The following is a 144179-nucleotide window of genomic DNA, read 5'->3' as shown; positions in this document are numbered from 1 at the left end:
TCTCCTCCATTTTACCTGGTAGTTCCAACAATCCCGAGGTAGAGGTCGTTCATCGGGAACTGTGCACAGTCTGGGCCCAGGTTCAGAAGAACCTAGGGGCGTCCCAGAGCATACAAAAGACTCAGGCAGATAGAAGACGTTCTGCTAACCCCTTGTTTGGGGTCAGGGATCTGGTGTGGCTATCGTCAAAAAATTTGCGCCTTAAAGTCCCGTCCAAGAAATTTGCTCCCCGGTTTATAGGGCCGTACAAGGTCATTGAAGTCCTCAACCCTGTCTCCTTCCGACTGGAGTTGCCCCCGTCTTTTCGAGTACACGACGTGTTTCATGCCTCCCTCCTTAAACGCTGCTCCCCGTCCTTGGCTCCCTCGAGGAAACCTCCGGTCCCTGTTCTCACCCCTGAGGGGGTAGAATTCAAGGTGGCCAAGATTGTGGACAGCAGGATGGTCCAAGGCTCCCTCCCGTACCTGGTCCATTGGAGAGGATACGGGCCGGAGGAGAGGACTTGGGTACCCGCCCGGGATGTTCACGCTGGGGTATTGGTCAGGAGGTTCCACCTTCGTTTCCCCAATAAACCAGGTCCACCTAGAAAGGGTCCGGTGGCCCCTCATAAAAAGGGGGGGTACTGTAAAGGATCTGCCAGACACAGCTTCTGTGTCAACGCCCATAGGTAATCAGTCTGCACCTGCTTCTATGTCTTTGAGACCGACTCCATCTTCCACCACTCAGGATGGCAGGCTTAGGAGTGGGAGAGCCTATCACAGCCTGGCCAGACGGAGCTAGCTCCCGCCCTCTGTCTATTTATACCTGCCTTTCCTGTTCCTCTTTTGCTTGTGATTCTTCTCTGCTGGTTTCCTGGCCCTGCTGCAGCTTCTTGAACTACTGACCCTCTGCTTGTTATTGACCTTGGCTTTACTGACCACTCTTCTGCTCTGCGTTTTGTACCTCGCTCATCTCCTGGTTTGACTCGGCTCGTTCACCTCGCTTGTTGCTCACGGTGTTCCCGTGGGCAACTTCCCCATTTCCCCGGCTTCTTTGTACCCTTGTCTGTCTTGTCTGTTTGTCTGTCGTGCCCCTATTGAGTGTAGGGACCGTCGCCCAGTTGTACCCCGTCGCCTAGGGTGGGTCGTTGCAAGTAGGCAGGGACTGAGTGGCGGGTAGATTAGGGCTCACCTGTCTGTCTCCCTACCCCATCATTACAGATACATCCTCTTATGAAAGAGTGAGGAGGTGATGGCTTAGACCGGGCCCGGTCAAGACCAGAATGGTTATCCTTTATTTCGTGAGAACTCTTTCCCTGCTCCTTAACATTGGAAAATAGGACCAGGCATAGGAATAACCAAAAGCGCTTATCTAATAGCCATGGCATGTGCACTCTGAAAAACAGAATCTACGAACAGATGAGTATAAAATTATAATTTGCAGTTAGTTTGATTTCCATATATTACTACCTCTTTCAATGGAAAGACTATGCTGACAAAGGACTTTTCTGTATATATTGCAGCAAGTGTGTATTAAGCCAAGCGTTTTTTTAAAAAAGAGTATTTTGGTCAACTTTTCTTCACTTCCTTTTCCCTCAGTGTAACCCCTTGAAACCTATTAGAGGGACCAATTATGTTTTATTTATGTATGTTTCATGTATAGGGGAGGGGGAGGGAAGAAGGGGATCTAACTACATACTCTAAGGGGAATTTAATTTATGTTAAGCCTATCAAACCTGGCCAGGTGGTGTGTATTGCTGGGGTTGCAGGTATCTGTGCAACATAGCAAAGCCCCATGTCTACACAGGAGCTCTAGCTACAAAAAATATCAACAACAAATTATGAGACGGATGGGAGTATGCTATGTTGCACAGGTATCTTTGTGACATAGCATAGGCCCATGCTGCAAAAATTCTAAAAAAAGTGTAAAAAAAAAAAATGATTATATACTTACGGCGCAATGTCCATCACATCACTGAGGAACCTCAGATGCTCAGTATATAAGTATGTTATTTTTTCCTACTACCATCTCCGCTCTTCCCCTTCATGTTCAGTTCCCTCCTGTATTGATTGCGGCAGGTATTCTAGCGCGATTTCGCATCTCTGCCTGTGTAAAAATAAAAACAAAGTATGAATAAACAGAAAAAAAAACAGAGGGTGGAGGGATTTAAGTTAAAAAGTTTGGGGCAGGGTTTCTATTTACATAACTTGGCCTGCTGCTTTTTTAATGCACTTTCCCACACATGTAGCTCTTGCACTACCTCCGTCTATGCCTTGTCCTTCAGTAGTGTGTCTTTATACTCCTCCAGTCTTTTGTCCCATATCACTGGGTGGTCCTGAAAGGTTTAAATGAGCTGCTCCACCTGTTTTCTGCTCATGGACATATTGGCACTCTCCTCAGCTCTGCAGGTCTGCTCTTGTGTGCAGGACCAAAAAACAACCAGGGAAATCACCTGCCGTTGCATAGCAACACTTCCGTAATTGCGGACAGCTACGGATGCACCTCGTAACCATCCACAATTTTGACTCCCCAATAGACCATCCGTAAATATACCGAAAGGTGTCCGTGGCCCATAGAAATGAATAGGTGCATAATTTCATCCGTAATTATGGTCTGTAATTACGGCTGAAATTTATGGTCGTGTGCATGGGGCCTCACTTACAACAAAAAAAACTTATAATAATAGACATAGTAGTCAACATTTATACACGTGAACTTATTTTCAAGTCACAGTTAGATCCTGTTTATAACATAGATTAAAGATATTGCAAAACAAAAGGGGTGCTATAAATCTCAGCAAGGCAATAGTAGTTGCTGGCCTGAATGGGCAGCACACGTACAGTTTGAAAAGGATATAATCACCAAGACAGGCAGCTTTCCAATTAATATATTAGTTAGATATAATAATACTCAAACACTGGATGCAAAACAGGGACTTTGCTAGGTTCTTTTAGGGTCTAAAAGATCAGGGACTCCTTCACAGTAATAGGGTGCCCTCTGTGCCCCCCTACAGTAATGGTGCCTCCTTAATTCCCCCATAGTAATATTGGCCCCTTGGTGCCCCGGACACAGTAATCGTGCCTGCTTAGATACCCTATACAGATTGTCAATTGGCAGCTAACCCTATTAACCGCTCTACTAACAACAAGTACTTAAATAATTCTATTACTGAAATATTGATGACAAGAATATTCTTTATTAAAAGCACATAGCCTATACTTTAAAAAGAAACCATGAGCTCAGAAACACACTAATATAGAATATAATATTCAATCTCTGCTGGGCAGTAGAAGAATTCCTATGCACACTGGGGTCACTATCTATATTGAAGAGAAGCATCTGCAGATTGCTATCTCCAAATCAATGCTGAGCCGATGGTATGTTAAAAAAAAAACATTCAACAAAGCCCCCGCACAGTAATGGTACCCCCTTAATCCCCCCCCCCCCCCTTCAAAGTAGATGTAACAAAGTAACATAGTAATATGGTAACATAGTTGGTAAGGCTGAAAAAAGACATAAGTCCGTCAAGTTCAGCCTATTATCCTGCAATGTTAATCAGGAGGAAGACCAAACCTCCATGAGGCAAAAGCCAATTTTCCTCATCTTAGGGAAACAAAATCCTTCTTGATCGATTCCAAACCTGGCAAGTAGAATAAATCCCTTAATCGATGCTCCATTTTCTGAAATGTAGTGCTCATAACGTAATATTATTACACTCAAGTAAGACATCCAGGCCCCTTTTGAACTCTTTTAATAAATTCACCATAACAACTTCCTCTGGTAGAGAGTTCCATAGTCTCACTGCTCCTACAGTAAAGAATCCCCTTCTATCTTTGTGTAGAAACATTCTTTCTTCTAGACGTATTGGATGCCCCCTTGTTATAGTTAGAGTCCTGGGTATAAATAGATCATGAGAGACATCTCTGTATTCACCTTTCATAAATTTATAGTTAGTTATTAGGTCACCCCCTCAACCGTCTTTTTTTCTAAATAACCCTAAATTCTTTCTGGATATTGCATTCCACCCATTCCATTTATTACTTAAGTTGCCCGTTGTATGCCAGTTATGATCTTATTTGCCTTGGCACTCAGCCACGATACTGGTGTCAACTTAGTGCCGTTCACACGTAGCGGAATTGCTGCACATTTCCGACTCAGATTTGCGGGCAGAAAATCCACAGCTTATTACAGTAGAAGTAAAGTAGATGAGATTTACAAGAATCTCATCCACATGCTGCAGTAAGTTTCTGCAGCGTGTGGTGCAGCATATTAAGTTATGCTGCAGAATGGTTGCATATTTATTGTGAATTTTCCCCATTAAGTTCAATGGGAAAGTAGAGATCTGCAACAAATGCCAACTGTTGCCATTTTTGCTGCAGAAAAGCTATGAATCTGCAGCAATAATCGCAAGTAGGAAAATTTAAAAAAAATTTTTTTTCCAGTTTAACATAAAACAATAAATCATACTCACTCCCACCCCTGGTCTTCCATAGCGTTGCCTCACTGCTCCCCCATCTGGTCTCTGTGCTGTCGGTGAGACGCCGGATCCACTTTACAGGCTTGTGTGATGCAGCATCGTCCTCGTGGCTATCTGTGATGACGCAGGCAGGCACAATGATGTCACTGCATTACACCAAGCTGGACATGAATTCCGCTCAAGTGTCTCATAGGCTCCAGGCCTAAAGTGGCCTGCAGCCTATGAGAGTAAATGTTGGAGCAGGAAGCTGACAGCTCCCTTCCCTGCCATAGTATTGAACTATATTTGCGTCCTGAGGGGCAGTCACCTGGGGATCTGGAAATGCTAGTGTTACCGATGCCACTGTTGAAAAGTCTTAAATATGTTTCCTGCGCTTTATCTTCTCTGTCAAATTTACAGATCAAAGAGAACTACAGAAAAAAACATTAACTATGTTGATCTTTGCTGTTTATTACAATTAATTTAATTTTCTAGTATTTTCCTCTTTGCTTTCTTGCTACACCCTGACCAGTGAATCTGGTGCAGTGGTCAAATATCCTTAGTACGTATTCTGCGTGATAGTGGGTGGCTCCCATAGTGACCCATGGAGGCATAATTGGTTGTGTGACATCAATCCACATTTACAGCACAAGGTCCAGGGAGACTCCGATTGTGTCAGCGTCCCCAACCTTGGTGCACACCGCTCCCTGCCGGTGGAGTCCTAAAGGGGGCTGTGTTACTGCACTAAATGCATTTAATTCCACTGCAGTATTCTACTCCCAGCTGTAATTCCTAGGCCCAGTCACATCTATATTGACCTATTTCATAACTTGAATAAATTAGTACAGTGTGTAATGAAGTGCTGTTACCCATCAAACCAAATTATACATTCTAAATAGAGCCTGAAGGGGATTTCTTATCATTCCAATACACATAAAGAATGTTCACGTTTTATTGGAAGGGACTGTATTTTATCTGAATATATCCCCTGTTCTCTATAATATACACGAGTACAGATGAATCCTAATAAAGTTCAGCATTAAACATTTTACAATGCATTAATCTTATGCCCCTTAAGCAGATCTTCAAAGTCAATGTCACTATGTCAAGATAATTTAAACAAACTTAAATTCGAGTGTGTAAACAAGCCTTTCTTCATGAATCTTAATAATATCATATCTGCTCCTAGTCGGAAAAAGATAAGAGTGAATGACATATAGCCTGAGACCTAGTAAACTATACCTGTCATTTATCTGGATTAGCTTCATATGACTTTCATTTCAAAAACATATTTCCCTTACAGTAAAACACAGTCTGCCCATGTCAGGCTCAAAGTGACAGTGAAAAGAAGAAAGTGTCTCCACGCATGCATGACAGAGCTCTGCAGGAATTGAAAATGTGGCATTGGAAGGTCAGTTAAATAGCACTACTTGTTAATATATACCAACCTCATTGAAACTGTTAGGCCTCATGCACACGACCGTATTTTTTCCCACCCGTAAATACTGGCGTAAATACGGGTCCGGTGTCACACGTATTCCACCCGTTTTGCACCAGTATTTACGAACCCGTGCCCGTAAATATGGGTCCGGTGTCACACGTATTCCACCCGTATTTACGAGCACGTTTTTGGCGGCAAAATAGCACTGCACTAATCGGCAGCCCCTTCTCTCTATCAGTGCAGGATAGAGAGAAGGGACAGCCTTTTCTGTAATAAAAGTTAAAGACATTCATACTTACCCGGCCGTTGTCTTGGTGACGCGTCCCTCTCTTCACATCCAGCCCGACATCCCTGGATGACGCGGCAGTCCATGTGACCGCTGCAGCCTGTGATTGACCTGTGATTGGCTGCAGCGGTCACATGGCCTGAAACGTCATCCAGGACGTCGGGCCGGATGTCGAGAGGGACGCGTCACCAAGGCAACGGGCGAGAGACCGGACTGGAGGAAGCAGGAAGTTGTCGGTAAGTATGAACGTCTTTTATTTTTATTTTTTACAGGTTTATACTGATCGGTAGTCACTGTCCAGGGTGCTGAAAGAGTTACTGCCGATCAGTTAACTCTTTCAGCTCCCTGGACAGTGACTATTTACTGACGTCGCTTAGCAACGCTGCCGTAATGACGGGTGCACACATGTAGCCACCCGTCATTACGAGAGCTCCATAGACTTCTATGGACTGTCCGTGCCGTTATTACGGCCTGAAATAGGACATGTTCTATCTTTTTCAACGGCACGGGCACCTTCCCGTGAGAAAACGGGAAGGCACCCGTCGCCAATAGAAGTCTATGAGCCCGTTATTACGGGTCGTAATTACGACCCGTAATAACGGGAGTTTTTACGATCGTGTGCATGAGGCCTTAATCTGGGAAATGAGCCTGGGGTCTCCTCAAAAAAAGAAGTGCTTAAAGAGGCTCTGTCACCAGATTATAAAGGCCCTATCTCCTGTATAATCTGATCGGCGCTGTAATGTAGATAAGAACAGTGGTTTTTATTTTGAAAAACGATAATTTTTGGGCAAGTAATGAGCAATTTTAGATTTATGCTAATTACTTTCTTAATGACCAACTGGGCGTGTTTTTACTTTTTACCAACTGGGCATTGTAAAGAGGAGTGTACGACGCTGACCAATCAGTGACCAATCAGTGACCAATCAGTGTCATACACTTCTCATTGTTCCAGCCCAGCTTCATTCACTGCACAATCAAACTGTAACAATAGACTTGAACAATGAGAAGTGTATGACGCTGATTGGTCACTGATTGGTCAGCGTCATACACTCCTCTTTACAACGCCCAGTTGGTAAAAACTAAAAGCACGCCCAGTTGTTCATTAAGAAAGTAATTAGCATAAATCTAAAATTGCTCATAACTTGCTAAAAAATTATCGTTTTTCAAAATAAAACCCACTTTCTCATGACATATTGTACTTTATGTTAGTAAAAAAAAATTGGTCGATAAATTCGGTATTTATTTCTGAAAAAGACCACAATTTTGAGAACATTTTCAAAAATTTCCATTTTTCTAAATTGAAACATGTCTGCTTGTAAAACAGATAGTAAACCACACAAAATAGTTACTAGTTAACATTTCCCATATGTCTACTTTATGTTTGCATCGTTTTTTGAACGTCCTTTTATTTTTCTAGGACGTTACAAGGCTTAGAACTTTAGCAGCAATTTCTCATTTTAAAGAAAATTTCAAAAGGCCATTTTTTCAGGGACCAGTTCAGTTCTGAAGTGGCTTTGAGGGCCTTATATATTAGAAAATCCCCATAAATCACTCCATTTTGAAATCTAGGTATTCAAATCAGCATTCACAAAGTGTTTTAACCCTTTAGACGTTTCACAGGAATTAAAGCAATGTAGAGGTGAAATTTACAAATTATTGAACCGTTGTTCAGACTTACCTTCTGACGGATCCGGCCATGGACGTCTGTGTTCCCGGCGACATCTCCCTCTAGGGAGACACCGGCACTCACTTCCAGGTTCTGTGACTGGGTCCCACAGGGCGCGCGCCCGCGCATGCACGGCCTTAAAGGGCCAGTACGTGTCCAGCTGTCTATTATCAATAATTAGCCCAGAATGCTGCTGGACTATAAAAAGGGCTCTGCCACTTGTTCCTTGCCTGAGCATTTTTGTATACCTAAAGTTTGTCTTGCAAATGGTCTCCCAGTGTTTTCCAGTTCCCAGTGTTAACCATTCCTGCTGCCTTTACCCTGTATCCCGTGCTATCGTATCTACTGTGCCATCTACAGTGAAATTCAAGTTGTGTCGTCCGCTGCATCTACTGTACCATCTACAGTGAGAGTCAAGTCGTGTCTTCCGCTGCATCTACTGTGCCATCTATGGTGAAAGTCAAGTTGTGTCTCCGCTACTGTCTACATTGCCTCAGGTACCCGTTCTGGACTATAGACATTGTTTTGTACCTAGTTGGCCAGCTGCTATCCAACTACCTGGTACGGCCCAGTGGGTCCACACCCCGCGCCGTGACAGTACGCTCAGGCCATGGACCCCGCTGGTCAATTCAAGGGCATGTCACCCTCCCAAGCCATGCAGGCGGACCTGCAGGATCTGCGAGCATGGCGGGATCAACTTCTTGTGGCAGTTGACTCCATGGCATAGCAGCTAGGGGCCACCTCGGTTCCATGGAGACGCAAGTTTGTGCAGGTGGTTTCTGAACCAATGCCATATCCACTTTACTCTGCACGCTCGAGCATTTCATTCAGATGGAGCCAGGATCGCCTTCATTTTGTCTTTACTTGCCGGCAAGGCCCTGGCGTGGGCGAATCCAATCTGGGAACGACAGGGACCCAAGACCCGAGACTTCCAGGGGTTTGTGCGGTTGTTCAGTACCGTATTCGAGGAGCCTGGACGAGTCTCGTCGTCAGCCACTGCTATCTTTAATCTTCACTAGGAGGACGTCTACGTGGGCGAATACATCATCCAGCTCCGGACCCTGGCAGGAGAATTGTCCTGGAACAAAGAAACCTTGGTAGCATCCTTCTGGCATGGCCTATCGCCCAAAATCAAGGACGAACTTGCTGCTCGAGATCTACCAGCTGCCTTGGACGACCTGATTGTACTTGCTACTCGAGTGGACATAAGGCTCAGAGAGAGATCTCAAGAGGTTCGACAGGAGAGGCGGCTTCCTAGACTGGCACCCAACTTCCATCAACCCCTCTTGCCTTCTTCTTATGCTCCGCCCAAGGTTCCGATGCAGGTGGATCGGCTTAAACTGTCCATTCAAGAGAAATAGCACAGGCGTACCTCTGGACTCTGTTTATATTGCGGCCTCGCTGGCCATGTCGTGCGTCTGTGTCCTCAGAAGCCAAAAAACCCCAACGCCTAGCATTGGTTGGAGAGACAATCCTGGGCGATACTGCATTTAATAGAGAACTCTCCTCCAAACTCTTCATTCCTGTGACCATCGTCGCTGGCGAGATGCCCCATCCGGTCTCTGCCTACCTGGACTCTGGCTCTGCAGCCAATTTCATCTGCCAAGACCTTGTGGATCTTCTTCAGTTGCCCACTGTTCTGCTGGAAAGGCCGTTGATCGTTGCCTCGGTAGATGGCCTGCCTTTGCCTGACCCAGTTTTGTCTGTGACCAAGCCAATAAGACTCCAAGTGGCAGTTCTTCACTCTGAACTCATCTCCCTGTTTTTCCTGCCCAAGGCCGTCAACCCCGTGCTGCTGGGTTTGCCTTGGCTCCGTCTACACGCCCCTGTACTGGATACTCCAGACAAGTTCTCCAGTGGGGCCCCAAGTATCTTGACCGCTGTCTGGTGCATGTCCATCTGCCTCAATCCCCTCCGCATCAGTTACTGGCAGGGTTGCCCTCCTGCTACTCTCAGTTCTCAGATGTCTTCAACAAGAAGGAAGCAGAGACATTGCCTCCACATCGAGCGTAAAATTGCCCTATCGACTTGGTTCCCGATTCGTCCCCTCCTCGCGGTAGAGTATACCCTCTCTCCTTAACAGAGACCCAGTCTATGTCAGCCTACATTAAGGAGAATCTGGAGAGGGGCTTCATACGAAAATCCTCATTCCCGGCCGGAGCCGGGTTTTTCTTTGTCAAGAAGAAAGATGGATCCCTCCGACCCTGCATTGACTACTGAGGCCTCAACCAGATCACGGTGAAGAACATGTACCCATTTCCTTTGATTTCAGAACTGTTTGATCGCATACGGGGGGCAAAACATTTTTCTAAGCTAGACCTGCGTGGGGCTGAAAAACTAATTCGTATTCGTCAGGGTGACGAGTGGAAGACTGCATTTAATACTCGTGATGGACACTATGAATATCTGGTCATGCCCTTCGGCCTGTGTAACGCCCCCGCGGTGTTTCAAGAATTTGTCAATTACATTTTTAGTGATCTCCTCTATGTCTGTGTTGTGGTATATCTCGATGACATTTTGATTTTTTTCCCCAGATCTTGTGACTCATCAGGGTCATGTCCGCCAGGTGTTGCTTCGATTAAGGGAGAATCATCTATATGTCAAGCTGGAGAAGTGCGAAGTCTCCACCCTTCCAGGGCTACATCATCTCCGATCAGGGTCTCAAGATTGACCATGAGAACGTAAAGGCTATCCTGGAATGGCCACGACCTGAAGGCTTAAAGGGAACCTGTCACCAGCATTTCACCTATTAAACCGACTATACCTGGTGGTAGTGGGTGAAAAATCATTTCTATATAACCTATAATTATCTTCTTAGTCGGCTCTGTAGCTTTAGTATTCAGCTTTTTAGTGTTCCCACACCGTATGCTAATGAGCAGAAAAGAGTCAGATCTTCATTTGAAAAGAGTCAAATCTTCGTTTGGAAAGAGTCATATCTTCATTCCTCAAGTCTTTCCAAGTTTACTTTGCCTCCTTACTTTTGATTGACAGCTCCTCGCCTTCCCCCAGCACACAAAATCCTGCGCTTGTGCATTGATGTCCTCTTTTGGTGTGTGCGCACAAAGGGATACCTCATAATTACGATAAAAGGCGCAAAACGTTTGCAGACCGATATTTACAGTCGGAAGAGGAGTTTAGGAGCGGGGATAACGGCAATGAACTTTTTATAGCAGCGGCCAGTGAGGGAGAAGTAAAGTTCAATAGGTGAAATGCTGGTGACAGGTTCCCTTTAAGGGCCATACAACGCTTGCTGGGATTCGCCAACTTCTACCGGCTGTTCATTCCCAACTTCTCTTCATTGACAGCTCCCATCTCCACCCTCACTAAAAAGGGTATGAATGCCAAGGTGTGGACTCCAGAAGCAGAAGTCGCATTTAAAACCTTAAAAAAGGCCTTTACGTCAGCCTCTATTCTTCATCACCCTGATGTATCCCTACAGTTTTCATTAGAGGTGGATGCTTCCTCTGTTGGTGCCGGTGCACTTTTGTTCCAGAGAGGTTCGAGAGGCAAGATGGTGGTATGTGGCTACTAATCCAAGCTTTTTTCTCCCGATGAGCGCAACTACTCGATTGGGGATTGGGAGTTACTAGCCATCAAGCTGGCCCTGCAGGCGTGGAGACACCTACTGGAAGGCTCAGCTCATCCTATCCTGGTCTTCATGGACCACAAGAACCTGGCCTTTCTACAGACGGCTCAACGGCTGAATCCTCATCAAGCCAGGTGGTCGTTGTTCTTTGCTCGGTTCCGGTTTGAACTCCACTACCGACAAGAATGTGAGGGCCGATGCCTTGTCTAGGTCGTTTGAAACAGAGGACACTGTGGAGTCCCCACAGAATATTATTGATCCTTCCTGCGTCTTCTCTGTTAACCCTCTGCAAGTTAGAGACATTTCTCCGGGAAGGACTTTTGTACGTCTGGCAGACAGAGCAAGAATCCTTCGCTGGGGTCACAGTTCAGAGCTGGCAGGTCACGCGGGTGCCCGTAAGACCTGAGACCTAATTGCCCATCAGTTCTGGTGGCCCACGCTGCCCAAAGACGTCATGGACTTTGTCTCCTCCTGCACGGTGTGCGCAGCAAACAAAGTTGTCCACTCCAGACCAGCCGGTCTGCTCCAAACCCTGCCTGTGCCCAATGCCCCCTGGCGGCATGTTGCTATGGACTTTGTCACAGATTTGCCTCACTCTGCGGCACACAGTGTGATGTGGGTGGTGGTGGATCAGTTTTCTAAAATGGCTCATTTTGTTCCCCTGACTGGCCTACCCTCTGCTTCTCGATTGGCCAATCTTTAAGTTCAACACTGGAAGAAAATATAGATATAGTTGGTGTTGCTGAAACATGGCTGGACTCTTCACATGACTGGGCTGTAAATCTACAGGGTTTTACACTGTTTCGGAAAGACAGGACAAATAGGAAAGGCGGTGGTGTATGTCTGTATGTGAGAAATGATATGAAGGCGAGTGTGAAAGAGACAATAGTGGGTGAAGATTGTGAGGAGGTTGAAACCTTGTGGGTGGAACTAGAAAGGGAGGTAAACACTGAAAAAAATTACTTTTGGTGTAATCTATAGACCCCCCAATATAACTGAGGAGATGGAAGGTCAGCTATATAAACAGATGGAGCGGGCTGCACAGGCAGGTACTGTAGTGATAATGGGAGATTAAATTTCCGGGATATTAATTGGTGTCATGGTTCAGCTTCAACTGCAAAGGGGAGACATTTCCTCAACCTGTTGCAGGAAAATTTTATGGGCCAGTTTGTGGAAGACCCGACTAGAGGTGAAGCTCTGTTGGATCTGGTCATTTCTAATAATGCAGATCTTGTTGGGAATGTCAATGTTCGTGAAAACCTCGGTAACAGTGATCACAATATAGTTACATTTTACCTATACTGTAAAAAACAAACGCAGGCTGGGAGGGCAAAAACATTTAATTTTAAGAAAGCCAATTTCCTCAGGATGAGGGCTGCAATTCAGGATATAGACTGGGAAGAACTAATGTCAAATAATGGGACAAATGATAAATGGGAGATTTTCAAATCTACTTTTAGTTATTATAGTGCAAAATTTATTCCTATAGGTAACAAGTATAAACGACTCAAATTAAACCCCACATGGCTTACACCTTCTGTGAAAGGGGCAATACATGACAAAAAAAGGGCATTTAAAAAATACAAATCTGAGGGTACAGATGTAGCCTTTGTAAAATATAAAGAGCTTAATAAAATATGTAAAAATGTAATAAAATTAGCAAAAATACAAAATGAAAGGCAGGTGGCCAAGGATAGTAAAACAAATCCCAAAAAATTCTTCAAGTATATAAATGCTAAAAAGCCAAGGTCTGAACATGTAGGACCCCTAGATAGTGGTAATGGGGAGTTGGTCACAGGGGATCAAGAGAAGGCAGAGTTACTTTAGCTCTGTATATACAACTGAAGAAAGAGCAGCCGATGTAGCCGGTGCCAGTGCTGTTAATATATCAGTTGATATACTGAATTGGATGAATGTTGATATGGTCCAAGCTAAATAAAATAAAATAAATGTGCACAAGGCCCCGGGACCAGATGGGTTACACCCTAGAATTCTTAAAGAGCTTAGTTCAGTTATTTCTGTCCCCCTTTTCATAATATTCAGAGAATCTCTAGTGACTGGTATAGTGCCAAGGGACTGGCGCAGGGCAAATGTGGTGCCTATTTTCAAAAAGGGCTCTAGGTCTTCCCCGGGTAATTATAGACCAGTAAGCTTAACATCCATCGTGGGGAAAATGTTTGAGGGGCTATTGAGGGACTATATACAGGATTATGTGACAATAAATAGTATTATAAGTGACAGCCAGCACGTTTTTACTAAGGACAGAAGTTGTCAAACTAACCTAATCTGTTTTTATGAAGAGATAAGCAGAAGCCTAGACAGAGGGGCCGCTGTAGATTTAGTGTTTTTGGACTTTGCAAAGGCATTTGACACTGTCCCCCATAGACGCCTAATGGGTAAATTAAGGACTATAGGTTTAGAAAATATAGTTTGTAATTGGATTGAGAATTGGCTCAAGGACCGTATCCAGAGAGTTGTGGTCAATGATTCCTACTCTGAATGGTCCCTGGTAATAAGTGGTGTACCCCAGGGTTCAGTGCTGGGACCACTATTATTCAACTTATTTATTAATGATATAGAGGATGGGATTAATAGCACTATTTCTATTTTTGCAGATGACACCAAGCTATGTAATATAGTTCAGTCTATGGAGGATGTTCATGAATTGCAAGCGGATTTAAACAAACTAAGTGTTTGGGCATCCACTTGGCAGATGAAGTTTAATGTAGATAAATGTAAAGTTATGCATCTGGGTACCAACAACCTGCATGCATCATATGTCCTAGGGGGAGCTACACTGGCGGAGTCACTTGTTGAGAAGGATCTGGGTGTACTTGTAAATCATAAACTAAATAACAGCATGCAGTGTCAATCAACTGCTTCAAAGGCCAGTAGGATATTGTCGTGTATTAAAAGAGGCATGGACTCACGGGACAGGGATGTAATATTGCCACTTTACAAAGCATTAGTGAGGCTTCATCTAGAATATGCAGTTCAGTTCTGGGCTCCAGTTCATAGAAAGGATGCCCTGGAATTGGAAAAAATACAAAGAAGAGCAACGAAGCTAATTAGGGGCATGGAGAATTTGAGTTATGAGAAAGATTAAAAGAATTAAACCTATTTAGTCTTGAAAAAAGACGACTAAGGGGGGACATGATTAACTTATATAAATATATTAATGGCACATACAAAAAATATGGTGAAATCCTGTTCCATGTAAAACCCCCTCAAAAAACAAGGGGGCACTCCCTCCGTCTGGAGAAAAAAAGGTTCAACCTGCAGAGGCGACAAGCCTTCTTTACTGTGAGAACTGTGAATCTATGGAATAGCCTACCTCAGGAGCTGGTCACAGCAGGGACAGTAGATGGCTTTAAAAAAGGGTTAGATAATTTCCTAGAACAAAAAAGTATTAGCTCCTATGTACAGAAATTTTTCCTTCCCTTTTCCCGTCCCTTGGTTGAACTTGATGGACATGTGTCTTTTTTCAGCCGTACTAACTATGTAACTATGTATGTAACTATGTTACTATGTATGTAACACATCTTCCATCTGCACGGCTTGCCTCTGCATATTGTCTCGGATCGAGGGGTCCAGTTCCACTCGAAGTTCTGGAGAGCACTCTGCGGCCTCCTTGGTGTACAGTTGGACCTCTCCTCGGCTTATCATCCTCTGTCCAATGGGCAAACTGAAAGGGTTAAACAGATTATGGAGAACTATCTGCGGCACTTTGTCTCCAGACGGCATGATGACTGGGTGCAGCTGCTTCCGTGGGCTGAGTTCTCCTATAAAAACCATACTAATGAGTCCACCACCTCCAGTCCGTTCTTCATCGTCTACGGCCAACATCCTCGTATACCTCTTCCTGTCTCTACTATGTCTCAGGTGCCTGCAGCTGACGCTAACTTCAGGGACTTTCTGCAGATATGGCAACAGACACAATCTTCTATTCTGCTGGCGGCTGACCGCATGAAGAGAAAGGCAGACACTAGAAGACGAGATCCTCCCCAGTTTCTTCCAGGTACGAAGGTCTGGCTGTCTTCCAGGAATATCCGGCTGAGGGTGCCATCTTGCAAGTTTGCTCCCAGGTTCCTCGGACCCTTTGAGATTCTGCTACAAACCAATCCTGTGTCTTACAATCTTTGGCTGCCTCCTACCCTCAAGATCCCTAACTCCTTCCATGTCTCCTTGCTGAAGCCCATGGTCCTGAACCGCTACTCTAGGACTCCTAGTTCCGCTGTGGCTCCTGGCGGCTCATCAGGGACTTTCGAAGTGAGGGGGGTCCTGGCCACCAAGAAAGTGGGAGGAAGGAAGTTATATTTGGTGGATTGGAGGGGATTTAGTCCAGAAGAGAGGTCTTGAGAGCCAGAGGAGAACATCAATGCCCCTGTTCTCATGAAGAGATTACTCTCCCTCCCTGGCCCAAAGAAGAGGGGGCGTAAGAGTAACGTAACTTCCATGGCTGTGGACCATCGTTCAGACTTACCTTCTGACGGCTCCGGCCATGGACGTCTGTATTCCCGGCAGCATCTCCCTCCAGGGAGACGCCGGCACTCACTTCCGGGTTCTGTAACTGGTTCCCGCAGAGCACGCGTCCAGCTGTCTATTATCAATAATTAGCCCAGAATGCTGCTGGACTATAAAAAGGGTTCTGCCCACTAGTTCCTTGCCTGAACGTTTTTGTATATCTAAAGTTTGTCTTGCAAATGGTCTCCTAGTGTTTTCCAGTTCCCAGTGTTACCCATTCCTGCTGCCTGTACCCTGTATCCAGTGCTATCGTATCTACTGTGCCATCTACAGTGAAAGTCAAGTCGTGTCTTACGCTGCATCTACTGTGCCATCTACAGTGAGAGTCAAGTCGTGTCTTCCGCTGCATCTAATGTGCCATCTACAGTGAGAGTCAAGTCGTGTCTTCCGCTGTATTTACTGTGCCATCTACGGTGAAAGTCAAGTTGTGTCTCCGCTACTGTCTACATTACTTCAGGTTCCCGTTCTGGACTATAGACATTGTTTTGTACCTAGTTGGCCAGCTGCTATCCCGCTACCAGTACGGCAAAGTGGGTCCACACCCCGCGCCGTGACACTCAAGGAATTTATCTAAGGGTTTAGTTAGCATTTTGACCACACAGACTTTTTGCAGAATTCAGTGGAATTAGGCCGTGAAAATGAAAATCGACTTTTTCTCTGAAAAACATAGATTTTTTTTTACAAGGAATAAAGGAAAAAAAGAACCACAACATTTGTGAAGCATTTTCTCCTAATTACGGCAATATCCCATATGTGGTAATAAACTGCTAATTTGACCCATGGCAGCGCTCAGAAGGGAAGGAGCGCCATTTGGATTTTGGAGCATGAATTTTGCTGAATTTGTTTTCGGTGCCATGTCACGTTTGCAACACCCTGAAGGGACCAAAACAGTGGAAATCGGACAAAAGTTACCCCAGTTTGGAAACACCCCTCAAGGAATTTTTTTAGGGGTATAGTGAGCATTTAGACCCCACGGGTCTTTTGCAGAATTTATTAGAATTAGGCCGTGAAAGTGAATATCACAATTTTTTCCACTTAAATGTTGAATTTTCTCATTTTCACAAGGGATAAAGGAGAAAAAAACAACCAATTTTGGTAAAGCAATTTCTCCCGAGTACGGAAATACCCCACATGTGTTCATACGTTTTTTTCATTAGAAATGAATTAACCCTTTCAGGACTGATCCATTTTTTGCTTTCTTATTTTCGTTTTTCACTCCCCGCCTTCCAAGAGCCATAACTTTTTTCTTTTTCCGTCAGTAGAGTGGTGTGAGGACTTATTTCTTGCGGGAGGAGTTGTAGTTTTTATTGACACCATTTAAAGTATCATAAAATGTACTGGGAAAAAAAATTATTTGCGGGTTGATTGAGAGTGTCTTATTGTTTGCGGGACGAGCTGTAGTTTTTATTGGTACTATTTTTTGGTGCATAAAAAGTGATCAAAAAGTTGTATTACATTTTTTTTTAAGGGCTAAGTTGACAAAAAACAGCGATTTTGGGGTTTCAATTATTTATGTTTTTTACTGTGTTCACCGTGCGAGTTAAATAATGGTATATTTTAATAATTCAGCCTTTTACGGACGTAGCGGTACCAATTTTGTTTATTCTTTTACATTACTTTAGAAGAAAAATGGGAAAAGGTTTTTTTTTTTTCTTAAAATTATTTTTTTCTAATAACTTTAATTCTTCTACACATTAGGGGACTTGAACCAGCGATCATTGAATCGCTGGTACAATATACTGCAATACTAATGTATTGCAATATATTGTCATTTTTACAGGCTTCTGTAACCACACGATCGCTGTTCCTGAACGTTAGTCCCGGGTGTCAGCTGTAATAAACAGCTGACATCCGCAGTGTATGGAGCGGGCCAGGGGCGTAACTAGGAAAGACTGGGCCCCATAGCAAACTCTTGATCGGGACCCCCCCGGGTGCCACAAGCAGCCCCCTTATAAATAGTGCCCTCCGTAGAATGTGCCATACAGCCCCCCTGTAGACAGTGCTATATAGCCCCGCCTATAGACAGTGTCACACCCCATTTGTAGATAGCGCCCCACCTCCCCCTTGTAGATAGTGCCATACAGCCCCCTGCAGATATTGCCATAAAGCCCCCACTGTATATAGCGCTATACAGCTCCCACTGTATATAGTGCCCCACAGTCCCCCTCTCTTGTATATAGTGCCACACAGCCCCCCCCCCCTTAGTAGATAGTGCAGCACAGTCCCCCCTTAGTAGATAGTGCCACACACAGACTGCTGTATATTGCGCCACACTTAGCCCCCTGTAGATAGAGCCACAGCCCTCCCGCTTGTAAATAGTGCCATACAGTTCCCCCATGTAAATAGTGCTATACAGCCCCCTTAGTGGTGCCACACAGCCCCTTGTATATACTGCCACACAGCTCCCCCATGTGTATAGTACCACAAAGCTCCCCTTGTGTATAGTGCCACAGAGCTCCCCCTTGTGTATAGTGCCACACAGCTCCCCCTTGTGTATAGTGCCACACAGCTCCTCCTTGTGTATAGTGCCACACAGCTCCCACTTGTGTATAGTGCCACACAGCTCCCCCTTGTGTATAGTGCCATACAGCCCCCCTTTGTGTATAGTGCCACACAGCCCCCCTTTGTGTATAGTGCCACAAGGCAATGGCGCATCTGAGAAAGTTGTGTCAGCCAGGGAGATGTCATTCAAACATGGAAAGGTAGGTTTGGAGGCAGGACTTTGTGACTCTTCAGGATAGCGGCACCACCCCATGACCCTTTAACGAGCAATTATCATATAGTGTGTGCCGTTTAAAGTGGATTTTAAAGATTTTGCTGCATCTGAAAAAAACATACATTTGGAAATATTGTCAGGTCATGTATTACCACATGGTGGCGGTTCAAGGGGTTAAACCTACCAGACATGTTCCCATTAAATATACAATGAATTGAGAAAAATTCCATCTGCTGTTATTATAAATATATCCTATATAATTACAGCTCCAGAACCAAGCTCTGACATATATACAGTACCACAACCAAGCACAGTACATAAATACAGCACTAGAACCAAGCTCTGACATATATACAGCACTAGAACAAAGCTCAGTACAGACATACAGCACTAGAACCAAGCCCATACATATATACAGCACCAGGACCAACCTCAGTACATAAATACAGCACGAGAACCAACCTCAGTACATAAATACAGCACGAGAGCCAACTTCAGTACATAAATACAGCACTAGAGCCAAGCTCAGTACATAAATACAGCACTAGAACCAAGCTCAGTACATAAATACATCCACAGAATCAAGCTCAGTACATAAATACATCCCCAGAACCAAGCTCAGTACATAAATACATTCACAGAATCTAGCTCAGTACATATATACATCCCCAGAACCAAGCTCAGTACATATATACAGCACTAGAACCAAGCTCATTACATAGATACTGCACCAAAACCAATCTCATACGTATATACAGCACCAGAACAAAGCTCAGTACATAAATACAACACCAGAACCAAGCTCAGTACTTACATACAGCATCAGAACCAACATGAGTACATATATACAACACCAGAACAGATACAGCTCAATTTAGTGCAACCCGTGCCGTATAGGTTTGTACGGCGTAAAACTACAGCTCCCAGCAGGGCTCGAACAATGGTAAGTATATGCTGTTTCACAAAAAAAAAAACATACCAACTATCATCTCGCTGCAGATCATACAGTGACTACAGTACTGATTATAGGCAGAATAAATATTTAAATTAAGTGACTCACCGGTGATGTCTCAAATTCTAGTTCTTTTCATCTCCCTCTGGTCCAGACATCTATGATGGATTTCTACCGGCCATGACCTATTTCTGCAGTTATCCATTCAGATGTCTTCAGATTCTCAATTTTAAAACATTTCTGCACCTATAAACGAAGTTAAAATTCTCAACACCTCTAAATATAATAAAACGCCTGTCATGTCCCTGGCTGCGGGCCATCAGTTTCTTCCTGTCACTAAGGTCTGGCTGTCATCCAGGAATATTCGACTGAGGGTGCCGTCGTACAAATTTGATCCCAGGTTCCTTGGACCCTTCGAGATCCTTCAGCAGGTCAACCCTGTCACCTACAAGCTTCGGCTGCTTCCTACCCTCAGAATCCCCAACTCCTTCCATGTCTCTCTCCTGAAACCAGTGGTTCTTAACCGCATTACCATGACTCCTATCCCTGTGGTTGCCTCCAGCGGCCCTTCAGATACCTTCGAAGTTAAGGAGATCTTGGACACCCAGAGGTCCTGGGAGCCAGAGGAGAACCTCAATGCGCCTACTCTTCTGAAGAAGTTTCTCTTCCGCTTTGTCCCCAAGAAGAGGGGGCGTAAGAGGGGGAATAATGTCATGTCCATGGCTGCGGGCCGTCAGGTTCACTCTCCCACTGCCATGGGGCTGAAAGCGCTGGGCCCAGTCTCCTCCTCAGGAAATGCCAATGCTCACTTCCACACCTCGGCCGGGTCCCGTAGGGTGTGCGTGTACACTGGTGCCCGTTCTTAAAGGGGCATCGCGAGCCCCGGACTTTAATGTTTTAATTAGCCCATGAGTGCCCTGGCCTATAAGAGTGGTCCAGCCCTTTGCTTCGTTGCCTGAGTGTTGTTTGTCATATCCTAGTTTCTCTAAGCAAATAGTCTCCTAGTGTTTTCCAGTTCCAGTGTTCCCTGTTCCTGTATGCCGTATTCTGTATCCTGTGCTATCCTGTTCTAGTGCCGTGCTGTGCTGTAGTCATGCTGTGCTGTATCTACGCCTGTCCTGCTGCTCCACGCCTGGCGTCTACCCGCTGCCTAGTCCCAGGCGATCCTGCCTTGCTACTGTCCGAGCTGCCACAGGTACCTTATACGAACTGTGGACTGTGACCTGCACCCTGTTAGCCAGCTGCCATACCGCCAAGGCGGTATGGCCCAGTGGGTCCACGAATCCAACATGACAGCGCCATACACTGTGTCCCTGATTATAATAGTGCCATACACTATGTCCCTGATTACAATAGTACCTTACACTGTGTCCCACACGCACTCACACCGTTCCCCCTGTAGATAGTGCCCCTATAGCCCCCTGTAGATAGTGACCCCCATAGAGCCTCTGTAGATAGTGCCCTACATAGAAGCCCCCATAGATAGTATCCCACATACAACCCTCTGTAGATAGTGCCCACATATGGACTTCAGAGCTGCAAGGCAATAGTGCTAACCAGTAAACCACAGTGCTGCCCTACATATAGCTTCCCCTATAGATAGTGATCCACGTATAGCCCACCTCTGTAGATAGTGTCTCACATATAGCTCCCCTGTATATAGTGTCCTACATATAGCCCACCCCTATAGAAAGTACTCTAAAAATAGCTCCCCTATAGATAGTGCTCTACATATAGCCCACCCCTGTAGTTTCCCACATATAGCTCCCCCTGTATATAGTGCCCCATCTATAGACCCCCCTGTATATAGTGGCCCACATCCCCACATATAGACCCCCCTGTAGATAGTGGCACACATCCCCACATATAGACCCCCTCCTGTATATAGTGGCCAACATCCCCACATAAAGACTCCCCTGTAGATAGGGCCCCACATATAGATACCCTTATATAGTGGCCCACATATAGACAACCCCCCCTGTAGATATAACCCCCACTATAGATAATGCCACTTACAGTTTTATTAGAAAAAAAACAAAATAAACTTTACATACTCACATGATCCCGTTCCTGCGCTGTCCGATCTCAATGCAGACCTGCTCTCTTCTGAGCAGGTCTGCTGGAGCTGAATAACGTGTCGTTCAATGACGCTGATTGGCGTGGCAGAATGACTTGCCCCGTCAATCAGTGCCTTTCAAGCACGGAAGTGGCCTGATGACGTCATTGCGCCGCTAGCGTCATTGAAAGGCGCTGATTGGTGGGGCAAGTCATTTTGCCCTGCCAATCAGCGTCATTGTAAGGCGCTGAATGGTCGGGTACGGAACATGCCCGGCCATTCAGCGCTAATGCATGTATTTGGCTATCGCTAGGACCAGGGCCCCCTCAAGTGCTAGCGACGCCTACGGGCAAGAGAGGGCCTGTGTCACCCGGCACATACTTGTTGGAGGCTCAGGGGTGCGTGCCCCATAGCAGCGGCGCTACCGCTGTAGCTGCCATAACGGTTGCTATCGGCGCATCAAGGGGCGTGTCGGCTGCCGGCACAGACCCCCTCAAGCCGCGGGCCCCGTAGTGGCCGCTACTGCTGCAACCGCGGTAGTTAGTCAGCATGTGAACCCGCTCCATACATCAACGCCAACACCATGACGTGCTATTAAATCATAGTGCGCAAAGGGGTTAATGCGAAGCGGATGGTGCAGAGTGAAAATTGCAATTTTCCACTGATATGCCATTTTAGTGCATAATATGTTGTGCCCAGTTTGTGCCACTGAAGACAAATACCTCATAGAACATTAAGCGGTTTCTCCCGAGTATGGCGATACCATATATGTGGGCGCAAACTGCTGTTTGGGCACGCTGCAGGGCTCAGAAGGGAGGGAGTGTCATTTTGCTTTCGGAGCGCAGATTTTGCTTGGTAGTAGTTGTTTGGGGTTTTACTGGTATTTCAGTTTATAATGAGGGGGGCATATGTAATCTGTGCGGAGAACATCAGGGCATAATAAGTGGGTATAATAATGCGGTAAATAAATAATAATTCATAGATGTGTGGCCAGTGTCACACTGATAAATGGCATCCGATCTTATCCGCATTTGGAACGCTGCACATTTTGCATTGTCATATTCTGAGAGCCAGAAATTATTATTTTTTTTACCACCGGAGCTATGTGAGGGCTTATTTGTTGTAGTTTTCATTGGTACCATTTTGGGGTACATACAATTTTTTTTAATCACTTTTTATTACATTTTTTTGCAAGCCGGGTGACCAAAAACAAGCAATTCTAACAATGTTTTTTAGTTTATTTTTTTTGCGGCGTTCACCGTGCACTATAAATGACAATTTTACTTTATTCTGCAGGTCGGTATGATTACGGCGATACCATATGTTTATCGTTTTTTTTATGTTTTGCAGCGTTTGCGCAAAAAAATCACTTTTTTATAAAATAATTTATTTTCTGTGTCACCATATTCTGAGAGCCATAACTTTTTTATTTTTTTAGTCAAAAAAGCTGTGTAAGGGCTTGGTTTTTGCGGGATAGGTTGTTGTTTTTATTGGTACTATTTTCGGCTGCATGTGACTTTTTGATCACTTGTTATTCTCTATTTTGGGAGGAGTGGTGACCAAAAAATAGCGATTCTGGTGTCGTTTTTTATTGATTTTTTTTGGGGTGTTAATTTTGCGGGAAAAATAACATTATAGTTTTATAGTTTGGGTCATTACAAACGCGGTGATACCAAATACAGTGAAGGAAATAAGTATTTGATCCCTTGCTGATTTTGTAAGTTTGCCCACTCTCAAAGACATGAACAGTCTAGAATTTTTAGGCTAGGTTAATTTTACCAGTGAGAGATAGATTATATTTAAAAAAAAAACAGAAAATCACATAGTCAAAATTATATATATTTATTTGCATTGTGCACAGAGAAATAAGTATTTGATCCCTTTGGCAAACAAGACTTAATACTTGGTTGCAAAACCCTTGTTGGCAAGCACAGCAGTCAGACGTTTTTTGTAGTTGATGCTGAGGTTTGCACACATGTTAGATGGAATTTTGGCCCACTCCTCTTTGCAGATCATCTGTAAATCATTAAGATTTCGAGGCTGTCATTTGGCAACTCGGATCTTCAGCTCCCTCCATAAGTTTTCGATGGGATTAAGGTCTGGAGACTGGCTAGGCCACTCCATGACCTTAATGTGCTTCTTTTTGAGCCACTCCTTTGTTGCCTTGGCTGTATGTTTCGGGTCATTGTCGTGCTGGAAGACCCAGCCACGAGCCATTTTTAATGTCCTGGTGGAGGGAAGGAGGTTGTCACTCAGGATTTGACGGTACATGGCTCCATACATTCTCCCATTGATGCGGTGAAGTAGTCCTGTCCCCTTAGCAGAGAAACACCCCCAAAACATAATGTTTCCACCTCCATGCTCGACAGTGGGGACGGTGTTCTTTGGGTCATAGGCAGCATTTCTCTTCCTCCAAACACGGCGAGTTGAGTTAATGCCAAAGAGCTCAATTTTAGTATCATCTGACCACAGCACCTTCTCCCAATCACTCTCAGAATCATCCAGATGTTCATTTGCAAACTTCAGACGGGGCCTGTACATGTGCCTTCTTGAGCAGGGGGACCTTGCGGGCACTGCAGGATTTTAATCCATTTCGGCGTAATGTGTTACCAATGGTTTTCTTGGTGACTGTGGTCCCAGCTGCCTTGAGATCATTAACAAGTTCCCCCCGTGTAGTTTTCGGCTGAGCTCTCACCTTCCTCAGGATCAAGGATACCCCACGAGGTGAGATTTTGCATGGAGCCCCAGATCGATGTCGATTGACAGTCATATTGTATGTCTTCCATTTTCTTACTATTGCACCAACAGTTGTCTCCTTCTCACCCAGCGTCTTACTTATGGTTTTGTAGCCCATTCCTGCCTTGTTCAGGTCTATGATCTTGTCCCTGACAAACTTAGAAAGCTCTTTGGTCTTGCCCATGTTGTAGAGGTTAGAGTCAGACTGATTAATTGAGTCTGTGGACAGGAGTCTTTTATACAGATTTTCTGTTTTGTTTTTTTTATATAATCTATCTCTCACTGGTAAAATTAACCTAGCCTAAAAATTCTAGACTGTTCATGACTTTGACAGTGTGCAAACTTACAAAATCAGCAAGGGATCAAATACTTATTTCCTTCACTGTATGTGTACTTTTTTTAACGTGTTCATTTTTTTTCCTATAGTGAAAGTTACTTTCCCTTCGGAAGTCCCTTTCCGTTTCCCTCCAACGTGTTGCAAAAAAGGCAGAGGGAAACTGATGCTAGAATGAACCACAAAGCTTTCTATGGAATCTGTTGTAATGGGACATAAGTTGTGGCGCCGTATGGCACTGGACCTGTGCAGGAGCTGGATCCAAAAACTTTACCTACAGCATTTTTAGGTCCGGCTCCCAGGGATGTCCGGCGCCATATACTATCTTAATAAATTGTAGCCGGATGAACGCGACATCCACATTCCGGCAGCACCCAGCAGGCGATGCTGTGGCCGGGAATTCCCTCCAGGAGGAGCCCCTCATGCCGCAGTCCATATATGGATAGTGACCTCATGGGCTTTTCCTGGAGTAGAATCCCCGGCCACAGCATCGGCAATGCTGTGGCTGGGGGATTTCGCTTCAAGAGTTGACCCTGATGTCACTGTCCATATATGATCAGTGACGTCAGGGGCTACTCCCGGAGCGGAATACCCTGCCAGCAGAGCGTTGGCAACACTCTGGCTGGAGATTCCGATTCTAGAGTTAACCACTGACGTCACTGTCCACATATGGACTGTGGCATTAGGGGCTCCTCCTGGAGGGAATCCACAGCCACAGCGTCGGCAATGCTCTTGACCGGGGATTCCGCTGCTGGGGATTCTGCAGAATACACTTTTGCTTCTGTCAAAAAAATGGAAACCTAGCAAACGGAGACAAATGGAAAGCAACTGAAACAAAATAATTACCATTGAAATCAATGGTAATTCCAACGGAACTGTTACTTTCTGTTTGATCTTTCGATCCTCTCTTCCTCTGACGGAAGAGAGGTAAACGTATACTAACGGTAGTGTGAACTTAGCCATACCTAGATAGATGTCTTTATTAAATGAAAATACCATGAAGAGCGGTCATGTATTGCCTAATGAGATCATATAGGGTGAACAGTCCCATTGCTTTAACCGCTTTCCGACCGCCCACTCTATATTCACGTTGGCATTTGCTGGGCTCTGTGCAGCGCCGATGTGAATTCACGGTGGGTGTTAAAAGCACGATCCGGGTGTCTCAGAGTAGCGCTGACACCCGGATCGCGCTGTTAACCCCTGCCTCTGGTCCCAGAGACATGACCGGGACCTAATTGGTTCAGGTCCCGTTCATGTGATCGCAGGGAAAGCTTGTTGTAGCAACGAACTGGAAAGTTTGTTACTACAACAAACTGGAAAGTTTGTTGCTACAACAAACTTTCCCGGGGACCGATTGCGGGTTTTGCAGTCGGTTATAAGGCAGAACCGGAGGCCATACAATGGCCTCCAGGTCTGCCATGCACAGCAGCCTATGAGAACCAGCCGGAGGCCGGTCCTCATAAACTTCCTGTCAGTGTGACTGTCAGCGTCACACTGACAGTTTATAATACGTTACACTACCTAGGTAGTGTAATGGATTATAGCAGCGATCAGTGCTGCCAGTCTTCAAGTAAAACAAGTAAAAAATAAACTAATAAAAATGTTTTATAAAAGTGTAAAAACAAGTTATAAAAGTTATAAAAACAAAAAATGCTTTTTTTCCTATAATAAGTCTTTTATTATAGGGAAAAAATGAAAATGTTAAAAAAAGTACACATATTTGGTATCAACGCGTTCGTAACGACCCAAACTCTAAAACTATAATAACAAAAGAAAATAGAGATGCCTCCAGCTCACCTTATTATATGGACTTTTGTTTGAGTCCTTGCGCACGGGTCTTCGTGACGGCACACGATCAGTTGATTGTGAATGGGAGAAAAGGTAGATCCAGCGCTGATTGTATTTAAAAAGAAATTCTTTCCAAGTTTTATTTCTATCTATTTAAAATTTGGATCGATGAAAAAAATAGGTAATGGTCTCCTGTATTGCCAAGAGAATAGGTTACGCCATGATTAAGAACGCAGGAGGCGTTCGAAACACGTAGGCTATCTACCAAATAACCTATTCTCTTGGCAATACAGGACACCATTACCTATTTTTTTCATCGATCCAAATTTTAAATAGATAGAAATAAAACTTGGAAAGAGTTTCTTTTTAAATACAATCAGCGCTGGATCTACCTTTTCTCCCATTCACAATTTAAAACTATAATATTATTTTTCCCGCACGGTGAACAGCGCAAAAAAAATAATTAAAAAACAATGTCAGAATCACTATTTTTTTGGTCATCAACCCTCCAAAAATATAGAATAAAAAGTGATCAAAAAGTCGCATGTACCCTAAAATAGTACCAATAAAAACTACAACCCGTCCCGCAAAAAACAAGCCCTTACACAGCTTTTTTGACTGAAAAATAAAAAAGTTATGGCTCTCAGAATATGGTGACACAAAAAATAAATAATTTTATCGAAAAGTGGTTTTATTGCGCAAATGCCACAAAACATAAAAACACTATACACATCTGGTATCGCTGTAATCGTATTGACACGCAGAATAACGTAAAATGTCATTTATAGCGCACGGTGAAAAGTGTAAAAAACAAAAGACAAAAAACTTTGTCAGAATTTGTTTTTTTGTCACTCTGCTTGCCAAAAAAATCTACTAAAAAGTGAGAAAAAATCACATGTACCCTAAAATGGTACCAATGAAAACTATAGATTGTCCCGCAACAAATAAGTCCTCGCACGGCTCCGGTGAAGAAAAAATAAAAAAAGTACTGGCTCTCAGAATATAGCGACAGAAATTGTGCAGTGTCCAAAAGCTGATAAGATCGGGCGCCATTTATCAGTGCGACATTGGCCACATATCTGCGGATTATTATTTATTTACCGAATTATTATACCCTCTTATTATGTCCTGATGTACTCTTCCCAATTTATACATACCCCCACATCATAAACTGAAATACCAGCAAAACCCCAAACAGAACAGTTACCAAGCAAACTCTGCGCTCCAAAAGCCAAATTACGCTCCCTCCCTTCTGAGCCCCACAGCGTCCCCAAACACCAGCTTACGTCCACATATATGATATTTTATATCCGGGAGAACCCGCTCAACATTGTATGAGGTATTTGTCTTCAGTGGCACAAACTGGGCACAACATATTGTGCGTCAAAATGGCATATCAGTGGAAAATTTTAATTTTCACTTTGCACCATCCGCTGCGCATTAACGCCTTCGCGCACAACGACTTAATAGCATGTCGTGGTGCGAGGTGTTATATATGGAGTGGGCTCATGCGCTGCGCCCGCGCCATATTCTGCTGGTGTCCGCTGTGTATTACAGCTGACACCCGGGACAAATGGACAGGAACAGCGATCGCGCTGTTACAGGAGCCTGTAAAAATGATATTATACTGCAATACATTAGTACTGTAGTATATTGTACCAGCGACCTAATGATCGCTCGTTCCAGTCCCCTAAAGGGACTTTTGGGAGGTTTCCACTGTTTTGGTACCTCAGGGGCTTTGTAAATGCGACATGACACCCAAAAACCATTCCAGCTAAATTTGAGCTCCAAAAGCCAAATATTGTTCCTTCCCTTCTGAGTCTTGCCGTGGGTCCAAACAGCAGTTTATTACCACATATGGCATATTGCTGTAATCAGGACAAATTGATTTACAAATTTTGGGGTGATTTTTCTCCTTTATTCATTGTAAAAATTAAACATTTCTGTTTTTTCAGAAAAAAGTAGATTTTCATTTTCACGGCCTAATTCCACTAAATTCAGCAAAAAAAACTGTGGGGTCAAAATGCTAACTATACACCTAGAAAAATTCCTTGAGGGGTGAAGTCTACAAAATGGGGTTACTTTTGGGGGGTTTCCACTGTTTTGTTCTCTCCAGGGCGTTGAAAACGCGACAATCCAGCAAAATCTGCACTTCAAAATCCAAATGGCGCTCCTTCCCTTCTGAGCTCTGCCGTGGGTCCAAACAGCAGTTTAGTACCACATATGGGGTATTGCTGTAATCGGGAGAAGTAGCTTTACAAGTTTTGGGGTGCTTTTTATTCTTTATTCCTTGCAAATATCTTTTTTTTGTATATTTTTTCAGAAAAAAAGTAGATTTTCACTTTCACAGGCAAACTCCAATAAATATAGCAGAAGACCTGTGGGGTCAAGATGCTAACTATAACCCTAGATAAATTCCTTGAGGGGTGCAGTTTCCAAAACCGTGTCACTTTTGGGGGATTTCCACTGTTTTGGCACTACAAGACCTCTTCAAACCCGACATGGTGCCTAAAATATATTCTAAAAAAAGGAGGCCACAAAATCCACTAGGTGCTCCTTTGCTTCTGAGGCCGGTATTTCAGTCCACTAGGGCCACATGTGGGATATTTCTAAAAACGACAGAATCTGGGCAATAAATATTGTGTTGTGTTTCTCTGGTAAAACCTTCTGTGTTACAGAAAAAAATGTATTACAAATGAATTGCAGCAAAAAAAAAAAAATTTGTCAATTTCCCCTCTACATTGCTTTAATTCCTGTGAAACTCCTAAAGGGTTAAGAAACTTTCTGAATGCTGTTTTGAATACTTTGAGGGGTGCAGTTTTTAATATGAGGTGATTTATGGGGTCTATCTAGTATATAAGGCCCTCAAAGCCGCTTTAGAACTGAACTGGTCCCTGTAAAAATCGCCTTTTGACATTTTCTTGAAAATGTGAGAAATTGCTGGTAAAGTACTAAGCCTTGTAACGTCCTAGAAAAATAAAATAATGTTCAAAAAACGATGCAAATATAAAGTAGACATATGGAATATGTGAAATAGTAACTATTTTGTGTGGTATTACTATCTGTTTTACAAGCAGATACATTTAAAATTAGAAAATTCATAATTTTTGCACATTTTCTCTAAATTTTGGTGTTTTTCACAAATAAGCAATAAATTTATTGACCAAATTTTTCCACTAATATAAAGTACAATATGTCACGAGAAAACAATCTCAGAATCGCTTGGATAGGCAAAAGCATTCCGGAGTTATTACCACATAAATTAACACATGTCAAATTTGAAAAAATGGGGCTGGTAGTGAAGGCCAAAATGAGCTCGGTCTTGAAAGGGTTAAACCAACCTATAGATTAGCATTCTTTCAAATCCCACTTTAATTTTATATTATTCAAGCAGTAAAGTAAGACTAAATAAAATATAAATGGGATTTGAAAGCATGCTAATCTATAGGGTGGTTTAAAACAAGGGAACTGTTCACCCTATACTATCCCATCAGGTAATACATGACCGATCTTGCTGGTATTTTAATTCAATAATGAGATCTTTTTTGGTCTAGGTAACTTTTTGCCCCCAATTCCTTTTTATGTCCCTTTTTCCTGTTACAAACAGATGAGGAGATACAATCATTCCATATCTCAGTATAAGTGCTGGTATTATACAATCTTTTATAAATATATGTTTTGAGAAAACATTTTAAACCGCTACCTTGTTTTTACCAACCTATTCTTGTCACATTGTACTAGAAAATTCAGCTTTTAAAATAGGAACAGAAAGCTCTGCAGATATAATCAAAATGTCAAGAGCCATCAATGTTTTGGTAGAATGTAAAGATGTGCAGGAAAAAGTACGAAAAATAATTAATTTAGCCAAGGAATGATTTGGGGAAGTAAGTGAAAAAAACTGAAAGTACAATATGTCAAAAGATCAGACAAAAGGTAAAAAGCACAAGAGCATTCAGAATGTGCTGCTCATTGTTTCGTATGTTTTTAGATGAAAAATGTTAGGGTGTTATGTTGAATAGACAGGAAAGTAGAAAAATGGATCCAGCGCTGAGTTTTGTATATCTGTTAAAATGGGAAACTTCTTCCAAGTTTTATTCCAAAACGTAGTTAAAATATGAAAAAGTTGACACAAGTGTTTCAAAGTACAATGGGTTGTTAGTGGTATAGGTGGTGCCTACGCGTTTCAGACGCTGACTGTGTCCTTAGTCATGGCATTTTAACAGATATACAAAACTCAGCGCTGGATACATTTTTCTACTTTCCTATCTATGCTATTCGTGTGCTGACCCGAGGACCCGTGCGCTACCAACAACCGATACCTATGATAAGGTGAGCTGGAGGAATCCTCCTATGTTTTTGTTATGTTGAATGGCAGAACTGTAATCAAATAGTATTTCTAAGGATAAATCCAATAAATATAAATATTAGCTAAACGCGATAAAAATATACAGAGTATGGTAAAAAACAAACAAACAAACAAACATATGTACATCATGTTTAACCAAGAAAAGAGAGAGGACATAGATGAAATGAAGGTGGAATGGTAAATATTAGAATTTTGTTTCCGCTTATTCATCCAGAGCAGGGGCGCTGCTAGGGTCTTAAAAGATCAGGGGCACAAGCCCCGAGACATATTAAACCCCCCCACAAAATAAATCTATTTTTACATACATATCTATAAGACTAAGGCTCTTATAGCTACACCGCTGGATATAATTGGATGCATTGTCTCAGCAGACAGTATCATACATGATAGGCTTAGATACATGGCCCCTGCAGACAGTATCACACATGATAGACTTAGGGCTCATTCAGACGAGCGTGATTGTCAACCAGCACATAGCCCCATTGATATCAATGGGGCTATTTACACATGTGTGGGTTTTTAAACAGCGAGTGTCCGTTGCATGAAACTCACTGTATGTCCTATATTAGTTCGTTTTCATGCACGTAGCCGCCCATTGAAGTCAATGGGTGCATGAAAACCACGGACAGCACACGGACGACATCCATGTGCTGTCCGTGTTTCACGCATTAATTACACTGAAAAAAAAAGTGCTTGCAAGTGCGTGAAAAACACATGCAGACACAAAGCAAACTGATGCAAAATGCAACGCACACGGACAGATTTACGTGCATTTTTTACGCTCCTAAATCTGTTACGCTCTTGTGAATGTAGCCTTAGATACAGGGCCCCAGCAGTACGTATCCTTGTACTAAATCTCAGGGGCAAATTTGGCATTTCTGGGACCCCAAGCAAACTTATGTCTTGGGGCTCTAATCAAAGACACAATTTAGACACTTCATTAAAATAAAAATCATGTGGGCCCCCCCCCCATTTTTTATAACCAGCCAGATACAACATAGCAGCAAAAGCCTAGCACTACCAGGGTGGGAAGGGCCACTGTTTTTGGGCTTTCCCAGCCTAATAATACCAGCCTGCGGTCGCCCAAGTACCCAGCCATCGCAACAGATGGTCGGGTACAGGATAGTACCCGACACTTCTTGGTACCCCTGGCGACGGTCAGTACCGGGATAATAATGGTGGGTTAGTGTTAGCCTCTGTACCGGCTAACACTAAGCCCCATCTTAGTAATGGATGCTGTCAGACAGCGGCCATTACTAAGGCGGTAATAATGAAGTTTAAAAGAAAATAAAAAGACATAGAAGAAATATTTTATTGAAATAAAAAAAAACCCACAACCCACATTAACTATTTTATTGAAAAATAAAAAAAGCAGTCTTCGAAGTAGTCCTTGAATTCGATATAGTCCATCCATCGAACCTGTAAAAATAACACAAACACAAAAAAAAACCATTAGTAAAACAAGTGGTAGGCTTAGATATAGGGCCCATGTGTGATACTGTCTGTTAGACCATGTATCTAAGACTACCACAAGGCAGGTGTAGATACAGGACCCCAGCAGACAGTAATCTTATACTGTATAAAACTACTGCCTGCTGGGGCCCTGTATCTAAGTCTACTATGTGGTAGGCTTAGAAACAGGGCCCATCAGACAGTATCATACATGGTCATATATCTAAGCCTATCATGTGGTACGTTTAGATACAAGGTCCATGTGTGATACTGTCTGTTATATCCTGTATCTAAGCCTACCACAAGGTAGGTTTAGATACAGGATCCCAGCAGACTGTAAACGGTAAGTGTATACTTACCCTCCCATTCGGCTCCTGGTGCAGCGGATGTCCCGACACCATCCAGCGTTGTGACATAATGCGTGGCGCACAACATCATGTCAAGAGAATACGTCGCGAATTCCGCTGCGCCCGGAAAGTACAGTAAGTATAGTGGTGGTATTATTATAGTAGGAGTGGCCCGTGTATTTTATGACATAGGCGCCAGTTACTATAGTACATTTTTACAGACCAGGTGCCGGAGGCCGCGGCCCGGTCTTAACTGTGACCCCCTGTAGAGGCAGTCGCCCAGGGATCCGGGGTACCGAGTCAAAGATCCGGGGCTTGGGTCCAGGAGGCCCGGTGCTAGCGACGCCCCTGATCCAGAGCCTTCTCCCATTGAAGGGAATGGGAGAAGGCTGGAATACTTTGAACCGCCACTTGAAGTGTGTCGGCGATTCACAGTGTAGACAGTAAAGGATATTAAGGGGAAGCAGCGCTCATACGAGAGCTGAAGCCCCTTCAAAACTGCTGATCGTACGGTGTGCTGGGAGTCGGAATCTGACCGAACAGATATTGATTACCTATCCTGAGGTTAGGCCATACCTTTTTTGTGACTGAACAAACCCTTTAAACATTTATGTAATTTTGTTTCAACAAATCTACTTCTTTCTTGAAGTGATCAACTGTTTCTGCCAAAACCAGCTCCTGAGGTAGATTATTTCACAGATTCACAGCTCTTGTGGTAAAGATGATTTATCGCCTCTGTACAAATCTATCATGTCTCCCACTTAGATGTCTCTTCTCAAAACGACATGAATGTAATTATTTTAATTTGTGTACCTTTTCCAATTCCAGGGCATCATTTTCATGAATCTATGCCCAGAAATAAACTGCCTATACCAGATGTGGCCCTGCTTTGTAAAGCAGTAATATTCTGACTCAGTTCCCTGCTGGGCTTAAAGCATCACTCCGATGATTTTTTTCTTCTCCATATTATAATATGCCCTTTCCCCATATACCTGATAAGTGCTGTTTTTTTGTATTATTTTTTTTTTATATATAAGAATTTGCACTAACAATGTCTGATGCCTGCAGCCCATGTGACTGCATGGTGACCACCCTGTTCTGTGCAATGTGGGGTTCTCCAAAGACATCATTCATTCACAAATATCTAAGCACAGCATAGCACTAAATAAGCAATAAAGGCAGAAAAGCCAGGAAGAAACATGGTTGCTGGCCTAAGCAATACAAATTTGAATATTTTCAGAGAGTAAATACCCTTTTACAGGAGCCAATGATTGAGCGACCGAGTCCTTGTACGAATGCTCATGACGGTACAAGGGCGACAAGGGGCCACACAAACACCCTCCTATCTAGTAAATATACAACAACACAATTAAAATTGGAAGGTGCTTGTCACAGCTTTATTAGATGTTTTCTTTTACAGAACCTGAGAATATATAAAAACAAGTATAAACATGATTAACATATTAACATTATTAACATTATGTGGCTAAGTCCTTGACAACCTCCAAAACATAAATAAAGCAATACCCTTAAACTACTAGCCGTGACCATATAAGCTACAGTGGCGTCACCACGGGTATGCTAAAGCCCCACGCTTCCCAGGGTCCGCCCCTTAGAGAAGCCCAAATCCATCGCTTTAAAATAAAACCAATATATTGTGTCTAAGACAGCAAAATATAAAAACATAAATACTGTTGCCAAGGACCAAAGTAAGACCCAATAGTACAGAATCTGCAAAACAAATGCATATGCAGATAAAAGAAACAAATTGTATCCCTCCTCCACATAAACCCGCACTTGTGGACCCTAATACAAAAGAAAAACTAACGGGAGGGCGGGACAAAATTTTTCAAGCCATGAAATGGCTTCCCTTCTTATCCCCCTATATATACATCCCCTAACTCCACCCTCAATGCTCCCAACCCCCTAGTAACAATTCCCAACTCAAACCCCCCACCAACCTATAACCAAAATACCCCTCTAGGTGACCCCTTGCAGGCCCAGACCCGTCATGACCGCCCTCTGCCCAGCTCTGCCTAGCTCTGGGCTCACATTCCTGATCATTAGCCTATCTAAACAGGGCAGCGACCAGCCAATAAACAAGCAAAGGCTCATTTGTCAAAAGATCACATCTTTTATGTGGCCAAAAAAATTATCGGCTGACAAGATGCAAAACGTATAAGGACGATCGATTGCCGCAACAACAGCTTTTCTTCAGAACTTATGGCTGCTTAGCACATGCAAGTAACTATTGTGTCATCTGCAATCGGGGGAGACTCTGGAGGTCCCCATTTACATTATATGGTCGACTGATCCTGACAAAATTGGCAGGTTCGGCTGACATTAATCTAATGTGTATGGCAAATTTAAGGGGTCAGAGATGGCTTCTGGATTATCAGTGTAACAACTGCATGTAGCAAGAGGCCAGTAGATAGGGAAAAGTTAAAGGGAGTTGACAAAGCTGGGAGGAGAACACAGAAGTGGTTAGGAATAAGCTGAGCGGAAATGAAATCAAGAGGTCAGGTGGTGAGGTAAGAATTAGAAATAAGGGCCGGAAACCTATTTATCAGATTATGGAGTAAAATCTGTTCTAATAGTTGTCAGATTGTTCAGGTTGTATTAGACTGCATGTGATCAAACCCATAAATTCAATGATAACCTATGCACGTAGACCCCTGATGCAAGCAATTATTTGTGGGGAACAGAAACAGAATATTAAATACATTAGGGGGAATTTATCAATCTAGGGCTCTCCTGTGAAGCATAGCAAGGTAGAGACCTGTGTTGGGCCCCGTACCTTGCCACCCCCACATAAGATTACCCCACCCACCCCACTGCACATTAAAATGAAAAAAAAAAAATTAGAACAAAATGTATGCTCATCTTACCTCTCCCCTCCGGGACCCCTCAGGCTCTCTAAGCATGACGCAGCTCACACAGCGTACTGACACCGGGCAGCATTAGGACATTGTATGTGACGCAGCACTGATGATGATAGGTGCTACACCGCATATAAGATGCTGCTCAGCGTCAGGACCTTGTATGAGCCGCGTGGCATGCTGAGGGGACCCAGAGGTTAAAAGAGGAGCGGCGACGCGAGTATGCGGTTTTTTATTTTATGGCCAATGATAAGGGGGAGCGGATCGAGCACGGCCGTGGTTGGTGCTCCACAATTGTGCCACACAGCTGCGGTCGTTGCTCCATAATTGTAGCGCACAGCCGGCCGATAGATACGACACATTTAATAAATTCCCTCCATTGTATTTGAAGAATTGATATGCTGTGCATATGTTTACTTGTATATTCTTATTTCCCTTATAAATTAACAATGTAATGGCATCGGTTCAGAAGGCATCAAGCAGCTGAGTAGAACACGTGTCATTGACCCTCTGAGATGCAAAGTGGCTTTAATTATACACCAGTCAATAGAACCGCATTCAGGAGCTGACAGCCTAAATTAGACTTGATGTTAATTTAACAAAGCTTTTTGAGTCGACTGTTGACTAGCACAAGAACAGGTGTGGTACATTAGGTTTCATATTTACATGGCAGTATTATTTCAAATTGATCTGCTTCATACAGCCAAGGCTGCAGCCAGAGATCATGAAATTAATATTTTTGGTTAAGTAAACAGCTTTATAGAAACTGTCCTACTGCAAAGCATATGTAGAGTTTATGTCGATGCCGTTATTCACTGCAATTCCAACTCTAAACCCAAATTATTCCTGGAATATACAGTCATAAAGTCCGAATGACGATGTTGTGTTGTATTTTAATGAGGCTGAAGTACAAATTATTATGCATATTGTGTATTAGAAATGTGGAACTTTTGGTCTCTGGAGAATGCATGATTCTCCAAACACACAAATCTGACATGACAGCCACCATAAAATAAACTACAGCTGAATGTTTAATTTGAAATCTTGGATCTAAATTTCAGCAACTATGAACAGAAATACGTTTATTGCGGATGGAAAAAGTTCAAAATCCCACTTTATTTCTTTACAGTCAATTGTGCCTAGGTTAAAAATGGATAATAAAAGCATGAAACAGATAAACATGCCATATACATGCCACAAACATGGGCAGCGCGGTGGCTCAACGGTTAGCAGTGCTGGGGTCCTGGTTTAAATCTGACCAAGGACAACATTTGAATACAAACAGTTGTCTGTATTCTCACCCCATGTTTGCGTTGATTTCTTCAGGGTGCTCTGGTTTCCTCCCACACTCCACAAACATACCAGTAGGTTAATTTGGAAATTAGATTTTGAGCCACAATGGAGACAGGGATCGATATGAGTGATGACAATCTCTGTACAATGTTGGCACTATATAAATAAAATCCCTTTGATTAATTGTATCTATCCTTTTACTAGCCTTTTTGCTACTCAGATTGCCACCTAAAATCACGAAGTCCAACAGAAAAAACCTCTGTATGACTCTGCATGAAATCAGAGGCATAAGGAGATATAGTGGAGGGCTGATGCACCTCTATGGCAGCCTTATTACGGCTCCATACAAAATGGAGCAGTAATATGGTTTTGTGCTTGAGTCCTAAATCCCCAAAAAACTAAATTTCCATGAAAGACTTGTATGGCATATGCAGTGGGGGAAGTGATAGCCCATGCACTCTTCAGTGTAGCCTATGGGAGATACAGCTCAGCTGTTTCCATATCTCCCTTTGACTTTAATTGAGAAAGACACCCCATGTGGCAGCCACTTCTCTGCAGGGAAGGAGGACCTGGCACTCCTGTTCTTTAAGATAGGTGGAGGTCCCAGAAGAAAATCTAATATATATATACACCATCAAATTTTGTCATGGGAAAAAAGTGGTTGGTTATTAAAAAATTGTCCTATCCTGTTGGGAATAAAAAATAATAAACTCTGCAATATGCTTACTTTAAAGAAGCATGGTCTCTGTTGTTCCAGGACCATGAGACATGTTATCGTGAAGTTAAAGGGAGCACCCAGGAGCAATAGAGACTGGTGGTCTGGGGCAGAAGAAGATTTCAGAAAGTAAGTATATTGCAGAGTCCAACAAATTAAGTCTGTTTCAAAAATGAGTCAAGTCAATGGAAAAAGAATAATCTCCTCAGTCACAATACATTTGTGAAAAGATATGTTTGCTCAGAACGCCACATCATGCACTTTACGGGGTAGGTTCCTATAGGATCCCTTTCAGCACTCTCCATCTCTGCAATTTCCTCATGATGCTCGTTTTCCTCTGCTGTCAGAACTACGTGTGCCTAAACAATCCAAATTTTTCTAAGGCTTCAGGCATATATGAACAGAACCCCCATCTTAAGGAAGCCACGGCACTATGCGTAGGACAAAATAATTACGCAGAGAAAAAAAACACTGCATTGGATCTGGTTAAAAGGCAATTCCTCCTCTTTAATACTGCACTTACAGAGTAAAACACTTGGTCAAAAGCACATAATTGTAAGAACATTCATAGACTGGTAATGCCATTCAGGCAAGTGAAACTTTTAGGACATGAAGAAGGCCAAAAGCAGATATTTGGAATCTTCCAATTTTGTTGATTGTGGGTATATGGGTTAGTTTAAATATTGGTGAGCAAAACTGATATTTAGACTCATTCCACTCTCAGAAAAAACTTTTTTTTAACCCCTTAAGGACTGAGCCATTTTTTCGTTTTTTACTCCCTGCGCTCCAAGAGCCATAACTTTTTTATTTTTCTGTCAATAGAGCGGTGTGAGGGCTTATTATTTGCACAAAGAGTTGTCGTTTCTAATGGCAATTTAAAGTGCCATATAATGTACTGGTAAACTGAAAAAAAAATCTTTGCAGCCTAAAATTGGAAAAAACTGTGATTCCTACATTGTTTTTTTAGTTTAGGTTTTTACGGCTTTCACCGTGTGGTAAAAACGATAACTGAACTTTATTCTGTGGCTCAATATGATTACGGTGATACCAAATTTATATAGGTTTTTTTTTATATGCTATTACTTTAAAAAAAAAAATTTTTGTTAAAAAAGTTTTGTTTCACCACATTCTGAGAGCCATAGCTTTTTATTTTTTCGGTGGATTGAGCGGTGTGAGGGCTTATTTTTTGCAGGACGAGCTGTAGTTTTTATTGGTATCATTTTTTGGTACATATAACTTTTCACTTTTATTACTTTTTTTGCGAGCTTAGGTGACCAAAAAACAGCGATTTGGGCGGTTTAACCTGTTAGTGACCGGCCCATCGTGTTTTTACGTCGGTCACTAACGGGCCTTATTCCGATGCCATAGACTTTTTACGTCGCGGCATCGGAATAAGTAAACAGAGCAGGGAGCTGTCAAATCTCCCTGCTCTCAGCTGCCAGAGGCAGCTGAGGGCTGGGAGCGTCCCTGCTCTGCCAGGTGAGATCGATATTAGTATCGATCTCACCCGTTTAACCCCTCAGATGCGGTGCACAATAGCGTGCACCGCATCTGAGTGGTTTTGGAGAGAGGGAGGGAGCTCCCTCTCTCTCCCACCGACACCCGGCGATACGATCGCCGAGTGTCTGTGTCTCCAATGGCAGCCGGGGGCCTAATAAAGGCCCCCAGGTCTGCCTGGAGCGAATGCCTGCTAGATCATGCCGGAGGCATGACCTAGCAGATGCCTGTCCGTGTTAAACGGACAGGCAGTAATACACTGCAATACAAAAGTATTGCAGTGTATTATAAATGCGATCACAGAATCGCATATTATAGTCCACTAGTAAAAAAGTGAAAAAAAAGTTTCATAAAGTTAATTTTAAAAAAAAATGTGAAAAAAAATGAAAAACCCAGCTTTTCCCTTTACAAAATGCTTTACTATTAAAAAAACAAAATAAAGTTAAAAAGTTACACATATTTGGTATCGCCGCGTCCGTAACGACCCCGACTATAAATCTATTACATTATTTAACCCGCACGGTGAACGCCGTAAAAAATGTAATAAAAAACTATGGAAAAATTGCTGTTTTCTGTGAATCCTGACTTTAAAAAAAAGTGATAAAAAGTGATCAAAAAGTCGCATCTACTCCAAAATGGTACCAATAAAAACTACAAGTCTTCCCGCAAAAAAAAAGCCCTCATACAACCGCATCGGCGAAAAAATAAAAACGTTACGGCTCTTCAAATATGGAGACACAAAAACAAATAATTTTGAAAAAAAAGCGTTTTTACTGTGTAAAAGTAGTAAAACATACAAAAACTATACAAATTTGGTATTGTTGCAATCGTAACAACCCGCTGAATAAAGTTATTGTGTTATTTATATCACACGGTAAACGGTGTAGATTTAAGACGCGAAAAAGAGTGGCGAAATTTCAGGTTTTTTTCTATTTCCCCCCAAATAAAAGTTAATAAAAGTTAATCAATATATAATATGTCCCCCAAAATGGTGCTATTAAAAAATACAACTTGTCCCGCAAAAAACAAGACCTTATACAGCTATGTCGACGCAAAAATAAAAAGGTTATAGCTCTTGGAATGCGACGATGGAAAAACGTAAAAAATGGCTTGGTCATTAAGGTTTAAAATAGGCTGGTCATTAAGGGGTTAAAGCTTTTTACTGCGTTCACTGTGCGAGTTAAATAATGGTATATTGTAATAGTTCAGACTTTTCACTGTCAAACCTAAGGATACATTCCGTTCAATTGTATTTCTATAACCTATCACAGCCTAATAGAACGATTAAAAATATCTCTTTATTAAATTGATAATAATAAAACAGGCTCTATTAGCCAAAAACCTAAACAGACATAAACAGGAGGTCAGGGAGGGGAGGTGAGTCATAGGGTATAGGGAAATGCATCCACCCGCAGACTAAAGTCTCATCTACTTATAAAATAATACTCTGTGCGCCTGACAAAAATTTAATATCCCTACACTTTTCAGTACCCCCTATACTGTGGGATACATCATCAGGGGTTACAATATAATTTAGCCGGTAAGCACTGTTTTTGTGCTATAATGATCTCCCGGCATGTGCACGACTCTAATGCATTGGCCGCACACGCGCTGTGGAGATGCCAGATCTTTAAAGATTAAAGCTGTCCTACCAGGTGACGTCATCCAGGTCTCGCACCAATCCGTATACAGAGCGTCATTATAACATCCTGGACTATGCCGAGACTCTGTTTTGATAGCCAATCCTGGTTCACTTGACGACCAAGCGTTTATAGTAACCTGGGGAGCTACAGGCAGTTTGAACACAGTGCATGAGATCAACATACTGCAATACTAATGTGTTGCAGTATATCGTCATTTTTACAGGCTTCTGTTAATCTGTGCCAGAGACACGGCTTAACAGAGGCAGACAAAAAGTAGAACTGGGGGTTGTCATTAGGCCCCCGGGCTGCCATGACAACCACCGGCGCCCCCTGATCGCAGTGTGGGTGCGCCAATGAGCTGTCGGAGGGGGGCGCCCCCTTCCTATAACGCCTCAGATGCTGCGGTCGCGATTGACCACAGCATTTGAGGGGTTAAACGGACAGGAACAGCGTGATCGCTGTTTCCGGCCGTTAGTCTGGGCTGTCAGATGTAAAACACAGCTAAGACCCGCAGGGTATGGAGGGCGCTCAGCCCGTGAGCGGCGTCCATACTTCCCTATGACACTTATCACATACATGTACGTGATAATGCGTCAAGAGGTTAAACCGAATAAATTATTTTGAGACATTTCTTTAAGAATAGAACAGAAGGAAAAAACAAAAAAATCAAACAAAGAACAACTAAAGCTAACATGTTGTTTTGTGTTAATCATCTTCAATTCACAAACAGACTTTGAAATGAATGTCTCTGTGTACATCATGATTCTGTTTGTACATAAATGTAAAACTGTGGCTCAATTCTTTTCAAATGTAGATCTTTCTCCTAATATTACTTTTTGGTCTCAGATGGGACTTGGTCTTGGCTATTAAAATAATTGTGGTAGACATGCCTTTGAGTCATGCTCTCTCTTTAAATTCGGCATGCGATCTCCAGTCCTTCAAGGTCAACAATTTTTGTATCTCCAATTTTGTAGTTACGTTATTCGTGTGTTGCCACTTTTGCCTCAGGATTCGGGTAATCATAAACTTGAACTTTTCTCTAAAAGAGCACATACTTGTCAATCTTTTATCAGCATGATCGGCAGAGTCATTACATTATGTATAGATTGGTCCCAAACCTGCTTGGAGCTTTCTAGGTGACTTTTTCTCAATTGCCAACACTAGATGTCAAAACTATTTTGCAAGCTAATATGAAGCTCAATTTGGTAATTCCTGTCTACAATATTTACATGCGCTTAATTCCAGTTGTCTAATTCTGATATATTTCATAATATTTAGAAATATTCCACAAACACAAACATTATGGGGAGTAGCTTGCAATCATCTATTGAACACATTTAAAGGGTAACTAAACGTTCGACAAACGTCTGACATGTCATAGTGACATGTCAAAAGTATTGATTGGTGGGGGTCCGAGCACTGAGACCCCCACCAATCGCTAAAATGAAGTGGCAGAAGCGCTCGTGTGAGCGCTGAGCCACTTCATTCTTCATTTCTGTTCTGCTTTTTCCGGAAAGCCAATGTAGCGGTGTACGGGCTCTTAGACATTCAATTGCGTCCGTACACTGCTACATCGATTTCCGGAAAAATCTGAGGAAACGAAAGTGGCCGAGCGCTCACACGAGCTCTTCTGCAGCTCCTTTTAGTGCTTGGTGGGGGTCTCCGTGCTCGGACCCCCACCAATCAAAACTTCTCACATGTCACTAGTGACATGTTAGAAGTTTGTCAAATGTTTAGTTACACTTTAATGTTTACTTTCAGTTCATGCCTGAATATATTCAATAATCATCTGACTGATTCTGATATTGACAGACTTCATAAGACTGACAAGTATGTTTAGGGGTAGTGCAACTAGAAAAAGCCTTCTCCAGTACTGTGCCCACCCAATACTGCCCTTTTTAGCCCTCATCTTTTCAAAGGAAGAACATCTTTTTTGTATGGATTGACTAAAGGCTATGTACACCTTTGAAACTGTGTGTGTGTGTGTGTGTGTGTGTGTGTGTGTATATATATATATATATATATATATATATATATACACACATATACATACACACACACACACACCTAAACTACATATACTATATATACATATATATACACTAGACCTTCTCAATGAATTAGGATATTATCAAAAAGTTATTCGATTCAAAAAGTGAAACTCGTATATTATATTGTTTCATTACACACAGTGTGATCTATTTCCAGCATTTTTTTCCTTTAATGTTGATGATTATAGCAAACAGTTAATGAAAACCCAAAAATGTAGTCTCTCAGAAAATTTGAATATTGAGTAAAAGTTGAAGATTATAGACTCATGGTGTCACACTCTAATCATCTAATCAACACAAAACACCTGCAAAGGTTTCCTAAGCCTTTAAATGGTCCAACAGTCTGGTTCAGTAGGCTACACAAGCATGGGGAAGACTGCTGACTTGACAGTACTCCAGAAGACAGTCATTGACACCCTCCACAAGGAGGCTAAGCCACAAAAGGACAGTGCTAAAGAAGCTGGCTGTTCAGAGTGCTGTATCCAAGCATATTAATGGAGGGTTGAGAGGAAGGAAAAACTATGGTAGAAAAAGGTGCACAAGCAACAGGGATAACCACAGCCTTGAAAGGATTGTCAAGAAAAGGTAATTCAATAATATGGGAGAGAACCACAAGGAGTGGACTGCGGCTGGAGTCAGTGCTTCAAGAGCCATCACACACAAACGTATCCAGAGTCTGTTGCTTGCCTCCAAGTTGCTTGCAGTCCAGTGTGAAGTTTCCACAGTCAATGATGGTTTGGGGAGCCATGTCATCTGCTGGTGTTGGTCCACTGTGTTATGTCAAGTCCAGAGTCAACGCAGCCGTATACCAGGAAATTTTAGAACACTTCATGCTTCCTTCTGCTGACAAGCTTTATGGAGATGCTGATTTCATTTTCTAGCAGGACTTGGCACCTGCCCACACTGCCAAAAGTATCAATACCTGGTTTCACAACCACAGTATCACTGTGCTTGATTGGCCAGGAAACTCGCCTGACCTAAACCCCATAAAGAATCTATCGGATATTGTCAAGAGGAAGATGATATACCAGACGCAACAATGCAGACGAGCTGAGGGACGCTATCAAAGCAACCTGGGCTTCCAGAACACCTCAGCAGTGCCACAGGCTGATCACCTCCATGCCACGCCGCATTGATGCAGTAATTCATGCAAAAGGAGCCCATACCAAGTATTTAGTGTATATACTGTACATACTTTTCAGTAGGTCTACAGTTTAGTATTAAAAATCATTTTTGAAATTAGGCTTATTTAACATTCTAATTAGAGATGAGCGAACCGGGACAACCGAACCCGGTTTCGGTCCGAACTTCCGGAAAAGTTCGGTTCGCAGCGAATCCGAACTTCACCGGGTTCGGCCGAACCCGTTTTGACCGAACCCGGTCAAAAATATTATACAAATCGGCAGCCACTTGTCTCTATCAATCACTGATAGAGAAAAGAGGCTGCTGATTAAAAATAAAATAAAAAGCATTTCATACGTACCTGGTCGTTGTCTTGCGGACGAGTCTCTCTTCTTCCTCCAGTCCGACCTTCTTTTCTGACGCGGCAGCCTGTGATTGGCTGCAGAGGCCTCTGCAGCCCGTGATTGGCTGCAGAGGTCTCTGCAGCCCGTGATTGGCTGCAGAGGTCTCTGCAGCCCGTGATTGGCTGCAGAGGCCTCTGCAGCCCGTGATTGGCTGCAGCGCTCACATGGGCTGCATCGTCATCAAGGAATGTCGGGCCGGATGTCGCGAGGGACGCGTCACCAAGGCAACGGCCAGGAGACCGGACTGGAGGAAGCAGGGAGTTCCCGGTAAGTGTGAACGTCTTTTTTTTTTTACAGGTACTCTATATTGTGATCGGTAGTCACTGTCCAGGGTGCTGAAACAGTTACTGCCGATCAGTTAACTCTTTCAGCACCCTGAAGAGTGACTATTTACTGACGTCGCCTAGCAACGCTGCCGTAATGACGGGTGCACACATATAGCCACCCGTCATTACGGGGCCTCATGCACACGACCGTAAAAACACCCGTTATTAAGGGTCGTAATTACGACCCGAAATAGCGGGCCCATAGACTTCTGTTAGCCACGGGTACCTTCCCGTTTTCTCACGGGAAGGTGCCCGTGCCGTTAAAAAGATAGAACATGTTCTATTTTTTATTTTACGGGTCGTGCTCGTAATTACGACTCGTAATTACGAGCACGGCCGGCCGCTTTTACGAGCCGTGCTGTCATTATAAGGGTATGTTCACACGACAGCGTCCGTTACGGCTGAAATTACGGGGATGTTTCCGCCTGAAAACATCCCCGTAATTTCAGCCGTTATGGCATATGCAGGCGCTTGAACGCCGCGTCCATTACGGACGTAATTGGCGCTGCTATTCATTGGAGTCAATGAATAACGGCTCCAATTACGGCCAAAGAAGTGACAGGTCACTTCTTTGACGCGGGCGTCTATTTACGTGCCGTCATTTGACAGCGGCGCGTAAATTACGCCTCGTGTAAACAGACAAACGTCTGCCCATTGCTTTCAATGGGCAGATGTTTGTCCGCGCTATCGAGGCGCTATTTTTGGACGTAATTCGGGGCAAAAACGCCCGAATTACGTCCGTAATTAGTGAGTGTGAACATACCCTGTGTTCACACGCACTAATTACGGATGTAATTCGGGATTTTTTGCCCCCAATTACGCCCGAAAATAGCGCCTCGATAGCGCGGACAAACATCTGCCCATTGAAAGCAATGGGCAGACGTTTGTCTGTTCACACGAGGCGTATATTTACGCGCCGCTGTCAAATGACGGCGCGTAAATAGACGCCCGCGTCAAAGAAGTGACCTGTCACTTCTTTGGCCGTAATTGGAGCCGTTATTCATTGACTCCAATGAATAGCAGCGCCAATTACGTCCGTAATGGACGCCGCGTTCAAGCGCCTGCACATGCCGTTACGGCTGAAATTACGGGGATGTTTTCAGACGGAAACATCCCCGTAATTTCAGCCGTTACGGACGCTGTCGTGTGAACATACCCTAAATTTTATAGCAGCACGGCCCGTAAAATAGAAAAATAGAACATGTTCTATTTTTTTAACGGCACGGGCACCTTCCCGTGAGAAAACGGGAAGGTACCCATGGGTAACAGAAGTCTATGAGCCCGTTATTGCGGGTCGTAATTACGACCCACAATAACGGGTGTTTTTACGGTCGTGTGCATAATGGGAGCACGGCTTGGAAAAACGACCGGCTGCCTGTGGCCGGCCGTGCTCCTCTCCTGAAATACTCTGTGCTGCCTTAAACTCTGTGGACAGGTCAGGATCCTGTTTCTTTTAAATGCTGCTAGGGAACCCGCTCGATCCACTATATAAGGCTGCGCTACAGTGCAGCATTTAAAAGAAACAGGATCCTGACCTGTCCACAGAGTTTAAGGCAGCACAGAGTATTTCAGGAGATGAGCGTGCAGATTCAGTGCTGCTGTGAACTCTGCTCTTACCATTACGTAGCTCTCAGTCTGTTACCTCTCCTCCACTCCTGTCCTCAATAACACCTTCACATGATTGGCAAGTCACCACCCCGCACAAGATCCGCACGCTCATCTCCTGAAATACTCTGTGCTGCTGTGAACTCTACTCTTACCATTACGTGGTGACTTGCCAATCATGTGAAGGTGTTCTTGAGGACAGGAGTGGAGGAGAGGTAACAGACTGAGAGCTACGTAATGGTAAGAGCAGAGTTCACAGCAGCACTGAATCTGCACGCTCATCTCCTGAAATACTCTGTGCTGCCTTAAACTCTATGGACAGGTCAGGATCCTGTTTCTTTTAAATGCTGCACTATAGCGCAGCCTTATATAGTGGATCGAGCGGGTTCCCAAGCAGCATTTAAAAGAAACAGTGTGTGTGTTTGGGTATGTGTCTTTGTCTGTTTTTGTTTTTATATGTGTGTTTGTGTTTATGTGTGTTTGTGTATATATGGGTGTGTTTGTGTATATATATGGGTGTATGTGTATATGTTTGTGTGTAGATGTTTGTGTGTGTGTGTTTTTGTATATGTGTGTGTTTGTGTATATGTGTGTATATGGGTGTTTATGTGTGTTTGTGTATATATATGGGTGTATTTGTATATATGTTTGTGTGTAGATGTTTGTGTGTGTGTGTGTGTTTATATATGTGTGTGTTTGTGTATATGGGTGTGTGTATATGTGTGTGTTTGTGTATATGTGTGTGTGTATGGTTGTTTGTGTGTGCGTGCGTGTATATATGTGTGTAGGTGAGTAGAAGTATTGTTATTGTTCACATTGATAACTGTTTTTTTATGTTGTTGCAGATTTTGATGTACCGATTGGACTACATCTTCGATTCGTTGGACTACTGCGTAGATCTACGTTTTTTTAAAATTTAATAAAATGGTTAACGAGGGTTTTGTTGGGGATTTCTTATTTCAATAAAAAAGAATTGTCTTTGTGTTTTTTTTTAAACTTTATTAGTGCCTAGATAATGGTAGTTGGCTGATTGACAGCGTCCATTATTAAGGCGGTACTTAGTGTTAGCCGGTGCAGAGGCTAGCACTAACCACCCATTATTACCCCGGTACCCACCACCACCAGGGGTGCCGGGAAGAGCTTGGTACGATCCAGTACCCGACCATCTGTTGTGATGGTCGGGTACTGGGGCGGCCGTAGGCTGGTATTATGAGGCTGGGAAGGGCCAAAAACAGTGGACCTTCCCACCCTTGTAATGCTAGGCTGCTGCTGCTGTGTTGTAGCGGGCTGGTTATAAAAATGGGGGGGACCCCACGTCATTTTTTTTTGGGAATTTAACAAATTTAACACTAGACGTTGGGTCCCCCACATTTTTAATAACCAGCCATATACGCAGCAGTCTGGCATTACATTGGTGGGAAGGGCCACTGGTTTTGTCCATTCCCAGGCTAATAACACTGTGTTGTATGTGGCTGGTTATGATAAATTGGGTGGAACCCCATGTCTTTTTTAAAAAAAATAAAAAAAAAATAAATAATAAAAAAAAAATGACGTGGGGTCCCCCCACTTTTATAACCAGCCAGATACAACACAGCAGCAGCAGCCTAGCATTACAAGGGTGGGAAGGTCCACTGTTTTTGGCCCTTCCCAGCCTCATAATACCAGCCTGCGGCCGCCCCAGAGCCCGACCATCACAACAGATGGTCGGGTACTGGATCGTACCTGGCTCTTCCCGGCACCCCTGGTGGTGGTGGGTACCGGGGTAATAATGGTGGTTAGTGTTAGCCTCTGCACCGGCTAACACTAAGCCTCGCCTTAGTAATGGATGTTATCACTCAGACAGCGGCCATTACTAAAGTGGTAGTAATAAAATTTGAAAAGAAAAAGACAAAGATATAGATAAAATATTTTATTGAAATAAAGCACCCCCAACACAACCCTCATTAACCATTTTATTGTAGAAAAAAAAACCGTCATCGAAGAAGTCCTCGAAACCGACGTAGTCCAAACACCAAACCTGTAAAAAAAATAAAAAATGAAATAAAACATGTCGTAGGCTTAGATTCAGTTTAATGTGTGATACTGACTGTTATACCATGTATAGAAGCCTGCCGCGAAGTTGACTTAGATACAGGGCGCCAGCAGACAGTATCATACATGGCCATACAGACATGTATACAAACAAACATACATACATGCAAACTATCATACATACATGCATACACACACACACACATGAAACCATACATACAAACATGCAAAGATACATACATATATACAAGCATGCACAAATATACATGCAAACATAAATACATGCAAACATAATTACATACATGCACATATATATAAACATACATGCAAAAATAAAAACATGCAAACATACATGACAACATACATACATACATGCAAACATACATACATACAAACATGTATACATACATGACAACATACATACATGACAACATACATACATGCAAATATACATTCATGCAAACATACATAAATGCAAACATACATACATACATGCAAATATATACATGCAAATATACATACAAACATGCACATATATACATACATGACAACATACATACATGACGACATACATACATACATACATAAAATGCAAACATACATACATACATTCATGCAAACATACATGCAAATATATACATGCAAATATACACATGCAAATATACACATGCAAATATACACATACATGCCAACATACATACATACATGCAAACATACACACATGCAAATATACATACAAACATACATGTACATATATACATACATACATGACAACATACATGCATACATACATACATGACAACATACATACATGCAAACATACATTCATGCAAACATACATTCATGCAAACATACATACATACATGCAAACATACATTCATGCAAACATACATACATGCAAACATACATGCAAATATATACATGCAAATATACATACACACATGCACATATATACATACATGCCAACATACATGCACATATATACATACATACATGACAACATACATACATGCCAAAAAAAAAAATAATACGTTCATACTTACTTTCCTCCTGTCCGGGCTCCAGCGATGACGTTTCATCCATGTCGCCGCTGCAGCCTGTGATTGGCTGCAGAGGCGGTCACGTGGGATGAAGCGTCATCCTGCCGTGCGTGACCGCCACTACAGCCTGTGATTGGCTGCAGCGGCGAAAGGGATGAAACGTCATCGCTGGAGGCCGGACAGAAGGAAAGTAAGTACGAACGTATAATTTTTATTTTTTTATTACATTTAAATTGTATTTTCCACGCGCCGAGCATGTACTGTCAAGGTTGCTGAAAGAGTTAGTGCAGCCCATTAACTCTATCAGCACCCGAGACAGTAGCATGCTCGGCGCACGTAAGTGACAGGTTCGGTCCGAACTAGTTCGGTCCGAATCAAACTTTTTTGTGAAATTCGGCGAACTAGCCGAACCGAACTTTTGAAAAGTTCGCTCATCTCTAATTCTAATGTTCTGAGAGACGAAATTTTGGGTTTTCATTAACAGTTAGCCATAATCACCAGCATTAAAAGAAAAAAAATTGAAATGGAAATAGATCACTGTGTGTGTGTGTGTGTGTGTGTGTGTGTGTGTGTGTGTGTGTGTGTGTGTGTGTGTGTGTGTGTGTGTGTGTGTGTGTGTGTGTGTGTGTGTGTGTGTGTGTGTGATGAATCTATATAATATCTATATTTTTTCAGGGACCTGTTCAGTCTGAGGTGGCTTTGAGGGCCTTATATATTGGAAAATCCCCAGAAGTCACCCCATTTTGAAAACTGCACCCCTCAAGGTATTCGAATCAGCATTCACAAAGTGTTTTAACCCTTTAGGCGTTTCACAGGAATTAAAGCAAAGTAGAGGTGAAATTTACAAATTTTATTTTTTTTGCAGAAATTAGTTTCTAATACATTTTTTTTGTAACACAGAGGGTTTTACCAGAGAAATGCACTCAATATTTATTGCCCAGATTCTGCAGTTTTTAGAAATATCCCATATGTGGCCCTAGTGTGAAAATGGACTGAAACACCGGCCTCAGAATCAAAGGAGCACAAAGTGGATTTTGGGCCTCTTTTTTTTTAGAATATATTTTAGGCACCTTGTCAGGTTTGAAGAGGTCTTGTGGTGCCAAAACAGTGGAAACACCCCAAAAGTTACCCCATTTTAGAAACTACACCCCTCAAGGAATTTATCTAGGTGTATAGTTAGCATTTTGACCGCACAGGTTTTTCGCTAAATTTTTTAGAATCAGTCTGTAAAAATGAAAATCTACTTTTTTCTGAAAAAACATAGAAATTTTTAATATTTACGAGGAGTAATGAAGAAAATCACCCCAACATTTGTAAAGCAATGTCTCCTGATTACAGCAATATCCCATATGTGGTAATAAACTGCTGATTGGACCCACAGCAGGGCTCAGAAGGGAAGGAGTGCCATTTGGATTTTGGAGCACGGATTTTGCTGGATTGGTTTTCGGTGCCATGTCGCGTTTGCAACCCCCTGGAGGGACCAAAACAGGGGAAACCCTCCAAAAGTGACCCCATTTTGTAAACTATACCTATCAAGAAATTTTTCTAGGGGTATAGTTAGCATTTTGACCACACAGGTTTTTCACTAAATTTATTAGAATCAGTATGTAAAAATGAAAATCTACTTTTTTTCTGAAAAAACATAGAAATTTTTAATATTTACGAGGAATAATGAAGAAAATCACCCCAACATTTGTAAAGCAATGTCTCCTGATTACAGCAATATCCCATATGTGGTAATAAACTGATGATTGGACCCACAGCAGGGCTCAGAAGGGAAGGAGTGCCATTTGGATTTTGGAGCACGGATTTTGCTGGAATGGTTTTCGGTGCCATGTCGCGTTTGCAACGCCCTGGAGAGACCAAAACAGGGGAAACTGCTCAAAAGTGACCCCATTTTGGAAACGACACCTCTCAAGGAATTTATCTAGGGGTATAGTTAGAATTTTGACCACACAGGTATTTTGCAGAATTTAGTGGAATTAGGCAGTGAAAATGAAAATCAACTTTTTTTCTGAAAAAGCATAGAAATTTTAAATTTTTACAAGGAATAAAGGAAAAAAAAAGAACCACAACATTTGTAAAGCATTTTCTCCTGATTACGGCAATACGCAATATGTGGTAATAAACTGCTGATTGGACCCATGGCAGCGCTCAGAAGGGAAGTAGCGCCATTTGGATTTTGGAGCACAGATTTTGATGGATTGTTTTTCGGTGCCATGCCGCCTTTGCAACGCCCTGGAGAGACCAAAACAGTGGAAGCCCCCCAAGTTACCCCATTTTGGAAACCCTCCTCAAGGAATTTTTCTAGGGGTATAGTGAGAATATAGACTCCACGGGTCTTTTTCAGAATTTATTAGAATTAGGCGGAGAAAATTAATATCACAATTTTTTTCCACTAAAATGTTGAATTTTCTCATTTTCACAAAGGATAAAGGAGAAATAAACAACCAATTTTTATAAAGCAATTTCTCCCGAGTATGGAAATACCCCACATGGGGTCATGCATTTTTTTCATTAGAAATGAATTAACCCTTTCAGGACTGATCAATTTTTTGCTTTCTTATTTTCGTTTTTCACTACCCGCCTTCCAAGAGCCATAACTTTTTTCTTTTTCCGTCAGTAGAGTGGTGTGAGGGCTTATTTCTTGCGGGAGGAGTTGTAATTTCTATTGATACCATTTAAAGTGAAATAAAAAGTACAGGGAAACTGAAAAAAAATAGGAAAATATAGTAATATAGGAAAAAAAATCTGATTCCATTTTTTGGGGCTTTCGTTTTTACAGCTTTCGCCGTGCAGTAAAAACGAAAACTACAGCGATTTTGGCGGTTTAAATTATTTACGTTTTTTACGGTGTTCACCGTGCGAGTTAAATAATGGCATATTGTAATAGTTCGGCCTTTTACGGACGTATCGATATAAATTCTGTTTCTTTTTTTACATTACTTTTGAAGAAAAATGGGAAAAGGTTTTTTTTTGTAACTTTTTTTTCTTTCTCACTACTAATAACTTGAATTCTTCTACACATTTTATTAGTCCCCTTAGGGGACTTGTACCAGCGATCATTGGATCGCGGGTACAATATGCTGCGATACTAATGTATTGCAGTATATTGTTATTTTTACAGGCTTCTGTAACCGCACGATCGCTATTCCTGTCCCTTAGTCCTGGGTGTCAGCTCTAATACACAGCCGACGCCCGCAGCGTATGGAGCGGGCTCAGCACGTGAGCCCGCTCCATACATCACCCCCGCACCATGACGTGCTATTAAGTCATAGTGCTCAAAGGGGTTAATGCGCAGCGGATGGTGTGAATATTAAAATTTTGCACTGATGTGCCATTTTAGTGCATAATATGTTGTGCCCAGTTTGTGCCACTAAAGACAAATACCTCATAAAACGTTAAGCGGGTTCTCCCGGGTATGGTGATGCCATATATGTGGGCGCAAACGGCTGTTTGGGGACGCTGCAAGGCTCAGAAGGGAGGGAGCGCCATTTTGCCTTTGGAGCGCAGATTTTGCTTGGTAGTTTTTCTGTTTTGGGTTTCGCTGGTATTTCAGTTTATAATGTGGGGGCATATGTAATCTGTGCGGAGAACATCAGGGCATAATAAGAGGGTATAAAAATGCGGTAAATAAATAATAATTCATAGATGTGTGGCCGGTGTCGCACTGAAAATGGTGTCGGATGTTACCCGCTTTTAGAACGCTCTGCACATTTTGCATCGCCATATTCCTGGGAGCCAGAACTTCTTTATTTTTTCACCACCGGGCTGCGTGAGGGCTTATTTGTTGCGGGACAATCTGTACTTTTCATTGGTACCATTTTGGGGTACATGTGATATTTTTTTGATCACTTTTTATTAAATTTTTTTGCAAGCCGGGTGACCAAAAACAAGCAATTCTGACAATGTTTTTTAGTTTATTTTTTGCGGCGTTCACCGTGCACTATAAATGACCATTATATTTTATTCTGCGGGTCGGTACAATTATGGCTATACCATATGTATATAGGTTTTTTTTATGTTTTGCAGCGTTTGCGCAATAAAATCACTTTTTTATAAAATAATTTATTTTCTGTGTCACAATATTCTCAGAGCCGTAACTTTTTTATTTTTCAGTCAAAAAAGCGGTGTAAGGGCTTGTTTTTTGCAGGACGGGTTGTAGTTTTTATCGGTATTATTTTCGGGTACATGCGACTTTTTGATCACTTTTTATTCTCTATTTTGGGAGGGGTGGTGACCAAAAAATAGCGATTCTGGTGTAGTTTTTTATTGATTTTTTTTGGGGTGTTCATCGTGCAGGAAAAATAACATTATAGTTTTATAGCTGGGGTCGTTACGAACGCGGTGATACCAGATATGTGTACTTTTTTTAACGTGTTCATTTTTTTCCTATAATGAAAGACTTATTATAGGAAAAAAATGAAGTGTTTGTTTATATAACTTATAACTTTTATTTTTACACTTTTTTTTAAAACATTTTTATTCTTTTTTTTACTTTTTTCACTTGTCCCACTAGGGGACACTTAGACTTGCAGCTTTGATCGCTGCTAGAGTACATTACACTACACACGTAGTGTAATGTACTCTAACTGTCATTGTGACGTGACAGTCACACTGACAGGAAGTCTCGGAGGAGCGGCCGGAGGCTGCTCCTCCGAGGCTTCCATACATGGCAACCCGGAGGTCATTATCTGACCTCCGATAGCCACGACAAGCATCGGTAGCCCCCACGATCACTTAGTGGGGGCTGCCGATGTGCTTCAAACCACTTAAATGCGGCGACGGCAATCTGTCGCCGCATTTATGGGGTTAATTGCCGAAATCAGCGGCGATGGTCCGCTGACCGGCAAGGCTGGAGTGTCAGTTGTCAGGGACAGCTAACCTCCCGGTTCCCGGACACTGTCCGTTAGGACAGTGTGCGCCGGGAACTACTCCGCAATAGTACGTCTGGATGCGGGAACTAACCCCTCTGCAGGACGTACTATTGCGGAGCAGCGCGGGAAGAGGTTAATGAACTTCATGGGCTATTCCCTCGTTAATCCATCATCAATTAAGCACATAAAAGGTCTGGAGTTGATTCCAGGTGTGGCATTTGCATTTGGAAGCTGTTGCGGTGAACCCACAACATGAGGTCAAAGGAGCTCTCAATGCAAGCGAAACAGACCATCGTTAGGCTGAAAAAAATGAAGAAATCCATTAGAGAGATAGCACAAATGTTAGGAGTGGCCAAATCAACAGTTTGGTACAATCATGGGAAAAAGAGCGCACTGGTAATCTTGTGAACTTCAATAGGCCTGGACATCCACGGAAGACAACAATGGTGGATGATCGCAGAATCCTTTCCATGGTGAAGAAAAAAAAACCTTCACAACATCTACCCAAGTGAAGAACACTCTCCTGTAAGTAGGTGTATCAGTATCTAAGTCTACCATAAAGAGAAGGCTTCATGAGAGCAAATACAGAGGGTTCACCACAAGGTGCAAACCATTAATCAGCCTCAAAAATAGAAAGGCCAGATTAGACTTTGCTAAACAACATCTAAAGCAGCCAGCCCAGTTCTAGAACAGCATTCTTTGGACAGGTGAAACCTGTACCAGAATGATGGGAGGAAGAAAGTATGGGGAAGGCTTGGAACAGCTCATGATCGAAAGCACACCACATCCTCTGTAAAACATGGTGGAGGCAGTGTGATGGCATGGGCATGCATGGCTGCCAAAGACACTGGGTCACTAGTGTTTATTGATGATGTGACTAAAGACAGAAGCAGCCGGATGAATTCTGAAGTGTTCAGGGATTTACTTTCTGCTCAGATTCAACCAAATGCAGCAAGGTTGATAGGACGTCGCTTCACAGTACAGATGGACAATGACCCAAAACATACTGCGAAAGCTACCCAGGAGTTTTTAAGGCAAAGATGTAGAATATTCTGCAATGGCCATCTCAATCACCAGATCTCAACCCGATCGAGCATGCATTTCACTTGCTTAAGACAAAACTTAAAGAGGCTCTGTCACCAGATTATCAAATCCCTATCTCCTATTGAATGTGATGGGTGCTTGAAAGTAGATAACAGCAAATTTTTTTTTTTTTTTTTAAAAACGATCATTTTTCAAGTTATTAGCAATTTTATATTTATGTAAATGAGCTTTTCAATGGACAACTGGGCGTGTTTTCTCGTTTTACGAACTGGGCATGTATTGTGTTTTTACCAACTGGGCGTTGTGAATAGAAGTGTATGAGGCTGACAAATCAGCGTCATGCACTTCTCATCGTTCCCACCCAGCTTCTTTCACTGCAGACACACAGCGTGACGTCACCGACAGGTCCTTCAACCTTGGCGTCGGAAGAGAGAAGATTAGAAAACTAATTAGCATAATTCAAAAATTTTTCATAATTTGCTCAAAATTGATTGTTTTTCAAAATAAAAACCACTGTTATCTACATTACAGCGCCGATCAGATTATGTAGGAGACAGGGCACTTATAATCTGGTGACAGAGCCTCTTTAAGCCCTGCCGGAGGCAGACCAGGGGGCCTTCGTTAGGTCCCCGGGCTGCCAATGAAACCACTGCATGGACCACGGGGACCGATGGGCTGTCAGAGGGGGTGGTCTCCCTCTTTCTAGCGGATAAGATACCGCGGTCGCTATTGATCGCAGCATCTAAGTGGTTAAACGGCCAGGATCGGAGTTCTCTCTGTTCCTGGCTGTCAGTTCAAAGGTGTCAGCTGTAATACACAACTGACACCCGCAGTGTATGGAGCGGGCTCAGCGCGTGAGCACGCTTCATACTTTAACCCCCGCACCAGGACATACGTGGACGTCCTGGTGCGTCAAGGGGATATATACATATGTGACTATATGTGCGCACACACACTGTTATTTGTCAGTCGGTACATAGTAAACCTGTCACTCGTTGGTTCAGTATTTAAGGGCTGACCTATAAGAGTATGTTCACACAGAGAGGAATTACTGCAGAGGAACCGGGCGCAAATCTGCATCCATAATGTGCACTAGGCTCGTCACTTTTCTACAGCTGAATTGAGCATACTGCAGATTTGAAAGTCCTCAGTAAGTGCTAAAATCCATACAGATTTTGTCAACAATGTAGAAATGGGCTTTGGAAAACTCTATTTACTTAGATTGCACATTAGTTTGCTGTAGATTCTCATTGAGGAATCTGCACGAATAACCTGCAGCAAATCCATCCTGAATATGCCTAAGGCTGGATTCACACGAGCACATTACGTCCGTAATGGACGGAACGTATTTCGGCTGCTAATCCCGGACTGAACACACTGCAGGGAGCCGGGCTCCTACCATCATAGTTATGTACGATGCTAGGAGTCCCTGCCTCGCTGCCGGACAACTGTCCCGTACTGTAATCATGTTTTCAGTACGGGACAGTTGTCCTGCAGCGAGGCAGGGACTCCTAGCATTGTACATAACTATGATGCTAGGAGCCCGGCTACCTGCACAGTGTTCGATCCGGGACTTCCGGCCGAAATACGTTCCGTCCATTACGGACGTAACATGGTCGTGTGAATCCAGCCTTAACAGAGAGGCCGCTCATGTAACCTGTGAAATGATTTTAACAGATCGGAGGTGCTTGGCCCCAGACTCCTCCAACCTGCGGGGCCCCATAGCAGCTGCGTGCTCTGGCTCCATTGAAAGTATGACACTGCATATTGCTCATTAGCGCACAGATGAACTCTGCTTTCCTTTTAAATTCCTGCTCTTTTTTATTGCCATTTTTGTATTGAAATCCAAATGCCCTAAATAAATTACATACATTTTTGATGGACTTTTGAAAATGTAGCATTTTGTATGACAACATTATGACTGTGAATGTTGGAAATAGAAGTGGGTAATGTAACCGTATTGGTATAGTGTATACATGCAGTGGTCTTATATTGTTGATAGCATTGAGTTTTTTCCACCTATAACTATAAATAGCCATATATTAGTAAATCAGAAATTCGTTCATAATATATTTGTTATTTTGAGATAATGCCATATTTCTATGCCATATGTGCAAAAGGACAACAATGTGACAGATGTTTGTCAGTTGCACAGAAGTTAATTCAAAAGTAACAACTGATATGGCAACAGTTACTGCTGTCACTTTTGCAAAAACAAAAATTAAAATTCCAATATCGTAAAAGATACAAAACATAATAATGGCAATATAAGTAAAATATGCAAAAAACAAAACTAAGTAAAACAAGCCCATAGCATAATTACCATACTTTAGCCATAATCCTATGTCTCATTTACAAGGATATAGCAACTTTAATGAACTTTTTTTTCTTGCTTTGATGTTTTCATCAGTTTTTAACATATGTACCATTTCTATTAAGAATTTCCCACAGTTTTATAGCTATGATTTAATTTTGCTTCACCGTGGTATAATGAAATGTCTACTTTAGCATTAACATTTCAAAATGGATATTAATTTAATATGGAAGCACTCACACAACCAGAATTTAATTTATGTAACTTAATTGTTGCCTCATTATGCTGAGTAAAATGGTCTCATTAAGATGAATAAATAAGGACCAATTAAGATAAAGAATTGTTTTTCTCACAACTGTATAATAATTTTTAGTATACAATTGTACACATACATCACATTCTTGGAGCACATGGTGAGTGTTGCAAATAAAATGTTCTTAAAGATTTATTTAATAAAAACATAAAGGATAAACTGCTAGCTTCATTGTAACATTTATCCCGCGTGCACAAACCTGTACGTTGATACCTGGACTATACTATAGGTCTGTAACATGGACCCATACCTAATACAGCATGCTTTGGAGCATGCCAAAAAAAACTTTTCTTCACATATTTCTTCCCTTATTGAATCCGCAAGAAAAACCTCTGTGTTCCTCCTTGTAAACTTGAATACTCACAGATTTATAGTATGGGCCCATATTATTTAGCATTAATGGCACATGGATTTCAAATGGGCACATGTGCATGGGGTCTTTGTCTAGGGCTCTTGTGCTGCATATCCTCTTACTCCCATCTGCAGGAATTTTTCTGTGCTACACCCATTTTGTGGAACTCGCTACCAGTAGACCTGTTCCTAACATTCCCAGTTTTGAGCACACCTTGAAAACTAATTTCTTCAAGGAGCCCTCTGTCACATAATAAAACTCCATAGCCTATTCACAATCTGACAGGGGCGTAATCAGGGATGCCAGGCTCCGTGATGGGCCATAGTGCCACTCCCCCTCCGATCAAACATCCTCAGATGAGACCGCACCAAATCAGTCCCCCCCAGATCAGACATAAATATATATTTAGACTTTACTCACCGCTCCTCCATCTTGCCTTGTCCACAGGGGGTAAGGACTCCATCAGACACGGACTATGCCGTGACACATACAAAGTCCTGACAACAGCAAACAATGCAGCAAACAACGTCCAGCATAAGAAGACTAGAAAAACCAAGGTTGGATCCAGCACGAGAATTGCAATAAAATGGAAAGGATTTTCCAAGTTTAATGGGCCAGTAAAGTGGCTATTTAAAATCAGGACTTGGATACACTGCGTGACATCCTGGTAGTGTAAGTTCCTTACACTACCAGGATGTCACGCAGTGTATCCAAGTCCTGATTTTAAATAGCCACTTTACTGGCCCATTAAACTTGGAAAATCCTTTCCATTTTATTGCAATTCTCGTGCTGGATCCAACCTTGGTTTTTCTAGTCTTGTCTACTCAGCGTGTGCCGACACGAGGATCCGTGCATGACCACTGAATACCACACATGCAACAAAGGTGAGCTGGAGGTTCCTCTCTCTATTCTTGTCCAGCATAAGAACATTGTGTGCTGTGTTGCACATAACGCCCTCACACTGTGTATGGACTTTGTATGCGGCAGCACACTAACCCCCTAATGTGGCAGCCTGCAGGGCCCCTTACACTGTAGGCCCGGTCACGGTCGAAGCCCTTGCGGCCTCGATTGTTAAGCCACTGCAACTTGACCTGGTCAAGTTTGTCGCAACGCCCTGTCCTTTGTTTCCGTGTAAACATAAATACTGATTTGGTGACGGGTTCATGTAGCTATATTTATATTACCCTCAATATAAGGGGCTGGTACCCTGTACGTAATTAGCACTTTATACCTATTGTCCTACTCCTCCCATTTTATTTAGATATGTTCTTACCGGCAGCGACGTCTCTCCTTTTGTCTCATTGTTTGAATTTTTTGTTTTTTTTTATTACTTGTCATTTTACTTGTTTGGTACATAATTTAAATTATTATACACCAATAGTGTTGGCATCATGTGGCACCAATTGGAAGATAAGGTATATTACAGATCAGCAAAAAGATCACTGATAAAAAACTGGGAGAGTTTTCGATAGTGGAGAGCCCCATTGCCACAATTCTATACACAATTCCCAATATTTCTCAAAATTTTTTGGAATACTCTTGGCAGACCTATTGTTTCGGGTCAAGGCTTACTATTTAACAATACGGTAATTTTTCTTGATAGTGTCTTACGGAATTTTGCCACTATTGACGAATTGAATTCAATAGATTTTTCAGGTGAGGTGGTGCTAGTCTTCTTTGCTATTTCTCCTTATATACTAACATTGAACATGACAGAGGTTTTGAAGCTATTTACCAGTGTCTCGCCAGCTCCGGATATGACTCCATGTGTAGACAGTTTTTCCTCAAATTGCTAGAAATAGTCCCCAGGATGAATTATTTTATGTTGGAAGATGATTTTTTTTTCTTGCAAATAAGGGAGATTGTGATGGGGTCTAGTGTGGCCCCTACATATGCCAATTTCTTTGTGGCCTCTTTTGAGGATAGATGTCTACACTACCTTTTTTTATAAGCCGTGTCCAGTTCTGGTGTCTATACAAAGATTATATTTTTGTCATATGTGCTTTAAAAGTGATATTCCAGAATTATATATTTATACAAAGAGAAAGCGGAGTACAAAGCCGTATATACACTACCGTTCAAAAGTTTAGGGTCACTTAGAAATTTCCTTATTTTTGAAAGAAAAGCACAGTTTTTTTCAATGAAGATAACATTAAATTAATCAGAAATACACTCTATACATTGTTAATGTGCTAAATGACTATTCTAGCTGCAAACGTCTGGGTTTTAATGCAATATCTACATAGGTGTATAGAGGCCCATTTCCAGCAACCATCACTCCAGTGTTCTAATGGTACATTGTGTTTGCTAACTGTGTTAGAAGGCTAATGGATGATTAGAAAACACTTGAAAACCCTTGTGCAATTATGTTAGCACCGCTGTAAACAGTTTTGCTGTTTAGAGGAGCTATAAAACTGACCTTCCTTTGAGCTAGTTGAGAATCTGGAGCATTACATTTGTGGGTTCGATTAAACTCTCCCAATGGCTAGAAAAAGAAAGCTTTCATGTGAAACTCAACAGTCTATTCTTGTTCTTAGAAATGAAGGCTATTCCATGCGAGAAATTGCCAAGAAACTGAAGATTTCCTACAACGGTTTGTACTACTCCCTTCAGAGGACAGCACAAACAGGCTCTAACCAGAGTAGAAAGAGAAGTGGGAGGCCCCGCTGCACAGCTGAGCAACAAGACAAGTACATTAGAGTCTCTAGTTTGAGAAATAGACGCCTCACAAGTTCTCAACTGGCAGCTTCATTAAATAGTACCCGCAAAACGCCAGTATCAACGTCTACAGTGAAGAGGCGACTCCGGGATGCTGGCCTTCAGGGCAGAGTGGCAAAGAAAAAGCCATATATGAGACTGGCTAATAAAAGGAAAAGATTAATATGGGCAAAAGCAAACAGACATTGGACAGAGGAAGATTGGAAAAAAGTGTTATTGACAGACGAATCGAAGTTTGAGGTGTTTGGATCACACAGAAGAACATTTGTGAGATGCTGAACAACTGAAAAGATGCTGGAAGAGTGCCTGACACCATCTGTCAAGCATGGTGGAGGTAATGTGATGGTCTGGGGTTGCTTTGGTGCTGGTAAAGTGGGAGATTTGTACAAGGTAAAAGGGATTTTGAATAAGGAAGGCTATCACTCCATTTTGCAACGCCATGCCATACCCTGTGGACAGCGCTTGATTGGAGCCAATTTAATCCTACAACAGGACAATGACCCAAAGCACACCTCCAAATTATGCAAGAACTATTTAGGGAAGAAGCAGGAAGCTGGTATTCTATCTGTAATGGAGTGGCCAGCGCAGTCACCAGATCTCAACCCCATAGAGCTGTTGTGGGAGCAGCTTGACCGTATGGTACGCAAGAAGTGCCCATCAAGCCAATGTGGGAGGGGCTTCTGGAAGCATGGGGTGAAATTTCTCCCGATTACCTCAGCAAATTAACAGCTAGAATGCCAAAGGTCTGCAATGCTGTAATTGCTGCAAATGCAGCATTCTTTGACGAAAGCAAAGTTTGAAGTGGAAAATTATTATTTTAAATAAAAATCATTATTTCTAACCTTGTCAATGTCTTGTCTATATTTTCTAGTGATTTTGCAACTCATTTGATAAATATAAGTGTGAGTTTTCATGGAAAACACAAAATTGTCTGGGTGACCCCAAACTTTTGAACGGTAGTGTATATAAAATATAACAAATTTTTATTGATTACAAAAATAAGACAAACATTTACAAAGGTAAAGAATGAGTAGAAAGACTCTATAATGTTACATGGTACAAGAAAACAGACTATCCATGTATTTACAGCAATAAGGTGTAATGCACTGTAGTCCTTACAATGAGGACGAAATGGGTGGTATATTATCCTATAGGTGACTGATCCCTTATATAAAAGCCCATCAGAATATGGACATAGTCCTGGGAAGAGTTAGGGAAAGCCTAGATATCAAAATAAAGTGGATGAAACCTTACCTATGTCAATGGTCATGGAAGCCTGAATGCCTTGTATAGAACCCCAACGCGCATTTCGCGATGTCTGCTTCCTCAGGGGGTGTATAGTGTCCTGCTGCAGTCTTGGCCTTAAATAGGACAAGACCCAGGTATTTTCTGTTATTGTTCAGCGTCCATGGGATCGCGGCGCATATCCACCGACGCAACCGGAAGTGAGGCATACCCCACTTCTGGCCTCCAGCGCCGTAGAGCACATCCGGGTTCCTGACACGTACCAGGAATACGGGACATGCGCAGTGCGCTATGGGAGGCCGGAAAGGGGCAGGCGACACCCCCGGTCGCGTACCGTACACGACGAGTGCGCACCTCATTGGACAGCTGAGACGAGAAGAATCACAGGTAGCATATTACTGGTCCACTAATAACATATCAAATCCCACCCATTCCAAATATCCCCAAGGACCAACCCAAATAGTGGCCATGCTGGATATTGTATATATTAACAAAAGGTGCGTTGAGTGCATAAATTTATGTGAATGATAACATTCAGAGAAAGGGGGAAAGAAAATGTCCCCCAAAGTATACAGAGTGTATAAACTAAATGAATGGTATAAATAAATAAAGTGAGTTATATCCTCATTGTAAGGACTACAGTGCATTACCTTATTGCTGTAAATACATGGATAGTCTGTTTTCTTGTACCATGTATCATTATAGAGTCTTTCCCATCATTCTGTACCTTTTTAAATGTTTGTCTTATTTTTGTAATCAATAAAAATTTGTTATATTATATATATATATATATATATATATATATATATATATATACACATACAGTGGAGGAAATAAGTATTTGATCCCTTGCTGATTTTGTAAGTTTGCCCACTGTCAAAGTCATGAACAGTCTAGAATTTTTAGGCTAGGTTAATTTTACCAGTGAGAGATAGATTATATATATATAAAAAAAGAAAATCACATTGTCAAAATTATATATATTTATTTGCATTGTGCACAGAGAAATAAGTATTTGATCCCCTACCAACCATTAAGAGTTCAGCCTCCTCCAGACCAGTTACACGCTCCAAATCAACTTGGTGCCTGCATTAAAGACAGCTGTCTTAAATGGTCGCCTGTATAAAAGACTCCTGTCCACAGACTCAATTAATCAGTCTGACTCTAACCTCTACAACATGGGCAAGACCAAAGAGCTTTCTAAGGATGTCAGGGACAAGATCATAGACCTGCACAGGCTGGAATGGGCTACAAAACCATAAGTAAGACGCTGGGTGAGAAGGAGACAACTGTTGGTGCAATAGTAAGAAAATGGAAGACATACAAAATGACTGTCAATTGACATCGATCTGGGGCTCCATGCAAAATCTCACCTCGTGGGGTATCCTTGATCCTGAGGAAGGTGAGAGCTCAGCCGAAAACTACACGGGGGGAACTTGTTAATGATCTCAAGGCAGCTGGGACCACAGTCACCAAGAAAACCATTGGTAACACATTACGCCGTAATGGATTAAAATCCTGCAGTGCCCGCAAGGTCGCCCTGCTCAAGAAGGCACATGTACAGGCCCGTCTGAAGTTTGCAAATGAACATCTGGATGATTCTGAGAGTGATTGGGAGAAGGTGCTGTGGTCAGATGAGACTAAAATTGAGCTCTTTGGCATTAACTCAACTCGCCGTTTTTGGAGGAAGAGAAATGCTGCCTATGACCCAAAGAACACCGTCCCCACTGTCAAGCATGGAGGTGGAAACATTATGTTTTGGGGGTGTTTCTCTGCTAAGGGCACAGGACTACTTCACCGCATCAATGGGAGAATGGATGAAGCCATGTACCGTCAAATCCTGAGTGACAACCTCCTTCCCTCCACCAGGACATTAAAAATGGCTCGTGGCTGGGTCTTCCAGCACGACAATTACCCGAAACATACAGCCAAGGCAACAAAGGAGTGGCTCAAAAAGAAGCACATTAAAGAGGCTCTGTCACCAGATTTTGCAACCCCTAGTCGCAGTGGCGGATTAAGAAGACCATGGGCCCTGGGCTGTTACCCAAACTTGGGCCCCCCTTCTCCACCACCACCCTGCCGCGCCGTAACTATTGCTAACACTACCTAAACACTAGTACACAAAGTAGGCACATTATGCACAAAGTACACACAGTACGCACATTATGCACAAAGTACGCACATTATGCACAAAGTACGCACATTATGCACAAAGTACACACAGTACACAAAGTAGGCACATTATGCACAAAGTACGCACATTATGCACATTATGCACAAAGTACGCACAGTACACAAAGTACCACATTATGCACAAAGTACACAAAGTAGGCACATTATGCACAAAGTACGCACAGTACACAAAGTACCACATTATGCACAAAGTACGCAAATTATGCACAAAGTACGCACATTATGCACAAAGTACGCACATTATGCACAAAGTACGCACATTATGCACAAAGTACACAAAGTAGGCACATTATGCACAAAGTACGCACATTATGCACAAAGTACACAAAGTACCACATTATGCACAAAGTACACAAAGTAGGCACATTATGCACAAAGTACGCACAGTACACAAAGTACCATATTATGCACAAAGTACGCACATTATGCACAAAGTAAGGACATTATGCACAAAGTAAGGACATTATGCACAAAGTACGCACATTATGCACAAAGTACACAAAGTATGCACATTATGCACAAAGTACGCACATTATGCACAAAGTACACAAAGTACGCACATTATGCACAAAGTAGGCACATTATGCACAAAGTACACAAAGTATGCACATTATGCACAAAGTACGCACATTATGCACAAAGTACACAAAGTACGCACATTATGCACAAAGTAGGCACATTATGCACAAAGTACGCACATTATGCACAAAGTACACAAAGTACGCACATTATGCACAAAGTATGCACAGTACACAAAGTACCACATTATGCACAAAGTACGCACATTATGCACAAAGTACACACATTATGCACAAAGTACACAAAGTACGCACATTATGCACAAAGTACCCACATTATGCACAAAGTACACAAAGTACGCACATTATGCACAAAGTAGGCACATTATGCACAAAGTACGCACATTATGCACAAAGTACGCACATTATGCACAAAGTATGCACATTATGCACAAAGTATGCACAGTACACAAAGTACCACATTATGCACAAAGTACGCACATTATGCACAAAGTAGGCACATTATGCACAAAGTACGCACATTATGCACAAAAGTACGCACATTATGCACAAAGTAGGCACATTATGCACAAAGTATGCACAGTACACAAAGTACGCACATTATGCACAAAGTACGCACATTATGCACAAAGTACGCACATTATGCACAAAGTACGCACAAAGTACGCACATTATGCACAAAGTACGCACAAAGTACGCACATTATGCACAAAGTACGCACAGTACAAAGTACGCACATTATGCACAAAGTACGCACAGTACACAAAGTACACACATTATGCACAAAGTACACACATTATGCACAAAGTACACAAAGTAGGCACATTATACACAAAGTATGCATAGTACACAAAGTACACACGAGTATGCACATTATACACTAAGTAGGCACATTATACACGAGTATGCACATTATACACAAAGTACACCTTGTAAACACATGAATATGGACATTAAACATACATGAATATGGACATTAAACATACATGAATATGGACATTAAACATACATGAATATGGACATTAAACACACATGAATATGGATATTAAACACACATGAATATGGATATTAAACACACATGCACTTACCTTTTATGTCTTCACTGCAGCTCTTCTCCTGCTCACAGCACAGAGCCCGCCGACAGTCTCCCCTCCCCCATGTCCCGACAGCTAGCAGCAGAGATGTTTAGAGCAGGGAAGGGGGGCTGGAGGGGGAGCTTCTAAAGCAGCACAGACCACGGCTGCTAAGTAGAAGCAAAGCTCCCCTCGCCTGACAGGTGCGGTCCTGGCACCGGGGCTCCCTCCGGTGCTAGCGACGCCACTGGGCATGAGGGGGTTCGGGCGGTCATAGGCTCCTTGGGCCCCCTGGCAGTCTTGGGCCCCGGGCGACCGCCCGAAACGCCCTAATGATAATCCGCCACTGCCTAGTCGATGTAGCTACTTACCTGCAAACGCTGATGCTGCTGCAGAATCAACTGTAGCCTCTGGTGCCGGTGTCCTCGCTCGTCTGACACGATGCAGGACCTGTGAGTGACGTCACAGCGTGATCTCTCGAGAACACGCTGTGTCTGCACTGCCAGAAGCTGGGCGTTCTGAAGAGAAGTGGATGATACTTCTCATCAGAGCGCCCAGCTAGTAAAAGTATTAAAAACGCCCCGATGTACGCACCTAATACACGCCCACTTGGACTTTTACTTTTAAACACACCCACTTGGACTTTTGCAAACCTCATTTGCATAACTACAAAAATGGTCATAACTTGGCCAAAAATGCTCGTTTTTAAAAAATAAAAACGTTACTGTAATCTACATTGCAGCGCCTATCTGCTGCAATAGCAGATAGGGGTTGCAAAATCTGGTGACAGAGCCTCTTTAAGGTCATGGAGTGGTCTATCCAGTCTCCAGACCTTAATCCCATCGAAAACTTATGGAGGGAGCTGAAGATCCACGTTGCCAAGCAACAGCCTTGAAATCTTAATGATTTACAGATGATCTGCAAAGAGGAGTGGGCCAAAATTCCATCTAACATGTGTGCAAACCTCATCATCAACTACTAAAAATGTCTGACTGCTGTGCTTGCCAACAAGGGTTTTGCCACCAAGTATTAAGTTTTGTTTGCCAAAGGGATCAAATACTTATTTCTCTGTGCACAATGCAAATAAATATATATAATTTTGACAATGTGATTTTTTTATTTTTTTTAAATATAATCTATCTCTCACTGGTAAAATTAACCTAGCCTAAAAATTCTAGACTGTTCATGACTTTGACAGTGGGCAAACTTACAAAATCAGCAAGGGATCAAATACTTATTTCCTTCACTGTGTATATATATATATATATATATATATATATATATATATATATATATACATATACGGCTTCGTACTCCGCTTTCTCTTTGTATAAATATCTATTATGGAGTTGCCTTTGTACTAGGAGGGGGAGGGTGTCTCATTTGGGACATTGCCTAGCCGTCACTATTATGCATTAGGAGTTTATACAATTAGAATATTATATTCTGTGTGTTTTTCACAGCTACAGGCTCCCAGCAAAATATGGATTTCAGGGCACGTGATCAATCATGGCTCTTGCAGTTGGACGAAATATTGGTTTTAGACGCCGGTGGTAGGGATATTAGGGAGTTCAGTAATAAACAGAAATTACTCTTAAATAGAAGAACCAAAATTTGGTGGAATAAAGCTTTTTTAGAGAAGTATTTCTCTAGGGGTTTTATACCGAGGGGTCTGAGGATCCAAGCCTTTCCCTCTTTTGAGATAGAAAATGATGAGTTTAAAAAGAATTGGAGGACTTGGCCAATGCGTGTTCTAAAGGGTTTATGAGCCGTTTGCTTCAATCTAATCTAACCACATTAATGGAAATAGAAAAAGAGATAGATGAGATTCAAACCATTTTGAATAAAAGACTTTTCAAATGAGATCCTAGTTAAACTAAAAGAGGATCTGGATAAAGAATATACCAAATGGGAGAAGGACATATGTTCTGTTAAATCAGGCAAATTTCAACGGGATGTATAAGATTACCAACCCAACAGGGTATATAGGTGGCGCATGAAACGAGATCGATCTAGATCTATATCTCGCTCTAGATCCCCTTTTATATCATCCCGATCTTCTGGTGATTAACTAGGGAAAACACGGGATACAAAAGCCAGCATTAACATGGGAACCAACCAGGGATCCCAAGGTTCACGGAGACATTATGACAGACATGCAAAACGTAAAAATCCATTGGACCATCAACAGGATAAGAGATCCGGAAAGAACTTGAAGGTAATAAACCTCATGTCCTCTCTGATGCCCAATGCGTGGTTCTCAGTAGAGGGTTGACATTTTCACCCACCACTTTTTTCGATTATTTTACAGCTTTGAAGGATTTACATTTATTCTCTAGAAAATTGGTGCTAAAAAAGTTACATAGCAGGGGTTCTGGATCTTTGGAGATCACTAGTGAAATGGAAAGGGAGGCTTTACAAGCCCTAGAAGAATTATTACAAGAACAGACTGCTATGACAACAGGTACGTTTCCAATGTCGGTTGTATCCAGATCCACAAGGTTCCCCCCATTAGCTCTGTGCCCTCAAGTCGAAATTTTTACAAAACTAATTGTGGACGAGTTTAAACAACTGTCCACTTCTAGGAACAATGACAATTTAACAGCTCCTCAGAGGAAAGCTCTGAGAGAGCTTTAATCTCTTGATGATGTTGTTATGAAGGCCACAGATAAGGGGGTGCAACATTGTGGTCTGGCTGACAGACAAATACGAGAAAGAAGCGTTTAGACAATTACGTGATAAACAGACGTATGCTAAACTAACATATATCCTGTCACGGTATGTGGGTATGAGGACCCACTAGGCCGCACCGCCGTAGCAGGGAGGCAGCTGGCCAAACAAATGGGAACCCCAGCAATACAAAGTTCCCGCACAAGAGTACCTGGATAGTGCAGACAGTGGCCGAAGCTCTGGCACGGATGGAGGTGGCAGATGACAGCAGGAGCCGCAGGTTGCACCAGACGTGGTGAATCCCACTGGACGTGGCAGATGACTCCGGACGTGGCAAACAAGAGCAGGTGCAGTAGACATGACTACAACTATTAGACACAGGAACAAGAACACAGCACGGGATACAGGAACAGGTAATAGGGCACGGGTAACAACTGGAACGGGAAACACTAAGGGAGCATTTGCAAGACAGACTTGGGATATACTATCAACGCTCAAGCAAGGATCAGAAGGGCTGGGGCTTTCTTATAGTCCAGGAAATCATGTGAGTTGATGATGATGATGATTGTCTTCATGTGCGCGCCCTGGCTCTTTAAGACCGGGCACGAGCGTGCGCGCGCCCCCTACGGGACACAGCGGACCGGAGCGGAAGTGAGCGCTGGCGTCTCCTAGGAAGGAGATGGGTACCAGCACTCACAGATCCATGGCTGCGGGCGTAAGGAGGTGAGTAAACCCAACGGCCCGCGGCCACGGACGCTACATAACCCATTGTCCTCATTCTCCTCAGAACTGGCTAAGATTCTAAATAGAGCCTTGGAAAAGGGGATTATCCCTAAAAAAAATTATGAAGGAATTAAGACCAATGATTCTAAGATTCCCACATTGTACTTCCTGCCAAAGGGACATAAGAGTCCCACGGATCCCCCAGGACACCCAATTGTGTCAGGTATGGGAGGTCTATGTGACCCTATATGCAAATTTATTGATTATTATTTAAAACCTTTAGTCACTGACTTATCATCTTATGTAAAAGACACGACGGACGTCCTGGGGAGGATCGATGGGATCTATATAGAGCCAGACATGTACCTTGTAACCGCAGACGTTGAGTCATTATACACCTGTATACGACATCATGACTGGTTGGAGGTGGTCCGCTTCTTCCTGGGGAAACGTGTGAATTAATCCTGGAGCTATTACAATATATTCTGAGCCACAATTTTTTTGTATTCAAGGATAGTTTCTACCTCTAAATACAGGGCGCTGCCATGGGGGCAGCATGTGTGCCATCCTATGTGAACCTGTTTCTCGGATATTGGGAGAGACAGGTTTTCCATGGGGATGGCGCCCATGCCGCGGACCATGTGCAGTGCTGCTTACGCTACATAGATGACGTTCTTTTTGCATGGCAGGGATCTGAGTATGAGTTGATGAGTTTCATGCAGCAATTAAATGTGAATCAGTTTAATGTCAGATTGACACACACTTTTCATAGACACAATATTGAATTTTTGGATATACAAATTTTCACTGATCAGTATGCATTTCTTCAAACAGATGTTTTTCGTAAATCAACAGCTGTTAACTCACTGCTGCATGCCTCATCCTCTAATACACCATCCACAATTAAAGCCATCTCGGTTGGTCAGTTCCTCAGAATGAGGTGGATCTGCTCCACTGACAGTCTCTTTGAACAGCAATCTGAGGACATTCGATCTAGGTTTGAGAATAGAGGGTACAGTAGAAAGACTATTAAGGCAGGGTACAATAGGGCCAAAAGAACATCATGTAGTGATCTATCGAGAACTAAAGTCCATCAAACAGGAGAAAATGATGTACGGTTTATAACAACGTACAATAGTCAATGGGAGAGGATGAGGACAATTCTAGGGCGACACTGGTCTGTCCTAAGATCCGAACCAACTTTGGCTCTTTGTTTGGCTGAGAGGCCAATGATGACAGCCAAGAGAAGTAGGAATCTCAAAGACCTCTTGGTCAAAAGCCACTATATACCGAAAAACCGGAATCCTTTTGGATCACAGGGACCGATATTAGTTTGTTATCCTTGTGGTGATTGCATAGCATGCCCTAACATCAGCATAGCGACAAATTTTGTGTCAGTGGATGGGAGAAGATCTTTTGAGATTAGAGACTATATCTCCTGCAGCACCACACACGTAATCTACTACGCGGTATGTGGGTGCCCTAAGGTCTACATAGGCCTGACATCCAGAGAACTGAGCTTACGCACCAGAGAACATGTGCGGGACATCGCCGGAGCTAGTGCCATAAACGATCTTACAGAGTTAAAAACTCTGCCAACGCACTTCAAACTATATCATGGATGTAATCCTAAATCCCTAAAGGTTTGTGGAATTGACCGTATACATTGTGGCATCAGGGAGGGGGGGCAATTTGAAGAAGGTCCTGGCACAAAGAGAGTGCAAGTGGATTGTTAAACTGGGCTCAATGACACCGTTCGGACTTAACGAGAAACTTAGCTTTGCCTTATTTGTTTAAACAAATGTAACTCCACCACCAGCACGTTGTTAATTTAATTGTTTTGTGTCTTGTACTATAAAACTTTATTAGGTATCTGATGTACCAACTTTCATCAGTCTGATCGCCTCCATATATATATTGTATAGGAAATACAAGCTCTAGACCCAGATGACCACTATAATATGGACCAAGAATATTTCCGCAAATTTACTGCATTCTGACGTAGATTCAATACTGACAATCTCGTTATCTCTCTTTTTTCCCTTTTTTCTTTGAGATGTGTTTCATGTCATATGTTGTTTTTTCTGATAAGACCCTTTTGTGGTCTAATTTGCTAATTATTTTGTTGTGGGATACATATGTGATGTGTAAAATTATCTATATTAATATTCCTATAAATTTTATTTGATAAAAGAAGTGACCTCATTAATCACTATAACAATATTCACCTTACGAGGTCCATTATAACTAGTATTGCATTATAATGTTCACATTCATAACTCACTTTATTTATTTATACCATTCATTTAGTTTATACACATTGTATACTTTGGGGGACACTTTCTCTCCCCCTTTCTATGAATGTTATCATTCACATAAATTTATGCACTCAACGCACCTTTTGTTAATAAATACATATCCAGCATGGCCACTATTTGGGTTGGTCCTTGGGGATATTTGGAATGGGTGGGATTTGCTACGTCATTAGTGGATCAGTAATATGCTACCTGTGATTCTTCTCGTCTCAGCTGTCCAATGAGGTGCGCACTTCTCGTGTACGCGACCGGGGGTATCGCCTGCCCCTTTCCGGACTCCCATAGCGCACTGCGCATGTCCGGTGTTCCTGGTACGTGTCAGGAACCCGGATGTGCGCTACGGCGCTGGAGGCCAGAAGTGGGGTATGCCTCACTTCCGGTTGCATCGGTGTATATGCGCTGCGATCCCATGGATGCTGAACAATAACAGAAAATACCTGTGACTTGTACTATTTAAGGCCAAGACTGCAGCAGGACACTATACACCCACTGAGGAAGCAGACATCGCGAAACGCGCGTTGGGGTTCTATAAAAGGCATTCAGGCTTCCATGACCATTGACATGGGTAAGGTATGATCCACTTTTTTTTTATATCTAGGCTTTCCCTATCTCTTCCCAGGACTACTATGTCCATATTCTGATGGGCTTTTATATAAGGGGTTAGCCACCTATAGGATAATATACCACTCATTTCATATATCCTCATTGTAAGGACTAAGTGCATTATCTCATTGCTGTAAATACATGGATAGTCTGTTTTCATGTACCATGTAACATTATAGAGTCTTTCTACTCATTCTGTACCTTTTTAAATGTTTGTCTTATTTTTGTAATCAATAAAAATTTGTTATATTTTATATATATACGGCTTTGTACTCCACTTTCTCTTTGTATAAATATCTATTATGGAGTTGCCTTTGTACTAGGAGAGGGAGGGTGTCTCATTGGGACATTGCCTAGCCCGTCACTATTATGCATTAGGAGTTTATACAATTACTGTCATGATGCGGGATGTGGACCCACTGGGCCGTACCCCGTAGCGGGATGGCAGCTGGCCAAGCAGGTAAGTATAGAGTTCAATTAGTTCAGCAAGGGTACCTGAGGCAATCGTAGGCAGTAGCGAGGCTGGCACGTCCAGGACCAGGCGGCGGACAGTCGTCAGGTGAGGCATAGCAGATCAGGTGTAGACTGTAGAACAGCACAGCAATAGCACAGCATGGCAATAGCACGAGGGAGCACGGAAACAGGATACGGGATACAGGATACAGGAGCAAGGTACACTGGGAAGCTGGAAGACACTGGGAGACCATAAGCACGACAAACAGTGGGTAACGAACAACACTCTAGCAAAGAGCAAGGAGACAGAGCACTTTTTATAGCCTAGGGCATCCTGGGCTAGATAGAAGAGTTCCTGCAAAAATGTGCGCACTGGTCCTTTAAGGCCGTGCGGTCGCACTTGCACGCGCGGGCGCGCGCGCCCGCCGAATACACTCTGAGTCCGGAAGTGAGTGCCGGCGCCTGACAGGAGGACGATGCTGCAACGAGGTAAGCTGTCCATGGCCACGGCCGTCGAGGTTAACGACCGAACGACGGACCGTGGCCATAGACGTTACAATTACTTATTCCAGAATTACAGTTCACCATTTCACTGAGCAATTGCAGTTTTTTGGACAAGTTGTCTTCTTTTAAGTGGGTCACTAACATACAAAGACACTTCTCTCCTGGGTCTAAGCCTGCATAATGAAATCGGGGTAGGTAGGAACCAGCTTTACTCTTTACATTCTGCCAAAGGGTGTTTTTTAATTAGGGTGTATTTAGAGGAGTCATTTTTGGTTGCTTGGGAAAAAAAACGTATCAAATAGCAGCAAAAACGCATGCTGTTTTACCACGAATTGGCACAGTTTTCAATGCAGTTTTTGTCTGTGCGGTTTTACAAGTGAAACTTGTAAAATAACTGTACATAACTGTACATAACATTTATGGTGTGTTTTTTACAGCGCGGCCAAAAACGGCTCATCTAAATGCACCCGAATTAAAAACACCCTTGGACAGAATGGGAGGAGTGCATGAATGCTGGAGTGTATTTTTAGGTTAGGGACCCACTTAAAAGAAGTGGCCTTGTCGTGGCAGATGGGCTCATACAATTTTATCAAAATGTGCACTAAGAACCTCTCATTTGTAATGGTACTGCATTACTGTTAACAGAACTCAATTTTTTACAACACAGTCAGTGATAGAAGATGAATGACTATCAGTTGCCTCATACAAAATCTTTTAGTGCAAAATATTTGCTCCTCACTGTATCGTCTCACTGTTCAGTTATATAATTAGTTAGCCGTCAGATGATAGTATTACACAGTGGTGGATTATAATAAGGACAAACTGGGCAAGTGCCCTGGGCCCCAGAGTTCAAGGGGGCCCAACAGTACTACAATTGCATCTGTGTCTATAGGACTTTTCAGTGATGCAGGCGGTGTGATGATGTCATTGTGCCCCCTGCGTTGTTGCTCAGGAACAGGTTTGGCTTAGAAGAGGCTAGGCCTGCATCCAGGTGTGAGCTCCGGCCAGTTCTTCCCGATTCTCCCAGACCGGTGAGAAGTGGGAGTTAAAACCAGTCCCCCTGCACTCAATTGTATCCACGTATACAATAGAGCAGTCTTCCTAGCGCTGGCGAGGCAAGAGAACTATTCGTTCCCTGCCCCGCCAATCGACGCTTTTCATGTGATACGTCGTGTCGTTGGAGCTGGTCAGAAGAAACCGAGCCTCCATCGCTGGAGGACGGCGTGAGAATGAGTGAAGGTGAGTGTAACGTTCTGACTTACCCTCTGACGGCCCCGGCCATGGACATGTGAGTTCTCGGCGGCATCTCCCTCCATCTCCCTCAGTGGCATCCAAAGTGTCTCAACCTCTATCTGGGGCATATTCATCCGCCTCGATCTCCTCCGTATCAGTCATTGGCAGGGTTGCCTCCTTGTTACTCTTTGTTCTCAGACGTCTTCGACAAGAAGCAAGCAGAGACGTTGCCACCACATCGAGTGTATGATTGTCCTATCCACTTGGTTCCTGATTCGTCCCCTCCTCATGGTAGAGTATACCCTCTCTCCTTACCTGAAACCCAGTCTATCTCGGCCTACAATAACCTCTTCCTGAGCTGCGCCGCAACTGTACGTCCTGCAGAGGGCTTGCTTCCCGCACCAGGATGTACAATTTGCGGAGCGGGAAGCAAGGCGCACACTGTCTTAACGGACAGTGTCCCGGTATCTGGAGGTCAGCTGTCCCCAACAGCTGACACTCCAGTCTTGCCGATCAGCGGACCATCGCCGCTGATTTCGGCAATTAACCCCATAAATGTGGCGACCGATTGCGATCGCCGCATTTAAGGGGTTTGAAGCACATCGGCAGCCCCCTCAAAGTGATTGTGGGGGCTGCCGATGCTTGTTGGGGCAATCGGATGCCAGACAATGGCATCCGGGTTGCCATGTACGAAAGCCTCGGAGGGGCAGCCTTCGGCCGGCCCTCCGAAGCTTCCTGTCAGTGGGACTGTCACGTCACAATGACAGTTAGAATAGATTACACTACGTAGGTAGTGTAATGAACTCTAGCAGTGATCAAAGCTGCAAGTCTAAATGTCCCCTAATGGGACAAGTAAAAAAAAGGTAATAAAAATGTTTTTAAAAAAGTGTAAAAATAAAAGTTATAATTTATGTAAACAAAATGTAATGACAGGGTAGGGAGACAGACAGGTGAGCCCTAATCTACCCGCCACTCAGTCCCTGCCTACTTGCAACGACCCGTCCTAAGCGACGGGGTACAACTGGGCGACGGTCCCTACGCTCAGTAAGTGCAAGACAGACAAACAGACAAGGGTACACAGAAGCAAGGGAAACGGGGCAGCTGCCCACGGAGACAACGTGAGCAACAAGAGTAGTGAATGAGCCGAGTCAAACCAGGAGAGAACGAGGTACAAAATGCTGAGCAGGAGAGTGGTCAGAAAGCCAAGGTCAATAACAAGCAGATGATGAGAAGTACAAGCAGCAGCAAGCCAGGAAACAAGCATAGAAGAATCACAGGCAAAGGAGAAACAGGAAAGGCAGGTATAAATAGACAGTGGGCGGGAGCTAGCTCCGTCTGGCCAGGCTGTGATAGGCTCTCCCACTCCTAAGTCTGCCATCCTGAGTGGTGGAAGATGGAGTCAGTCTCATAGACATAGGAGCAGGTGCAGACTGATTGCCCACGGGCGTCGACACAGAAGCTGTGTCTGGCAAATCCTTTACACAAAAAATGATTTTTTTCCTATAATAAGATTTTCATTAAAGGAAAAAAATGAACACATTAAAAAAAAGTACACATTTCTGGTATTACCGCGTTCGTAACGACCCCAACTATAAAACTATAATTTTATTTTTCCCGCACGATGAACACCCCAAAAAAATCAATAAAAAAACGACACCAGAATCGCTATTTTTTGGTCACCACCCCTCCCAAAATAGAGAATAAAAAGTGATCAAAAAGTCGCATGTACCCAAAAATAGTACAGATAAAAACTACAACCCGTCCCACAAAAGACAAGCCCTTACACAGCTTTTTTGACTAAAGAATTAAAAAGTTATGGCTATCAGAATATGGTGACACAGAAAATAAATTATTTTATAAAGAAGTGTTTTATTGCGCAAACGCTGCAAAACATATAGAAACATATATACATATGGTATCGCTGTAATCATATCGACCTGCAAATAAAGTAAAATTGTCATTTATAGCGCACAATGAAAGCCGCAAAAAAATAAACTAAACAACATTATCAGAATTGCTTGTTTTTGGTCACCCGGCTTGCAAAAAAATGGAATAAAAAGTGATCACAAAATCGCATATACCCCAAAATGGTACCAATGAAAATTACAGATTGTCCCGTAACAAATAAGCCCTCACACAGCTCCGGTGGAGAAAAAAAAAAGAAGTTCTGGCTCTCAGAATATGGCGTGCAAAATGTGCAGAGTGTTCAAAAAGCAGATAAGATCGGGCGCCATTTATCAGTGCGACACCGGCCAAATATCTATGAATTATTACTTATTTACCGCATTATTATACCCTCTTATTATACCCTGATGTTCTCCGCATAGTTTCCATATACCCTGATGTACTCCGCACAGCTTACATATGCCCCCACATTATAAACTGAAACACCAGTAAAACCCCAAAGAACTACTACCAAGCACAATCTGCGCTCCAAAAGCACAATGGTGCTCCATTCCCTTCTGGGCCCTGTAGCGTACCAAAACAGCAGTTTGCACCCACATATATGGCATCGCTATACCCGGGAGAACCCGCTTAAAGTTTTATAAGGTATTTGTCTTCAGTGGCACAAACTGGGCACAACATATTATGCACTAAAATGTCATATCAGTGGACAATTGCAATATTCACTTTGAACCATCAGCTGCGCATTAACCCCAATGCGCACTATGACTTAATTGCACGTCATGGGGCGGGGGTTGATGTATGGAGCGGGCTCACGTGCTGAGCCCGCTCCATACGCTGCGGGTGTCAGCTGTGTATTACATCTGACACCCGGGACTAACGGACAGGAACAGAGATCGTGCTGTTACAGAAGCCTGTAAAAATAACAATATACTGCAATACATTAGTATTGCAGTATATTGTACCAGCGATCTAATGATCGCTGGTTCAAATCCCCTAAGGGAACTAATAAAATATGTAGAAGAATTCAAGTTTCTAGTAGTGAGAGAAAAAAAATGTAAAGTTAAAAAAAAAAAAATTCCCATTTTTCTTCTAAAGTAATGTAAAATAATAAACAAAATTGGTATCGCTACATCCGTAAAAGTCAGAACTATTAGAATATACCATTATTTAACTCGCACGTTGAACACTGTAAAAAACTTAGCTAATTTAAACCCCCAAAATCGCTGTTTTTTTTGTCACCTTAGCACTCAAAAAAAATGTAATACAACTTTTTGATCACTTTTTATGTACCAAAAAATGGTACCAATAAAAAGACAGCTCGTCCCGCAAAAAATAAGACCTCCCACCGCTCAATCAACGGAAAAATAAAAAAAGTTATGGCTCTCAGAATGTGGTGAAACAAAACTATTTTTATTTTAACAAATAGATTTTTCTTTGTAAAAGTAGTATAATATAAAAAAAAACTATATAAATTTGGTATCACCGTAATTGTATTGAGCCGCAGAATAAAGTAAAGTGTTAGTTTTTACTGCACAGTGAAAGCTGTAAAAACAAAACCCCCAAAAAATGGAATCAGATTTTTTTCCAATTTCAGCCTGCAAAGAATTTTTGTTCAGTTTCCCACTACATTTTATGGTACATTAAATTGTGTCAATAGAAACTACAACTCCTCCCGCAAGAAATAAGCCCACACACCACTCTACTGACGGAAAAAGAAAAAAGTTATGGCTCTTGGAAGGCAGGGAGTGAAAAACGAAAATAAGAAAGCAAAAAAATGGATCAGTCCTGAAAGGGTTAATTCATTTCTAATTAAAAAATGTATGACCACATGAGGGGTATTTCTGTACTCTGGAAAAATTGCTTTACTAAAATTGGTGTTTTTTTTTCTCCTTTATCCCTTGTGAAAATGAGAAAATTCAACATGTTAGTGGAAAAAATTGGGATATTCATTTTCGCAGCCTAGTTCTAATAAATTCTGCAAAAAAACCTGTGGGGCCTAAATTCTAACTAAAACCCTAGATAAATTCCTTGAGAGGTGTAGTTTCCAAAATTGGGTCACTTTTGGGGTGTTTCCACTGTTTTGGTCCCTCCTGGGCGTTGCAAACGCGACATGGCACCAAAAACCATTCCAGCAAAATCTGTGCTCCAAAATCCAAATGGCGCTCCTTCCCTTCTGAGCCCTGCTTTGGGTCCAATCAGCAGTTTATTACCACATGTGGGGTATTGCCATAATCGGGAGACATTGCTTTACAAATGTTGGTGTGCATTTTCTTTGTTATTCTTTGTAAATATTAAAAATTTCTATGTTTTTTCAGAAAAAAAGTAGATTTTCATTTTACAGATTAATTCCAATATATTTAGCAAAAAACCTGTGTAGTCAAAGTGCTAACTATACCCTTAGATAAATTCCTTGAGCAGTGTGGTTTCCAAAATGGGGTAACTTTTGGGTTGTTTCCACTGTTTTGGCATGACAAGACCTCTTCAAACTTGACAAGGTGCCTAAAATACATTCTAAAAAAAAAGGAGGCCTAAAATCCACTAGGTGCTTCTTTGCTTCTGAGTCCGGTGTTTCAGTCCATTAGCGCACTAGGACCACATGTGGGATATTTCTAAAAATTGCAGAATCTGGGCAATAAAATATTGAGTTGCATTTCTGTGGTAAAACCTTCTGTGTTACAAAAAAAAAATTATTAGTATTAAGTATTAGAAACTAATTTTGGCAAAAAAAATAAAATTTGTAAATTTCACCTCTGCTTTAATTCCTGTGAAATGCCTAAAGGGTTAAAACATTTTGTGAATGCTGATTCGAATACATTGAGGGGTGCAGTTTCAAAATGGGGTGATTTATGGGGATTTTCTAAAATATAAGGCCCTCAAAGCCACTTCAGAACTGAACTCTTCCCTGACGCAAAATGGCCTTTTGAAATTTACTTTAAAATATGAGAAATTGCTGCTAAAGTTCTAAGCCTTGTGACGTCCTAGAAAATAAAAGTACGTTCAAAAAACGATGCAAATATAAAGTAGACATATGGGAATTGTTAATTAGTAACTATTTTGTGTGGTATTACTATCTATTTTACAAGCAGATATGTTTAAATTTAGAAAATGCTAATTTTTGCACATTTTCTCGAAATTTTGGTGTTTTTCAGAAATAAATACCAAATTTAAATTAAATTTTTTTCATTAACATAAAGTACAACATGTCACGAGAAAACAATCTCAGAATCGCTTGGATAGGTAAAAGCATTCCGGAGTTATTAGTACATAAAGTAACACATGTCAGATATGAAAAAATTGACTGGGTCATAGTTACATAGTTACATAGTTACATAGTTAGTACGGCTGAAAAAAGACACATGTCCATCAAGTTCAACCAAGGGACGGGAAAAGGGAAGGAAAAATTTCTACACATAGGAGTTAATACTTTTTTGTTCTAGGAAATTATCTAACCCTTTTTTAAAGCCATCTACTGTCCCTGCTGTGACCAGCTCCTGCGGTAGGCTATTCCATAGATTCACAGTTCTCACGGTAAAGAAGGCTTGTCGCCTCTGCAGGTTGAACCTTTTTTTCTCCAGACGGAGGGAGTGCCCCCTTGTTTTTTGAGGGGGTTTTACAAGGAACAGGATTTCACCATATTTTTTGTATGTGCCATTAATATATTTATATAAGTTAATCATGTCCCCCCTTAGTCGTCTTTTTTCAAGGCTAAATAGGTTTAATTCTTTTAATCTTTCCTCATAACTTAGATTCTCCATGCCCCTAATTAGCTTCGTTGCTCTTCTTTGGATTTTTTCCAACTCCAGGGCATCCTTTCTATGAACTGGAGCCCAGAACTGAACTGCATATTCTAGATGAGGCCTCACTAATGCTTTGTAAAGTGACAATATTACATCCCTGTCCCGTGAGTCGATGCCTCTTTTAATACACGACAATATCCTGCTGGCCTTTGAAGCAGCTGATTGACACTGCATGCTGTTATTGAGTTTATGATTTACAAGTACACCCAGATCCTTCTCAACAAGTGAATCCGCCAGTGTAGCTCCCCCTAGGACATATGATGCATGCAGGTTGTTGGTACCCAGATGCATAACTTTACATTTATCTACATTAAACTTCATCTGCCAAGTGGATGCCCAAACACTTAGTTTGTTTAAATCTGCCTGCAATTCATGAACATCTTCCATAGACTGAACTATATTACATAGCTTAGACAAAGAAGAAATGGAGACAGCACTACCGAATTTTCAAAGTGAAGATCCTTTTATTCCACGGTGCAACGTTTCAGCTCAATACGAGCCTTTCTCAAGCATGATCTATACCTATATATTACATAGCTTGGTGTCATCTGCAAAAATAGAAATAGTGCTATTAATCCCATCCTCTATATCATTAATAAATAAGTTGAATAATAGTGGTCCCAGCACTGAACCCTGGGGTACACCACTTATTATCGGGGACCATTCAGAGTAGGAATCATTGACCACAACTCTCTGGATACGGTCCTTGAGCCAATTCTCAATCCAATTACAAACTATATTTTCTAAACCTATAGTCCTTAATTTACCCATTAGGCGTCTATGGGGGACAGTGTCAAATGCCTTTGCAAAGTCCAAAAACACTAAATCCACAGCGGCCCCTCTGTCTAAGCTTCTGCTTACCTCTTTATAAAAACAGATTAGGTTAGTTTGACAACTTCTGTCCTTAGTAAAACCGTGCTGGCTGTCACTTATAATACTATTTTTTGTCACATAATCCTGTATATAGTCCCTCAATAGCCCCTCAAGCATTTTCCCCACAATGGATGTTAAGCTTACTGGTCTATAATTACCCGGGGAAGACCTAGAGCCCTTTCTGAAAATCGGCACCACATTTGCGCTGCGCCAGTCCCTTGGCACTATACCAGTCACTAGAGATTCTCTGAATATTATGAAAAGGGGGACAGAAATAACTGAACTAAGCTCTTTAAGAATTCTAGGGTGTAACCCATCTGGTCCCGGGGCCTTGTGCACATTTATTTTATTTTATTTCGCTTGGACCATATCTACATTCATCCAATTCAGTATATCAACTGATATATTAACAGCACTGGCACCGGCTACATCAGCTGCTCTTTCTTAAGTTGTATATACAGAGCTAAAGAACCCATTTAGTAACTCTGCCTTCTCTTGATCCCCTGTGACCAACTCCCCATTACCATTATCTAGGGGTCTTACATGTTCAGACCTTGGCTTTTTAGCATTTACATACTTGAAAAAATTTTGGGATTTTTTTTACTATCCCTGGCCACCTGACTTTCATTTTGTATTTATGCTAATTTTATTACCTTTTTACAGATTTTATTAAGCTCTTTATATTTTACAAAGGCTGCAGATGTACCCTCAGATTTGTATTTTTTAAATGCCCTTTTTTTGTCATGTATTGCCCCTTTCACAGAAGGTGTAAGCCATGTGGGGTTTAATTTGAGTCGTTTATACTTGTTACCTATAGGAATAAATTTTGCACTATAATAACTCAAAGTAGATTTGAAAATCTCCCATTTATCATTTGTACCATTATTTGACATTAGTTCTTCCCAGTCTATATCCTGAATTGCAGCCCTCATCCTGGGGAATTTGGCTTTCTTAAAATTAAATGTTTTTGCCCTCCCAGCCTGCGTTTGTTTTTTACAGTATAGGTAAAATGTAACTATATTATGATCACTGTTACTGAGGTTTTCACGAACATTGACATTCCCAACAAGATCTGCATTATTAGAAATGACCAGATCCAACAGAGCTTCACCTCTAGTCGGGTCTTCCACAAACTGGCCCATAAAATTTTCCTGCAACAGGTTCAGGAAATGTCTCCCCTTTGCAGTTGAAGCTGAACCATGACACCAATTAATATCCCGGGTCCTGAAGGGGTTAAGGAGAATCTGGAGAGGGGCTTCATACGTTAATCCTCATCCCCGGCCGTAGCCAGGTTTTTCTTTGTCAAAAAGAAAGACGGATCCCTCCGACCCTGCATTGACTACCGAGGCCTCAACCAGATCACGTGGAAGAATGGGTACCCATTGCCTTTGATTTCGGAACTCTTTGATCGCATACGGAGGGCAATTTTTTTTTCTAAACTAGACCTGCGGGGGGCCTACAGTCTAATCCGGACATGTGATGGCACTACGAATACCTGGTCATGCCCTTCGGCCTGTGTTTCGAGAATTTGTTGATGACATTTTTCGTGATCTCCTCTATGTCTGTGTTGTGGTGTATCTCGATGACATTTTGATTTTTTCCCCAGATCCTGTAACTCATCAGAGTCATGTCCGCTAGGTGTTGCTTCGATTAAGGGAGAATCATCTTTACTCCAAGCTGGAGAAGTGCATGTTTGAAAAAAAAAGTCTCTACCCTTCCTTGGCTACATCATCTCCGATCAGGGCCTCAAAATGGACCCAGAGAAGGTAAAGGCTGTCCTGGAATGGCCATGCCCTCAAGGCTTATGGATCATACAACGCTTCCTGGGATTCGTCAACTTCTACTGCTTGTTCATTCCAAACTTCTCTTCATTGACGGCTCCCATCTCTACCCTCACCAAAAAGGGCATGAATGCCAAGGAGTGGACTCAGGAGGCATTCCTTAAAAAAAGCCTTCACGTCAGCCTCTATTCTTCGTCACCCTGATATATCCCTACAGTTTTCGTTAGAGGTAGAAGCTTCCTCTGTTGGTGCGGGCTCACTGTTGTTCCAGAGAGGTTAGAAAGGCAAGACTGTGGTATATGGCTACTATTCTAAACTGTTTTCTCCCGCAGAGCGCAACTACTCGATTGAGGATCGGGAGTTACTGGCCCTGCAGGAGTGGAGACACCTACTAGAAGGCGCAGCTCATCCAATCTTGGTCTTCACGGACCACAAGAACCTGACCTATCTTCAGACGGCTCAGCGGCTGAATCCTCGTCAAGCCAGGTGGTCATTGTTCTTTGCTCAGTTCCGGTTAGAAATCCTCAACCGACAAGTCGACAAGAATGTGAGGGCCGATGCCTTGTCTAGGTCATTTGAAACAGAGGACACTGTGGAGACCCCACAGGATATTATTCTCGGTCAAACCTCTGCAAGTTAGAGACATTCCTCCGGGAAGGACTTTTGTACGTCTGGCAGACAGAGGAAGAATCCTTCATTGGGGTCACAGTTCCAAGCTGGCAGGTCACGCGGGTGCCCGTAAGATCCGAGACCTAATTACCCGTCAGTTCTGGTGGCCCACGCTGCCCAAAGACGTCATGGACTTTGTCTCCTCCTGTACGGTATGCGCAGCAAATACGGTTGCCCACTGCAGATCAGCTGGTCTGTTTCAACCACTGCCAGTGCCAGATGCCCCCTGGCAACATATTGCAATGGACTTCATCACGGATCTGCCTCTCTCTGCTGGATGCAGTGTGATCTCGGTGGTGGTGGATCGATTTTCCAAAAGTGCTCATCATGTTCCCCTGACTGACCTGCCTTCTGCTGCTCGACTGGCCGATCTCTTCGTCCAACACATTTTCCCTCTACACGGCTTGCCTCTGCATATTGTCTCGGATTGAGGAGTCCAGTTCACCTCGAAGTTCTGGTGAGCACTCTGCGGTCTCCTCGGTGTAAAGTTGGACTTTTCCTCGGCCTACTATCCCCAGTTCAATGGCCAAGTCGAGAGGGTTAACCAGATTATGGAGAACTATCTACGGCACTTTGTCTCCAGGCGGCATAATGACTGGGTTCAGCTGCTCCTGTGGGCTGAGTTCTCCTATAATAACCATACTAGTGAGTCCACCACCTCCAGTCCATTCTTCATCGTCTACGGCCAACATCCACGAATACCTCTTCCTGTCACTACAATGTCCCAGGTGCATGCAGCCGACTCTACCTTCAGGGATTTTCTGCAGATATGGCAACAGACCCGATCTTCTATTCTGCTGGCAGTGGACCGCATGAAGAGAAAGACAGACAATAGAAGACGAGAGCCTCCCCAGTTTCTTCCAGGTACGAAGGTCTGGCTGTCTTCAAGGAATTTCCGGCTGAGGGTGCCGTCTTGCAAATTTGCTTCCAGGTTCCTCGGACGCTTCGAGATTCTGCTACAAATTAACCTTGTGTCTTACAAGCTTCGGCTGCCTCCTACCCTCAAAATCCCTAACTTCTTCCATGTCTCCCTGCTGAAGCCCGTGGTTCTGAACCGCTACTCTAGGACTCCGCAGTGGCTCCTGGCGGCTCGTCAGGGACTTTCGAAGTAAGGAAGATCTTGGTCACCAAGAAAGTGGGAGGAAGGGCGTTTTTTCTTGTGGATTGGTCCAGAATAGAGGTCTTGGGAGCCAGAGGAGAACATTGATACTCCTATCCTTGTGAAGAAATTTCTCTCCTGCTCTGGCCCCAAGAAAAGGGGGCGTAAGAGGGGGGATACTGTAACGTCTATGGCCGCGGCTGTAGGAGGGTAAGTCAGAACGACGTGGACATGTGAGTTCTCGGCGGCATCTCCCTCTAGGGAGACGCCGGCACTCACTTCCTGCTTCAGAGACTGTTTACCGCAGGGCTCGTGGGCCCGCGTGTGCACGGCCTTAAAAGGCTAATCTGCAATCAGTCCAGAATTCTGCTGGACTATAAAAAGGGCTCTGCCCTCTCGATCTTTGCCTGAGCGTTGTTGTATACCTAAAGTTTGTCTTGCAAATGGTCTCCCAGTGTTTTCCAGTTCCCAGTGTTACCCGTTCCTGCTGCCTGTACCCTGTATCCTGTGCTACCGTGCCTCTGTGCCGTCTAGAGTTGAAGTCGAGCTGTATCTTCCGCTGCATCTGCTGTGTTACACCTACCGGGTGTCTGTCTGCTGCTGGAGCCTCAACTTAAGCCTGAATCACTGCTACTGTCTACATTGCCACAGGTACCCTTTCTGGACTATAGACATTGCATTTTACCCGGTTGGCCAGCTGCCTATCCGCTACACGGTACGGCCCAGTTGGTCCACACCCCGCATCGTGACAGTGAGTATGTAAAATATATTTGTTTTTTTCAGTTGGCAGTAGGAGTGGCATTATCTACAGGGGGCACTATCTACAGAGTGCTCTATCTACAGGGGGCTACATCTACAGGAGGCTCCATCTACAGGAGGCACTTTCTACCGGGGACACTTTCAACAGGGGGCTCTCTATGGGGCATTATCTACAGGGGGCATCATACTGAGCTTAGTTTTGGTGCTGTATATATGTACTGAGCTTTGTTCTAGTGCTGTATATATGTACTGAGCTTGGTTCTGGTACTGTACATATGTTCTGAGCTTTGTTCTGGTGCTGTATATATGTACTGAGCTTAGTTCTCGTGCGATATATATTTACCTTATCTTAAGGTAAATGTAGATTTAAAGAGGATCTGTCACCAGTTTGTAAGTGCCTTATCTCCTACCTAATCTGATAGGTTTAGTAATGTAGATAACAACAGTTGTTGTTTTTTTTTTTTTTTATATTTATTTTTGACCGAGTTATGACGATTTTTAGTTTTATGCTAATTTGTTCTAAATGCCCAACTGGGCGTTTTTTTACTTTTGACCAAGTGGGCATTGTAAACAGTAGTGTGTGATGCTGACCAATCTGAGTCATACACTTCTCTTCATTCATGTCCTGCTGTACTCACAGCACAGAGTGATCTCGCGAGATCACGCTGTGCCATCACTTACTCCCATAGTAACTTCACCGGATTGTCGGGAGAATGACCAGAGGCGATGTCTGGTCATTCTCCCGACATGCCCTGGTAGTACACGATTTACACTGTGAACCCTTATCACACTATTACTAAAACTTCTTTTTTAATTCTAAGTAACATAGAATCAGGAATAATGTGTATAATGATACAGCATTTTCTACCTATACCACACAGAGGTTAAAGACCTACTACTGTGATTAGGGGAGACACTAAATAAAGTATATCACATATATAAATCTTGTTTGTGCCTAGTCAGCCAATTGAGGCAGAGATCAGGAGACATCCTATATATAACATCCTATAGCGGGGACCGATCACTGTGTCCCCGCTGATTAACCCCTTAGAAGCCGTGTTCAATAGTGATCGCAGCTTTTTAGGTGTTAAAACCACCATCGACGGATACGCTACATGATAGCGGGCAGCAATGGTTGCTATGGCAATAATGGCGTCCGGTTATACCATCTACGGAAGACTAGTGGGTGCAGACAAAGTCGGGACCCACTATGCTTGCTGTCAGTGAGTAGCTGACAGCTCGATTACACTGCACTACGCATGTAGTGCAGTGTATTAGAATTGCAATCAGGGCCTCCTGCCCTCAAGTCCCCTAGTGGGACAAAGTAAAAAAGTGTAAAAAAAAAAGTAAAAAAAGCTGTGTAAGAATAGGAAAATAAAAGTTTTAAAAGTAATAAAAGTAAAAATCCCCCTTTTTCCCTTATCAGTCCTTTATTAGTAATAAAAATAAATAAATAAACAAATAAACTATACATAATTGGTATCGCCCCGTCTGTAACGGCCTGAACTACAAAATTATTTTGTTATTTATCCCGCGCGGTGAATGCCATAAAAGAAAATAATAATAAACCGTACCAGAATCATAATTGTTTGGTCACTTCACCTCCCAAAAAATGGAATAAAAAGAGATCAAAAAGTCGCATGTACCTAAAAATCGAAAACAAATTCTCGCACGGCTTTCTTGATGGAAAAATAAAAAAGTTATGTCTCTTAGAATAAGGTAACACAAAAAGTACATGATTTTTTACAAAAAGTATTATATTGTGCAAGCGCCATAAGATATAAAAAAAACTATAAACATATGGTATCGTCATAATCATATCGCCCCGCAGAATAAAGTGAATATGTTATTTAACCCATTAGTGACCGGCCCATCGTGTTTCTACATCGGTCACTAACGGGCCTTATTCTGATGCCATAGACTTTTTACGTCGCGGCATCGGAATAAGTTTACAGAGCAGGGAGCTGTCAAATCTCCCTGCTCTCAGCTGCCAGAGGCAGCTGAGGGCTGGGAGCGTCCCTGCTCTGCCGTGTGAGATCGATATTAGTATCGATCTCACACGTTTAACCCCTCATATGCGGTGCTCAATAGCGAGCAACGCATCTGAGTGGTTTTGGAGAGAGGGAGGGAGCTCCCTCTCTCCCCCACCGACACCCGGCGATACGATCGCCGAGTGTCTGTGTCTGCGATGGCAGCCGGGGGCCTAATAAAGGCCCCCAGGTCTGCCTGTAGTGTATGCCTGCTAGGTCATGCCTCTGGCATGACCTAGCAGATGCCTGTCCGTTTTAAACAGACAGGCATAATACACTGCAATACAAAAGTATTGCAGTGTATTATAAATGCGATCGCATAATCGCATATTATAGTCCCCTAATGGGACTAGTAAAAAAGTTAAAAAAAGTTTAATAAAGTTAATTAAAAAAAAATGTGAAAAAAAAATTAAAAACCCAGCTTTTCCCCTTAAACAATGCTTTACTATTACAAAACCAAAATAAAGTAAAAAAAGTTACACATATTTGGTATCGCCGCGTCCGTAACGACCCCGACTATAAATCTATTACATTATTTAACCCGCACGGTGAACGCCGTAAATTTTTTTTAGAAAAAACTATGGAAAAATTGCTGTTTTCTGTGAATACTGACTTTAAACAAAATGTGATAAAAAGTGATCAAAAAGTCGCATCTACTCCAAAATGGTACCAATAAAAACTACAAGTCTTCCCGCAAAAAAAAAGCCCTCATACAACCGCATCGGCGAAAAAATAAAAACGTTACGGCTCTTCAAATATTGAGACACAAAAACAAATAATTTAGAAAAAAAAGCGTTTTTACTGTGTAAAAGTAGTAAAACATACAAAAACTATACAAATTTGGTATCGTTGCAATCGTAACAACCCGCTGAATAAAGTTATTGTGTTATTTATACCACACGGTAAACGGCGTAGATTTAGGACGCAAAAAAGGGTGGCGAAATTTCAGATTTTTTTCTATTCCCCCCAAAAAAAAAGTTAATAAAAGTTAATCAATAAATAATATGTACCTAAAAATGGTGCTATTAAAAAATACAACTTGTCCCGCAAAAAACAAGACCTTATGCAGCTATGTCGATGCAAAAATGAAAGAGTTATAGCTCTTAGAATGCGACGATTGAAAAACGTAAAAAATAGCTTGGTCATTAAGGTCCAAAATAGGCTGGTCATTAAGGGGTTAAAGCGCACGGTGAACGTTGTAAAATTTTTTTTATAAAAAAACAATAGTAGAATAGCTGTTTTTTTAGTCACCACGCCTCTTAAAAATAGAATAAAAACTGATCAAAAAGTCCCATGCACCCCATGAAAACTACAATGAATTCCTCAAGGGGTCTAGTTTCCAAAATAGGGTCACTTTTGGGGGGTTTCCATTGTTTTGGCACTACAAGACCTCTTCAAACCGGACATGGTGCCTAATAAAAAGGACGCCTCAAAATCCACTATGTGCTCCTTTGCTTCGGAGGCCGGTGCTTCAGTCCTTTACCACACTAGGGCCACATGTGTGATATTTCTCAAAACTGAAGAATCTGGGAAATAAGTATTGAGTTACTTTTCTCTGCTAAAACCTTCTGTTTTACAGAAAAAAATTGAATAACAAGGACAAAAAAAATTGAAAATTTCACCTCTACTTTGCTCTAAATTCCTGTGAAACACCTAAACGGTTAATACATTTTCTAAATGCTGTTGTGAATACTTTGAGGGGTCTAGTTTCTAAAATGTGGTGTTTTATGGGGGTTTCTAACATATAGGCCCCTCAATGCAACTTCAGAACTGAACTGGAACCTAAAAAAAAAAATGAGGCAATACTTTGCTTCTTACATTATATTGATAATGAGCAGCGCCCACCCCGAGATTACCCCAGTTTTGACCGTTTGTATAAACTGAGACGCCTATTGGACCATTTCAGTGCCCGGTTTTCCCAAGCATTCACCCCCGAGAAGCGTTTTTCTATTGATGAGTCCTTGGTACACTTTAAAGGGAGACTTAAATTCCGCCAGTACCTGCCGAGTAAGAGGGCAAGGTATGGCGTGTAGATGTATAAGCTGTGCGAGAGTGCATCAGGGCATACTTACAAATTTAGGATATATGCCCCCCCCCCCTTACTGGGAGTTAATGCAAAAATTGTGTGGGATTTGGTGCACCCACTGCTGGACTAGGGTTACCACCTCTACCTGGATAATTTTTATACCAGCGTCCCACTCTTCAAGTGTCTCGCTTCCAGAAGTACTGAGGCATGGGGCACTGCTAGAAGAAATCTGAGAGGCCTCCCTAAGACTCTGCTTGGGCAAACACTCAAAAGTTTTGAGAGCAGGGCACATTCTAGCAGCAACATATTGTATATCAAGTACAAGGACAAGAGAGATGTCCTTGTATTGACAACAATACATGGCCACACCAGTACCCATGTACCTGTATGAGGTACCAGTACGGAGACCCCCAAACCACACTGCATCCTGGGCTACAATAGGTAGATGGGAGGGGTGGACTTGTCAGATCAAGTCCTGAAGCCCTACAGTGCCATGCGGTGTGGTATTAGAAGCTGGCCATGCACATCATACAGATCATTATCAAGAACCTAATCTTTACGGGCCAAGAAGGGGGGGCACCCAGTACTCCTGGAAGCCACACGCATCGTACCAAGGCAACACTTTCCGGGAGAAGTTCCCCAAACTGGCAAGAAGGGAAAAAGTCAAAAGAGGTGCAAAGTCTGCTATAAGAGGGGGATAAGGAAGGACACAATATATCAATATGACAAGTGTCCTGAAAAACCAGGGCTCTGTATGAAAGTGTTTTAAAATGTATCATACATCCCTTGATTTAATATCCCTTGATATCTTTAATCTACCCCAATTTTACTTACCCTGATGCACTCCGCACAGCTTATCCCCCTCATCTTTCTCTTCTGAGCCCTGCTGTTTGCCCAGGCAGCAGATAACAGCCACATGTAGGGTATTGCTGTACCCAGGAGAACCCACATTACAATTTATAGGGTGTATATCTCCGGTGGCGCATGCTGGGCACAATATATTGGACACTGAAATGGTATACATATATAGAAAATTGCAAATCTCACACTGCACAATCTGCTGCGCATTACCTTTTAGATAATACCTGTGGGGACAAAATGCTCAGTACACCTCTAGATGAATTAATTAGACAAAAAAGTCTCACAGGATACATAAATATTTTGGTGGGGAATACAGGTACCAACCACCTGCATCAGTTGCTAGAGATAGACTCCAACAGGAATATATTTGTACTAGAGAAAAGAGTCCATTGCTATCATTTATGACAAAGTAGAAAATTTATTGATAATAAACAAAACAGAAAATCTAAAAAACAGATCTATGTCTGGATCACCATTTAAATGCACACTGTAATGACATGTACAAAAAGTGTTCATAGCATGAGAAAATCCCATGATCTTTATACCAGAATTAGAGATGTATCTACACAATTAAGTAAATATAGAACCACCTCTATCAGAACACCTCTATCAGTGAGTAAAGAACTCACTGTAAGAGTTTAGATGTAATTAAATAGAGTTATCAATGGGGTAAATACGTGTAAGACCTAATAGATTGTTGGTAATAGACTTACCCATACTAGATGGTGTAAATATGTGACCCAGGAGGTGAGGTAGCACCCCGACGCACGTTTCGCAAGTAGCTTTCTCAAGGGGTGCCTCTTCCCTGTCAATACCCGATTTAGATGACGGACCTTGATGGTCATATGGTCAATTCACGGCCAATCAGCGCTGGTCAAACGGCGCATGCGCGCGATTTCAGTGTGGACGCGAGAATACCACCGCTGGGCGTCATCGCCCATCCGCGCATGCGCGAGTCCCAGGACGCGTCACCAGGGAAAAAACGCAGGTGCAGAGAGCGATAGCTGACGGCCGGCGAGGGGAGTCCGTGCCCCACATCGCTGCTCATGCGCAACCCCAGCACAGATACAGAGCGTGAGTAAATGTCAGATTGTATTTAAATACAATCCAAGTGGATATGCAGGATTTAGTTCATGTAACTTGTATAGTTTATAAAAGAATATGTGCGCATGGAGTCAAACTATATATTGGTAGTCAAAATGAATGCATACTACATTACACCGTGTTCCAAATTATTATGCACATTGGATTTAAGTGTCATAAATATTTAATTATCAGTTTTTCAATTAAACTCATGGATGCTAAAATGCCATTGCAAAGCAGCAAACGGGTATTTTAAGCCGCTGGTGCCTCTGGAGTCCCGCGAACCTCAAGGTGTAGGATCCTCCAGAGGCTTGCAAGTGTGCATAAAGCTATTATTCTGCCACCCCTAAACAATGCTCACAAGCAGAAACGGTTGCAGTGGGCTCAGAAATACATGAAGACTAATTTTCAAACCGTGCTGTTTACTGATGAGTGCCGTGCAACCCTGGATGGTCCAGATGGATGGAGTAGTGGATGGTTGGTGAATGGCCACCATGTCCCAACAAGGCTGCGACGTCAGCAAGGAGGTGGCGGAGTCATGTTTTGGGCATGAATCATGGGGAGAGAGCTGGTAGGCCCCTTTAGGGTCACTGACAGTGTGAAAATTAGCTCTGCAAAGTACGTAGAGTTTATGACTGACCACTTTCTTCCGTGGCACAAAAAGAAGAACCGTGCCTTCCGTAGCAAAATTATCTTCATGCATGACAATGCACCATCTCATGCTGCAAAGAATACCTCTGTGTCATTGGCTGGTATGGGCATAAAAGGAGAGAAACTTATGGTGTGGCCCCCATGTTCCCCTGACCTCAACCCTATTGAGAACCTTTGGAGCATCCTCAAGCAGAATATCTATGAGGGTGAGAGGCAGTTCACATCAAAACAGAAGCTCTGGGAGGCTATTCTGACATACTGCAAAGATATTCAAGCAGAAACTGTCCAAATACTCACAAATTCAATGGATGCAAGAATTGTGAAGGTGATATCAAAGAAGGGGTCCTATGTTAACATGTAACTTGGCCTATTAAGATTTTTTTATTCAAAGAGCTTTTGATTTCTGTAAATATGACCTCCTGATGCTGCAAATTCAACAAATTACCATTTTAGTTCTCTTTACAACCTTTAAAATGTTTTGATCTCTGTTGTGCATAATAATTTGAAACAGTGCATTTTGAGTTTTTTACTTCTAAAAAAACCTGTTATCATTAGATGTGTTCAAGAAAATTCACATTATACTCTAACGGTTGATGGTTTGAAGATTATGCTGACTGTCATTTGTATCGACTATTTAGGAAAATCAGCGAAAAATAACATTTGCATAATAATTTGGAACGCGGTGTAGATAAAGAAGAAAAGGAGTAAATGAACACCAAATTATGTAAATAGTGTATAATGACTACTAAATCCAAGGAAGAGGTGTAAATTAATGTGTAAATATTCAAAGTGAAATATAGTGACATAATAAAGAGAAAGAATATCATAAAGAAACCTAATGATATATTAGTGATCATTATACGATAGATATATGAAAAACAAACGTGAGTGAGGCGATACTAAGTTCGCAAATCAAACAATAGTGCTAAGGTGCCAACAGAAGGCACAGCCAACAAAAAAGAGGAATCCTGGATCCATATTCGTAATACGATCACACATTCGTACAGGCCGAAGAGAGTTATCAAACTAGATTAGGGTCCGAATCTGAGTATAAACATAAATAAAACATTAAGCACTTTATTATCCAATTTTTAAAATACCAACTATTAAAAATAACATTAGAAATTCAATTAAAAAGGCAGAGACATCAAAGGAAAGCTGCAAAGCTACATTTTTCGTTCAAAACCAAAGGGTTCATAGTGCCCAAGGTCGTAATCCATCTACATTCCTTTTGGGCTAACAGAGTCTTCGCATCTCCACCTCTGACACCACAGTGCACCCTATCGATTCCCCTAACCTTAAAGCTTTTGGGGTCTCTACCATGGTGCAGCTTAAAGTGTTTAGGGATGGTTTTTAACCCCTTCCCTCTTTAGCCACTTTTGACCTTCCTGACCGGGCCTAATTTTTAAAATCTGACATGTGTCACTTTATGTGGTAATAACTCCGGAATGCTTTCACCTATCCAAGCGATTCTGAGACTGTTATCCCGTGACACATTGGACTTTAAGTTACTGGCAAAATTTGCTCGATATGTTCAGTATTTAATTGTGAAAAACACCAAAATTTAGCGAAAAATTACAAAAATTAGCATTTTTCCCAATTTAAATGTATCTGCTTGTAAGACAGGCAGTTATACCACACAAAATTGTTGCTAATTAACATCCCCCATATGTCTACTTTAGATTGGCATCGTTTTTTGAACATCCTTTTATTTTTCTATGACGTTACAAGGCTTAGAACTTTAGCAGCAATTTCTCACATTTTCAAGAAAATTTCAAAAGGCCATTTTTACAGGGGCCAGTTCAATTGTGAAGTGGCTTTGAGGGCCTTATATATTAGAAAACCCCAAAAAGTCACCCCATTTTAAAAACTTCACCCCTCAAAGTATTCAAAACAGCATTTAGAAAATGTCTTAACCCTTTACACATGTCACAGGAATTAAAGCAAAGTAGAGGTGAAATGTACAAATTTCATATTTTTTTGCAGAAATACATTTTTAGTACAATTTTTTTTATAACACAGAAGGTTTTACCAGAGAAATGCAACTCAATATTTGTTGCCCAGTTTCTGCAGTTTTAGGAAATATCCAACATGTGGCCCTAGTGTGCTACTGGACTGAAGCACCGGCCTCAGAAGCAAAGGAACACCTAGTGGATTTTGGGGCCTTATTTTTGTTAGAATAAATTTTAGGCACCATGTCAAGTTTGAAGGGCTCTTGCGGTGCCAAAACAGTCAAAATCCCCCAAAAGTGACCCCATCTGGGAAACTACACACCTCAAGGAAATTATCTAGGGGTACAGTGAGCATTTTGACCGCAAAGTTTTTTTACAGAAATTATTGGAAGTAGGCCGTGAAAATTAAAATCAACATTTCTTCAAAGAAAATGTAGGTTTAGCGATTTTTTTTCTCATTTCCACAAGGACTAAAGGAGAAAAAGCACCATAAAATTTGTAAAGCAATTTCTCCCGAGTAAAACAATATCCCACATGTGGTAATAAACGGTTGTTTGGAGACACGGCAGGGCTGAGAAGGGAAAGAGCGCTATTTGGCTTTTGGAGCTCAAGTTTAGCAGGAATGGTTTGCGGAGGCCATGTCACATTTACAAAGCCCCTGAGGGGACAAAGCAGTGGAAACCCCCCACAAGTGACCCCATTTTGGAAACTACACCCATTGAGGAAATTATCTAGGGGTATAGTGAGCGTTTTGACCCAACAGGTTTTTTGCATAAATTATTGGAAATAGGCCCTGAAAATGACAATCTACATTTTTTCAAAGAAAATGTAGGTTTAGCTAATTTTTTCTCATTTCCACAAGGACTGAAGGAGAAAAAGCACTGTAAAATTTGTAAACCAATCTCTCCCGAGTAAAACAATACCCCACATGTGGTAATAAACGGTTGTTTGGAGACACGGCAGGGCTGAGAAGGGAAAGAGCGCTATTTGGCTTTTGGAGCTCAAGTTTAGCAGGAATGGTTTGCGGAGGCCATGTCACATTTACGAAGTCCCTGAGGAGACAAAACAGTGGAAAACCCCCCACAAGTGACCCCATTTTGGAGACTACACCCATTGAGGAAATTATCTAGGGGTATAGTGAGCGATTTGACTCCACAGGTTTTTTGCAGAAATTATTGGAAGTAGGCCCTGAAAATAAAAATCAACATTTTTTCAAAGAAAATGTAGGTTTAGCTTATTTTTACTCATTTCCACAAGGACTGAAGGAGAAAAAGCACCACAAAATTTGTAAAGCAATTTCTCCCGAGTAAAACAATGCCCCACATGTGGTAATAAACGGCTGTTTGGAGACACGGCTTGGCTTAGAAGGCAAAGAGCGCTATTTGGCTTTTGGAGATCACATTGAGCAGGAATGGTTTGCGGAAAGCCCCTGAGGGGAAAAAACAATGAAAACGCCCAAAAAGTGACACCATTTAGGAAACTACACCTCTTGAGGAATTCATCTAGGTGTGTAGTGAGCATTTTGACCCCACAGATGTTTCATAGAATTTATTAGAGTTGGGCAGTGAAAATAAAAACAATCCTTTTTCTTCAATAAGACGTAGCTTTAGCGCAAATTTTTTCATTTTCGCAACAAATAAAGGAAAAAAAAGAACCCATTTGTAAAGCAATTTCTACCGAGTACGGCAATACCCCATATGTGGTCATAAACTGCTGTTTGGGCACACGGCAGGGCTCAGAAGGGAAGGACCGCCATTTGGAGTGCAGATGTTGCTGGATTGGTTTCTGGGCGCCTGTGGGCCCAAAACAGTGGAAACCCCCCAGAAGTGACCCAATTTTGGAAACTACACCCCTCAATGCATTTACCTAGGGGTGTAGTGAGCATGTTAACCCTGCAGGTGTTTTGTAGAAATTAGTGTGAACTCGATGTTGCAGAGTGAAAATGGGATTTTTTCCACAGATATGTGGACAATATGTGGTGCCCGGCTTGTGCCACCATAACAAGACAGCTCTCTAATTATTATGCTGGGTTTCCTGGTTTTCGAAACACCCTACATGTGGCCCTAATCTCTTGCCTGGACATTCGACCAGGCTCAGGAGTGAAAGCGTACCATATAAAATTGAGGCCTAATTTGGCGATTTACAAAGTATTGGTTCACAACTGCAGAGGCTCAGATGTGAAATAATAAAAATAAACCCCTGAGAAGTGACCCTATTATGGAAACTGCACCCCTCAAGGCATTTATTAAGGGGTGTAGTGAGCATTTTCACCCCACAGGTCTTTTCCATAAATGAATGCGCTGTGGATGGTGCAAATTAAAAATTTATATTTTTCCCTAGATATGCCATTCAGTGGCAAATATGTCGTGCCCAGCTTATGCCACTGGAGACACACACCCCAAAAATTGCTAAAAGGGTTCTCCCGGGTATGACGGTGCCATATATGTGGAAGGAAACTGCTGTTTGGGCACGCTGTAGGGTTCAGATGGGAGGAAATGCCATTTGACTTTTGGAGCGTGGATTTTGCTTGGTAGTAGTTTTGTTTGGAGTCTTACTGGTGTTTCCGTTTATAATGTAGGGCATATGTAAGCCGGGCGGAGTATATAAGGGGCATAGTCAGGTGGTATAATAATGGGGTAAAAAAAAACAATAAAATGATCCATAGATGTGTGTTACGCTGTGAAGCAATCCTTTCTGCACAGGCCGGTGTCGCACTGATATATGGCGTCCTTTATTATCCCCCTTTTGGTCCACACTCCGCGCCTTTGTAGTTTGGGGAATTTTGCTAGGAAGTGTTGTCCTGGTATAATACGGGCACCGTCGCTTCCAGCGGATATGTTTGGGCCCTCCCTTTCCTGGTTCCCTAATTTTAGGTCCTTGATAAATCGCCTCTTCAAACAGAAGAAATGTTCCCCTCGGGCACAACTGCATATTTTTTTATTTCCTGACTTATTGGAGCCATAACTAATTTTATTTTTCATAGACGTAGCGGTATGAGGGCTGGTTTGTTGCGGGACGAGCTGTAGTTATTATTGGTACCATTTTGGGGTACATGCAACTTTTTGATCACCTTTTATCCTATTTTGCCAGGTAAACAAAAAAACGCAATTCTGGCACAGCTTTTTTCGTTTTTTTTTATACAGCGTTCACCACGCATTATAAACTACATGTTAACTTTATTCTGCGGGTCAGTACGATTCCGGCGATACCTAATTTATAGCACTTTTTTATGTTTTACAACTTTTTGCACAATAAAATTACTTTTGTAAAAAGAATGTATTTTTTCTGTCGCCAAGTTGTGAGAACCATAACTTTTTAATTTTCTTGTCGACGGAGGTGTATGAGGGCTTGTTTTTTGCGGGACGAGCTATAGTTTTTATAGGTACCATTTTTGGATACGTGCGACTTTTTGATCACTTTTTATTCTAACATTTGTAGGGCAAAGTGACTAAAAAACAGAAACTCTGGTAACGTTTTTTACGGTTTTTTTTACGCTGTTCACCGCGTGCAATAAATAATATAATATTTTGATACCTCAGGTCATTATGGTCGCGGCGATACCAAATACATATGGTTTATTATTATTTTTCAATAATAAAGGACTTGATAATAGTAAAAGGGGGATTGTGTTTTATTTGATTACTTGAAACTTTTATTGTTTTCAAACTTTCATTATTTGCACTTTTTTTTACACTTTTTTATACTTTTTTTTACACTTTTTCTCAAGTCCCACTAGGGGACTTGAAGGTCCAACGGTCAGATTTTTTTTTTTCTAATACATTGCACTACCTATGTAGTGCAATGTATTAGATCTGTCAGTCATTCACTGACAGCAAGCCGATTAGGCTTCGCCTCCCGGCGGGGCCTAAATCGGCTTCCGTAATGGCAGAGCAGGAGACCATTGTGTCTCCTGTTGCCATAACAGCAGTCGCCAGTCCTGTTTGCCTTTCAGGGCTGGCGATCTGCTAGTAACCGCTACGATGCAGCAATCGCTTTCGATTGCTGCATCGAAGGGGTTAATGGCAGGGATCGGAGCTAGCTCCGGTTCCTGCCGTTACAGGTGGATGTCAGCTGTACAGTACAGCTGACTTCCACCGCTGATGACGCCGGATCAGCTCCTGACCCGGCGCCATCTTGCCGGCAGCTACGGAAGCCGATCAGGCTCCGCCGCCGGGCGGATCTTGACCGGCTTCGGTGCTAGGCAGACCGGGAGGCCAGTATTAGGCCTCCAGTTGCCATTGCGGCAATTTCATTACTGGGGTTCCGATGAGCTGCAAACAACTTAAGTGCAGCGATCGCGTTTGAGCGCTGCACTTAAGGGGTTAATGGCGGGGATCGAAGCTAATTTCGGTCCCCGCCGTTACAGCCGGATGTCAGCTGTAAGATACAGCTGAGATCCGGTGATGATGGCACCGGCTCAGCTTCTGAGCCGGTCCCAAACATTCGGCGTACATGTACGGCAAGATGCGGGAAGTCAATGCTTTCCATGACGTACATGTACGGCAAATGTCGGGAAGGGGTTAATAATGTCAAATCTTCAATTTTCTTTGCAGCCACTATGTCCCTGACATGTTCTCGGACTCTGATTTTCAGTTGTTTAGTTGTTAATCCCACATAAATTTTGGAGCAGCCACATGTGGCATAGTAAATCACTAGGGTAGTACTGCATGATATATATTGTAGGAACTTAAAGGCCTGTCCGCCACCTGCCGATTCGAAAGTAGTTGCTCTAATTATATTTGCGCAGGCGACACAGTCGCCACAGGGATAACAACCTTGGGTGGGGCCTCCAGTTGAAAAAGGGCTCAACTGCTTAGGAACGTAGTGACTTTTAACTAGTATGTCCTTGAGATTCCTACTCCTGTCATCTGGGGATTTTTTGGTAAAGTAGTCAGAAACGCCTGTTCTGTCTGTAGTATGGGCCAATGTTTTTTTCAAAATTGACCGCATTAATTGCCATTGATTGTTAAAAATTGATATAAATCTGACAGCATTGTTATCCTTCAACTTATTCGCGACCCCTACAGGATGTAAAAGGGTTTCCGGTCTGTGTTTTTAGCTCGCCTGTAACCATTTTTAACGCATCTATGGCTGTACCCTTTTTCTCTGAATCTAGTTTGTAAGTCCCTTGATTGGTTCTCAAATTTAACCTCTGAGGAACAGATCCGCCTCATCCTGAGAAATTTTCCAACCGGGACAGCCTTAAACGTGGAGTGTACATGTGCCGATGTAGCGTGTAACAAAGAGTTTGTGGATGTCTCTTTTCTAAACACATCCGTTTGTAACACCCCATCGGTATCCACTTCTATGGATATGTCTAGAAAATTAACTTTATGTTTGTCAGCAATGTACGTAAGTCTAATATTGCGATCATTGGTATTCAGTTCCCGCATGAACCGTAAGAGTTGTGCCTCTGTTCCTTGCCAAATTATCAATAGATCGTCAATATAGCGTAACCAGAACTGCACATGATCCACGGCGTGCGCGCCGCCACCAAGCAGAACCTGCCTCTCCAAAGCTCAGAGAAACAGGTTCGCATATGACGGCGTGCTCGCCGCCCCCATGGCAGTGCCCTGCTTCTGCAAATAAAATATGTCCTTGAATACAAACAAATTGTTAGTCAAGATGTACTCCAACAATTTCACAATTAAGTCACATATTTGGCTGTCCCAGTTGCTCATTCCCAGGAAGAGGCGGACCGCCTCAATTCCATCATTATGTCTGATGCAGGTATAGAGGGACTCTACATCAGCTGTTACTAAAACCATGTCAGATTCCAGGGATATCCCATCGATTCGAGTAAGTACGTCCGTGGTATCCTTCACGTAAGAGGGCAGGCATTCGACCATTGTTTTTAAATAATAGTCGATAAATTTGCATACAGGATCACACAATCCTCCTATAGCTGACACAATCGGTCTTCCGGGAGGATTTATAAGGCTTTTGTTGACCTTTGGTAATAAATAGAAGGTTGGCATTTTGGGATAGGTGACGGTCAAGCCTTCACAGATTTTCTTAGAAATTATCCCTTTCTCAAAGGCCAAGTTCAGGATTTTCCCTAATTCAGTAGAAAAATCCCCACCGGATTATGTGTCAGTTTGGAATAAGTGTGCCTAGCTCTAAGCTGTCTGAATACCTCCTTTTCATATAGCGTAACGGGCCAGATAACAATGTTGCCCCCTTTGTCCTTTGCCTTATATACAACGTCATCGTATGACTGTAGTTCTTTCAAAGCTATCCGTTGGGAAGCTGTCAAGTTATCATGTTGCTTGTTAATTGAGATTTGCTTGAAGTCATTTATCACTAATTTCGTGAAAATCTCCACTTGCGGGCAGATGGACAAAGGGGGAAATCTCGTTGAACGGGGTAGTACCGACCCTGGGAACATACCTTGTTCAGAAGTCTGTTCCTCCAATAGGTCCTCAAGGGCCAATAGTGTTTCTCGTTCCATATCACTATTCAGTCCCAAGTCTACTTCGCCCCTACTATGCAGGGTTTTTTTTAAATCAATTTACATGAGAACAGATAGAGGTGGTTCTATATTTACTTAATTGTGTAGATACATCTCTAATCTTGGTATAAAGATCATGTGATTTTCTCATGCTCTGAACACTTTTTGTACATGTCATTATAGTGTGCATTTAAATGGTGATCCAGACATAGACCTGTTTTTTAGATTTTCTGTTTTGTTCATTATCAATAAATTTTCTACTTTGTCATAAATGATAGCAATGGACCTCTAGATGAATGCCTTAAGGGGTGTAGATTTTAAAATGGGGTCGCTTCTTGGGGGTTTCCATTGCTTTGATACCTCTGGGACTCCGCACATGCAACATGGCATCCAAAAACCAATCCAGCAAAATCTGGACTCCAAAGACCAAATAGCGCTCCTTTCCTTCTGAGCCCTCCCATGGGCCCAAACGGCAGTTTATCACTGCAAATGGGGTATTGCCACACTCAGGACAAATTGGGCAACAAAATGGGGTATTGTATTCCTTGTGAAAATAACAAATTTTGAGTCAAAACTACATATTATTGGAAAAAATTTCATTTTTTTTCGTTCACAGCCTAATTCAAATAAGTTCTGTGAAAAAAACTGTGGGGTCTAAATGATGACAACACCAATAAATTAATTTCTTGAGGGGGTGTAGTTTCCAAAATGGGGTCACTTCTGGTGGGTTTTCATTGTTTTGATACCTCTGGGGCACTGCAAATGCGACATGGCATCCAAAAACCAATCCAGCAAAATCTGCACTCCAAAGAACACAAAGCGCTCCTTCCCTTCTGAGGCCTCCCATGGGCCCAAATGGCAGTTTACAAAAGGAACTAAGTGTACCAGGGCACACTGAAAGCCAATTTCCCAACTGCTGACTAGTGTTATTTAAAAAGTAACTTTTATTAATTTTGCCACTAAGAATGTCCATATGGACATAAACAATAAATACGAACAATTAAAAGTTGTAGCCGATGTTGCTGCTGCACACGCTCAGATTACACTCCGTCTGCATGTGTTGCCAGACAGAGCACAGAGTGTTAGAATTTGTCAAATGACAATTTTGACAGCTCGGCAGCTGCAGACTGCCGTACTGGGACAGATTCAAAGTTAAATTCAAAATGTGCGTGCTAGAATTGCTAAGCAAGTAGGGCTGTTTAAAACAATAGATTTAGCCCCCCCCCCCCCCCCCCCCGACATGTTTCGCTGTTAACACAGTGTCCTCAGGGGATCAAACCGGGGCTAGTAAGCGTGCGTACATATTGTTGCTTCCTTTAAAGACTTCAATTTCGTAACACACAGGGTTCACCTGTGTCGGAACCAATAGAATCTATATTTCAAGGACGAGCCTCCACATCCCCAGATTGACATAGGAATTAGCCAATGTGGGGGCCGTGTGAGTGTAGCCAATAAGAATGCGCTGAATGCGCATGGGCACTGGGTCCAAAATCGGACTCAGTGTCTTTTTCCGAGTTTTGCCGAATTTTTATTTCTGCTGGTGGCGCATGCGCATATTGCACCTGGCCAGTCTTAGATGATTTTTACATGTGCAATGATAGTGACAGGTGCGCATGTCTGGGCAAAAGAATATACGAGGTAATCCTCCGTCTCGTTTGATTGGCATGAATATGGACCAATGTGTGAAGAGAAGTACAACCAATCAGGGTATACAAAACGCGCATGGGCATCAGTATCCCGGTTGGACATAGTAGAATTGGCTGCTCATTTGGTTCACTTGGCGGCGCATGCGTATTTCATGGTCGATCAAACATAGTCAATTTGGACATTTATAAAGACATTTATGCGCATGTCTTAGCTCGCATGGCTTACAAGAGAGGTACATGGAGCGCATTTGCGTACTAGAGACATAGAAGGACTTAGATAGATTTTATAGTGGAGATCCAGATATATAATTGTGTAGATGATTCTCATGATTTAACTTAACTTAGCCAAATCCTACGGATATCTGGATAACTACACATATCTGGGCACCTGGAAGATACAGTGACGGGAGATCGAATAGGAATCGGGTATGTATTCCCATGTATGTGTATATATTGTCTACACTCCAGATTAATGTATGAAAATTGTGTCCAGATGCTTGTATAAGTCCAAAAAATTGGTTCACTTAGGAACAAGAAGAAAAAAGGAAGGAGAATAGTGGTCCAAAGGGACATGTAGGATAGAAAAGTATATACAGAGATATCCTGTCATTTTTATAAATAAGTAATATGTCTGACATTGAGGTCAATATTGGGCAAAGGGACTATAGGAAGGCAACAAAAGTGAAGCCCTCATTTAGTCCATTGGGGCTCAGAGATCCAAGCCTATGGATCCATTTGGCCTCTTCTTGTAGAAGTTTTTTTATCAAGGTTACCCGCCCTGGGGCCCAGTTTAACTTGGGTGATGCCCCAGAATTTCAGGGCATTAATGTCACCTTGATGATGGAGTCTGATATGTTTAGATAAGGGTGTATCTTCTTTTGTGTTAATCGTACTTTTATGTTTAGAAATTCTTCTACGGAGTTGTTAAATAGTCTTGCCCACATATAATTTTGGGCAAGGACACCGTGCTGCATAAGTGATACCACTGCTTTGACAATTTATAAATTGTCTGATGGTGAAAATCTTACCATCGACTGGGTTTATAAAAGTTTTGGTTGTCGGCATTAAAGGGCAGAAAGAACATCTGCCACATGGGAAAGATCCCTGTACTGGGGGTGGAAGCCAGCTTTTATGTGACGTTGATGGTCTGGAGTAGTGGCTATGTGTCAGATGTTCACGGAGGTTCTTGCCTCTCCTATAGGTAATATTAGGAACACTGGAAATAGTATCACAGAGGTCAGTATCTGCTTGCAGAATAGACCAGTGCTTCTTGAGAATATCTTTAATCTGATGTGAACAGTTGTCGAAGTTCCCTATACATCTAATAAGGGAAGATGGTTCAGTGTTGTCAGAATTAGATTTGTTATTCTCCCTTGTACCATGGAGTAGTTCATCCCTAGATGTTGCCCTAGCTCTAGCATAGGCTCTGTGCAGAGTTTTCTTTGGGTATCCCCGTGCGAGAAATTTATTGTATAAAGTGTCACATTCCAGTTGGAAGGTAGATTCTTCAGAGCAATTTCTTTTAGCTCTCAAGTATTGCCCAATTGGAATGCCTTTTTTGAGGGCCGGAGGATGGAAACTTCCCCAGTGCAAGAAACTGTTGGTTGCAGTCTCTTTTCTATAAATTTTAGTTTGAACAGCCCCACCAGGATCCAGGGTAATTTTTAAATCCAAAAAATTAATTTATTTTGTGTGTATAGTGTAAGTGAATTTCATCCTGATTTGGTTGTTATTAATGATGTCCATAAAGTCAGAAAAAAGTGCAGTATCCCCTTCCCAAAAAACAAGTATGTCATCTATATATCTTCCCCAAAATAAAATGTGAGAGGTGAAAAAAAGTAAATCATCGTTAAAAATTAAAGTGTCCTCCCACCACCCTAAAAATAAATTAGCGTAAGTGGGTGCACAAACAGTGCCCATAGCCGTGCCTTTAAGTTGGTGATAGAATTTATTGTCAAAAAGGAAATAATTGTGTGTGAGTAGGAATTGTAATAAAGATACTGTGAAATTATTATGTGCCTGAAACTGAGTCCCCTTAGTGCTCAAAAAGTGTCGAACAGCATTGAGGCCCAGATCATGATTGATGTTAGTGTACAGTGACTCGACATCAATGCTGGCTATTAGTGTCGTGGAGGAGACATTAATACCCTGGATCCTGGTGAGGGTGTCTTTTGTATCTCGTAGATACGAGGGTAGGGCTGTAACAAAAGGAGACAAAATTTCGTCAACATATGTACTGATGCCTTGCGTTAAATTGTCATTACCAGAGACAATTGGTCTACCGGGTAATGGTGTCACATTTTTATGTATTTTTGGCAAGGCATAAAATGTGGCCAAGGTAGGGGTCGAGTTATACATAGATTTAAATTCCTCCAGTGAAATCAAACTATTTTCTCTTGCGTCATTTAGAAGGGTATGTAATTCGGATAAATATCGTTCAGTCGGATTACCGTCCAATACTTTATATATGGATGCATCATTGAGAAGTCTGTGGACCATGGCGACATAGTCTATTCGATTAAGGATGACAATATTGCCCCCTTTGTCAGATGGTTTGAATGTAACTTCCTCATTTTTACTAAGTTCTTCCAATGCTATTTTCTCTGATTTACTGAGATTGCTACGGATTTTTTGTTTGCTCGGTTGAAGTTTTTTTAAATCTGCACTGACCATTTTAACGAATATATCGATATGTGGATATTGTGAAATAGGAGGTGTTAATTGTGATTTGGGTCGTAGTGTAGATAAGGGGGCAGTGGCCCTATCAACAGTGTATTCATTTTCGTTCGATAATTCTTCTAATGCACGTAGAGTGGTACGTTCAGTGTAATTTAAAGAGGAGGTGTCATCAAATTTGTTCTTAAAGAATTTATGTAAGGCAAGTTTTCTTGCGAATAAGTTAATATCTTTTGTCCACATGAATTCGTCAAAATTTGGAGTGGGAGTGTACGATAGACCTTTGTGTAACAATAGATTTTGCTGCGGATTCAGTTGGAATTCTGATAAATTTATTACTTGCATATCGTCTGAGCGGCATATGCCGCTATGCGTTATTTGGTCTGGCTCCACGGTGTCTTGTGCAGTCCTAAAAAAGGAATCACAGGAAAATTATTGGTTGGTGCTAAAATTGGAAGGCCCATATTTACAGCATTCACAGTATTCCTCAAAGGGCCATCCATATGTTTCCCTATGGGAAATGGAGTGTTGGGTGTCCCTGTTGAGGGTATGTGAGATGCTGATGACATTGAGGAGGTAGCATGTGCAGAGGAAATAACCGAGGTAGCAGTACGTTGCCCATTGTGTACTGGCCATAGTGTTGGAGTTCCCTTGGGACCGATAGATGTCCTTTTTGATGGATTATATTTTCTGTTTTTTAATTTCCGTTTAGCTCCCAATCTATTATCGTCAGGAGGTATTCTGGACTCCTCAGTACCGGATATATCTGACTCGGAGATGTCTAAAAATCTGTTGTCATGATTTTGGTATGGAGTGGAGGGGGCACGGCTACGATATGTGTATATTTGGCCTGTGTCAAAATCTCTGCGGTCTCTAATATATTTTCTATGCTTTCTCTCCTTTATTTCTCTCTGTAAATACTCAATGTTGTTTTGTAACTTTATTTCACATTCACTATATTCTGGAGTTGAACTAAAATTCTGAATATGATGAATTTCTTTTTCTAACTGTGAGCCTACTTTGAGAAGATCTTTTTTCTCAAAGTCCAATAGGTATTGCATTAGACGCAGGGAGCTTTCAGTTAATATTTGCTCCCATCCCTTAATGAAGTTTGTATCACTACGATATAGATTAGGAATTAGATTAATGCGTAAGCCTCTATATATTATTTGTTGTTGGATATAAGTTTCCAAACTAGTGATTTCCCAACAGGATCTTACATATCGTTTATACCTTTTTTGAAGGTCTTTAAATGCCGTCTGTACGTCAAATTGATGTAGTGGTATGCTTTCCGTTGAAAAAACAAATAGTGCTTCAGACGCCAAGTCATCTGGATTCAGTTTTCTAGATAGAAAATTTGCCATCACCCAAGGTGGGGAATTGATATAAATGTATTAAGACAGGATCTCTCAATAGAACACAGACAAGGGGTCAGGGGGTAAGGTGATTAACCTAATTGGAGCATGAATACTGGGAAGACCCCAGCAGTTGGCAGGCACGTAATGAATACAAAAGGAACTAAGTGTACCAGGGCACACTGAAAGCCAATTTCCCAACTGCTGACTAGTGTTATTTAAAAAGTAACTTTTATGGCGGTTTATCACCACAAATGGGGTATTGCCGCACTCAGAACAAATTGGGCAACAAAATGGGATATTTTATTTCTTGTGAAAATATGAAATTTTTAGCCAAAACTACATATTATTGGAAAAAATTATTTTTTTTTAAATTCACATCTCAATTCAAATAAGTTCTGTGAAAAAACTGTGGGGTCTAAATGGTCACAACACCCATAAATTAATTTGTTAAGGAGTGTAGTTTCCAAAATGGGGTCACTTCTGGTGGGTTTCTATTGCTTTCATACCTCTGGGGCTCTGCAAATTGCGACATGGCACCCGAAAACCAAGCCAGCAAAATTTTCACTCCTAAGAACACATAGCGCTCCTTCCCTTCTGAGGCCTCCCATGGGCCCAAACAGAAGTTTATCACCAAAAATGGGTATTGCTGCACTCAGGAAAAATTGGGCAACAAAATGGGGTATTTTGTTCCCTGTGAAAATACAACATTTTTATCAAAAATCTTATTGGAAAAATTTTTATTTTTTTAATTTCACAGCCCAATTCAAATACATGCTGTGACAAAACTGTGGGGTCAAAATGGTAACAACAACCATAAATTAATTCCTTGAGGGGTTTAGTTTCCAAAATGGGGACACTTTTTGGGGATTCCTACTGTTTTGGCACCTCAACACCTCTCCAAATCTGGCATACTGCCTAAAATATATTCTAATAAAAAAAGAGGCCCCAAAATGCACTAGGTGCTTCTTAGCTTCTGGGGCTTGTGTTTTAGTCCAGTAGCATACTAGCGCCACATGTTGGACATTTCTAAAAACTTCAGAGTCTGGACAATACATATTTAGTAGTTTTTCTCTGGTAAAACCTTCTGTGTTACAGAAATAAATGGAATAAAATTGAAATTCAGCAAGAAAAATTAAATTTGCAAATTTTACCTCCACTTTGCGTTAATTCCGGTGAAATGCATAAAGAGTTAAAAAAAACTTTCTAAATGCGGTTTTAAATACTTTGAAGGGTCTAGTTTTTTCAATGGGGGGTTTTATGGGGGGTTTCTAATACATAGGCCCCTCAAAGCTATTTCAGAATAGAACAGGTACCTTAAAAAAAATGATTTTGACATTTTCTTAAAAATATGAGAAATTGCTGTTGTTCTAAGCCTTGTAACGTCCCAAAAAAAATAAAACAATGTTCAAAAAATGCTGCCAATCTAAAGTAGACATATGGGAAATGTGAACTAGTAACTATTTTGGGTGGTATAACCATCTGTTTTACAAGCAGATGCATTTAAATTGAGAAAAATGCTATTTTTTCGAAATGTTCTCAAAATGTTTACATTTTTCATAAATTAACACTGAACATATCGACCAAATTTTACCAGTAACATAAAGCCCAATGTCTCACAAGAAAACAGTCTCAGAATCACTTGGATAGGTTTAAGCATTCCGGAGTTATTTCCACATAAAGTGAAATATGTCAGCCTTAAGGCCAAAACAAGGCTGCATATGCTTAAGGGGTTAAAGCAGAAAAACCCACAAAGACAGCTACAATAAAGGCCTGGCAAAGCATCACAAAGGAGGAAACCCAGCGTTTGGTGATGTCCATGGTTTCCAGACTTCAGCCAGTCATTGTTTGCAAAGGATTATCTACAAAGCATTGAAAAAAAATATTTCATTTATGGTAATGTTAATCTGTAAAAAATCAGGTTCTCTACTATGCTCTAATATTCAAATAAAACAATTTCAATACAAATATACCATATATTAATGTGGACCTTAAATAAATATTTTTGCATAGATCAGTAATATTTTAGAAACTTTCCAAGCTTGTGTGGCTTTCTTTCCAGAATGTTTAACTGGTTTGCCACACTATGTATATAATTACATAAGCATACATATCTACTCATACATTATATTAAATCCATCCTTTACATATAGACATATATGTGCACATTCAGTACCCTAAGCGTGCTAAGCCCATTTAATTAGACTGTGCACTGTGGGAAGGGTGAAAAGCAGTGTAGCATGCATAGCACGCCACAGCAAATCTCCTAGCTATTGGGTACAACCCAGAGCACAAAAAGTTTAGTGTACAGATACAATTCCAGAACCAAGCTTTGGATACAACCCAGAACACAAAAAGTTTAGTGTACAGATACAATTCCAGAACCAAGCTTACTGCATGGATACAGTGCTAGAACCAAGCTCAGTACATACATACAGCAAAATAACTAAACACAGTACATAAATACGGTGCCAGAACTGAGCTCAATAGAGAAATATGGTGCCAGAACCAAGTTCAGTACATGTATACAACACCAAATCAAAGCTCAGTATATATATATACAGCACCAAATCAAAGCTCAGTACATACTTACAACAAAAGAACCAAGCTCAGTACATATATACATCACCAGAACCAAGCTCAGTACATAAATACAACACCAGAAGCAAGCTAAGTACATATACAGTATCAGAACTAAGCTCAGTATGTATAAAATGTAAGCACAAATACAGATCAGTACAGATATGATTTACAAATTCAGTTTAACCCCTGCTATATAAGTTTTTCCCATTTGAAACTACAGACCCCAGTATAGCCTGAACAATGGTAAGAATATGCTGGGAGTTGCTCTTTTACAAAAAAGAATGCTACCACCCATTGTCTCACTTCAGATCATATAGCGACTACAGTACTGATCAGACACAGTTAGCTTTAGAATAAACATTAACATTCAGTGATTCGCAGGTGACATCTTCTCTGACTGGGGTCATTCACTTTCTCATTTCTTCTGCATCTGTCCAGACCTCCACGATGACTTCTCTCAACCACGATTGTTCTCTGCAGAGTTTGGCGCTGAGATGTCTTCGCTGGCTCCTCACTTTTCCAACATATCCACACCCATATAGTAAAACAAAATCCTCATAGTGCCACAGACTGCATCCTTAAATATAAATAGCATAATACACTGTGCTTCTGAATATACTGCCACACACTGTGCAGGCGAATACAATCATGCCACAAATTGTGCTCCCTGAAAATACAGCGCCACACACACAGTGGCCCATAAAAATATTCCGCACTGTCCACACTGTCTTCTCTGAAAATATTGTCATAGGCAGTGCCCTATGAAAATAAAGTGCCAAACACAGTGCCTGCTAAAAAGTATGTTACAAGCTATGCCCCTTGAAAATAGTGCCACAAGCTGTGTCCCATGCAAATAAAGCACCACAGACTCACACACTGTGCACCTTGTACAGAGTGCCACACACAGTGACCCTTATGGATAGTGCCACACTGTGCCCCATGTAAAACGCCACACATTGCAATATGAAGAAAATGGCACATAGTATCTCCTGTAGAAAATGCCACACAGTGCCCCCGTAGAAAATGCCACACAGTGCACCCTATAGAGTGACATACAGTGTCCCATGCAGATAGTGCCACACAATTCCACCGGAATAGTTACACACAGTGCCCCCTGTAGATAGTGACACACAGTGCCCTCTGCAGAGTGTCATACACATTGTGCTATTTGTAGAAAGTGCCACATGATGTACTCTATAGAAAGTGCTACACACAGTGCCCCCTGTAGAGTGTGCCATACACACAGAGCACCCTGTAGAGAGTGCCACACACAGTGCCCCTATAGAGAGTGTCACAAACAGTGCCCACTGTTGATAGTGCTGCACAGTGCCCCTGTAGAGTCACACACATTGCCCCCTTTAGTCACACACAGTGCCACCTATAGTAAGTGCCACACAGTGCCCCTGTTGTAAATGCCACTCAGCGCACCCTGAAGTAAGTGCCGCAAGGTGCTCTTTGTGTTTAGTGGGTCCCACACAGTGCCCCCCGTGTAGAGTGCCACATATCGCCAGCTGTATAAAATGCCACACTGTGCCCCCTGTAGAGTTATGTACAGTTCCCCTGTAGATAGTACCACACAATGCTCCTTATAATTAGTGTCACACAGTGCCCCTTGTACATAGTGGCACACAGTGCTTACTGTAGTGTGCCACACAGTACCATCTGTAGTAAGTTTCACACAGTTCCCTCTGTAGTACATGTCACAAAGTACCCACTGTAGAGTTCCACATAGTGCCCCCTACAGAAAGTACCATGCACTGCTCATTGTATAAAGTACCACATAGTGCCACCCGTAGAAAGTACCACATGGTGCTCCCTATATAGTGCCACACAGTGCCCCCTGTGGATAGTGCCACAGTGTCCCCTGTGGATATTACCATACAGTGCTCCTTGTAGTTAGTAACACACAGTGCTCCCTGCAAATACTGTCATAGACTATGCCCTATGAGAAAATAAAGCGCCAAACACATATTATCTGCTAGAAAAAGAGTGTTGTGCCCCTAGAAAATAGTCCCACAAGCTATTTCTAATGCAAATGAAGCGCCTCACACACGTCTTTGTAGAAACTGCCACATGATGTACTCTGTAGAAAATGCTACGCACAGTCTCCCCTGTAGATAGTGCCACACAGTTCTATCTGCAGAGTGCCACACAGTGCCCCCTGTAGAATGTTGCACAATGGAAGGTGAAGGAACAGCGGCACTCCTCCGAAGCTATGCGTGGAATGAAGTGGTGTTGGTTGCCGGCCGCCACCCACTGCAGTCCCTCGGTGGTAGATTCCTTCGTACCAGGGACAGAGCATATGGAGAATCCTTCTTTTACTTCTAATTATAAAGACGTCAAATATGAGTAACAAAAATAAAAATAAATTCAATCATACCTTCTTTCGTGAAAAATTAGATATAGCTGAAATTTGCTTACCGAATTTTTCATTTCCTGGAGTCCGGAGGCAGCACACAAATGAGATGTTATCTCCCTAGGTGTAATTAGAAGAGAACAGGTTAACAAGCAATAACCAATTAATAATGCAAGGACCTCCTATATAAGGCCCAGGAGAAACCCCACCTCCTTGTATGGTATGTAGCAGTTAAAATAATTAATCAGGGTGGGAAGCTGTGCTGCCTCTGGACTCCAGGAAATGAAAATTTTGGTAAGCAAATTTCAGCTTTCCTGATCGTCCGTCGGCAGCACACAAATGAGATTTGTAAAGCAATGTTTATGGGGTGGGAGATCCAGTCATTTTATTTAACACCATTTTGCCAAAGGCTGAACCCGCGGAAGCAGAAACGTCCAACCTATAGTGACGGATGAAAGTTGAAGGTGATGCCCAAGTTGCTGCTTTGCAGATCTGTTCTAAGGGCATACAACCAAATTCTGCCCATGAGGTTGCAATAGAACGAGTGGAGTAAGCTTTTACATGGATCGGAGCAGTCTGCCCAGACAGAGAATAACATAGACTGATGGTGTCTTTTATCCATCTAGCCAGGGTAGCTTCACTGGTCTTTGGCTTTGCCATGAAATTGTAAGAATAAGGATTCTGAATGGTTGAGTTGTCTGAAGGTATGAGAGCACTGCTCTTTTTACATCCAGAGTATGTAGAGAGGTTTGATGATCCAAATCTGGTTCAGGAAAAAAAGACAGCTAGGATGATTTCCTGTTCAACGTGTCACGCAGAAGGAATTTTAGGTCTGAAATTTGGAAGAGTTTGAAGGATGATGCAGTTATGTAATATGCGAGGATATGGCTCTTTGCATGACAGGGCCTGCAGTTTTCCTACTCTCTTTACCGAAGTGATTGCCACTAAGAATAGAGTTTTGAAGGATATGTGTTTCAGGGTCGCTTGGAGAATAGGTTCAAATGGAGGACCAGTTAATGCTTGGAGGCCCAAGGACAAATCCCATGAAGGAACAGGATTATGAACCCCAGGTTTTAGATTTGTTATAGCTTTGAAGAATCTACGGATCAGAGCCGGATTAGAAAATTTTTATTCTAATTGAGCATTTATGGCTGTGCAGTGCACCTTCAGCGTGTTGTATTTAAGACCTTTGTTGAAACCTTCTTGGAGAAATTGAAGAAGGGATGCGGGTACGTCCATAGAGACTGTGTTTGAGACACACCAGTTTTTATAGATATTCCAGACTCTATTGTACACAGAAATGGTGGCTAGCCGCCAGTAGCCGCAAGTAGTGTTTTAATGACCACTTCTGACAGGCCTGATTGAGCGGGAGCCCCTAAAACAGTCTCCAAACCATCAGATGTAAGTTGCAGACCTGTTGGTGAAAGTAACCTTTCTGGATGAGGAGGTCTTGATGGGCTGGCAGTTTCCAGAATCGGCCTCTCGAAAGATATAATGCGAGAGAAAACCAAGCCCAGCGTGGCCAGAAGGGTATCACTGCGATGGCTTCTGCTTTCTCACCTAAGATTTTCCTGAGGAGTTTCTGAATTAAAGGAAGAGGCAGGAAGACATAGATCAACTTGTTGGACCAACTGATCGACTGTCTATGGCTACTGTGTGACCTATTGGGGACAGAGAACAAAAATACATTTTTGTTTTCGTGTTGTCCCATGATGCTATCACGTCTAGATCTAGTACTCCCATCCTCATGGGGATCGGTCTGAATATCTCTGGATTCAGGCTGCATTCTCCTGAATGTAGAGTGTTCCGACTTAGCCAGACTGCATTGAACTGCCGAATATTCAGAAGATTGGATTCGGACCATATCATTATAACTCTGCACTCTTATGAAAGTTGATGACTCCTCGTGCTGCCATATTTGTTTATATAGTAGACTGATGCCAGGTTGTCTGTCTGGACCAGGACATTGCGATTATGAAGGACAGAGTGAAAATGATGAAGTGCTAACTTGACCGCTTTCAATTCTCTTAGGTTGTATGAAAGAGACTTTTCCTGAGGTGACCATAACTGTTGGATCCAATGATTTTCTACATGATCACCCCAGCCCAAAGAGAATGCATCCGTTGTGAGAGTCACCTGAGGATGATGAGTCCGAGTTCTGCCTGAGGAAAGTCTGAGGGGATTTAGCCACAATTGTAGATCTCTCATGGTGTGGAAAGAGAGATGACTTTATCTAGACTTGTCAGGTTCTTGTTCCATAGGGCCAGTATGTTCGATTGTAAACATCTTATGTGGGCTCTGGCCGAGGGAACTGCGTCTATGGATGATGTTAACAGCCCCAGTACCCTCATGGATGACCAGATAGAGGATCTGTGGTCTGAGATTAAGTGAGTCACTTCTGTCACAATTCTCCTTCTCCTTTCAACAGATAATCTTAGGGACATAAATTTAGAGTTGATCAGGAACCCCAAGAACGTTATCTCCTGGACCGGAGGGAGTTGAGATTTCTCCTGATTTATCAGGAACCCATGATCTTTTAGAGCTGTCATTGACTTGAAGATGGAGAATTAGATCTTCTTTGGAGGGGGAGACAATCAGCCAGTCGCCTAGATATGGAAACACTGTTACCCCTTGGAGACGAAGAGCTGCAGTGAGAACTACCACAATTTTGGTGAACACCCGAGGTGTTGAGGTGAAGCCGAACGGGCGACACTTGAATTGGTAGTGAAGAGTTTGTAACTTGTTCTGGATGGCTATCCAGAGATATTTCCGGTGGCTTTGTAAGATGGGAACATGTAGATATGCATCTGTTAGATCTATGGATGCCATAAACTGTATTTTTGAAGAATGGCAAGGACAGATCGATTAGTTTCCATCTAGAATTTTTTTTTTTCAAGAACTTGTTTAGATATGTAATGTGTATCTATAATTAGGCGCCATATTTTAATTATTCTTTTTTTTTCCTGGTTTTGGAACAAGAAAACAATTCTGGAATATACAGTAGTCCTTTACCTTTTTGTTTGGATGGGATCAATTCCAAGGCTCCTTTCTTTATAAATTCTTGAACCAGATCAATCAATACTGGAGTTGCTTGATTGATGAAAAATTTGTACGGGGGGGGGGGGCTTTTTGAATTCTAGGGAGTACCCCCTTTGGATTGTGGAGGAGACCTGCTCGTCTGAGGACTGAGGAGGTCTTTAACCAAATAGACAAGAAAAGATGTAGTCTTCCTCCCACCTGCACTTTTACAGATCTGGCGTAATAAATCATTGGGTTTTGGGTTCTGCTTCTTTTTGAAGTTATCCGGATTGTCTTGGTGAGGTCTGTACCGCTACTGCTTATTCTAGAATTCTTTCTGAATTTTGGGGACCTCTTTCTTTTGAAAATGAAAAGGAGCTAACACTGGGATTAGGTATTTTCATTTGAGGAAAGGAGTGACCCTTCCCATTCGCAAGAGCTTTCAACTGTGGACCAAACAGATTACCTGACTGAAAAGGCAAATTACAACAATTTGTCTTGGCAGGAATATCCCCATTCCAGAATTTTAGCCATAGGGCTCTTCTGGCTGAATTAGCGGCAGTCATTGCTTTAAATGAATTTTTAATAATATCAAGTGGAGCATCACAAAGAAATTCAGACGCATTTTTAATGCGAGGTAATGACTCCAAAGTGTCATCTCTAGGCACCCCATCCTCTAAATCTTGGGTTAACTGTCTTAACCACACACGTACGGCTCTAGCCACAGAACTGCAGAGAAAGCCACTTTACATGAAGCAGCTGCAGATAAACAGGATTTTTTTATTTATTTTTTTAAATAACCCATCAGCCTTCCTGTCCATAGGGTCTGGAAGCAGGGTAGAATCTGCTGATGAGAATATGGATTCTTTAGAGCGCTTGGCATCCATTTTTGGTACAGAGTCCCACTGATCCACATAATGAGAATACATTTTATAGGTGGATTTAAACCTTGCACTTTGCTCAAATCTCTTTCCAGGCTTGGCCCACTCTCTCTGCAAACACTCAGTGAGGGACGTGGCCAGGAAGACCTTTATCTTTAGTGATAGGAAAGTAAAAGAGCTGGTCTTTATTACACTTATACTTTGGGTCTTTTTTACACTTATCCTTTGGGTCTTTTTTAGACTCCATAGTGGCTTTTACCGCTTTAATGAGAGGGGACAAAATTCTCTTTCTTGAGAAGAAAAAGATCCTCAGGATTATCAGAGTCTTCATCAATAGAAATATATTCCTCTTCAGATGATGGAGATACACTAGAGGATGATGGGGAAGTTGCTCTGGCTGGGTTATGCTTACTCTTATTATGAGAAGATTTAACCCCTTCAAATGTGGAGGAAAATTGCTCTTTAAACCAAGACAAGAAGGATTGTGCTTCAGCCTTCTGAGGATCCTGTTCCTCTGTGTCACAACATATAGAACATATATTTAATGCTGCGTCTTCAGACAGGGGCTGGCTGCATTTCTCACACATTCTATGTCTAGATTTTCTCTTTCCACTGGCATGTCTGGAGGAGGACATCTAGCGGAAAACAGATGGAGAGCCATTAGGATAATGAGGCAACACCTGCAATCAACATGCAACATAGAAGTGGAAATAGAGCCCAGAAAACCAAACTCAGCAAGTATAGACTAAGAGTTTTGGTAACAAAAGAGCAACAGCCGCTGTTTATAATGTATAGTACACAAAGTAAATACATAAAACTTTTTCCACAGATGAGCAATCAGACTCCCATAGGGACACTACTCACGTGGCAGGAACCGAGTATTCTGCTGCTTAGGCAATGGTGTAATCAAACACTTAGCGCCAAAGTTTAAATATCCTCCAAAATCCCATGTATGCGCACGTCCAAGCCCAGACTGCGACTACATCCCGCACATGGAAACAAGCAAGGGATTTACCTTAGATGGCGTAATCTTACGGCAAGCGAGATCGTGCACGCGCCATCTTTGCCCGGAGTCAGATGGTCAAACACCGACACCTTCTTTGCATGATTCCCAGGAAGTGCATAGAGAAGGGAAAACCATGTACGGCTGCCTAAGCAGGACACTGGTATATTTGTGTGTCCAATATGCCAGTTGGACACACACAGGTGCAGCAGATGCAGCACAGCCATAGACTTTAAATGAAAACAAAGAAATAAAAAAAACAAAGGGGCATAATGGATCTTCGAGCCGAGGGACCTGAAACTCTTCTGGTATACATCCCGGCATGATAGATAAAGAAGGAAGGAAGAAAATAACTAAATAAGTACTCCAAAGGAGTCCCACCTGTAATCTTCTAAACATGAAGAGGAATAAAAAATACAAGGAGGTGGGGTTTCTCCTGGGCCTTATATAGGAGGTACTTGCATTATTAATTGGTTATTGCTTGTTAACCTGTTCTCTTCTAATTACACCTAGGGAGATAACATCTCATTTGTGTGCTGCCTCCGGACGATCAGGAAATGAAGGATCTGCAGGGAATGAGACACAAGTTTATTTTAATTAAACAAAAGTACGATGTGCAGTACTAACAATATAAAAACAAATTAAGTGGATACACGATAACAAGCACTTCTTTATAAAAACATGTTTTCCTACCTTTATACCCATTTGTAATCCAAAATAAATATTGATCAAATAGAAATTTTGGATGACAATCCAATACAGTATAACTCTAGAGTAAATTATATCCTAAGAGTTGGAAATATTTCTAAGAACAATTGTATATTAATATCTGTCGAAAATGTGGATGACATGTATTGTTTTATACAAACTTTGTGTTAATTTTAAACCATATGGAGGGTCTTAACCCCGTAATGGCTTTTGTGATTTTAAATGTGAAAAATCACCTGCTTTGTATCGGTTCTTTCCCATTTTTATTACTGCATATATAAGCACCCTACGTAGTTCACGGCGCAACATGGACTTGAGCTCTGTGCGACTGCGCACTGCTCACTTCCGGACGCCGTGAACTGCGTGATCGAGGTGCCGCCTCTCCTCATGTATGCGCCAATAAACATCCTCTGGCCAGGTAAGTGAAGTACACTTTCAGCTGTGTACTGCCTATTTAAATCCTCTAGTCACACTCATTCAGCACCCCCTGACGAAGCCAAGTGCGAAATGCGCGTTGGGGTGTTCTGACAGTGTTGTGGCAGTGGAATGGCTCATGGTGTGTTTGGGTATGCGTGCCATGAGGTTTTCATGGTTTCTTTATGATCATTACCATACATGTCATTGTGGTCCTACTGAGGTTAGAGGTTATGTAATGTTGGTATAAGTATAGTTATACTCATGGTACATATTTAATATATATTGATATGGTATGCATAGTATCACCATTGTTTGCCCTGCCTTATATTCAACACTGTATATATATTGTACTGATTGTACATTATTTTTATGGGTGTTATTTTTAAAGAGTCTTGACTAACTGTGTTTGTCTTTAATAGTCTTTTTGTAATTTTCTACAATACAATTGACTTGGTCTTATTGCAGCATTTAGGGATAATTTTTTGGTGTTTATGCTATGTATGGGTTCCCATATGCGTAATTATATACATTGACTACATGACCTTTAAATAAATAGGTATTCTTTTTTGGTTTAACTATTGTCTTTTGGTGAATACAGGTCCTGGAATGGATTATCGCGGTCGTGACCAAAATTGGGTCACTCAGTTGTCAGATGTTTTTAAAAGTGATATACATTCAGAGGTTGGCACCTATATACCATTAAATAGAGATATTCAAATACGTATTAAATTGTTATTGGAAAAACGGACCAGAACATGGTGGAACAAGGCATCACTGGAGCATTATCTCAGCAAAGATATCATCCCCAGGGGGTTGAGAGTTAAAATTACGCCTTCATTTCCGGTTGATGACAACCTATTCAGACAGAGGTGGGAAGATGCTTGCAAAATGTGCTCTAGAACGATGCTAGAATTACTGATAGGGTGTGATAAACAGACCCTTGAAGTATTAGAAAGTGAAATTGAACCATTACAGCAAGATTTGAAGGCGAAAATGACGACGGATGAAATGATCACCTTTGAAAAAGAATTGTATAAGGAGTTTCTCAAATGGGAAAAGGAGATCCAACAATTCAAAACCAAGAAATTTCAGCGTGACTTATCTGATTACCAAAATGATCGTGTTTTTAGATGGAATTGGCCACACTCTACGAGATCAAGATCAAGATCTAGATCACGATCAGGCTACATATCGTCATCCTCCAATGAAGGACCATCATGTCCAAGATGGATGCGGTGGTCCCTGGTTGTTGTGCGCGTGCGCGTGGTGAGGGGCTGTTCATGACGTAGTTCACGGCGCAACATGGACTTGAGCTCTGTGCGGCTGCGAACTGCTCACTTCTGGACGCCGTGAACTGTGTGATCGAGGTGCCGCCTCTCCTCGTGTATGCGCCAGTAAACATCCTGTGGACAAGTAAGTGAGGTACACTTTCAGCTGTGTACTGCCTATTTAAATCCTCTTGTCACACTCATTCAGCACCCCCTGACGAAGCCAGGTGCGAAACGCACGTTGGGGTGTTCTGACAGTGTTGTGGCAGTGGAATGGCTCATGGTGGGTTTGGGTATGCGTGTCATGAGGTTTTCATGGTTTCTTTATGATCATTACCATACATGTCATTGTGGTCCTACTGAGGTTAGAGGTTATGTAATGTTGGTATAAGTATAGTTATACTCATGGTACATATTTAATATATATTGATATGTTATGCATAGTATCATCATTGTTTGCCCTGCCTTATATTCAACACTGTATATACATTGTACGGATTGTACATTGTTTTTATGGGTGTTATTTTTAAAGAGTCTTGACTAACTGTGTTGTTTGTCTTTAATAAAGTATTTTGGTAATTTTCTACAATACGATTGACTTGGTCTTATTGCAGCATTTAGGGATAATTTTTTGGTGTTTATGCTATGTATGGGTTCCCATATGCGTAATTATATACATTAACTACATGACCTATAAATACATAGGTATTCTTTTTTGGTTTAACTAGATGCTATATTTGACTGCCTCCTTAACAGCCATTAATCTGCTAAAGGTAAACTCTTCCTCCTTTCCATTTTGGGTATTGTACTTTATTTAAATTATTTTACCTTTGGAGATGCTTACTACATACAGCAATGGGGCACGGCGATGGGCTCCAACGTCGCACCAACATATGCCAATATCTACATGGCTATGTTGGAATCGAAATGCATATATGTGTCACCTTTTTTTTAAACGGTTTTAAAATGTGGCGATACAATGATGATGTATTCCTAATTTGGACTGGGACTCTGGAAGAGTTATCTTCCTTTCACAGATTCCTCAACATTATAGATCCAAGTGTAAATTTCACACTCGGACACAGCCATAGACTTTCTCGACACCATGGTTCGGATAGATGACGTTTGCCTCAAAACAGATCTGTTTTTCAAACCAACAGACGTGAACAATTTCCTTAGGTTTGACAGTTGTCATCCAAGGAGTATGGTCCGTTCATTGCCATTCTGTCAATTACTGAGAGTCAGACGTATAGTTGACAATGAAACAATGTCTGACTTAAGACTTGCTGACATGGCCTATAAGTTCAGACAAAGGGGGTACCCAAGACAGACTATTGACTCTAGTATACGTAAAGTCAGGGATACAGCCAGAGAAACCCTCCTCAACATGAGTAAGAGTGATAAGAAACACAAGAAAGAAAGTGACACCAGGGTTCCCTTCATCTCCACTTACACCGAGCAGAGCCACCAGGTAGCTCGAATCATCAGGAAACACTGGTCCATTTTACAGAGCAATCTTAGGCATGTACCTGAGTTTAACAATCCACCTCTTTTTTCCTATCAATGCTCAACCAACCTCAGGGAGCTGGCTAAGACAACTGTTGGACCTGTGAGATACCACGGACAGCAATATGTAGTCACACATAGCACGGGCTGTTATCCCTGCTTGTCCTGTGTCAACTGTAATCAGATGAACAAAGGAAATAGATTTGTTCACCCCATAACTGATAGAGAATTTGAAATCAAACACTATCTTACTTGTCAGTCATCATATGTAATATATCTGCTTGAATGCCACTGTAAATTGTGGTACGTTGGGGAGACGACCCTAAAGGTTAAAACAAGATTGAATAACCACCGGTTCACCATTAGGAATACAAGATTGGACCTACCGGTCTCCAAACATTTTTCAGAATTTGGATATACTGGAAAACATCTTAAATTCCGGATCATAGATTACATCCCCCCACTACGTCGGGGTGGTGACAGAAAGGCTGCTCTTAAAATAAAGAGAATTAGAATGGAACTTCAGCTTTAGACCTTATGGACTGAACGCTGATTTTAAACTTGGAGATATTGGTTTGGGGTGACTTGCTCTGCTGGTTCACATAGCGAAGGTTTTCTACCGTATGTTTTAGGAAGTGACTGCGATTGACGTATGAGTAATTTTGTTCATTTTACTGAGTCTCTTTTTTACAAAATATTCTTTTTTTACACAGATCTTTATATGCTGAAACTTCATTACTGGAAAAGACTCACCTGTATGGACACACTTGCTTTAAATTATTACTGAGCCTTGATAAACTATTTTCTCCAAAAAAAGTAATATTTTTTTTTTCAATACAATAAAGGTCTTTTGTGTAGCATTACAGTCTGGCAATTCTTTTTTTGTTTAAATAATTTTTCTATGTATAGGTAAACCCCCCCCCCCCCCCCCCCCCACACACACACACACACACACACACACACACACACACAATATCCTGGTCCTTTTCCTGTGCACCACTCGTGCAGTAAGCTCACAGATACACCGATATGGCGTTTGAACCCTAGACAGTGTGTGTCCATCATGGGGTGAGTAATATCTTTTGGATGTTACATGATATTACTACTAGATTTATAATCTTTTATTCTACTTCACATCTTGTGATGCTTTTTGCATATTTTTATTGTACTTATGTTGGTTTATATTCACTATAACACACATCATTGTTCATCAATGCATTTTATGCTATTTATTTATTTATCTATGGAAATGTATCACACTCATTGCTACACCAGGATATATAAAGCCCAGTTTATATGCACCAGACCATGGAATCAGTGCTGCTTTCTCTTATTTATATATATATATATATATATATATATATATATATATATATATATATATATATATATATATATATATAGTGTATTTATCTGTAATTATGTCAGAATATTGATCTAAATACATTGATAAATCTGCCCAATTGTAGCGATATAATCATCATAATGGCAGAGGGAATTGTATGATGGTGAGCCTGGTTCTGTAAAGGAACCTATTCAATTCATAAACCCATCTGGCAAAGTATTGTCAGCCAGCTTTAAAAACCTTGTACATTGTATAAACCACATAAACAATTAAAAAATCACATCTATGTGAAGTGACTACATATTATTTTATTAGTCTTTTTACACTGTATTATCTATTACCCTCTGGATATATGTCATTTTAGTGTTAGTTTTCTGTGATAACATGGCTTTCTGTACTTCATATGCTTGTGCCATCACTGACTATTTGGGTAGGTGTGACTGATTACCTTTGTGTATCAGGAAGAGGATATGCCATCTGTTGTAAAAGGTCTATTCTCTCAGTGGCTTATTGCCATGAACTAATGCCCAGATGAAACAACCCTTTTCACAGAATATGCTACTATTTTTAGCACAAAATGCCCTGAGAAGTATACATAAGCTTTGCAAATCTCTTCCCTATACATATAAATTCTGGTATTTGCATGCTGTCACAATATAATTCCTTAAGCGTGTTCACATTTATATTCATTTAGCTTTCCTCCTCTATGCACTTTCTGTATTAAACACTTGATCTATTAAAATAGGATATATAATTTAATACATTAAATTAATAGTAGGCAAGGACAGTGTTAAAACAAACATTGTATCATACAATGTGCTCTGGAGAGCTATCCAAACAGCAGTACTTCAAAGGGCATAGTCTGTTGCCCACTTGATGTAAATACTGTCACAACAGTGACCTAGTGTACAGGAGATTGATAATGTATATAGGATGTAATGAAACATAGGAAAAATGTGAAATGAGGTGATTGATCTTCCTGTTAGCTGCTCCTGTCTGTTCAAACAAATAGCATCTAAGCTATGTCTATACATCTCTGTGCACTATGTTCTCTGTGGTTCATCTAGAGTCATGGTTATTGTGAAATATACACAAATAAATGGTTACTTTTTTTGATTGGCCAAAAAGCTGTAATGTTAAAGATTTGTTCAGTTTTAACCCCTTCCCGCTCCTTGACGTATTATTCCTTCATGATGAGCGCATCGTTCGCGATCCATGACAGAATAGTACGTCACGGGAGGAATGGCCATTTCGGCCGTCCTCTCGCCACATACAGGAGCTGTGACAACTACTGTCTCGTACAGTTGCCGCAGCTCCTTCAGCAGGGACTGATAGTGGTGGTCCCCGCTGATTAACCCCTTAGAATCAGCGTTTGATAGCGATCGCGGCATCTTAGGTGTTAAACCACCATCGACATCCCGCTATATGATATGCTATGGCAACGAAGGCCTAAAAATGGCCTCCGGCTATGCCATCTATGGAAGCCTAGTGGATCCTGCCAAAGTCAGGATCCACTATGCTTGCTGTCAGTGAGTAGCTGACAGCTCTAATACACCTCAATACGCATGTAGTGCAGTGTATTAGATTTGCGATCAGGGCCTCCTGCCCTCAAGTCCCTAGTGGGACAAAATAAAAAAAGTAAAAAAAAAAGTTGTCGAAAAATTAAAAATAAAAAAGCTTGAAAGTAATAAAAGTTAAAATTCTCCCTTTTTCCCCTTGTCAGTACTTTATTATTTTAAAAAATACATAGATAAATAAACTATACATAATTGGTATCGACGCGTCCGTAACGGCCTGAACTACAAAAGTAATTTGTTATTGAACCCGCGAGATGAACGCCATAAAATAAAATAATAATAAACCATTCTAGAATCACAATTTTTTGGTCACTTTACCAACCAAAAAATGGAATAAAAATAGATCAAAGAGTACCCTAAAATTATACTCATCGAAAGTACAGTTTGTTACTCAAAATACAAGTCCTCACACGGCTTTCTTGATGGAAAAGTAAAAAAGTTATGGCTCTTAGAATAAGGCAACACAAAAAAGAATTGATTTTTATAAAAAGTATTTTATTATGTAAACACCATAAGACATAAAAAAAACTATAAACATATGGTATTGCCGTAATCATATCGACCCGCAGAATGAAGTGAATATGTTATTTATAGCGCACGGTGAATGCTGTAAAAAAAAAAGGAATAAAACACAATAGTAGAACTGCTGTTTTTTAGTCACCACGCCTCTTAAAAAATAGACTAAAAACTGATCAAAAAGTCGCATGCACCCCATGATAACTACAATGAATTCCTCAAGGGGTCTAGTTTCCAAAACGGGGTCACTTTTAAGGAGTTTCCCCTGTATTGGTACCTCAGAAGCTCTGCAAATGCGACATGGTGACCAGAAACCAATCCTGCAAAATCGACATGCCAAATAGCGCTCCTGCCTTTCTGAGCCCTGCCGTTTGTCCAACCAGCAGTTTATGACCACATATGGGATATTGCCGTAATCGGGAAAAAGTAATTTTCAAATGTTAGGGTGCTTTTTCTCCTTTATTCCTTGTAAAAATTTAACATTTGTACCTTTTATCGGAAAAAAATTTGATTTCAATTGCACAGCCTAATTACACAAAAGGCAAAAAAAAAATACCTGTGGGGTCTAAATGCTCACTATGCCCCTCAATAAATTTATTGAGGGGTGTTTTTTGCCAAATGGGGTCACTTTTGTCCCCTGTTTTGGCACCACAAGACCTCTTCAAACCGGACATGGTGCCTAATAAAAAGGAGGCCTCAAAATCCAGTAGGTGCTCCTTTGCTTCTGAGGCCTGTGCTTCAGTCCATTACCACACTAGGGCAACATGTGGGATATTTATAAAACTGCAGAATCTGGGCAATAAATATTGAGTTGCGTTTCTCTTGTAAGACCGTCTGTTTTACAGAAAAAAATTGAATAAAATGGATTTTCTGACAAAAAAAAGAATTTGTAAATTTCACCTCTACTATGCTTTAAATTCCTGTGAAACGCCTAAAGGGTTAATAAACTTTCTAAATGTTGTTTTGAATACTTTGAGGGGTCTAATTTTTAAAATGGGGAGTTTTATTGGGGTTTCTAATATAGAAGGCGCTCAAAGCTGCTTCAGAATTGAACTTGTCCCTGAAAAAATAAGTATTTCAACATTTTCTTCAAAATATGGGGAATTGCTGCTTATGTTGTAAGCCTTGTAACGTCCTAGAAAAACAAAATAATGTTAAAAAAATGATGCTGACATAAAGTAGATATATGGGAAATGTGAACTAGTAAGTATTATGTGTGATATTACTATCTGTCTTACAAGCAGATACATTTAAATTCAGAAAAAAATTCTATTTTTTCCAAATGTTGCTATTTTTCACAAATAAACACTAAATATATCGATCAAATTTTACCACTAACATAAAGTCCAATATGTCATGAGAAAACAATCTCAGAATCACTTGGATAGGTATAAGCATTCCAGAGTTATTATTACATAAAGTAACACGTCGGATTTGAAAAATGGGCTCTGAGCGGCCCAAACTAGGCTCGGTCCTTAAGGGGTTAAAATCTAAGAAAATTACATTGAGAAAGGCTCTATGGTAGAGCTTAAATGTTGCATTGGGCTTATTGATCAATAAAGCACCACACTTTTTTCATTTTATCTTTGGAGTGCTGCCATATAGGGTCAAAACGTTATATAGGGCTCACCATATAGGGTTGAAACGTTGCACAAGGGTAAATAAAAAAAAAAAATTTTCACCTTTGAATTGGAGTGCTCTCTATTTTTGGATATATTGGAAACTTTGGAACCAAGAATCAGGTTCCTAAGGCATGCACCCACCTGAAATTCAAGCTGGTGCTGCTGGGCGGTGGACTCTTTAGATAGATAGATAGATAGATAGATAGATAGATAGATAGATAGATAGATAGATAGATAGATAGATAGATAGATAGATAGATAGATAGATAGATAGATAGATAGATAGATAGATAGATAGATAGATAGATAGATAGATAGATAGATCAATAGACAGACAGACAGATAGATAGATAGATAGATAGATAGATAGATAGATAGATAGATAGATAGATAGATAGATAGATAGATAGATAGATAGATAGATAGATAGATAGATAGATAGATAGATAGATAGATAGATAGATGATAGATCAATAGACAGACAGACAGATAGATAGATAGATAGATAGATAGATAGATAGATAGATAGATAGATAGATAGATAGATAGATAGATAGATAGATAGATAGATAGATAGATAGATAGATAGATAGATAGATAGATAGATAGATAGATAGATAGGATATCCTTTTGGTATCATGAGTTTTGTTAAAAAAAATTACTTTTTTTTTTGAGTTTTCATGGTATGTACTATACAACTTGTCTAATGTTTTCATAGATAAAGAGGCATACCTTGAATTAGAGGCGTAACTTAAAGGTCCTGGAACCCAGTGCAAAATCTGAACCAGGGCCCCCTACCTTCCATCTGCTACTGTCTTCTTATGTGGCACAGGGACTTTTGGGCCCCATCAGGCAACATAACCTAGGTGCGACTTCTGCCTATGCACCCCCTTATATAGAATTTATGCACTTTATAAAACATATTAATTTGCATAATGCAGTCTAGCATGATAAGCTTATTGTGGGCTGGTTGCTCCTGCGAGATATTTGCTTGCACGGCGGTCACGTAAATAGTGCCGCTGACCGGGAGAGAGTAGCTTCTCCTGGCCTGCTATACAATGGCTGCCTGCCACTACCAGGAGGTTATGTGTAGATGACCTTATGGATTGAGGTTCCATCCAGGGAATTCTTAATTAGAGGACGTTCAATTGAACAACTGTAGGTTAACCAAGCCATTAAAATATATATATATATTTGGTTGACTACTTTGTTCTCAAATTCAGAGATTTATGAACAATCTTACTAGATCATTGAAGCCACACAATCATAGCTCTAAGAGCACTCCCTCCTTATTCCCATTGATGCAGACATTGCCATTCATACAGGATGATAGGTTCAATTGATGGGATTTGAAATAAAGAGAAATATACAACAAAAATAAAAATAACAAAGTACAATAAAAATAAAAATTGTATCTCTCAGTGCAACTCAAGGGGACACTGCACTGGACATTCCTTTCCCTATAATTGTCGGTATCAATATAGACGATATATTAAGGCGACATAAAATCAATTATTCTTGCCCTACTTTCCCTCTTTCCCCATACCCACAATTTTCTATGATTTACATTGGTGGTGCACACCTGGGCAAGAATTGCAAAACTGAACAATATAGAAAAGGTGGTTCTTCTTTTTCTTTTTTCGTAATTGAAAAAAAGCATTGGACCACATTTTTATAAACTTTCTGTCACGATACCACTAAACTCCCAAAGGAATTGTAATCAGACTTGGCACAATATACCCAATAAACAAACTCTGAGGTATGCAGGGCAAATCCTAAAACGACCTTAACTGTAGAGAAGATCTACCTACAGTATAACTGCTGCCCTGATATGAGCGATCCTACTTTCAGGAACCTCCTAGTAACCTTGAGCGATTCCTGTTATAAGCTACGAAAAATCAGGATGACCACTGGGCAGCCGTTGACTGGCAGTATGAGTAGAACGGTACCTGAAAAGTAAAAGGTAAACCAGAAAGTACATAATAAATGTAACAGTACAAGTAAAAATATCCATTCCACACTAATCCAAGAAGAATAAGGGTTCAAATAAAGAAACTAATCTGACAAGCCGAGATACAGATGTAGCCACGTTTATCTGGACTCTGATAACTTGTTGCAGTTTGATATCACACAACAAAAGCCATTGAAAAAGTCAAGTTAAAGTTTCGTGCCACTGTGTATTTAATACTTTGAAAGTCAAGATAAAGATGGCTACATCTGTAATTTCTTTACTGAAGTACACAGATAAACGTAGTGAAATATAATTGCTGGGTCTAAACACACAGAGCAACACAGAGAAATCCAGACTCAGTCCAGTCTGCAAACAGGAAAAACAATAAGGATATTCAGAGTAAAATCAAACAGAGAGGGGGGGTGTGGCTAGCAAAGAGACAGAGAGGACGCGATTTACCGGGGCTCCGGAGACTCGGCTAAAAATAACACACATCCCCTGGCCAAGCAGCCTCACCTGTACCCTACATCGCTTCAAGCGGTGCCGACGACCTGCGGGACCCAGTGCCGGCGAGATCGGAGTCAGCACACAGACTTTTGCCGTCGCGGTCTAGAGACACCCTAGAAGCCGCGGTCTAAATTTCCGGCCGGCCCAGCAGCGAACGCAGTTCCGGAACAGTGAAATGAAAGAAGGGGCCGTACAGCACACCAGACGGCGCCGCTGACCGGGGGGATCTAGTGCCGGTGAGTTCGGAGCTATTATACCGACCTTTGTGGCGGTGGCCTAGCGGCACCATTGAAGCCACGGACTAAATTTCCGGCCGGCCCCAGACGTGATCCTAGTCCTGGTGCAGAGGCACAGAGGAAGTGACCAGAGTGTCACTAGCATAACGAAGCTAGGACAATACCAGCAGATCATAGCAGTGCAAAGGACAAACTGCCAAGTCGTGTCTCCCTGCCGTCCAGCTTGAGGATAGGTGTGCAGACGGAGTGTGGAAACAGGAGCCATTTTTTTGTGCTGGGACAGCAACAATCCCCCCCCCCCCACACTGTATATGCAATAAAAAAATAAAAAAAAATTAAAAAGCCCTTACGATATAAGGAACATTACCTAGCTAACTCAGTATCTATCAACACGACTGAATTAGTTAAATAGCCCCAGTATTACACAAGGAAAATATACTCTACATAAGGGACAAATCATTACTGCAAGAGAAATATCATTTGGTGACTCTATCACCTATCTGTACTGCCGAAATCTCGAGATAGTTCCAGTATTACACAAGGAAAATTTCCTCTACATCTGGGGCAAAACATTACTGCATGAAGAATTTCACCTAGTCATCCTACCACCATTTATCTACACTACTGAACTATCTAATTTGGCCTAGTTCTATGCAAGGAAAATATCCCATATATCAGGAGCAAAACAATATTGCATGTGATATATCATCTAACTCTCTTGCCATTCATCATAACCACTGATCTATCTAAACAGCCCTAGTACTGTACAAGGGAAAAAATACTCAGCATAAGGGACAAGCATTGCGACACAAGAACTATCATCCAGCCATCCTATCCTATTGACAATAAACAAGGCAACAGACCAAAGACGGACGATAAAACAAACGAACAATCAATAGCATCTATTTGGTCAGAAAGCGAAGAAGAAGCGGAAACATCACAAGACGAGATGGATCTTAAAGACTACATAAAAACTTTGCCAACCACTGAATGCATAAAGAGCCTATTTAAAGAATTCACTCAAACAGTGAAAGATGACATATCCGAACTACGAGGTGACGTGAGACAAGTCTTCACAAGGGTTCATACTCTGGAAGAAACTTGCAACCAAATCATCCAACACTCAGAAAAAGTCACAGAAATCCTTCTTGATAAACAAAAAGAAATCTATCTGCAAAAACTCCACATAGACGACTTGGAGAACAGATCAAGGAGAAATAACTTACGAATAAGAGGCATACCCGAACTGGTACCAGACAAAGATATACCAATGGTACTGAACCGAATTTTCAATGAACTTTTGGGTAAAGAAGAAAACCCTGATATTGGGCTAGAAAGAGCTCACAGAGTCTTCAGACCAAAATCGATAGGCCAAGACAACCCCAGAGATATCTTGTGCTGCCTCCAAAGTTTCAGGGCCAAAGAAGAGATACTGGCAAAATCCAGAATTGCGAAAAAGATCGAGTACGAGGAGAGTGAAATTCAAATCTATCAAGACCTTTCAAAACTTACTTTGGACCTGAGGAGACAACTACAACCACTAACTAGAGCCCTCAGGGAAAGAAACATTATATATAGATGGCTGTTTCCATTTGGATTGATGATCTCCTTGGCAAACAAAACGCTAACAATCAAAACGCCAGACGACCTTCCTTATGTGCTAAACAAACTGGAATTAAATCATATACAGATCCCAGATTGGATTACATCAGAAGAAAAACTGAATTTTCCGCCTCTTCCCACTTCAGGTGAATGGGAGAAAACTACACCACTAAAAACCAAAAGAATGAAAAAATCAGAGGCTGATCCATCAAAAAAACCCAAAAGACGGGACAGAGAGGAACGAGATTAAAACGGAATAGACTGGAGAACATTACTCATCTACAGAGTCTACAAACCAAGATATCATTCTTCTTCAGATGATGGAAATATTTTTTTTTGCTTTCTTTTTGTTTTTTTCCGGTTATGATCCATCAGGGTCCATGAGCCTCTTAAGAGACTAAGATGTATCCTTTATTCTCTAATGTTCACTGACTTTCAAATTTATAATATTTTATGGTTCGCTAGTTATCATAATTACATGACACAGTTTTGTTATCAATACATGGTATAGCTGCTGATGTTGGTTGTTATTCTTGCTAACTATTTCCTAAGATTTTGCTGGGGGGAGCCCCAGGAGTGTGAGACTCCATTACTATAATTGAGGCCTGACACCCCCCCAAGAATGGTAATTTTTTTTTTTTGCAAACTACTCTGGTATGGAAAGAGGAGACCCCTCTGTTTCCAACCAGCTGCATAAAACAATAATTGTTTTCACTTTTGAAACATGTTCTTTCCCTTTGTCTCTTCCCTACTCTCTAGTATTGCCCTCTCCTATCCTCATTAAATCTCCCTACATATTGTACCGCAATATCACCATGCTGACTATACAAAATTTAGCCGCTACATCTTTCCATTTAGATTATGGTTGAACTGAATATCGCTACGTATAATGTAAAAGGTATCAATATCCCGCATAAGAGACTACAAATTCTACAATTTCTAGAAAAACTGAATACTGATGTTATATTTTTCAAAGAAACCCACTTTAAAAAATCCTACACCCCCCCTTACAAAAAACAAAACATTCACTCAAAGGTTTAACTCTTCATCTCCCCTTAAGAGAAATAAAGGAGTATCCATAGTTATTAATAAAAGAACTCCTTTTAAGCTAAAAGAAACCAAAATAGACCCAGAGGGAAGATTCGTATTTGTCAAGGGCAGTATCTTCGATATAATGTTTAATTTCGAAAATATTTACTCCCCAAATGTAGGACAAGTCAAGTTCATTAAATCTATACTCGAGACCTTAGACTATTTCAAAGAAGGATTGCTAATATTAGGAGGGGATTTCAATGTACCACTACAACCTTCGTTAGATACTTCTAACAGCTCCTACGCGATAACATACAAACAACTTAAGCTTATCAAAAAATTATTAGCAGAATCACAACTAATTGACGCATGGAGAATAAAATATCCGACTACTAAGGAGTTCTCCTTTTTCTCACCAGTTCATAAAAAATACTCTAGAATTGACTATATACTAGTACCACACACTATGCTTGGTTTGATAAAAAAAAACAAGCTACGGTCTGATAACACACTCAGATCATGCTCCCCACTTTCTCTCATTGGAATTGAACCCTAAAGAGAGACGGGCATTTAATTGGAAATTTAATGAAAGTCTTTTGAAACACACAGAAGACAAAACATACATCTCAGAGTGTTTAAAACACTTCTTCAACGAGAACTGCCCAGATGGCCTCTGTAATGCTAACATTTGGGAAACCCACAAAGCGGTTATCAGGGGATGTTTGATTGAACGAGGTTCCAGGAAAAAAAGAGAAAAAGATAAAGAGATGAACGAATTGTTAGTAAAGATCCAAAAACTAGAGCAGTTACATAAAAAAAACTCTTTGTCTTAAGACTGAAAAAGACTTATTTAGATTGAGATCGGAACTTAAGGATATATTGAATTTCAACACAGAAAAGTTCCTACATTATGCTAAGTTTACTTCATATATACACATGATATAACAACCTACATCCCAAAAATAAAAGATAAAGCGAACACCCTCAAACATACAACAGAAGACATAGCTAAAGTTTTTAACGCTTATTATGAAGAACTTTACAATCTAGAGACCAATAAGCAATCTTATCAAGATAAGACACAAAAAATAAATACAGTGTTGGATGGAGTTGAACTACCTAAGATTTCTGACTCTCAAAAAACTATACTTAATGCCCCCTTTTTACCCCAGGAAATTGAAGAAACAATTATGAAAAGCCCAAAAGGAAAGAGCCCAGGCCCAGACGGATTTTCAGCTACCTACTATAAAGAATTTAAGGACATTCTGACCCTGTACCTTACCCATTACCTGAATAACACCAATTCGGCCAACCCCTTCCGGAAAGAATCTATGACGGCCCACTTAACCCTGATCCCTATGGAGGGAAAAGATCCTACAGTTTGTAGCAACTATAGGCCAATATCACTAATAAATAACAATGTCAAAATATATGCTAAAGTAATCGCAAACAGAATATAGCCATTATTACCGTCACTTATAAACCCCGAACAAGCGGGTTTTATTCCAAACAGAGAAACAAAAGATAATACAATGAGAATACTCAACATTATTCAATATGCCCAAAGTCATAATATCCCGATAGCCCTCCTGGCGACCGACGCAGAAAAAGCGTTTGATAGGTTAGACTGGAAATTTCTAAAATTAACTCTTATAAAATTTGGCTTCCCAGACTTCATACTAGATAAAATACTGGCTCTATATATAAATCCTTCTGCTAAAATCAAGATCAATGGCGAGCTATCCTCATCGTTTGAAATTAGGAATGGCACAAGACAAGGCTGTCCTTTATCCCCGTTACTATTTGTCCTAACAATGGAAGTTTTGGCCCAAAAAATTAGAGACAACCCAAATATTAATGGCATAACATTCAACAAAATTGAGCATAAAACAGCCACATTTGCAGACGACATGCTTATTATTCTATCTAACCCTCAAAAGTCGCTCAAGAATCTGATTAATGAGTTCAAAATCTTTAGCTCAATATCCAATTTCAAAATTAATAATTCAAAATCAGAACTCTTGAATATAAATATCAATACGGAAAACTGGAATTCTTTATGAACCCCTTCAGGACTGAGCCTGTTTTGGCCTTAAGGACGAAGCCGATTTTTCAAATCTGACATGTGTCACTTTATGTGGTAATAACTCTGGAATGTTTTTACCTATCCAAGCGATTCTGAGATTGTTTTCTCGTGACATGTTGTACTTTATGTTAGTGAAAAAATTTGGTTGATAAATTCAATATTTATTTGTAAAAAACACCATGATTTGGAGAAAATTTGCAAAAATTAGCATTTTTCTCAATTTAAATGTATCTGCTTGTAAAACAGATAGTAATACCACACAAAATAGTTACTAGTTAACATCACCCATATGTCTACTTTATGTTTGCATCGTTTTTTGAACATTCTTTTATTTTTCTAGGACGTCACAAGACTTAGAACTTTAGTAGCAATTTCTCATATTTTCAAGAAAAATATTTTCAAGGACCAATTAAGTTCTGAAGTGGCTTTGAGGGCCTTATATATTAGAAAGTCCCCATAAATCACCCCATTTTGAAAACTGCACCCCTCAAAGTATTCAAAACAGCATTCAGAAAGTGTATTAACCCTTTAGGCGTTTCGCAAGAATTAAAGCAAAGTAGAGGTGAAAGTTACAAATTTAATTTTTTTTTTACAAAATTCATTTGTAATACATTTTTTTCTATACCACAAGAGGTTTTACCCGAGAAATGTAACTTATTATTTATTGCCCAGATTCTGCAGTTTTTAGAAATACCCCACATGTGGCCCTAGTGCGGTCATGGACTGAAGCACCGGCCTCAGAACAAAGTAGCACCTAGTGGATTTTGGGGCCTCCTTTTTTTTAGCATATATTTTAGGTACCATGTCAGGTTTGAAGAGGTCTTGTGGGGCCAAAACAATAAAGACCCCAAAAAGTGACCTCATTTTCGAAACTACACCCCTCAGGGAATTTATCTAGGGGTATAATTAGCATTTTGAACCCACAGTTTTTTTGCTAAATTTATTTGAATTAGTTTGTGAAGATGAAAATCTACTTTTTTTCTGAAAAAACGTAGAAATTTTTAATTTTTTCAAGGAATAAATGAGAAAAAACACCCCGACATATGTAAAGCAATTTCTCTTGATTATAGCAATACCCCATATGTGGTAATAAACTGCTGTTTGGACCCACAGCAGGACTCAGAAGGGAAGGAGCACCATTTGGATTTTGAAATTCTGATTTTACTGGTATAGTTTTCAGTGCCATGTCGCGTTTGAATTGCACTGGAGGGAACAAAATAGTGGAAACCCCCGGAAAGTGACCCCATTTTGGAAACTACACTCATCAAGGAATTTTTCTAGGGGTAAAGTTAGCATTTTGACCCCACGGTTGTTTTGCTGAATTCATTGGAATTATTCTGTAAAGGTAAAAATCGCCATTTTTAATTTTTACAAGGAATAAAGGAGAAAAAGCACCCCAACATTTGTAAAACAATTTCTCCCGATTACGGAAATATGCCATATGTGGTAATAAACTGCTGTTTGGACCCAGAGCAAGGCTTAGAAGGGAAGGAGTGCTATTTGGCTTTTGGAGCTCAAATTTAGCTGAAATGGTTTTTCGGTGCCATGTCGCATTTGCAAAGCCCCTGAGAGGCCAAAACAGTGAAAAGCCCCAAAAGTGGAAATTACACCACTTAAAGAATCTATCTAGGGATATAGTGGGCATTTAGACCCCACAAGTCTTTTGCAGGATTTATTAGAATTAGGCCATGAAAATGAATATCAACATTTCTTCCACTAAAATGTTGCATTTTTTTCAATTTCACAAAGGATAAAGGGGGTAAAAGCCGCCCAACATTTGTAAAGCAATTTCTCCCGAGTACGGCAATACCCCACGTGTGGGCATAAATGGTTTTTCATTAGAAAGTAATTAACCCTTTCTGGACTGATCCATTTTTTTTCTTTTCCTTTTTATTTTTTTCCTCCCCGCGTTCCAAGAGCCACAACTTTTTTATTTTTCAGTCAATAGAGCGGTATGAGGGCTTATTTATTGAGGGACGAGCGGTCGTTTTTATTGGTACAACTTTTTGAGCACTTTTTATTACATTTTTAGGTAGAGCGAAGGTGACCCAAAAAACAGCGATTTTGCCGTTTTAAATTCTTTATTTTTCACGTGAGACGCTCCATACATCACCCCCCACACTAAGACATGCTATGTTGTGGTGTGCGAAGGGGTTAATGCGCAGCGCATGGTGCGGAGTGAAAATAACAATTTTCCACTCATATGCCATTTTAGTGCACTACATGTTATGCTCAGTTTGTGCCACTGAAGACAAATACCTCATAAAATATTAACCGGGTTATCCCGGGTATGGCGATGCCATATCTGTGGACGTAAACTGGTGTTTGGGCACACTGCAGGGCTCAGAAGGGAGGGACGCCATTTGGCTTTTGGGGCGCAGATGTAGCTTGGTAGTAGTTCTGTTTGGAGTTTTACTGGTGTTTCAGTTTATAATGTGGGGGCATATGTTATCTGTGCGGAGAACATCAGGGTATATGTTATCTGTGCGGGGTACATCAGGGTATAATAAGAGAGTATAATAATGCAGTAAATAAATAATAATCCGCAGATATGTGGCCGCTGTCGCACTGATAAATGGTGTCGGATCTTATCTGCTTTTGGACACTCTGCACATTTTGCATCGCCATATTCTGAGAGCCAGAACGGTTTTATTTTTTCTCCACCGGAGCTGTGTGAGGGTTTATTCTTTGCGGGACAATCTGTAGTTTTCATTGGTACAATTTTGGGGTACCAGAAATTTTTTTGATCATGTTTTATTCCATTTTTTGGCAAGCAAGGTGACCAAAAACCATCATTCTGACACGATACGATTACAGCGATACCATATGTATATAAATTTTTTTTGTTTTGCAGCGTTTGTGCAATAAAATCACTTATTTATAAAATAAATTAATTTTTGTGTCACCATATTCTGAGAGCCATAACGGTTTTATTTTTCAGTCAAAAAAGCGGTGTGTAAGGGCTTGTTTTTTGTGGGACGAGATGTAGTTTGTATTGGTACCATTTTGGCGTACATGCGACTTTTTGATCACTTTTTATTGTATATTTTGTGAGGGGTGGTAACCCAAAAATTGTGATTCGGGCACTGTTTTTCGTTTATTTTTTTAGCGGTGTTCACGGTGCGGGAAAAATAATATTACAGTTTTATAGTTGGGGTCGTTACGAACGCGGTGATACCAAATATGTGTACTTTTTTTAACGTGTTAATTTTTTTCCTATAATAAAAGACTTATCATAGGAAAAAAAGCATTCTTTGTTTATGTCACTTATAACTTTTATTTTTACACTTTTTAAAAACATTTTTATTATCTTTTTTTTACTTTTTTCACTTGTCCCACTAGGGGACACTTAGACTTGCAGCTCTGATCGCTGCTGGAACACATTACACTACACACGTAGTGTAATGTGTTCTAACTGTCATTGTGATGTGACAGTCACACTGACAGGAAGCATCGGAGGACCGGCGGAGGCTGATCCTCCGAGGCTTCCGTACATGGCAACCCGGAGGTCATTGTCTGGCCTCTGGTTGCCATGATAAGGATCGCCAGCCCCCGCAAATACATGTGGGAGGCTGCCGATCCGCTGTAAACCTCTTCGATGTGGTGATCGCAATCGACCACCGCATCGAAGGGGTTAATTGCCGATTTCAGCGGCGACAGGCTGCTGATCGGCAATGGGGAGAGCAGGGCTGACACCATGCACAGTTAACCGCCACTGCTGTGTAGCGCCGCGCGGCGGTTAACTGTTAAAGCGCGGACGTAACTGTACGCCCAGGTGCGCGAAGTTACTGCTCACCTGGACGTACAGTTACGCCAAGGTGCGGGAAGGGGTTAAAACTATCCCCCTTTAAAATGTAATATATATATATAAATATCTTATAGCTCCACAGGCACTCCTATCATACTTATTGAAGTGGGAAAATGACTTGAACACCTCCTTCACGTCGGAACAATCTAAATTGATTCTTAAGAACTCCCACTCGTTCTCAGTCTCTACAAGAATCCAGGAACTCGGGGGGCGTGGTTTGGCCGAGGATGCTGATGGCCGCGTGAGACTAGAGCTCCGCCAAAGATTCTCATCACTAGCTACTAAAAGCACCTGTCAGCGACAAAAATCACTCCCATGATAGGGATTTCAAAATTCTATATGGGCAGGAAGAGATTCCCTAAGCAGTCGACTACAAAGTCGGATCAGAACTCATCTATAATGGAAGAAGATGACTCCAGAGCTCCGGAAGATGGCGACGAGGAGAGGTCACGAAGTCCAGCTCCGTTAACCACAAATAAACCCCTAACGATACTTACCACAGGTGAGGAGACCGTGCAGGAAAAGGGTATAAGAGCGCGAGAGATGTTGGAAGGCATGCAGACACCTCGTACAGGGTTACGAACAGCACAAACGAGGAATACTGTGAAGTACTCCATTACCAAAATGGCGCCAACGTCCCCACGAGGCATACCCGGAAGAGACGATACTATGATGCTGAAACATCATGCAGCAGTGATCCGGATACCGAGCCCGGAGAGGTCAGGGAATGAACCTAGTTCTCCGTCCTCCAGCCCTGCTAAGCAGAAACAGAAAATGGACGATCACCTCAAGGAATCTGAGGTAAGCCATGATCTTAAATCTCTGAATAATGCTGATGACACAGCAGACGCTTTTGAAAGTTTCCACACCTCAAACAAAGTGGTCTCAGAAAACATGCTTAAAGAGATGTTGTCAGCTCTCCGAAGCACACTGCACAATGACATATCAAATATTGTACAGCCTTTCCAAAAATCACTGTCTGAAGTAGGAGAAAGAGTCTCGCACATAGAAAACAAGATGGCGACATTTGCCGCTGCACATAATGATCTCGTTGACTCACATAAAGACATAGAAGAGAAAGTTAGTAAAATCCAAGCGAAACTGATAGACTCAGAAGATAGAGACAGAAGAAACAACATAAAATTCAGGGGCATCCCGGAATCGATAGCCAGATTAAATTTGAGAGATTACATTCAAAAATTCATCAAGAGTATCCTACCAGACACTATTGAATATGAACTTAGCATTGATCGTGCACACAGAGTTCCAAAACCTAAAAATCTACCTGATAACATACCGCGTGATGTGCTAGCAAGATTTACTTTCTTCCAGATGAAAGAAAAGTTAATGTATGCGTCACGTATACATCAGCCTCTACCCTCACCATACTCTCATCTTAAAATGTTTCAAGATTTATCAGCTGCCACCTTACAAGCAAGAAGAGAAATGGCACCGCTAACGGAAATATTGAGGAAAAATAATATTCCATACAGATGGGGTTATCCAACGAAAATACTGGTGAATCGCAACGGCACAGTCCATATGGCCAAAACAGTCACTGAAGGACATTCCCTGCTGAAGCTGTGGAATATCTCTACAGAACCACCTATACTGGACTCTCCTAGAAGATCACCGGCAAGAATAGATGGTGAATGGCAAAGAATTGGTCCGACTTAACTTCATACTGGTAATCTAATGCTTTTCTGAAAAATGATGATGATACTGTACTATGTGGTGTTACACGTTTCCACTTAAAATTTTCCCCCACATATCGGTTCGTGTAAAGATACCGAATGACTTGAGAGTCATCCTATTCTATGTTAATGTTGTATTGATGTTATGTTTTTGTACCGGAAGTTACCTGTATAATGACTGTAATGTACTGCAAACCTGTAAAAGTATGCGTTCAAAGAAATATCAGACCCCTGTCTTTGCCCTTAAGATCATGCCCGGCCTTACTTCGATAAACCCAAAATACCACCCACTCAAAAATGGGAATAAATTTATTATCACTGAATGTTAGGGGGATTAACTCCCCTTTCAAAAGATCCCTCCTTTGGAGAGAGGCTAAAAAGCATGGAAGTGACATAATTTGTCTACAAGAAACACATATCAGTGAGAATAACATTCCTCACCTACAACATAGGGACTACCCTACCTTGATATACTCAACATACCCTCAGAAAAGAGAGGGGTACTTATTGCCTTTAAATCATCATTGGCGGTTACAATTCACTACCAATATATAGACCCACAAAGCAGATATATAATTTTGGTATGTACCATTAATAATCAAGATTACACAATAGTAAACTTGTATGCCCCTAACAGAAGACAGATTCATTTTATAAACAGAACATTCAAAAAAGCCCAAAAGATTAGAAAAGGGAACTTAATAATAGGTGGAGACTTCAATTCAATAGTAGATCATTCACTAGATTCGACAGCTAACTCCAGAAACCAAAACCTTGATCTCCAAAGTTTCCTAAGACTAAATTCCCTCTTTGATATATGGAGGATCCAACATGCATCAGAAAGAGATTACTCCTATTACTCTTCACGACATAAGACCTACTCAAGAATTGATCTATTCTTAATTGATCAATTATTAATTGAGAGAGTGACCAAAACACAAATAGGACACATACAATGGACAGACCATGCACCGATATCAATGTCGATATCCGAACAATTCCCGAAGACAAATGACTATATCTGGAGAGCAAACTCCTATGTAATCTCGCATGATGTCCACTCTAAAAATATTGCCTCAGACATAGAAGAATACTTCTCCTTTAATGACCTCCCAGAAGTTAATCCATTTACGCTATAGAATGCCCACAAAGCATACATTAGGGGGTCCTTCATTAAAATAGGAAGCAGATTAAAAAAGGAGAGAGAGCTACAAATTAACAATTCCATGTCAAAGATACAAAATTTGGAAACACTAAACAAACAGAACCATTCATTTTCCACTTCGGCAGAACTGGGAAAGGAAAGGACTCATCTACGTAATCTGTTACTCCACAAATACGAACACACACTCAGGAAATCCAAAATGCATTATTATACACAGGATAATAAAGCAGGATCTTTATTAGCTAAAAGAATCAAACAACAAGCACAAAAATCTAGAATTCAGAAAATTATACATCCCAAGACGGGGGAAATGATAATGTCCCCGAAAGGCATTTCCAACGCCTTCAAAGATTACTACCAAAAGTTATACAATCTTAAAGAAGATAAAGAGACAACTCAACCTACACAAGTACATATAGACAAATTTCTTAAGCAAATAAACCTACCTAAAATCTCAGAGAACTCTTTACAATCTCTTAACTCTCCGATATCGCTTAATGAAATCATAAAGGCCATAAAATCGATTCCACTGCACAAAGCCCCGGGACCTGATGGTCTTTCGAACGATTATTACAAGAAATGTATACATATATTAGCACCCAGACTACTTACGGTACTACAAGAAGCCTCCACTACTGCAACATTCCCAAAAGAAATGCTGTCGGCATTGATAGTAACCATCCCTAAACCAGGGAAGTCAACTGAACAGACTTCAAACTATAGGCCTATTTCTCTCCTGAACGGAGATGTCAAAATATATGCAAAAATACTAGCTTCTAGGCTGAAATTAGTTATCCCATCACTAATAATGAATGACCAGGCTGGTTTTATCCCAGGCAGACAAGCTCCAGATAATACTCAACGGGTCATATCTCTTATGCAATACTGTGAATATAACAACATTCCATCAACCTTTCTTACAATTGACGCTGAGAAAGCGTTTGACAGGATAAATTGGAACTACGCTTTCTCTGTACTAGAAAAATTCGGCATTCAAGGCCACATTTACTCGGCAATTAAGGCCTTATACTCACAACCGTCAGCTAAAGTTTACTCCAATAATACTCTGTCACAAGAATTTGTTATAACTAATGGTACCAGGCAGGGGTGTCCCCTATCCCCAATTTTTTTCATTCTATCCATTGAACCGTTGGCTAAATTTATTAGACTTGACAAGGAGATACAAGGCATCATTATTAATAAAAAGGAACATAAAATAACCTTGTTTGCAGACGACATTATTTTATGTAATACCCTTCCGGAGAGCTCCTTGAAGAGAATTTTTGAAGTGCTCAATACCTTTAGTGATATCTCCTTCTACAAGATCAACAGATCCAAATCCCAAATCCTTCCAATAAATATTGAATTACAAACTCTTTCTGATCTGAAGGCCAGGCATGATCTTGATTGGCAACCTCTAGAACTCAACTACTTGGGCATCAAACTTACATGTCCAACTAAAAAACTATATCAATAGAACTTCCCACATCTGTTAATGAAATTAGAAAAAGAAATGCAGGTCTATTCTATATCTATAATTTCATCGTTCGGAAGAATAGCTACCTTTAAAATGATGTTATTACCGCAATTAATGTACCTTTTTAGAACAATACCAATTCCAATTCCTAGCTCATTCTTCACTATCCTTAATAGCCACTTACAAAGATTTATATGGAATGGGAAAAAATCTCGTACAGCATACAAAATAATGACATAGGAGAGCAGGAGGTCTAGGACTTCCTAATTTGAGAGATTATTATTCTGCATGCATCCTAGACCAATTTAGCCATTGGTGGAATGACAACTCTGATAAAAGCTGGGTGGAATTAGAAAGATACATAAGTGGTTATAGCTCTTTAAAGGCCAGATTGATATCTTTGATATGGAAGTTACCATTAAAGAAAACATATTTGATATCTATACAAACCTCAGATAAAGTGTGGCAAAATTACATTAAAGTATCAAAAAACAATATGGTGTGCCCATATAACCAGATTCCGTTAGGTTTTCTGGAAGATAATATTCCAGGCATAGAATTAGACGAATGGAAATTAAGCAATGTCACATCGGTAGCTGATATCATAGCTCAAGATTTCTCACAAATAAGCGGAAAATATCAAATACCTCCAAACCACCACATCAAGTTCTCACGGATTAGTAAGTTCTTACAGCTGAAAAGACCAATGAACACTAATCAGAGCTCCGATTTAGTTTCGATGTTTAATATGATCACTAAAGCAAAAAGAGGAATATCCTTTTTCTACAATGATATTGGGAACAAATCTCTTTTGATTAAAAACCACTATATGGTTAAATGGGAGGAGGAGCTGAAGGTAAATATATCTGAAATCGAATGGAAATCAGCACTTAACAATATATATAAAATCTTCAGATGTGTAACACACCAAGAAGCGGTTTTCAAAACATACCTGAGATGGTACTACACACCCACAAGATTAAATAAAATATTTCCTTCCTGTTCAAACAACTGCTGGAGATTATGCGGATATAAAGGATCTCTATATCATATTTTGTGGGAATGTAACAAAATACAACCCCTCTGGAGTGCTGCTAGCCGGATAATCTCTATCCTCCTGAAAAAAGAGTTTCACCTTAAACCAAGAATGGCTTTATTATTTTTAGATTTGAATTCCTTCGACTCCTCCTCCAGACATATTATAGCACATCTTCTTATGTCAACAAAGCTTATAATTACCAGACATTGGAAACAAACCACACAACCACATATACAAGAAGTTATAGTCCAAGTAAATACCACATACATATATGAAAAAATGGTTGCCAATCAAAATCATAAATATGTACAATTTACCCAAAGATGGGGAATGTGGTCAGATAGTTCATATTATAGTTGCTGAATGCATACTTACCTAACGTTAACATTCCTGTTAATACAGTCAAAACTGGTTTAGATTAGTTACTTATTTCAGTTGCTCCGCACAGTGATACTAAAAGCATAAACAGTATAAACTATAATGAACCTTATTCGGTTTGATTGATTCTTTAAATAAAGACCCAATAAATAATGAAAAGGATCTGAGTATAGGAAATGTATTGTAAGCTCCGGGATAAGTATTACCATCTAGTATTTAATGAGCTGTATTAAAGCTTAATGTATAATGGCATACAAAGATGATGTATTGTTTCATTTTTACACAATTAACACAGTGAACATATGTGAATGTAACATATAGTCAATCAAATGTATGTAAATCACTTTCTAAACTGTAAACTATTTCATTACTGTGTTATGTACTTTTGCATGTTTTGCGGATTCAATAAAAAACTTTTTGATTTAAAAAAGAATCCAGGAACTCAATTATAAAATCATAACAAGATGGTATAAAACCCCGGAAATATTAAATAAAATAGACCAGAATCATTCACCTACATGTTGGAGATGCAGTAAAGAAAAAGGTACCATGTTACATATATGGTTTAAATGCTGTGATATATCCCACTTTTGGCAAACTATTGAATTGATTTTAAACAAATATACTGGAAAAACTATCACTCTTACACCAGAACTGGTATTACTCAATCTAGATACTACTCATCAATATAGTAACTCAAATTCCACTATACCACACCTTTTGAACGCAGCAAAAACTCTAATAGCGAGACATTGGAAAGATACAAATCCTCCTATAATTCTAGAATGGTTAAAAGAGATCAATCTCATCCAATCCTATGAAAGAAACAAATGCTCTAGGAACCTACAATATGATAAATATATGAGCATCTGCAATGACTGGTCTACATTTTATGGCTCAAAAGACATAGAATCACACTTACCACAAACCCAACAAATTAACACCATGTCATAAGAAACTATAGTTCTCACATCCGGCCAACAAGCAGATACCTTTCCGAGACCCTGTGCAAGTATAACTCTATATATTTGTTCTTCAACTACAAAAAAATACGCTAATTAGATAGTTACCGATTATTTGTATAAGGCTGGGTTCACACGACCTATTTTCAGGCGTAAACGAGGCGTATTATGCCTCGATTTATGCCTGAAAATACGGCTCCAATACGTCGGCAAACATCTGCCCATTCATTTGAATGGGTTTACCGACGTACTGTGCCGACGACCTGTAATTTATGCGTCGTCGTTTGACAGCTGTCAAAAGACTACGCGTAAAATTACAGCCTCGTCAAAAGAAGTGCAGGACACTTCTTGGGACGTTTTTGGAGCCGTTTTCTCATAGACTCTATTGAAAACAGCGCCAAAAACGGCCGAAAAAACAGCACGAAAACGGCGCGAAAAACGCAGCGAAAAACGCAGCAAAAAACGTGAGTTGCTCAAAAAACGTCTGAAAATCAGGTGCTGTTTTCCCTTGAAAACAGCTCCGTAATTTCAGACGTTTTTGGCTCAGCGTGTGAACATACCCTTAGTCAGCTAGTTCCCCCAAGGGGAATATGTTTAACATGACTTGTTATTGTGTTACTATCCCACCCATCCCTTGTTTTTTTTTTTCCTTTCTGTATCCCATCCCCCCCCCCTAGAATACTTTAATACAAAAAAATAAAGAATTTACAAAAAAAAATCAAACAGAGAAGTCCAAACACTGAGATACTAGCAGAGTTGCAGCATCAGTTGGGAACCAGGTAGAATAAGCAATTATTGGCACCTGAGGCCAGGAGTAGGCACATTAAATAGAGCGCTGCCTAATATGAGTGGACGCCGGATCTGACAGCTGATTGATCTGCTGTCTCAGTACTCTAGCAGGCTGGCCAGATCGATCAGCTGCCCAGCCTGGAAGCAGGTGAGACTGTGACTCTTGCTTTATTATGTGGCTTGGTAGACCATGGGCAGGGACGTATTTAGAGCTTGTGCTGCCCTAGCTGCTCCAAAAACGGCCGAAAAAACTGCGCGAAAACGGCGCGAAAAACGGCGCGAAAAACGTGAGTTGCTCAAAAAACGTCTGAAAATCAGGTGCTGTTTTCCCTTGAAAACAGCTCCGTAATTTCAGACGTTTTTGGCTCAGCGTGTGAACATACCCTTAGTCAGCTAGTTCCCCCAAGGGGAATATGTTTAACATGACTTGTTATTGTGTTACTATCCCACCCATCCCTGGCTTGGTAGACCATGGGCAGGGACGTATTTAGAGCTTGTGCTGCCCTAGCTGCTTCTTGGGCTGACACCCCTCCCCCCCCCCCCCCCCCCCCATAACGCAGCTCTTCTGCCTCAAAA

The sequence above is a fragment of the Rhinoderma darwinii genome, chromosome 3 (assembly GCF_050947455.1).
Source record: "Rhinoderma darwinii isolate aRhiDar2 chromosome 3, aRhiDar2.hap1, whole genome shotgun sequence".
In the NCBI taxonomy this organism is placed as follows: Eukaryota; Metazoa; Chordata; class Amphibia; order Anura; family Rhinodermatidae; genus Rhinoderma; species Rhinoderma darwinii.
The sequence above is the reverse complement of the archived record's forward strand: the minus strand, read 5'-3'. Positions refer to the sequence as shown.